The 129,155-nt window shown below is 41.7% G+C and overlaps 4 protein-coding genes across 5 annotated transcripts; 2 read left to right on the forward strand and 2 right to left on the reverse strand.

Moving 5' to 3' along the window:
• Positions 1 to 9,333: 9,333 nt before the first annotated feature.
• Positions 9,334 to 10,902, reverse strand: fabp4a (fatty acid binding protein 4a). The gene is made up of 4 exons (XM_034095167.2): positions 10,763 to 10,902; positions 10,409 to 10,584; positions 10,226 to 10,327; positions 9,334 to 9,610 (listed from the first exon to the last, which is right to left on the reverse strand). The coding sequence occupies exons 1-4, from the start codon at positions 10,833 to 10,835 to the stop codon at positions 9,557 to 9,559; spliced, it is 405 nt and encodes a 134-aa protein (XP_033951058.1). The 5' UTR covers positions 10,836 to 10,902; the 3' UTR covers positions 9,334 to 9,556.
• A 1,322-nt stretch (positions 10,903 to 12,224) lies between these two features.
• Positions 12,225 to 16,916, reverse strand: mrpl53 (mitochondrial ribosomal protein L53). Its single transcript, XM_034094007.2, has 3 exons — positions 16,784 to 16,916; positions 13,617 to 13,729; positions 12,225 to 12,424 (listed from the first exon to the last, which is right to left on the reverse strand). The coding sequence occupies exons 1-3, from the start codon at positions 16,876 to 16,878 to the stop codon at positions 12,303 to 12,305; spliced, it is 330 nt and encodes a 109-aa protein (XP_033949898.1). The 5' UTR covers positions 16,879 to 16,916; the 3' UTR covers positions 12,225 to 12,302.
• A 4,222-nt stretch (positions 16,917 to 21,138) lies between these two features.
• On the forward strand, positions 21,139 to 72,123 carry pag1 (phosphoprotein membrane anchor with glycosphingolipid microdomains 1). The gene is made up of 9 exons (XM_034094006.2): positions 21,139 to 21,397; positions 54,787 to 54,822; positions 56,199 to 56,430; positions 57,383 to 57,440; positions 60,782 to 60,878; positions 61,200 to 61,369; positions 62,003 to 62,434; positions 69,570 to 69,629; positions 69,920 to 72,123. Exons 3-9 carry the CDS (start codon positions 56,243 to 56,245, stop codon positions 70,268 to 70,270), a joined length of 1,356 nt encoding a protein of 451 aa, XP_033949897.1. The 5' UTR covers positions 21,139 to 21,397; positions 54,787 to 54,822; positions 56,199 to 56,242; the 3' UTR covers positions 70,271 to 72,123.
• Positions 72,124 to 74,191: 2,068 nt separating this feature from the next.
• On the forward strand, positions 74,192 to 119,354 carry znf704 (zinc finger protein 704). 2 transcript variants are annotated; one of them, XM_034095159.2, is made up of 9 exons: positions 74,192 to 74,921; positions 81,013 to 81,200; positions 107,165 to 107,265; positions 108,627 to 108,901; positions 112,122 to 112,222; positions 113,063 to 113,357; positions 114,670 to 114,804; positions 114,890 to 114,981; positions 115,637 to 119,354. In XM_034095159.2, exons 1-9 carry the CDS (start codon positions 74,661 to 74,663, stop codon positions 115,749 to 115,751), a joined length of 1,563 nt encoding a protein of 520 aa, XP_033951050.1. In that variant the 5' UTR covers positions 74,192 to 74,660; the 3' UTR covers positions 115,752 to 119,354. The 2 variants fall into 2 exon arrangements, with proteins under 2 accessions (XP_033951050.1, XP_033951049.1); XM_034095158.1 differs by having other exon boundaries at positions 74,193 to 74,921; positions 108,624 to 108,901.
• Positions 119,355 to 129,155: the final 9,801 nt, after the last annotated feature.

Genomic DNA, 129,155 nt, shown 5'->3' on the forward strand with positions numbered 1-129,155 from the left:
TTTATCTTTACATTACTCAGACTGTTTAGGTCAGTGTTTTTCAAAGTGGGGGCCCCGAACCCCCGGGGGGCCGCCAGGGGGGTCACACAAAGTTTGAGGGAAAGGGGAATCTTTTTTTTTTTAAAGTTACATTTTTTTTAAATTTTTTATTAATAACTGCATATCTATCAATCTATGTGTCCTTTGATGCCAATCTTTAAATATTTTTTATTTATTAATATTTTTTTTTTTAAACCACACGACCGCCCTTCACGCCAATCAGAATCGAGCTGCCGCTACTGAGAGTGAAACTGAGCTCAGCTTTTGGAGCAAGTGAGAGCTAGTGAATATTTCGCTCTGCAGCTGGATGAGAGCATGGATGTAGCAAATATTGATGTTTATATATATATGAATATAAATATGTTTATTGTTAATATTACTGTTAAATATTATATATAATATTATTAAGGCATAAGTAGCTTTCAAAAATGCAAAAAATATATGTTAATTTTTCATATTACTGTTCAAAATTATATAATATTATAAAGACAGAAATCACTTTAAAAATATGTTTACTGTTGATATTACTGTTTAATATTGTGCTAAGAATGTTTATAACAGAAGACACAATGAATGTAATGAATGACAAACAAAAGATAAATACATCAAATGTTTAGAAGAATAACTGATTATTAATTATTAATACAAATATATATTGAGAAAATGTATTAAGCTGTATGATTAATTTGTCATATTTTCCATCATAATGTACTCATCATTTAAAAAAAAAAAATTGCAACAGGGGGGCCCCCGCCAGAGGATAATGCTATATGGGGGTCCTTGGCATGGCAAAGTTTGGGAACCCCTGGTTTAGGTAATGATGTAGGACACGCTTTAATGAGAGCAACATGCCATAGTCAAGAATTTGTCATTTATAATCGCATGCTTCAAGTAGTTTTACAGTCTCAAATAGGATTCATCACATTAAGTCATTGATTTCATGGAGGGATCAACGAGTCTATAATGTTCACACAGTTGTCGCTTTACTACAATTTAAGCTTGTACTTGAAAAGTATGTCTGTATGTGAGAGGAACAAAGTACTGAGAGGAAAAACGACTTCATTTGCTGAGACAGCAGAGGGAAGTCCATGCTACCTTTGGCCCAGAGAGGAGAATCATTTCTCTGAGATTTTGTAACTTTGTCTCATATGAGTAACATTGAGAACTAATTAAGTGAATTATGTCTGCTTCCCTGGAGCCCTGACAGGAACACCCAAGGGGAGACTGGGAGTACAACGGCTCTCCCACCAGCTCCTGCTTCCAGCAAATTCCCCTCATCCCCCTCCTCGTCTCCTTATCCTTCACCTAATTCTCTTTATTTCCTGCCGCTTCAACGTCTAAGCACATGTTCAACTTTCCCCTGCTGGCACACTGTGGTGAGAGGTGAGAGGTGAGAGGGTTGTTCATGAAACAGTACCAACCCTGCTCTTTCTTAGAAATCTGTGCTTCTTTCCCTCCACCTTAATGATATATATTTATAAAATGTTTGGCGCCTCAATTCTTTAGCCATTCCACTGAGAATAATCTATTCACTCTGCAGTTACACTCAGCTGTACAGTGCGTTTTAGAGTCTTTCAGCTCATTGTTTTGGTTTTATGACCCCAGTATTTAATATTTCCTTTCATGGCTAAATAGCCAGATACAATCCCCAATAGACAGTGAGACAAAAACACTGCTGAGAGGACAGGACTTATAATTGTTAAAAGGATACAAACACTACTTCAAATCGATGCTAATGTTGCTCCATGTCTGCTCACATAGGGACACATATCAACTTCATAAGATGACCAAATATTGTGTTCGTTTAAGCCACAAAAACACAAGCGCTTACATTTTTCGACTTCCTGCTTATATTTTGCCAATGTATCTTCTATTACATCTTTGGTTAAGATATTGATTGATATTTCCCTTTTACCACAGTGCTATTTATAATACTAATGCAAGATATGTGAGGATGATATTGAACGTTGATTTGTGTTGTATATTGGCAGAGTAAGTGTAGTTTAAGAGTTTCTTTAATGACATTTTCTTTTTGCTGAATTTGGAGCAAGAAAAGCTGTTTTGAAAACCTTTTCCGGCTGACCAAAAAATTAGTTATGTCTAAAGCCAGTGCAATCCATCTCCCCAGCACCATCTCTTATTTCACTACACACTGGTGTCAGGATCTTGTCTTTTAATAGTCACATGCTCCACTTTCCCTTCTGCTTTTTCTCAATCAAAAATGCCTGACAAGACAAAGAGCTAATAAAGGAGTGGATCCACAGAGGGTACATGTTTGTGTAACGTGCAGCTGTGCATCACAGGGAAGGCAGCTGAGTTCTTACTCTGCGAGTTTCACACGGACGACGTCCACTCAAACAGCTGTAAACCCATAGACCTCAGATTTATGGTTATACAGTTTAACCAAGAAAATCTCTCCTGTCCCATAAATACTTATAGCCTTGGCTGCTTCAAAGTTTTTATTGGAGTGCTGTATACACTGGGAAACACATGACAATCCATATGCTCGTTGGCATTAGATAGTTTACATTTGAATAAATCTCACAGGCTCAGAGAAGTTTGCTGTTGGGTTTATTCTTCTAAAGGCCTGTTGACAAGCCACTTGTAAAAAGGTCGGCCTGTGACTAATGGCTTCCGTTTTGCTTGGCCCTATCTGAGGCTTGGTTTATCTCCCCGGTGCATTGTGGGGAAGTGCCTGTTGCCTACAGCATGTCTCAAAGCGTCCATCAGGCCAACTTTCCTGATGGCCTATTGTCTTTTTCAGTAAAAGTTTCCATCGCCAAGTCCTGTCTGCACATATTGGATGACAAGATTCAATTTGTAAACAAGCAGCAGTGACATGCTTTATTACAGTTTTAACGTATACCATTCCCTTAACGCTCTGTGGCTAAAGCAAGATATGACATTTGGATTTAAAATAGAGGCTTTTGACAGTCCAACTTTGCCTGCAGGTTGGACCCTATCAAACAAGGCGTATATGTAACTGGAATACATCCTCAAAAGAACCGACAAATATACACAAAATAATACGCTGGATTGTTTACATGTTATTATTATAATATTACGTGACATAAACATTTCATTATCACAGTTATCACCAATACCAGTGTATCGCGACACCCCCAGTTCAGAGGTATAATTTCTCATGTGTCTAAACCTTCTCTGCCTCTGTTTGCAGTTAAGTTGCTTGATAAACCATTGAACCCAGGGCAGACAAACAACTTAGTCTGACCTTTAAAATACCAACTCCATTTAGCCTTACCACTTACAACAGAAGGTCAGTGTGTCTGCGTGTGTGTGCATGTGTGTAGATATGTATGGTATATAAACCATAACAAAGCCTTACTTTTTCTCTAGTCTATCCATTTCGATTCTTTGCTCTGTGTTTACTATCAGGCAGTCTGCTGTATTGTTGGCCGGGGTGAATGGTTCATCACGTGGGATTACAATCTTCAGACAATAATGACTGAAACCACGTCTTTAGTTGGTCATGGAAAATCAGTAAGTACGTTTTTAACATCAACGTTTTTGAAACACCCCAAGACGATTTTCAATTGTAAGGTTAATCTCATTTGCGTTTCATGTTTTGATTATAATGATAAAATGTATAATTCCTGTAAATCAACATATCAAGAAATCGCATTAATGCACAGCCAAATTACTTTTCTAATCTGCAACTTCATTTGGGCCGAACGTGCATCCACCTCTCACAGTTACACGGATTTGACTCTTTAGTGTCTTTAGAGTTTGTTTCGCTCACAGAAGTTCCGTTCACGCTCTTCATGCTGTGTCCATAAAATAAACCGCTCTACATGGAACTGAGTCGCAGAGTTCTTCCTGAGGGTTGAACACAAAGAATGCTTGAGGTGAAAAAACACTCAATCTACAATATGTTACTACCCATCTGGTTTCATACAGACACACATTCAAGCTTGAGAATGCACACACACTGATTTCACCCCATTCCTCACTCAGCCAATCACCATAAACCCGTGCAGATTAAAGATCACATGTCCTGTCACACTGTGGTCATTCGAAACAGTGGATAAGCCCAACACTTGTGGCCTTTCAGAACAGAAAACGTACTTACTGACTTTGTATTGTCTGAGATATTTATCTGCTGTTGAACAGAAATGCACATGGACTGAAAGCAGACAGGTAAACATGCTTTAACATGATTAGTGCAGAGTTGTAGTTGCAGTGCTCTCTTGGGAAAAGCCATTGTTTTGGCTCTGGTTTGTATAGCCTCACTTTAAAGATTTCCACCATCCTTCCTCTGAGCTATACAATCACTTGCAAGGTCTAAGCTTAGCTTTGACAGGAACTCCTGCCGCGAAGGCTTGATAAACACTGATTATTTATGCTGTCCTCAAAGGCAATGCTCTATGTCCTCATCCACACACCCCTTCTACTAGCCAATAGTTTGCGAGCTTTACTAGGAATAACATTTCAGGAATATTCATCCTCAATCTTGAGATCCATTGAGTTGAGGTAAAGGTTTTAAGCAAAGCAATCCCAAAAATCTTTATCTCAGCCTGTGACCTCTGACCTCTCTGTGCGGGGGCCAAAGAGAAAAGAGAAGTGAACATTTGTCCTTGTCTGTTACACTCTGCTCTGATACAAATGCAATAGAAAAATACTAATTGTGTCCATCAGATGCAGAACCAGGCACAAATGACTGCTAGTGTGTGAAAGAAGTGTACAAAAACAAGTAATTGCTAATTCGAAAAAAGTGTTGATCTGATCAAAGGTCTACACTGCTTTCTTGGATCCAAAACAGAGACCCTCTTCTGGAATCCCAGATATGTCTCTCGTTGTGTTTTGGGGAGATAGAACAGAATGCGTCTGTGCGACCAGAGAGCACACATCTTTCAAAACATCCACAGACGTGTTGATGAAATCAGAGTTAGCTCTTAAGTAAAACTGGATTGCGAGGTAAAGGGGAAAGAAAGCGTGTTGCTTGGCAACCGGGCTCCCCGACAGTTCTTTGGGGCCTCAACTGACATAGTTCTACCCAGCTGTTTGGTTGCCCTTGGAGACTGATCTCAGGTCAGCATCGGTCCTGTGGAGAGGATTGAGGTGAACCTGATGTATGCTCAATGTTTAAGTGAATGGGGACGTATGTACTTCACAGATATCCCTCCCACAGTCTGTGAGATGTTTCTAGGTGGGGGTTGATCCCAAGGTCTTCTCCACCCTCTAAGTGGAAAAACACATGGGAGTTGGATTTTCGGCCGTGTTGTTTTGAAATTTCCCTGACAGTTTTTCAGACTCAACATTAAGATCCCATGAGAAAGCTGTCAAGTTGTTGCAAGTTAAAGTCCAAACCTTTTTTTGTGTGTCATCACTGTTTGCAGACATACAAAAGAAAAAGAAAACAAAGACATCTCTCTCAATCATAATTTATGACCCACTGTCTGTATCTGCATAGGAATCATAGCGGCCAACTTCTTGAGTTGGCTTTCACCGACTGCCGAGCTCCACAACCCTAGTTGAACCAGGGAGGAGGGGCCAACTTTTAATACTATGATTATAAACCACAATGCAAATCCAACTTACTGTGTTTTTATAGTAGAGTTTTTGGGTGTTTGTTTTTGGCTTTGGCTGTTAAGTAAAATGGTTGAGAAAAAGCACAACAGCTGTTCAGATCGTTAATGTTTTAAGGTCGAAAGAAATATTGGAATTTTGACTTTTTCCCGATGTATTGAAAAACTCCCTATCTTGCTAACTGCATCATTGAATAACCTATGTGTCTCATCATGTAAGGAAATTATCTCTCACATTTTAAAACTCTGTCTTAATCCCCTAATTTCCTGAGATAGAAACAGGTCCCTGACTCCTGTTTTTTCTTTAAATGATGTTTGTTAAACAATCCCACATTTGGTTCAGTCCTTTATAGAAATTATTGTGACTGAAAATACTGTACATACCGCCCGAGACACAGTAGTCTACACATAAGTTCCTACTCATCGTGCCGCAACCCTTCATCCCTGATTTAAATAAAGAGCGAAAGAGATTGAACGCATCAAACAATGGAAGCAGTTATTCCTGAAGCCATGCCAAATAAAATAAATAAACAAAGTAAATCAAGATCTTGACTGAAATAACAAATACATTTTCCTTAGATTGTATCACTAGAATGCATTTCTAAAGGAAAGTTATATTAAGTTGTGGTGTTGACAAAATGCTCATACATTATGTGTTGTCATCCCTGTTGATCCACTTATACATGAAAGGTGTTGACCTTAACCCTAACCCTTTGACAGAGTTTAAGTTAAGGACAAGCAGAAGACAAGCAGAGGAAGGGTGTCAACGCTGCAGCTCAAGTGGAGCTTTCCAGATGTTTTGCAAAGGATGTGAGTTAATTCTTCTATAGTCTGAGACAATCTTTCCTGACACAAAACAACCCCAGTGTCAACAAGATACCTTTGTCTATCAGGCATGAGAACACACAGACACACATACTCAAACGTATGCAGACAAAAAGTACTTTCTTGGGGGAATGCAGTAGTACATTGTATGAGAAGTGTGAGTTACTTTCAGCCTGAACATATACACAAATGTATTCATATACCTGTTTTGTTGTATATAACTTTACAATAAATGTTTGGGAAGTTTATATTGGCTTTCAGCTGTCTTTCTCTTCCAGCTAACTCTCAGCAGGCTTCTCACTATCACGCTCCTTCCTGAACTGTTTCCTTGCTCCCGCCAACTAAGGACAGCGGAGGAAGATCGAGACCTTTCCTCTCCAGAGGAATACCTCGCCTTCTATCCTGTTTGGCCTTAAGCTAGGCGAGTATTATTTCACATGTTTGGAGCAAACCTCTGACTGTAAATGTCTATAGGTCGATGCTTTTTATACTGACCCCTATTTATTGAAATATTGAAGATGCATCTTGTGGAAAAACTATACTTCAGAATGTTATATTTGGATCTGAAATCTGATATTTCCACCAGTTGTCTAGAAGTTTAAAGCTCCATCAATTAAGAAACAACATGGAGCATCAAATCAAGATGGAGGAGATAAAACAAGGAGGAGGAGATCTGTCGGATTCCCCGCAGTTATCTAAACAAAGTGACGGAGATGCCTGCGGATCACAAGCACTGCACCTGTAAGTCAATCCGTAGCAGATGTGATCTTTTCCCTTTTGCTGTGGGAACATGATCAGGTTTTCAGAGTCGTTTATAAAGCACAATACAAGAAGAAGCTCTTCAAATGAATTTAAACATCATTAAATCATGGATTTCAGAGTGTTCACAGTATGTATGGAAGCAAGTCAACAAGTATCAGGGCTAACTATCAATGTTTTTTTCAAATAATTGTGTATGTATCAAATGCTAGTTGACACAAAATCGAAAACATATAGAAAATATAATGGGACCAGATGGCACAATGCTTGTGGTACTCAAAGCGCAACCAAAATACATTTGCAAAACTCAACGTCACTGAGTTCTCTGGAATCCTGACCCCGGTTCCTAAAGATAATCGACATGCCATGTTGTAAATGGTTACATGAGAGAAACATTTTTTTTTTATACCGAACTAAACCCCCAACCGTTTCACCCGGCAGAAGGAAACGTGCATCTACTCTTAGAGTCTCATTCAAGGCTCTGCAAGATGATTCATGGTCCAGCAAACACACAAGCATTGTCTTATATTTCCTTTTAATGACCTTCACCATGGTTCCATATCCTCATGTCGCACTAAGACAAAAATGATTCCCATTTTACGATGTTTTGAGAGTTTGTGGCATGTTCATGTATTTCCCAAGTTATGTGCACACACTGCATTACATGGTAGATGGCAGCCTCATCATGTTTGAAAGATCTACAAACCAACCAAAACTCCTTTACTAGAACGGTACCTGAGCCCAGATGTTCTGTATGTAAGTAGTTATTTTACAAAACAATATCTTGTATAGGGATATACGCACAATATCTTATTAACGGATTCTGTCATATTTCCTCTACATGAAACTGCTGCAAGGGATAAGATATTGTACTTGTTGTGCTACAAAGTTCCCAAATTAAATAGAGATTAAATTACATAAAAGCCAATGAACACAGTGAACCTGGGGCTTTTGGACCACTAGGGAACTGAGTTAAGCGTTAAAGGAAATTGCACTTGAACATTATATTCCCATATAGTAGCCGATTAACACTTCAACAAATCAACTGTAAAACGTTAAATAAATAAATAACATTTTAAAAAACGGGTGAAAAATACGAGGACGCACATGATTTATGAGGTGCTTTACAGTCTATTGCATACATTAATATAAGGCATTTTTACTACCAGATTACCAAGTTTAATGTTCAAGAAAAGGTTACAAAAAAACATTGAACCTGGGGATTTTGGGGCCACTAGGGAGCAGCGTTAAGTGTTAAAGGAAATTGCACTAGAGGCTAAAAGGTTGAGAAACAAGTTAACAACTGGCACTTAAGATGTTGAAGTGTAATGTCTTTGAGACAGTAAAACATGGCCAATGACACACAAATACAACTTTGCTCTGTTGACCTCTGGTAGTTGTCCCCATGGCGGGGTATGTTCATTGACTTGGAACCGCTCCAAAAGTTCAAACACTGTGCGTCCCCTACTCCCATTGTCCACGTTGAAGGGAACAAGAGCGTTGGCTCACAATAGCACCTGTTTCAGCTGTTTTTGCCATTAGATCCAATCAGGGCTATCATCAGGGCAGTGTCCATCGGTTCTGGAACAATCCCCCCCCCTGTAAAACACAGAGACTTGAGCCGTGGCCAAAGGGTGGAGACGTCTAGGGACGACCCATAATGTGTTTTAGTTTCTCCATGTGCGCACAGCTGCCAGCATATGAGCAATGGGAAATGTTCGACCTCCTAAAAAGGAAGAGGGGATACATTTCCTCACTGACCTCTCTATGGAGAGCATGATGCTCTCGATACTTCTAAAAAAGGGTTCACATTCCTCAAGGAGCCCCGACCTTTAAATATGAGATGTTTTGGATCTTTTTGAAACTGACCAAAAAAAGGAAGCATGAAAGGATTGTACAAGCCAAAGTGGGAAAAGTGATGTGGAATAATCACAGTAATATTCACCGGGCATGGGAATAAACCATTAAAGTCAGGAAATCAGCTTGTCAGATTAGGCTCCCATTGGAGCACTTTTTTATGAAACATTCCTCAGCATGCCCTGATGATTGGAATGCTTTCAAGAATCTCATAATTGAATTTGGACGATAGGCTGTTCTATAAACAGCAGAGAACCTGACTTATACACAACCATCAGAAATTAACAATGAACTCACTGAGACGCAATTTTGAGAAATGTTCATTGATTTTTATTCAAATCACCACAACAATTCCAAATGAAACCAAATGTGTCATGTTGGAGAACAGAGGCACGGGTATTTATTTTGGCAAAAACAGTGAAGATAAAGAGTAAGAGCAAAACACGCCTTTACTTTAGTTTGGTATAACGCTCATTGAACTGAGCCTGTCATCCAGCAATGCATCCAACGAGTGGGCTGAAGGGAGCCAATCATGCCTCCATCACGTATGTCCTCACTGCGATCACATCACCCATAATGCATTTCTGTGGGAGAAAAAAGGGAGATCAGGTGTGGTCCGATGATCACAAAGAGGAGCAGTTGTGAAGAGGAATATGTTTTGAGTTAGAAGAAAAATATATGCTGCAGCTATCCAACTCTATACCATGTGTCTGTACACAGTTAAACAGTATATTCCCAAAGTGTGTCTGTGGTTATTTAAATGAATCTTTATCCTTTATAATATTGTCTTATTCCCCTGTAATAAAGCCTAACTGCACTCTTTCTATATAAATATAATATACACTTTATAGTATTCAATTGAATTGCCCCCCCTCTCTGTCACAGGATTTCCTGTAGTACAATAACATTGTAATTACTCTCAAATACATGTTTTCTCTTATTCTCAAGTGGATATGAACAATATATTCGTATATAGCACCACATTAACACTTTATAAACAAAATCAAAACATACAATCTTGATTAAATAAATACATAACATTATAACAACTATTAAATACTTGTGATCATGATTGATGAGGTACATTTACAGACTATTGCACGGATTTATAACGGAATTTTGTTGTGTAGATTTCTACCAGATTACCAAGTTTGATTTTCCATATGAAGTAGGCTAATGAGAAAAAAAATAACCCTTACCGCTACCAATTTCCCATCTTCGATCTCCCTCTCGATATTTGTCTCTTTGCCATCCCAGCTCTGTTTCTGCACAAGTTTGCCGTTCTCCAGAGTCACCACGGTCTGCAGGACACAAACAGAGACAAGCCGTTACCTCCAGCACAGACTCGGGCTGTGATTATTTTTCAAACCACATTAACTAACCTTGGTCTTCCTATCGTCTGCGGTCGTCTCTTCGAATGGCTCGTTTAGCTTGAACTTGATCTCAGTGGTTTTGAAAGTGCTCTGAGACTTCAAGCAAACAAACCCTTGATCGTCCACGCTCACTACCAAGTTGGGTTTGGTGCGATTCCCCACCTGCCGGGTCGCAAATCCCACACCTGCACAGCGGGAGGGCAAGATCAGAAACATGCATTAAAGATAACACACTGCAGGCTTAAAAAAAATACAACTATATAAAATATATCTGACATGTTTTGCATAAGTTACAGTTTATAGTTTAACAGCTGACACCCTGAAAGTGGTTTTCCATCATTTATCTTAAATATATTCTCCTACCGATTGCTTTCATGTAGTCATCAAAGTTATCGCTGGAAATCATCTTCCACGTCCCAACAAATTTCTCAACCATGTTTGCAGCTTCTGATATCCTCGACAATAACCAGTGAAGTGACTCTGGGTTCAACTCTCTTCCAGTGTGGGAATCGACTCCTTTTTAAAGGGCCAGACCGACATCAAATGACACAGAATGAGCCAATCACATCCTGCTACGTCACTTAATAGAGCGTTTCCAGCCCTTCTTGGTATAGCATGTGAAACCTCATGGGCTTTCTCATAAAAGGGTGTACAAAATTAAAAAGCTGAAACGTATTCATTTTTTTTAGTTACTTTAAATTCTGAGCTAAATGGGCACCTGTCACCACAAAAATCGAAATATATTGTCATTTCAATGAAGGATGCAAGAACATGTCCCCTCAGCCTTAATAATTTACACATTTTTATAATTGAAATGTAAGTTATTAAACTTGAAATTAATTTCCATGAGTTTGCTAAATGCGAGCTGCTGACAATCTACACCAACATCTATACATTAAAACGGATTATTACTTTCAGCTACAGACTTGGTTAAAACCATTCATTCCATAATAAATTAAAATAAATATTGTGGATTTAATTGCTTTACCCCATTAGCGTTTATTGATGGATTATTTGCATTTAAATGTAGCAAGTGGGATTCATTCATAACCTCGTAACCCATGACTGATCTGTAATGCATTAATACATTATTTACTATTGAAGTTACAACTACAGTAGTTACAACTTATAAAACATTTTATGGAGGACAACTAATTAGTGGGCACACACATTTTAGATGGCAGTGTCATAGAACCATCAGGACCATGTTTTTAGCTCTCAGAGGAACTGATAAAAAATACTTGTTACGTGAAAACTGTGAATGTCATAATTCATCCACAAAGAATAGCTAGTATGTTACATATGCTAATGGTACAGAGGGTGACAAGCAGAGGGGGCAGGTTTTCAGTTATCTGTGCCTGGGTTTTTTTTCTTTTCACTGGGGCTGCATTTAAATCTGTGCCAAATTACATTTAAGCCTGCTGTGTCAAAGGTTGGAGCTTGCATAATGTACTCTCAAACGCTGGAATGATCTCTTTTATCAGGAAAATGGCACATACGCAATGATACACCATGACTCTGCACTGATCACAGCACATTTTTTAGCAGGTAAAGCATTTCAATCGATGTCTTTAATATCAAAAATAAGCATAGCTGATGGGGATAATGTCAAATATGTTCTCTTGAGAAGAAGGTGCAGTACTTTTTTTAAATTTCATAGCAGTGAATTTGATTATGTCCGCATAGAGGATCAAGAATTTGATGCTTAGATGGTGGAGGAACTTGGAATCATAAGAGGAAGAGGAGTGACTCAGTATCATGCCTGTCCATCACATTACATCAGTGTAGTGTCAGTAAATCAAAGGTCAAACCACAACAGAACAAACACATTTATATGAAATACTTTAATATTTAACATCCAGGAATATACAAAGATCACAGTTAAATTCAACACATATCATTATTATTTCTTTGCTGCTGCGAGTTTTGCCTGTAGTTCCTTGGCTGCGCACATCGACTGAAATGCACTCAGCATCTCGCTGCAGTTCAGCTTCGCTCCCTTCAACATCAGCTTATCTCCGTCCACTGTAGTAGAGAGAGACAAAGACACATTTAAATGACCCATAATGACACATTTACAAATCTCTCTGTATAAGGAGTAAAAAAGGTGAAAATGTAACTGAGCAGAAGTCGAGTAACACACAATGGGCAACATCCGCACACAGTCCTGCTGACCTATGGCAGACATTTTGACTTTTGACAAGTACTTGACTCATTGTGTGTGAGTAATATCATGTAGTAACAACATCAGCAGGAAATTCCAAGACTAAAACACACACTTAGCTGTAGGCGCTGTGCTGTATGTGCTGAGCTGTAGTTACAATGACGATACACCCTGACTTTTAAAAAACATCCACCAGGAGACCACAACAAATATGTCTCTTTAAATGTTCAGATTTACTTTGAAAAAGAGATTGTTAATATCAATGGGACTCTCCTAACTTTATAAAAGTTAAATACATTTTAAAAACCTCAGTGTTTTTTTACTGGGTAAAGTTCATTTATTTAAAGATCACCTCTCCACAATAACCTAGTTCAAATATTTTCTAAGAGCCCACCCACCCACTATAACTTCAAATCAAGTAACATTTTTGTCTTCAAGCACTACCTCAAGTCAACTTCTTATGTAGAGTAATCCTACAGTTTCTGTAGTGTCTTCTAACTACTTGAAGTAGTAAAGTACATTAAGTATTTAACCGTGCAACACGTATATGACATTACTATATTACACTGTACATTTTGAGTAATTAACTATTTGTATGCCTTAATTATTGTTGTAAATATTATGAAACTACAGTAAATAATTTAATAAGAAACATGTTTATTGTTGTTGTAGTTATATGAGCATGTTTTAATTCTTCTTGTTATTCTTTATATATTTAATTGTATTCTAAAATACAGCAACTGTTAGTAAATCTAATTTCCCCATGGGGATAAATACAGTGTTTCTGATTCAGAGAAAATGCAATTCAAAAGAACGCTAATTTTTTCCAATAATAAATCTAATTCAAACAAATGTCATTTAATTTTTCTCCATCATTTCCATAATGCAAGTAAAACAATGAGCCTATATGTCTCTACACATCTTTCGTGAATTAAACAATGCCTGGAATATGTACGGCAAATGCAAAACTCAACAGCCAAAACAACACTGCTTCATAGAACCACACCATTACATATATTGTCCCACACATGAAGGCAGGCAGGTAATACTCACAGTAAGTGATTTCCACTCCAGGTTCAGACCTGTCATGCTTCACTGTGGAGATCACCTCACAGTTCAAGTTGGTAGCTCGGACCTTATGTGAGCTCATCACGGACAGAAACATCCTGCAGGACAGACCAGCATATCTCAGATTAATTATCCAATAATACAGTAGTGATAGAAAGTACTTAATACATTTATAATGTACAATTTGAAGTTCTTGTATCCAACTTTCCATTTTGTTCTACTTTGCACTTCAACACAAAGTGCCTTTTTCTACAATGTAATATTGCCACATACTTACATTTCTGAATGTTTTGTCCTCTACCACATTACAGATTATAGACACACTTGTTAATTACATGTGGCTTACATGTATGAGTAAAACACCATTCACCAATACCAACATTGCTGAATAATGGCCTTACACACACCCCAACCGTCACAGACGATGTTACTTATTTAGCTTGAATAGGCCCCATCGCATGACCCCGTTGGAGCAGGGTGAAACATATTTGTTCCTTGCACCAGCCACATTGCTAGTGAATGTTTCAAATGTAATGAGCCACTCAGTAGATTTTTCAACCAACATTTCCCATATACATTTGACCACCACCACCACCATTTGGCTGGTGTTGATTTGTTCCTGTGTGGGAGTGTGCAGACTGACATCAAGGGAGGGGTGCACATTTATTATTTGTATTGGTTGGTGAAGTTTGGTCATCTCCTAAAATTCAAACATTGCTTAGCTAAAGGTTATCATGGGAAGTCTGATCAGTCAGAATAAGTTGAAAAAACATCGCCTCTAAACACATGCAAAGGTGTTTTCAGTTATTCTGGATTAATACACCTCTGCTCAGAGTTAAGGTAAACCCAAGCATTGATGGGTCACAGCTCTATTTCTACCAATACAAATGCAAAAGGTGTAATTAGTCCCGCCTTCAAATGGGAAACAAATGCAATAGGAAACTCAGGAAGATGCCAATCAATTAATTTATACCAGGGGTGCCCAACCAGTCGATCGCGAGATGCGTCTAAAAATAGAACAACAATATTCATTTTTATCGTTAATGTCCTATAACATAATCTTCCTGTACCAGAATAATGCACTTGAACGCATCAAAGCTTTGTGATTGGCCGGCGTGACCCCATGTGTCGGGGCGTGGCTGGTGGGCACTATTTCGCTGACGTTGTCCGTGTCAACAGGAGTGACAGCCCAAAATATATAATTTTCACTCCGAGTGGGAGGATGATTATTTGTGTATCTATTCCAATTCAAAGTCCATCTGTCTCATCTGCAATGCGAGCGTGGCTTTATAGAATAAGGGTAATTTAGGAGCGGCATTTCAAAACAGTGCACAAACGCTACGAGACGGAATTCCCTCCTAATTCTGCCCTACGCTCCCAAAAGGTGAGGGACCTGAAAGGACAGCTCACAGCAGTCCATTTTCACCAGGCCCAACAACAAGAGCAAGGCTGCTACCATAGCATCTTATCGTGTCAGTCACGTTCTTGCGAAACACATGACGTCTTTCTAAAGGCCCTGACACACCAACCCGATTTTGGGAGTCAGAGGCCGTCAGAGGCTGTCGGGCATTCGCGGCGCCGTAGTCAGGTTGGTGTGTCCCGCACCGTCGACCGTGACACGCCTTATTTGGACTGCCAGACCAAATAATCACTCTGATTGGCTGTTCAGCTAGCAAATCAGTGCATGAGAAGCGAAGCGGAAGTGAGGGACGTAAACAAACGATTTAAGAAGGCACACACAGACTGCTATTCATTTTCATCTCATCATGGCGATCTGGAATGATGCAAACGAAGACCTGCTCATCACCTTGATCCAGGAGAGGCCAGCTCTGTATGATATTACGGAGAAAAGATACTCTTCTTCTTCTCTGTCTTCCGGTTGTTGCCTCTTTTGAATGACGAATACACACTACCGCCGCCTGCTGGTAAGGAGAGTTATTGCCACTCATGCACTGAAGTCGGTGCGGTGTGTTCCCGTGCGACACATGGCCAAAACGCAGGAGAACACGGCCAGGCAACAGCCGACTTCAGCGTCGGCTAGTCCTCTGGTGACTGCTTGGTGTGTCAGGGCCTTAAGACGGCGAAGTTGTGAAAGAAGCATTCCTGGAGGCTGCCGACGCGCTTTTGGGGGACAGTAAAAATAACAGTAGCATTTCAACAGGTTTTTGATATAATAAAAACTCAAGTTAGATACCGTTATTAATCAGCTGTAAGTTTTAGTTTGTTTGAACTTATTCATTATAATTATTGTACAAAATGGTATAAGAATGCAAACATTAAGATCTGTTCTGTTTAAATTGATTATAGTCTATTATTAATTCAGGTTAAGAAACTAGTGTTGCTTGCATCCTATTTTAAAAAAGGCATTTCTTTTTATATTCTACTAAAATGCAAAAAAAAGGGTTTGATTCTATTAATATTGCACTTTGGCAGCAGATTCCGGTGTAGCTTCAGATCTGATTTGTCTTATTAGTAAGCCTAATTTATACTTTTGTAGCAACACTATTTTTATATAATGGCACAAAATATGACTCATTGTGTGTGAGTAATATTAATCGTACAAAGGTCAGTTTTATTCAAGTAGAAGTGTGTATTTACCTGGTAGTAGGCTGTCAGTAATGGCTACGCCTCTCTATTTGGACTGGTAGATCTCGGCAGACTGGCAACTTTAAAAGTAGCTCTCGGTTCAAAAAAGGTTGGGCACCCCTGATCTATACACGCACACAGTCCTAAAAACATGTCTAGTCAACCAGATTAACTGAAAAATTAAAGGCATTTAGACTAACTCATACTATGTAATTTAGTTTTGACGGATAAGTATAAAACAGTTTTAGCTGAACTATAATAAAAGTAAATAATTGAAATTGTAGCTAGGGTAACGTGCAGTGGGAAAACTAGGAAATCCTTATGTCGTTCGTATTTAACTTTGTACCCACACGCCACACAATCTCATTCAAGCATTCTTGTTTGACAAGAACACGTTTTAAACTAAATAAAATGTGTCCTAAAGACTAAACTATAATCATATCTTCTGGTGGTGACTGCTGTCTGAACAGACAGTCGCCTCATTGTCAAATTACGGCTTTAAACCACAGTGCAGTCACACAAAAAGACCCTACGACACAACGAGACATTTAACAAACAACTCTTACCGTGTTGACCCGACATTTGATTCAAATGGACAAAACTGGACTGTTATGTTCTTCACAGCTTTCAACACCACGGTCAATTTACTGGAAGCCGCCATGTTTTCTGTTGTGTGACCTCTGACCTCAGCAGAGGTTGGTGCTGCTGACCTCTGTCGCTAGAGGGCGCAAGAGGATAAATAACTCACCAGTGTGACATAGTTTACTGAGAATTCATACAAAAAGGGTACACAAATGACACACATAGACATAAATAAGCTATACAGGCCAAATAAATGTAGGAATATGTGATCATATTGATGATTTTGGGTTTAAAATGAATGCCTGTTCATCAGTTGAATTGTCAGTTTTTTTATGAATTTGAATCTCAATCTCATATTAAATGTTTTGCTTTCATACAATCCTTCAAAGATATTTGGCCACATTTGATATGCATCTTGTACTTGCTCTTTGAAAGTCGGTGTATAATATACACCATTATGTGAAGGGAGGTGGGAAATGTATGGATTGTAATTCTGCACCCCTAAAGTGTAAATGCATTTCCAACACGGGGTCTAGACAAGGTGTTGTTACAGTCAATTCAGAACCAAATATTTAACTTCACAACATTTATCTGATAACTTAAGTCAAATTCCTGTTTTAGATAAGTGGTACAACATATTATCAAAAAATCAATTATAATATATCATTAAGACTTTATTGATTCTCAGGGATAGTTAAAGTGATGAACACATTAATGTTTCAATAGTTATAATCCAATAATATAATATTGTTATATTAAAGCAGGACATTGTGCAGAATAAGTACTTTATCTTTGATACTATTGTAATTATTTTGGTACTTTTACTGAAGTAAAAGTTAGAAAAAAGTACTTTTATTGAAACACAGTTCATATACAGTACCTCGTTTACTTAGAAAATCTGATTAGCCTGTTTATTTCCCCGCCAGAGCACTTAAGCACTTAATAATAGTTTAATAACACACGTGTAGATTAAAAGCCTTTGTGTGCTGACAGTATGTAAACAGCTCCATCTCGTTCGCAACCACATGACAAAGCTCATTATCAAACTCACAGGGAAACTGACTTTGGCACCTTCCTGCAAACATCTGACAAACGATGTCACAAAGAAGAATTATGTTAAAAGAAAACAAGTGGGGGTCTGTCACTGCACTAAGTCAATTAAGGAGGTGCTGCTCTCCAAATAGACAATCAAACAGACACTTTTCATAATCAAATAGACAGGCAAGACGGAAATGCTCGGCCACTAATGCTGCTTCCTGCACTCTGCAGATGAAAAGAGGTCAAAAGCCTGACAGGGTATAAAAAACATGTCGGAAATGTTAATGCTTTAAATTCTGAATGTGTTGGCACTTAAGTCAAATGTAATCATGGCATGAATTGTTTCTAAAAAATAAATGAGCGTGTGTGTAATGTGGGAGTTTGCTGCATGACATCAAAACAACAATTTGTCATTTTCTCAAGGGAAGGTTGTCACATCAGACGTTTCACAGTGAAGACTATAATGTGTGTATTTCATGTCAGCATGAATAAATACATACATGAAGTAAGTTCAGTATATTTTCTGAATAAACCAATTAAGTTTGGTCAGAAGTGGTCAAGTTTAAAGTTGAAATACACTTCACACTCTCCCCTAATCTGCCCATTTGGTAAAAAAACACATTTTTACGCTAGATTTACACTTCCTTCCTCTCTCTTCAGTATAGCTGGGTATTTATAGCCACTCTGTTTTCAGGGCGTGTGCAGAACAAATGTGTTATTCTCAGATCAGCCCACCCCAGTTAGTTCGATTTATCCTAACTTCAACACGCCTCCAGTCTCTTTCCTGAGCGGCCGACAGTCCGACGCAGCGTCTGACAGTTGGACAGTGGCGGCACGGGCCTCTAAATTTAGACATAAAGCTTCTGAGTGGCAAAAGCATTTCCTATACACTCCCCACACCCAACACACAGATACACAGTCACACTTATGATGTAGTTGTGCTGTAAGTACAGCAGTCAGAAAGTAGGGGAAAGAGCGCTCAGGAACAATGAATGCTCAAGGGGATGTTTGACCGCAAAGAAAATAGAGGTATTGTCTTGGTGCAGCATTTCATTTATCAAGTTCTCTGCCTGAGTACAAAAATAACTCAAAAAATGTCCTTTTCATTTTAATGATCCTACAAGGAGGCACTAGTGTTTTTTTTTTAAAACTGTGCTGTTTAATGCTGCTGGACTCTGTCATTGTTACTTCTACTAAATGGTGTATGTCATTATTAAGTGTCATATAACATGATGATGTTATGTCTCACAAAGAGGTCATATACCCTCTGCTTTTCACACTTTGGGTAACATCCAGTTAAGATGTGATTATAGTAGCTATTATTGTCAATCATGGAGCTGCTCCTGGAAGAGAATTCATTCAACAATGTGTGAACACTCAGGGGGTTTCTTGGGAAATAGCAGTCTATTTACTGTTGGAGAAAAGGTATTTCCCCCTCAAGACAAACAGTGATAGGCTTGGTATTTCTTTATTCATTACACCAGTCTCAATACAAGTTATGTCTCCCTCGGGGACTCCCAGAAGTCCTTAGGGTGTCCTGAGGAATTTGAATATATCAATGACTTAGACTAATAGACACACGTAACGTCTGCTGTTTTACTTTAATCTCCCTTTGAGATGTTTTGAAACATGGAATCATGGAATCATTGTAACAGTGGAACTAAAAGATCGTCCTGTTGTTAAACCTTTGAAAATCCCCATGCTTTGTAAACAATAAGCATCAACAATGTTTTTTCATTTAATTTTGAGAACGTTTTTTAAAATATTTTGGTGATAAGTATACAGCACATGAACAACAAAGGCTTGAAATAACTGGTTAATGGTTAAATCAGTTTTTATTAAAAACCTGTAAACTAAATATAGCTTCGAGGCTTGACAATATGGACTGCAAAACATAAACCTTTAGACTCAGTGTGTATAGCTACTATAGTTAAAATGATGCTTTGATGATTACATTATTTTTCTATTCTTGCTTTATTTCCTCTTATTATTGACAATTTTACTACAATTTTACTTTATCTTATATCCTATTAGTTTATTATTATTGGCTCATAAGGTGAACTGAGTGGCGTAACTACTATCGACTATCGACTACTATCAACATTTTTTTATTTTTTTTTGTGTGAGGAGCGAACGGTTTAATCAACCTGTACTGTACTGTAGCTAGCAGCAGCAAGTTCGGCAGCATTATAAAAAATGTAATAGCTTGCATTTATAATGTACAGCAAACCAAAGCACAAGAGCGGTGCTCAAAAGAGAAAGGACAAGAGAGAACAAGGAGATATAACATCTAAACTGACGAAATTAGACAGTTGTTTTTGTCATACATCGTCCTCGAAATCGAGCGCTAACGTTAGCAATGTTGACGTGCAGCGGCAGCCGGAGGCCCGTCCACACGGCGCCGTGCGTTGAAGCTTCAACGCTTCTGCCCATTCACTTTGAATGGGGTGACGTCACGCTTCGCCGAACTGCATTGTGGGAGCGTCGCTACGCGTTGGTCGCGTTGCTACGCGTTGGTCGCGTTGCTACGCGTTGGTCACGTTGCTCGCTTCAAAAGTCGAGCAATATTCAACTTTTGAAGCTTCGACGGAAGAGTCAGCCAATCAAATCATATGCCAGTACAAGCTCTAGCCAATCAAACCGCGTGCCCTTGTGTCCGGGGCGGGAGATTCATGTGATTGGTTGTTGGTCGAGTTTCAGACACGCCCACCTGCACGCTTCAACGCACGCCGACGTGTGGACGCTGAGCTCACCTGCCTCACCACCATGCACCATCATTGCCATCTAGCTCCACAAGTGAAGCTGTATCCGTGGCCGTGGCTGTGCAACCTTCTTCTCCAGCCAGCCAGGAGGAGAGGCTGGATTTCAACAGTTCCCCCAAGGGCCCCAACCGATAGGGGACTCTATGGCGCTATTGAGACCCCCGACGCCAAGATCAGAAGCTATATTATAGCAACCGGTCCATCTAGGCCTACCGGCCCATTCCCCAGAGACAAACATGAAGTAATCTTACAAGCATGTGCCTGTTTAATGGTTCATATTGTTTCCCCTGCCCACACAATATTTTCTTTAATATATATTTTAATCTCCTAATGTGTTGAATATATTCATGCATCTTACGTTCAGCTTTGTTACATTTTGTATATTGTTATTCATATTAGTGTGCGTAAAGGTAATTTCCTATTAAAATTGGCTTTGCAGTAAATATTCCAAGTGCAAGTTAAGCTTTAGTAGTCGTGAACTACATTACCCATGAAGCTTCGCGCCGCGGCGGCTCTCGACACTCCTCCTCCCAGCAGCAGCGTCCTGCTGCCTGGCGGGGCTCAGAGCGGAGCAGACTGAAATGAACAGCTCCGAGTCTCTCACGTCCAGAAATGTGCGCAGGCTGAGCAACGAGTCACACCGCTGCGTCCTGTGTGAACCTCTCCAGAAAACAGCTCTCATGTCTTTAATGTAGCACCGGAAGCTGCAGACGAAGGATACACACGCACCAAACAAACCCAACCACTTTCTGCCAACCAGCCACTGAATGCAGATTTTGGGATAGCCCTGTTTCTCTGGTAAGCGCTCGTTTCATATCTTTACACCTCTGTGTTAAAGTTCAGTTCTTTTCTTTTTGTTGTTTATTTTTCATATCACTGCTGCAGCTGTTCTGGTATTATGTGTGTGAGTGTGGAGGGAAACTTGAGTGACAGAGAGAGTAGTGTAGTTGTGACTGCGACAGCCTCTCTTCTCGCAGTGAAACCTAATGTGAGTAGCGGTGACAGAAAAGCTGGAACAGGGACTTGTTGCCTTCAATCAAAACATGAGTGTGTCCTGTTCATAATAAACAGTGCTGTAGATGCTGCTCACATTTCCATTTTTTTCTTCTTCAAAATGTTGACATTTGGTTTTGGTTAAAATTGTTGAAGTGTTTACCCTCCGCCTTTTCCTAACCCTCCTAAGCCTGGTCTTCATTAGAACATAATGAATTGTTTTTTATATTTATCTATAACCTTGGTGCTACCTTCACACTTCTATAACACAAGCCTTGATTCATGATATGAGTTGATTTATATCAGACGTGGTGCGAGTTAAAATGTCTATTATCTCCTTATTATTTACCTCCTTTCCTACAGTATGTTTTTTTTTTCATCCATAAAGGAAGTCAGCTATGGTTGGCATTCTTCAAAAAAAATGTAAGCCTCACCAGAACATATGTGGGAAACTATTCGATCTTCATGTGTGTGAGATACGACTGTACTTGTTTTGGAGATGCAAATGAAAATGAACTTCCCCCCGATGACAGATTGACCACACACACACACACACACACACACACACACACACACACACACACACACACACACACACACACACACACACACACACACACACACACACACACACACACACACACACACACACACACACACACACACACACACACACACACACACACACACACACACACACACACACACACACACATATCATATACTGTATGTGCAGTCATGTGTGTGCTAAGCCCCCTGGATAACCTCAGACATACATTGTCCTCATTGACACTGACAAGTATGGCCTCTGTAGCGTGGAGCTGGCATGCAGTACACACACACACACACACACACACACACACACACACACACACACACACACACACACACACACACACACACACACACACACACACACACACACACACACACACACACACACACACACACTAGGGCTGCTCGATTATGGCAAAAATCATAATCTCGATTATTTGGGTCAATAATTGATATCACAATTATTAAAAACGATTATCCATTTACTTTGAAAACATCAATTTATTGGAGAAAAAAATGTTGAACAGTATGTTTTGAACAGTTGATTACCCTGAACTTTAACTATAATTCAACTGAAAAACCAATCAAAAAAGAAAAGAAAAGTAGCCTAATAATAAAAAAATAATCGTTTTATTTCAATTATGTTGTTTTCGTAATCGTTGCAAGTCGTAATTGCGATTAAAATACGATTAATTAAGCAGCCCTAATACATACTGTGATGCGTGGTGAAGCGGAGGCACACACACTATTCTGCAACCATTTCTCTCTCTGTAATTATACATCAGAATATCCTCTCTGCTCACCTCAGAATAAATAAACACCCTTCTTCACACACTGTCAGTTCTCCTCTGGTTTTTCAGTTTTACCCCCAACCCTCACACATAAAGCCCCCCCCCCCTCTCAGTCTGTGTTGGTGTCTGTTGTTGAATAGATGCAGTTGGCAGGCCATCTACCCTGCAGCAGACTGTCTTTCACAGAAGTTGACATTTGCCTCAGCAAACAAATGTGCACTTTGTTTTAGCTTCCCTTTGCTTTCGCTGCACTTCCGTGTGATCTACGCTAAACATTAGTGAAATCGTTTTTTCCCCTGACATCTTTTAACGGAACCATGGTTAATAAATATCCACCGGTCTGCCAACACTAGCAGAAGGTGTTTCATGAATCCTAAATGTATTAACCAGGTCTAAAATTAGAGTTCTTGAAATAGCCCCTGGTGTTTAGGTCCAACACGGAAACAAAGTGATCCTAAAATGCTATCATTTTTGTTTTCTTACTGCTCCTGAAAGAAGCTGGCCGGCTTTTGCAGCCTCCAACACACATGTCAAAGAGACAGAGCTGCGCGTCTCTATGACTAAATCTCTGTCACTCCATAAGAGATTGACTGTCTGGTGGCAAATGCTTTGTGACAGTTTGAACTTCGGAGTATTCCTAGCCTGCTGCTAATGCTGGTATTTGGATGCAGACAGGGATGGGTATGTGCAGCTGTTGCATGTAAAGGATGGAGATGAGTGAGGAGCAAAAGGGGCCACGAGCATTCTCTGATGAGTTTACCATACTGCACCAGTTCAGGTCCAAGAGTGAGAGCTTGTTTTGGGAGCCTTTTGTTCACACAATTGAAAGGATCATCTCACTCGAGCTGTCCAAACACTTTCCCATCCAGCTTGGATAGCAGGGTTTAGCCTCAGAGATCCACACTGAGCCAGCTGGATCTGAACACGCTGCTTATGTGCTTGTATGGTGTTGTGTTCAACAATGTTACCTGCTGAAAGGTAAGCCAGGTGTCTGCCTCATGTCCATTATCAAGGTTTCTATGCAGGCACAACATTTTGGGGTAATGCTTACTCTTTCTATGAAGCTACCCATTCATCTTCTCATTTATATAAACTTCAAATCTTCTCACTTGCATAGGGGACATGTAATCCCATTAAACAGACTGTATATTTCTGTTCAATGGGATGCTGCAACCAGAAGAGATATATATATATATATATATATATATATTATTTTTTCACCTTTAGGTTATAAAGCAACCATTTGGAGACTCCAGGAAGTCACAGAGTCCAGTCCAGCACATAACCTTTTGATAAAACCACAACTCAGAAGAGAAATAAAGTAATAATTAGCAAGTTTTAGAGGCACTGGTTGGCATATTTTGTACCATTTCAAAGTCAACTTTATTGTCAATCTTTCAGTTTGTGTGTGCAGACATTCTTATTATACATCCATGGTGCAGACAGGCTGTATATATAAAGGTACAGACAGAGAATTAGAAATACCGTTTCCCACAATCCCGAGGAATAAAAAATACAAATATAGATACAAATATGTATATACATAACATATATATACACAATCAACAGACACATTTATACATATGCACACAATAAAGACATAAATAAAAGCATAACAGTCAATATATACATCTAACCGAGTACCAGTCTCTTTGCTTATAACCCCTCCTTTTCTGAAATAAGGGTATTTCCCAAATCACAAGTATTTTAGAGCTTCTCTCATCTCAGCAGGTGTGTTCAACTCTTGATCATTTGTGTCACGGCTCCTTGTGGTCGAATGACTTAGTAGAAAGTCATTTGCATGAGCAGAACTGTTCCCTATTCAGAGGGAGCTAAACATCTGCGTGTAAGTCTGCGCTCATTCAAACTGTCATAATGTGTGTGGACTGATAGAGAACACAGAGATGCTGCTATGCTGCTGCCTGAAGGTCCTGCCGCTGAAAGGATGAAGTATAATCGCACTCTGTCTGGCTGCTGTGAGTCGTAGAGTTTCATCATAGGCTGTCAAGATGTCGTTAGGCAGACTACACACATTTCACACTCACTTAGGCTTCACTAAGCAAACCACCCCATCCCCGTCATTGGTAGGCAAACAGTGAAGCGTTTAGCGCTGCACCCCAGGTTTTGCAATTACCCCGCACGCCCTGTTTGACACCCCTGTCCATCTGAGAGACACGCCTCGGGGAGTTAGGTGGAGGATTGAGTCTGCGTGTAGCTTTGAGTACCAAAGAGTGTTTGTCAAATCTCAAGCTTGCTCCAGATTGAGCCGGATTCAATAAAAATACTGTTATCTGCTGTTTTAGAAAGAACAATTTCTCTTCAATTGATCTGTGAACGAGAAAAATAGAGGGGCCGAGTGAAATTATTTTTCCTTTCAGATGGAGTTCCTGCTGTGCCGGGCAGGATGGGATTTTGAGAGAATTGAATTTCTATGTTTTAAGGTAACCTCTGTGGTCCTGAAACACCCTTGAAGTGCTCTGAATATTACATATTCATTTGTAAACTCTTTCAGGGACAAGTTGGCCTCTACTTAAACCATAGACTGTGACTTAAACCCAACTCACACAAAAAGAAATGATAGCACTTAAAGGGTTTAGCCCATTTGAATACCGATTTTTCCTGATCCGATCTTCATGCAATGCATTAAGAGAAAAAAAAGGTAACAGATAACGGCTGGTCATCCAACGCGATGAATTCAGCTATCTTGGCTGTTATTTTTTTGGTCTTTTCACTGTTCTGGGGCAGTTTCTCTTTCCTTTTAGAAGCCTCTGAAAGTGTTGGTTGCTTCAGTGCCGTTACCGGAGTGGCCGCTGTGTACTCGTCGTGTTGTTGTTGGTGTTTGTTTCTCAGGTGGCGTATTAGATTGGTCGTGTTGAACGTAGCTCTGTTCTTTCCACCACGCGGAACCTCCGCCTTGCAAACATTGCATCTGGCTGTTACACTGCCTTCGCTTTCAATTTTATAATACTTCCAAACTCCTGACATTTTCTCTGTCCCGACTCCCGAGTCACCAGCTGAACGTAGCCTCTCGTTAGCTTACTGCTACTATTAGACACTGCGCCCACTCTGTTGCCAGATTTGAGAGAAATAAGCAACCAGGTCTGAAAACAAGCCCAAAGAAAGCAACACATACATGATGTTGTGTAATTGTAAACCAAAACTAAGGCCTCAGGATGACTTTAAGACGTGAACATGGTCATTTTTGTTTTGAAACATTAAATAAAATAATAAAAAATATTTTATAAAAAAAAATCCCGATCCCCGATTTTTTCCCTCCCGATTCCGATCTTTTGAAAATCACGTGATCGGCTCCGATCCCCGATCACGTGATCGGATCGGGACATCTCTAATTCACACCAATTATACTGTATACATTCAAAGTGCTTCAGTGTAGCTTTAACTTTTAGAAATACAGTATATTCAGTTGTTGTGATGAATACACTGTATTTCCTATCATTTATCATCACTTAAGGAGTTTTCATCTTTCCTATCCAGCACTGTCATTTAGTACGACCACATGCAATGTTGCTCATTTATCCACTATCATTGATCTGCAATTTTTCTATGAGGTCTTTAATTTCATAATGCCGGATAACTAACTACTGGTGGCGACATGTCATTAACTTTGAGCTTATTCTCTCCAGCCACATTAGGAGTGGTTGTGAAGAATGTCTTGTCTCATCTGCTTGTGAAGATTAGAGGGCTCAGTCAGCGTGTGAAGTATGGAGAAAAGCTATTAGCTGAAATGTTGACAGATGAAAAGAATAACACATGAGACAGCAGTTCTAATAACAAAAAGGGGGTTATTGATCAGTCAGTCAGTGCATCAGTCGGATTTTCACTGCTGCTCCTCTCGGCCTCCTCGAACCTCAGAGAATTGATTTTGTATTTGTTCTGTACAGCGTAAAGGGCACTTGTTACGCGTTTTGAAATCCCATTTGTAGTAGTTATTTCAGCATCGGAGTGTCTGTAAGGAGGGACACAAGTGCACTATCTTCAAAGGGTGCACTTGACACTGCTTATGGACCTTCAACATGTTTAGAGCTGCATTTGGCTCCGAAATGCAAATTCCCACAGTACAACCATTACATGCTGAGAGAGTGATAACAAATAATTGTCACACCTCAGTATCAGGAAATGCTTATTTGAAGAAAGGGGAACTACCCAATGTTCCGATGAGCTAAACTGTTAAACATTACACTGGTTAATAAATGATTGATCAAAACTTGAAACCATGATGCATCTCTTGTTTGGCGAACGAAAGAAAGTGATATGGCCTTTTTGTAACCTTGTATGTGTGTTTATATACACATGTGTCACTTTCACTTTGAGAGGCAACACCTTTGAGACAAGAAACAGCTGACTCCATTAGGTAAGCCAAAAGCTCAGGAATGCAACAAACTTGTGTCTGTCTGGGCGCAACACGTCACACATTGTTAAAGGCAGACTTGTTTGTCTTGACGTACAGTTTCTGAAATCCTGCCTGATCCTGCCCAGAAACACACACACACACACACACACACACACACACACACACACACACACACACACACACACACACACACACACACACACACACACACACACACACACACACACACACACACACACACACACACACACACACACACACACACACACACACACACTCTGTCATCACTTCAAAGCGGCCCTAAGCAATGTTCTCAAGGATGACAGGGTGTTCTTAGTTGTTATGTATTCACCCCCCGATGGTAAAATCTATCATGAGACAAGTCGAGTGCATTGTGATGTAGTCGACAAAGATGACATCTCTACCCTTGAGTTTGTTCAGTTATCAAGAAGAATGATATTAACCCTTAAAGACCGAGCGAGCCGCCCGCGGCTTCAAAGGGGTAGCGTTCTAAAATGCTTAATAACTTTTTAACCGCTAATCCTATCCATCTGATTTAAAAAGTGAGGTAAAGCGGCGATTCTAGGCTTTTCGCTGGTATCACTCATGGGTATCACTATGTCCTTCCGGGATTCAGAGGCTCCGACGTGATCTGGGCAACGTCATCACATTGTAGAGCCTTGATTCGTCAGGGAGACCCACGCGGCCCCTCCGTCTGAGCCAAACAGCAAAGGTTTTAGACTAAGTCCCCTCCCCTACCATCCTCTCGACCAATCAACATAGGTTGCTGTGTATGTTTTTGGTGGCGGGAGATAAACAAACAGAGACGAGAGAGTAATACAAAAGAAGAGTAATTTTGCCAGCGTAAGAGAAATAAATACAGTGAAAAACGCCTAGGATAATATGGAATAAATAGCAGTAACTTACTCAGGGAACATAATATGCAGATTACATTTCATTTGAAAGCCTAAAACATCTAAATGCAGCTTTGTAAATAATAAAAAAGAAAATTCCTATGTTCCTGTCGGAGTAAACAGTAAAAAAAAAACACAACATTTGTACTGGCGTTTTTGAAAAACTGGTAAATTCAGCCATTATCACACAAAGTTAAGGTAACATTTGGACTTTAAATTAACCAGACTTGAACTAGAGGTTCTCCTGAATCAAATGAGGTAAGGCACTTGATGCTGACTGCTAGAAAAGGTTAGAACAGGTTAGGAGAAACAAATAAATACAGGAGAGTCAGGCAGGCGAAAATTCCGTCTAGGTCTTTAAGGGTTAAAGGCAGTGAGAGAGTCAAGATTGTCTTAGATGAGCAACACCTACCATCATGTCTAAAGAAGGCTATAAGAGCTAGGCGAGTATCCAATCTACAGTATATTTGCTAAGCTAGGCTATCCAGCTTCGGGCTTTAGCTTCGTATTTGCCACGCAGTGTGGTATTGATTATTATTCTCTGTCAAGCTGAAAGTGTTGAACTGCGTCCTCACTGCTATCATCGAAGGCTAGCTGCTGTTATTGTTGCCCGTTTCTCTTCAAGTCAAATGGAGTCATGCCAAGGACTGGGAGGGGAGAAGTAGCAACATCCTCTCTAACAGTAGCTGTTTGGGAGGTGGGTTTATTTAAATTTTATAAAGGCCTTAAATGCAAACTGTAAAACCTTAAAGTGCCAGAAATGTGTCGTGCATTTGTCCTTTAGAAACAAACAGCCAAATGATCAGCAGCATGCTGGGTGTGCAGGGTGAGGCGAGGTGACGGACAGAACACACGGGTGAGGGAACAGAGTGTGTATACACCGTTCCTTCTCCTTGGTGTAAAGTGCTGATGCAGTAGACACACACACACACACACACACACACACACACACACACACACACACACACACACACACACACACACACACACACACACACACACACACACACACACACACACACACTGCAGGGGTGGTATGCTATAATGTCACCCAAGGGGAGGATCCTCATCTCACACTCTGCTGGCTAAAGTACTGCAAGGAGGTTACACACACACACACACACACACACACACACACACACACACACACACACACACACACACACACACACACACACACACACACACACACACACACACACACACACACACACACAAATACAGGACACACCATTTTCTGCACACACAGTGAGCCTTATTTGTATTCTGTGCAGCCTTTTGTGTTTTTTCTTTTTGAAAATAATATCTGTTTCTTTGTGTAAGATCTGTTTTTCTTCTTCTGTCTACATTTGGTTGGACTGTGTGGCCTGATGCTGATACAAGCATGTGTCCCTGTCTGAACCTCTATCTGTGTTTTCCTCTACAAAAGCAATTTTGTGAAAAAGAGGAGGAAGGAATAATTTATTTTTGCACATTTTTCTTGTTATGTGTTCAAACAGTGAGTCAGTGTTCTGTCAATGTTAATAGGGTCGTCATGTGTTTATGGGGTCAGGTGTTTGACATCATGTGTTTGGAGAGAGAAAAAGAATATCTGTTCATGGAGTTTATCACTGGAGCTGAATGAGGGTCATTGGGGGCGCGATCAAAAGACAATGACACAATTGTTGGTTGGTTTTCTGCATGCGTGTGTCTGTGTTGAGCATTTGTTAAACATGCTTGCACTGAAGTGTGTGTGTGTACCATGATCACGTGCTACTGTCATTCCATATACATTGGATATAGCGGGCAGGGACATTCTCATATCAGGTGATAGTGTGTGGAGGTTTTATGTTCCACAGGGCGGTTGTTTGCCATTTCTCTGTGCAGATGATTGATGGTACGGCCATGGATTGGCTTCCATCCATCACCAAGGACCCCAGGCTGGCTGACATCATCTTCTCTCAAGCTATCGGTGTCATTTCCCCTTTTTTTGCCCACTTTCTTTGTCTCTTTGGCCTTATTTCTTGGTTTATTCCATGTTATTTTTCTTCACCCTCCTTCCACCGCCTTTTCTTATTCCTCTACTTGTCACTCCTCTTCATCTTGCCTAACATTCAAATCCCCCTCCTCTCTAACTGTCACCATGTCTCGCTTATTCACAGTTCCCCTCTTATTTGTCTCCTCTCCATTCCTCTTTCTATATTTATCACCTATCTCTCCTGCACACTTTCCTGCCAGCTTCTCGATTTCTTTCTTTCTCCTGTATCCTTACCAGTGGCATTGATCTTGAGCAGAGGCACACGGACACACACACACACATTCACGCAGAGACAGTCTGTCCTGCTTACAAATAAAGCGTACCTCCCTCTTCCCTTTTCCCAAGCAGGCTCATAAAAGGAAATGCCCGTGTTATCTTTACAGGCACCGGCGTATTAATATAAGCTGACAAACAAGGTGTGGGTACATGCTCTGCTATGTGTCCACTCTGATGAAATGCAAAAGTATAAGCCTGAAAGTACACAGTCAGGGTGTTGTACTCATCAGTGTAGTAACGGTGGCAAAAGAAAGTTGAAGAATAGACAGTTTACTAAATATATGTTGGGTATTGTAAGTGTATTCTAGAACCCTGAGAGCAGGACATACTGAAAAGAGTCAAGGGAAGCTTATAAAAGTGAACAGCATTTAATTACACAAAAGATGCAGTGGTGTACAAAATGTGCGAGTGGCGGCTCTTCCCCCTTGTGTCCGGTCAGCCCAGGTCAGGAGAAGAAGAGATCAATTCTTGGCTTGCCCTTCCTGTTGTCATCTGAGGTCTTCTCCTATTGGCCGGCGTCGTCGGGGGGCGGGTCCAATGCAATTCCTGCCTTTTTCTGTTGCTAAATTACATCATTCTGGTGTCTGTGGTTATTTAAACATTTCATTTCAAACCTTTATTTACCCAGGTGTATCCCATTGAGATCATTGATCTCTTTTTCAAGGGAGACCTGCTCAACATTCCCTAATAAACGTTATTCAGCGTCAATAAATGAGTGCTAATCCCAGTGTGTTCAGTGTACAACATCACATTCACCTTCGATTCACGGTTTGAAAACGTAGCATTTCGCCACATGCTAATGCTAACCGGAAGTGAATAATTTTCAGAATAAAAGTATTAAGGTAATAGTTAGTGTGAACTTCCGGTTTTTCAGAATAAAATTGATTTAAATTAAATAGTGTATTTAATTCAAATTACGCCATATCAACATTGATTTTAATGTCTAACAGTATGGAGTGAAATGTAGAGCTCGTAGGATCAAATATTGGATTTTAGGTTAGTTTTGGTCTGTTTTTGGATGAGTTGAGTCAGAAAAGTGTGTATGGAGTGAAACACACAGTGCACAGTAAAAGCCAAAGGGCCAGAATCATACTCACATGTTACATTGTTGTCTAGAGGCTAAGGCTGCAGCCACACGAGGACGATAACGGTCTTATCTGCTACAGTTCTCTATCAGATAGAGAGTTCGGCCACACAAGAACGAGAACGATAACGGGTCCCAAGGTGGGTAGATCTGCGGACGAAACGCTCTGGGGGGGTAAACAGCTCTGTGTTTACGCCTATACGATCATTTCCTGATAACGATGACGCAAAAGCCCCAGTGTTTCGAGCCAGGTCCCGGTATCTCGCAGGACAGTGCACCCAGCAGGAGCTTCCAGCTAGATTTGATCGATATGGACATATTACTGGATCAGCCAGCTGCATGAGACCACGGATACTGACGGGCTGTCAGGACAGGGGGAGGAAAAGAGAGGCTCCGTCCTCCGTGTATTATTCTTATATTATTATATAGAGTTGTTATTCATTTGTTTTAAAGCTCAATAAATAACAAAGAAGACCTTTGACCGGCACTTTTCTAATTTTGTCCGGAAGATTTAAACTTTAACGGACATGTTGACAGGCGAAACCCCACCTCTGCTGCTAAATCCAGCGCGGAGAATAAACAGAAGGGCAACCATGGCAACCATGCATGCGTGAGAAGTCTTCTTCGCTGCTTTTGGTGTATTTTGTGGCAGAAGTACAGCGCCACTTACAGGCCCGGCATATGTACTACAGCGTCTCCAGCGGTTCGAGCTGTCTCGTGTGGATGGACACGTTTCTGGTGCCTATTGCGTGTGGACGGAAGACTTTTTTGATAACGATTTCGGTGCATTTCCGTTATCGTCCTCGTGTGGCTGCAGCCTATGGTAAACATCTTCAAACACCTTTTTTATTCCTGAACAATATGCCAAAACTCAAATATATTCGATTAAGAAATGACATAGCAAAGAAAAAAATAGCATTACTTAATTTAGGCTGGAGCCACACGAGGACGATAACGCAAACGGACCAAAATCGATATCAAAAAAGTCTTCCGTCCACACGCAATAGGCACCAGAAACGTGTCCGTTCACCGGAGACACTGTAGTACATATACCGGGCCTGTATGTGGCGCTGTACTCTTGCCACAAAAGCAGCGAAGAAGACTTCCCGTTGCCCTTCTGTTTATTTTCCACTGTGGAAGCTCTGGCTCTTTTTCTCCCTCCCTGAGGCAAGCGTTTGCTCCTGTTGTAATTCTCTCCGGTAGTCCACCAGCAGATGAAAAACACCCGCCTCTTCCAAGGGACGAGGGGACCGTGCGGCAGAGTTTCAGTTAGATTTTTTTCCGCCGGTCAACATGTCCGTTAAAGTTTAAATCTTCCGGACAAAATTAGAAAAGTGCCAGTCAGAGGTCTTTTTTGTTATTTATTGAGGTTTAAAACAAATTGATAATGACTCTATATAATAATATAAGAATAAAAAACGGAGCCTCTCTTTTCCTCCCCCTCTTCTGACAGCCCAGCAGCTGATCTCTGAGCAGGAGAGGTGGGAACTACCGAACTATCTATATGATAGAGAACTGTAGCGGATATGACCGTTATCGTCCTCGTGTGACTGGGGTCTTAGAATGCTTGAAACAACAAATATATGTGTCCCTTTTGTTTGATATATAGCTTAAATGGGTATACTATACTAAAATAATTCCAGATCATCTTTCTTATTAATCTGTTAATTGACTAATTGGTTGAGTATAAGAGGCATGGTCAAAACAATAGGTGGGGAACAGCAAATTATGTTGTTCTTAAGGCTCGAAATAGGAACTACATGCAGGGTTAGAAAAGTGAATTGTTTTTGAAAAAACTTAAAATTGTCACCACAATAACTTGATTGATTTCAATATGTGTGTTGTTTCAGTACATCTAACTCCGAAGACCTCCTAGGTGGGTATTTAGGCCATCACTGAAGGTGCCTTTTATAAAATATGTTGTCTTTGTGGGTTGATAACGGAGAACACTTCCTCATATATGAAAAACATCAGGTAAGGGATTTTCTGAAGCTACCCAATGCTTTGTCATTTTGTTGTACCTCTTTCAACAAGGAACAAGCTAGTCTGCCAACGACTTTCAAACAATGAAAGATCATTTAACTTCCCTATTGATTGTTTGTTTGTTCTCAGTGACCTCTTTGCCCACACTTTAACATGAAGGAAGTGATCAGGTTTCTATCTCTGTGTGATTGTTTTTGAAGCTCTTATCTGGCTGCTGCACAGGAAATGAGCATCCACTTTTATCCATTTTTCTCCAGAGAGCAGCCTTTAGCCTAATTGCAAATGACTGTTTACAGAAGGGACAGTATTTGGTAATGGACTATAGGGCATTGGTCACCGGAGAGCGTGGTGTGTGTGAGCGTGGTGTGTGTGTGTGTATGTGTGTGATCAAGACAGACAGTGTGTGTGTTTGCGCGAGTCCTAATGCACCATTTGCAACATGAGAATTCTTGGAAAGCTGGAGAAGGATCCAATTATAGCCATTAGGGTTGTTTACAAATGTTGTGTTTTCTCTGAAATGACTGGATTGCTTACTAATATCCCCACGTCATCTAGGGACTCTCCTTCTCCTTGTGTTTCCCTCCATCCTCCTCCTCTGTCGCTGCTGAGCTCTTTGAATAGGCTGCTTGTTTGCCTCGTCTGGCTGCTGGTAAATATGGTTCAGTATCAAGGAGCAGACAATGGCAAAACCTAAAAGAAAGAAAGGAAGGAATTAAAGGGAGAGATACGAAGAGAGAGGGACAGACAGAGAATTAGTCAGACAGAGTTTTGAATGAGTGAGTAACTAGAATTGGGGAAAAGATGTTGGAGCCAAGTGGAAGAACAAAGAGTCGATTGTCGAGGCGAGTTAGAGGCCTTTCAGTTCCTGGACAGTTAGATTCCCTCATGAAACGTTAAGGGATTGGGCACGTTCCCTAAAGTAAACAGTGTCCCTCTATGCTGCACATCGACAAAATGGTGCTATATTCCGTTTGATTTATTGGAGGACCCATTAAAAGGATCATTTTTACTTTAATGCAACCATTTTATTCAGGTCGCAACAAGTTATCATTGGTTAGTAGAGGGATGTTAGTGAAGGCATAGAATGAATACCTATTTTCAAAGAATACAAGAGAATGGTTCTATAGGGGAAGTAAGTGCTGGTGAAAAGACAGCATTTGACATTTGAGAACACTGACATCGTTTTAAAGAATAAAGGGAAGCAGTTATAAAGGGAAGCATGTAACCTATATTCCTCAATTAAGAATGCAAATGTGTTTTGTTATCGGAACTGAAGTTAATGTATGATCACTAGTGCAGCAAATGCTCACCCAATAACCAGCCTTAAATACAGCAGAGTTAAACCCCTCAGTCAATCATTTTGATCATCATGTAAGTCATATTTTAAATAAATCACAAATTAAATATCATTAGAGGTCGTGTTGTGCTGATAAACCACGACCGCAGCATCCACACTGAGCTTTGTCGAATGTTTATCTTATGCTTGTAGAATCTTTTTTATGACACAGCTCAGTGAGGTTGTGAAGAGTACACACTTGGCTCGGGGATTAGTATGTTTGAAAAATGCCTACAAAGCTTAAATTGAGTTGCGGAAGCAGCACCTTTGCTTTAGAAGGAAGGAGTGGGAGTTTTGACACAAGAAAGAAAAAGAGGGAGGGAGGGAAAGATGAAAGTGGTTCACCTTCCAGCTTCTGCTAAAGGAAGTGAGGTCAGGGCCAGAGAGAGGGGGATAGTTTTAAAAGAGAGAGTTGTGAGCTTGAAAAACGAAGCGACCCACCACAGCAGGGTGCCGCGGCGAACAGCGACATAAAAAGGTTTTGAACTGGAGCCAGGCCCCTGAGCTTTCTACGAAAAACTGAGGAGAGGAAATGATGGGAGGCGCAAAAAGGTTAAAGAAAATAGAAGAATAAAAGGCAGGGGAGAAGATGAAAAGAGGAGCGAGAAAGCACCAAGAGGCGAGGGAAATGGAAAATAGGAGAGTAAAAGACAAGCGAGATGAGAAGAAGTGGAACCCTGTGTAGTGGAGTGAAGAAAAGTGCTTTCCAGTCAGTGTCTTCTCTCACGTTGACAGTTTAGCGTGAAGCAAGGAGAGATGACTAATCTTGGAGTCAGGGCTCTCCGGGACATTTCCTTTCATAATCCGCTGTCTCAACAATCAACTATTCCTCCTTGTACTCAGGACAGACGTGAAGCAGGAATTCAAACATGAAGTAATCCTCCGAGAATGTGAGGGGATAACAGTTGAACTTTATTAAAAGCGCTACTCTAGGTGCAGGTTTACACATAAATGAATCCAGAGGAATGAAGGAATGTGAGGATGGAGAGGAGGATAGGAGGATAGGAGGATAGGAAACGGGAGGAGGAGGAATTTGGGAAAATTAGCCAATAGCAAATGTATCTCAGACAGACTAGGAAGTGACAGCAGGAAATCCAAGTTGTAATCAGACCTGCTCAATGCTGGTTCACTAGACATAACAGACAAAACATTCTTAGCACTCAAATCCAATATTTTCCAATGTTATGTCCTCGTAAAATGATTTTATAAATGATATCACCATTCATGTTCCCCTGAGGCTGAACTGTAAATAGTCTGGTCATTCCATGGATTTTCCAAATGTACTTAATCATGTCAACTTATACATTTCTCCAAAGCTTTCGTTTATCACTAAATACCTCTAAACTAATTCCCATTATCTGTGCCTTGTTTTTCATCTATTTAGAAAATGTTATCATGCCAAATTACCAAACTTAGATGGTAAACATGAAATTACAGCTGCTAAACATGTAAGCAGTTTTTCTTGTGGGCACTTAGCAGCATTTAGCAAGAAGCATTGCTATGTTAACGCAGCGTCCACACGGCGGCGTGCGTTGAAGCTTGCCGGTGGGCGTGTCTGAAACTCGACCAACAACCAATCGCATGAATCTCCCGCCCCGGACACACAAGCACGCGGTTTGATCGGCTAGAGCTTGTACTGGCATATGATTTGATTGGCTGACGCTTCCGTCGAAGCTTCAAAAGTTGAACATTGCTCAACTTTTGAAACGAGCAACGCGAGCAAAGCGAAGCGACGCTCCCACAATGCAGTTTGGCAAAGCTTGAAGCTTCAACGCACGCCGCCGTGTGGACGGGCCGTCACTGTTCAAATGCTAATGCTGCAACCATGTTATTATGTTCATGATAGATTAATTTGCAGGTCATTTCTTGATAACATGTCGAAAATCCAGATATATTTAATATCAAATCTCACATTTGAGAAGCAGAAATCCAAACCAAAGTAGTTTCTCATCTTCTGTCAGTCAATCTATTGATTAATGAACCCTTTCAAATATATGACTTGCACTTAAATGTATACTGAAGATTATCATAGTTCATTTGGACCAAAAAGGATTTAAACACAACCTGAATCCATGCCTACAAGTGTTGCTGTTTGTACGAGTTTGAATTTCTTTTCGACTCTGCTTTGTTGCTGCATTGATGCTCTGTTTCGAATAAATGTTCAGTGAGTTGCTTTCTCTCAAGTTGTCAGGAGCAATAAAAGACGGTCTGATGAAGCCTGCTTTTATCTCTAAAAACAACCCTATTCATTCCTCTTGTGTCAGTTTCATAGGAAAGAAAAAATCAGTGCGCAGTGTTTGCTGCAGTGCTGACTGAGGCAGGGCGACGCAGGCTGGGGGAATTCCACAGCAGCACCTCACTGTATTCATCACTTTCCTCTTCTCCCATCCCTTACAAGCGCTTTCCCCTCTCCTTGTTATGATGCACACACCCTGACTCGTGGCAATAAACACACGCGGTCGTAAAGCATTAAATTAAAAGCGTGACTCAGAGTATCAAATGAGGCTGGGGGGATTAGCTTCTTTTCAACCATGTTACGAAGGTTATTTTTAGGCTCCTCTCAGCCACACAATGCCTCGTGAAAATAATAAAAACAAAGCTTGTAGGGTTTGGCTTTCGAATACAGGGGTTTAGTTTTCAGCTCTCCTTTCAGTAAATGTAGCTTTTTAGCAGTTTAACATGATGTAAAAGGGGGATTCTCATGATGTATACACAGCATCAAAACAGATTATTTAAACTTAATCTGTTTTTGTGTGTCAGTCTCAGTTTTACACACACATAGACCATCCCCTTTTCCCTCCAAATGTAAAAGAAACCCTGCTTTTGTGCACGTACACACAGGAATCGGTGTTGGCCCTCAGCCTTTGCAGTAACTAATCACTCGGACAGCGTGTCCGTGCCCTCTCATTAAGCATGCTGTACGCTGAAAGAAACTCCCCTAATGACTCTGCATTGCCTGTTCCACACACAATAGTCTCAGAATTAACGCTATAATCGCTAGTTTAAGCAACATACACGGACGATGACACCCCTGCATGGCAGATTTGCAGAGATGTGGTGGGAAACCTCGGGAGACTTCCAACACAAAGCAGTGGGTTAATGTGTGTGATTCTGTATTGAATCAGTAAACAGAAGCTATGCAGAGATTGCAACCTCATGCCCCCTGTGGTGTTTTTCCAGCAATATCATCACTGTTCCAGAAACTTCACATCCCGTTTGATCTGATGTCTGCATCGCCGGTTCACTCTGAGGTTTTTTACCACTTTTTTTTCCTGCCTGTCATCTTGCATCCATTGATGGCTGTAAGTTAGCATATAGCGCGCTCATCTCTTCCAGCAGAGTTATCCCGCTTGTGCTTCACCAACTTGACATTTTCAGCCGAGCATGCACAGATTCAGTCAACAAGAATTTGCAGGAAGGCACATCACAGTTCTGTTGAATCCAAGTCAGTTTTTGTACACACTCCTTCTGTGGAGTTCCCCATGAATATTGGGGTGCGGTTGAATTGATTCATACACCTCAACACGTCCACAGAAGTGTGCTACTACTTTGTTGCTCTTCATGCTCTGTCTTTTGGCTTGTATTTGTCGAATGGCTCTCAACATCTTTCTGAATTGTTAGCTGGTGATGAATTGCATGGATAGTGTAACCGCATCGATTTCCTTTTTCTCAATGCGAGGTAGCATATTGGCTTTCCAGTAACTCAATCACTTAGATAATAGCATAGAGGAAAAGAGTTTGTCTTCGTATGAATACAAGTGTTTACAGGGTTGTACTGACGTTGCCCTCATTCTTACATGTATTATTTTGTGTGCGAGGACTGCACGAAATGTGCAAAGCATCACATTGCAAGATTTCTGTTTAATGGGATAAACTGTATATTGCAATGTCAAAAATGCAGGGATTCTTAGTATCGAGTAGCAAAAAAGTTGTTGCATGACATGTTAGAGTTGATATTTTCCCCACTTGAATTTGCACCTCCTGCATTGTCACTTGCATATGCGAACATGGCGTTTTCAAAGCTAAAAAAATAGATCATGAGGCAATAGTGAAGGTATGATAGCCTTATTGTACCTCATAAATATATGTATTTGTCCATGCATGTCTGTTTGTGTGCACATAACTAAGAGCTCTGCATTATCAGCCTCCTGGGAACAAGCAAATGGAGAACCACTGAGTTCTGTTCTGTCTGTGCATCGTCACGGCCCTGTCGCCCTGGGTTACAGGGTTGCTAGAGGAAGGACGGGCCGACAGGCATCACCAAAGTGCTCAGTATGTGGGCGCTCTGTATCCTGATTCCCTCAGCATCCCCCCTTTCATGTTGTGCCTGGAGAAGCCTGGTGTACTTTTATGAATATATAGGCAGAGACTTCTTTCAGGAGATGTATAGAAACAAGTCTAATGCCCCATGATTTGGGAATAAGGAAGCAAAGTTTGTGTGCTCTGCGAAATGTGTCCGTTATTTGTCTGTTAATAAAACTGCTGCATAAGCAGGGTGTGTTCTGTCCTCGCAAACAGGAAGCAAGCACCCTTTTACATCTTCTTTCTCACACAGTGATTTTTATTCTTTCACAATTAGTAGATAGTACGTTATGAATGGCCTTGTTTGTTTTCAATTATCGAGTCGTCATGGTGATGAATGCATGTTTGTGCTCTAAAGTCGATTAAATCCTTTTAATAGAATTTCATTTATTATGACTATTGCATAAATAATCAGTGTGTGTGTGTGTGTGTGTGTGTGTGTGTGTGTGTGTGTGTGTGTGTGTGTGTGTGTGTGTGTGTGTGTGTGTGTGTGTGTGTGTGTGTGTGTGTGTGTGTGTGTGTGTGTGTGTGTGTGTGTGTGTGTGTGTGTGTGTGTGTGTGTGTGTGTGTGTGTGTGTGTGTGTGTGTGTGTGTGTGTGTGTGTGTGTGTGTGTGTGTGTGTGTGTGTGTGTGTGTGTGTGTGTGTGTGTGTGTGTGTCAGAGAGAGAGGAAAGGAGTGGAGGCGCCAACAAAGAGGATGTGTCTGGCAGCTGTGTCATTTTGCAGAGTAAAGGATTATGGGAGAATTACAACAAATGCGCGGGAGGACCCGACACACACACACACACACACACACACACACACACACACACACACACACACACACACACAGCTCTCCCTTTACATAGTGTTTGTGTGTTAAAGAGTGAGTGAGACTCTGTGTACTATATGGAAATCGCTCAGTTCCTGCCAGTGACTCGCTTCTGTTGCATTCCCAGCAGCCGGTACTGCTTTAGTCACAGTCTACCTGCCACTTCCTGCAAACGCACACACTGACAGGAAGTTATATCACACCAAATGTATGCAGACAAACTTTTTTTTTGAGTAAACTCCAAATCATTTGATTTGTCCTCTATGAAAAGGATAGGAGCCACTTCTCAGCTGAGCTCTGCAAAGTAGGGTGTCAACAGGAATTCATAAATAATTTACTTTGCATGAACCAACTAATATTGTTATCTAAAACCGTTAGTGACAAGTTTATAAAGGGTTAATATGGGGTTCAAGCCTATAATGACTTTGTGTGAATGTGTCAACTCGTATGCGGCCTTACGACACACTTCAAGGTTGTTTAAAATCCAGCGAGGCGTCCCTGAGTGGTTCTGAGGGCACCGTTATGCTTTGGCATCTTTACAGCCTATTATTAGGACACGCTGCTTTAGTGCGACACGGCCCTCCGAGTGATAACAAGACCTGGGGAGGGTGTCCGAGCCCTGAACATCAGGAGGGAGGGATGTTAACAAGCACTTCTTTATCATCGGGTGTCGGTCATACAACACACACTCAGGCACCGTTTACACTCTCTCACACAGTTGCATGAATCTGTTGTGGAGGGACAAAACGATCAATGTTTGTAGGGCGACAACGAAATTAATAAATTATTAATTTACTCCTCGGATTAATAATTTAGTTCATGGACATCTCTAACATAATAACAGATGTTCACCATGAGTCATCAAAGCCATAAGTGATGCTTTAAAATCACATTTTGTCTGATAGCTAAATGGTTGTCAATAAATAATGATACTAAGACAGCAAATCGTCACATTTGAAGAGCTGTTTTTAACAAATGGTGGTATATGTGGAGTAGTTTGTAGTGTTTAGCCTGTCCTGCGGGTCATTACAAGACCAATGGCCATTATAAAATACAGTTATCAGTCAGAACATGTGGCACTTTTAAGCCCAGACAATAATTCGATATACGTATATTGTACACAAACAAATTAAGAGCATGTAAACGGGTAATTGGCCTACATGTCCAAATCGATCTCTGTGTTTTAGTACCTTGAAGAATACTGTACGACTGAATCCTGGCAGCCCTGTCAGCAGTTCCTCTTTATGGGTCAGTTCACTAATGAACACCATGTGGGTAGCGGGTGTGAGTCCTGGTTGTAACATATGTCCCATATCACACCTTTTACACACTTCCTGTCCTTGCTTGTGCACCTCATTTAAAAGAAAATCTATGTAATTCTCCACTCAACAAATCCCATAATCAGGCTATGGAGATCATTATTGAATTATCATGGCTCATCAGCTCGAGACGTTGATAAAGTGCAGTCACTGAGTTGGATAATAAGCACCTCTTTGTTCAGTTTGAACTGTGTACTGAATTATTTAAGGTCAATAATGTTCTATTACAGTTTATAACGTTTTTATTTGTCCCCCAAAGGTGCATATATTTCCTCAGGGGTCTTAATTGAGTCTCCCAGCAGCTTGTTGTGCTTCAGCAGTCAATTCATGTCTTCTTCTACTTCACTTCCACTCTATCTCCCTCATTTCCTCAAGCAAACTTAGAGGGTAAGGTGGGGGCCTTTTGGACTCACTCCCAACATCCGGTACAACTTTCTTCACCCTAACGTGTCTTCACATGAAAGGGAAAGGCCTCTCAGCTCGGCTCTTTTACTGTTGCAGTCTGGCAGATGTATTGGACCCTCATAACCATACAGGGAAACATAAAGCCATTACTACAGCCTTAAGATGAATTATATTATCACATCAACTGTCCTCTCCTTTTAATTAAGGAAGATAGAGGATCGATGGGGAAGGTGCTTTTGAAGCCAAGTTGTATTTTATAGACAGGAAAGGTAGTTAGAAAAGATCAAATGAACCTCCGCTTCAGTTCTGATATATCTTCTTTCCATTATACTCCTATTTTAGATTCCTGAGGAAGCCACTTGTATTTCCACCTTAAATCCACAATAATATGTTAAAATTACTTTCACTATAGCTATCAAGAAATAGTGTGATCTTGTGTGGCTTTTATATTCTATTAGACGTGCTTTTCCCTTCACCCTTGAGGTTTTTGAAAACAAATCAGTGTCTTCATGGTCAATCTTTGCAAAGAAAACACCCTGTTAAGCGTGGACTTGAAAGGCAAAATGCATTTTTCACTCCCTTCTAAAAAAAGAACTTCAAACAATAAGAATCCTTTCAAAGGCAGACGACTTCAAACTCCTCTGGGGCTTTATTTGTGGAAGTTGTTTCGCCACAGGAACATCGGGTGCAACCAGCTGTTTATTAGTGGCCTGTCAGCAGAACAATAGCTTGCTTGCTAGCCACACGCAGGAGGAAGGCTAACTCTACGGCGCTAAGCAGCAAGACTAACCACAAGACAAGACCAGGAGAAGCCAAAACACAGGAAATTAGCTGCTTCTGTTTACTTTCACTCGTCTAGACTTGCTCTTACTAATGAAGTGAAAAGAGCCCGTTGTGGATTTCAGATTCCAAGGAAAGAGCCTTCAAGGTTACCACTGGGTGTTTTGCTGCTTCTCAAATGAGGCAGAGTTTGACCCATTTGTGGCCCCCAGGACTGAACACTGCAGTGTTAGCCATACAGTAATCCCCCAGCGACCCAGAAAGTCATTTCCAGAGCAGCTGGTTATGTGGGCCAGAGGCCTAATGACAAAACAATGGCGTCCTATGGCTGAGAAAGTGGTAAAGACAGCAGGGGTTTGGCAACTTAATGTGCATTATTAAAACCCCCATGTAAAATTAATACCACTGACCACCCTACCCCAAAGCTTAGCTCTGCTACAAGTGATTTAAGTTGTTTAAAAGCAGCTGCAATGCATCATGGGTACGTGACATACACATATTGAAGATTGTAGAAATTAGGGTGTGTGTGACCCAGAGGGTTTTAATAAATGGAGAAGGACTAATGTCATTTATCTGAGCCATACATAGGATTAGGATAGTATTGTGTTTGGACGTGTATGCGTGTGCTCACAGGGATAATAAGAATAATACTGTCTGACTTTTTCATTAAATCTTACTACCCCTGATTTATCTTGAGGCGCTTAAGTCACCAGTACGGTTGAGTGCAGCTGCATTAGTTTACTCAGAATTACATTACATTTCGGGACGTTTCGTACAAAACAAAAGGCTGAAAGTTGACAGATTTCCCAGCATGCGGCAGCATTACTGTAGCCTCTCATTTGGGCTTTTTTTTTAGGACAGTCTGAGGACAGAGAGGGTCAACCAAGAGGACATTCCCAACAAACTGTGCTGTTCTCTGGGGCAACTTTTTCCAGATGAGGTTGTCATCTCACGGCCGTGTGTGTGTGTGTGTGTGTGTGTGTGTGTGTGTGTGTGTGTGTGTGTGTGTGTGTGTGTGTGTGTGTGTGTGTGTGTGTGTGTGTGTGTGTGTGTGTGTGTGTGTGTGTGTGTGTGTGTGTGTGTGTGTGTGTGTGTGTGTGTGTGTGTGTGTGTGTGTGTGTGTGTGTGTGTGTGTGTGGTGTGTGTGTGTGTGTGTGTGTGTGTGTGTGTGTGTGTGTGTGTGTGTGTGTGTGTGTGTGTGTGTGTGTGTGTGGCCTGTTTATATTCCACTGATTCCTCAAGGGAATCCCGCTCTCTATCCTCTGTTCCCTAGCTTATAAGCCTCAGAAATGAGTGTGTGTGTTTGGGATATTTTTAGACTTCTCACTGGAGTACAATTGGCAACTGTCCTCACACCAGAGCTTACCCCCAGAAGAACTTCACTCCCTTACAAACAAACACATCCTGGTGGACTCTCTAACCTTGACTGTGCTCCTGTTGGAATTGAAAGTGGGAGTGGAATGCTCCTGTGTACGGTATGCCCCTGAATGCATCATCCTGTGGCCCCCTAGCACTGCATTCTGAGTACCTAAACAGTACATAAGTGTCCACTGTGTGCATTTTCATAACTAAGCCCTCCAATGGAGATTTCTAGGAAACATTTTGGTTGGAGGGAATGAGGGGATTGCACATGTCATTTGTGTGCCCAAGCAGCTTAGTGACAAAGTCAGCAATCTTTTCTCTGGCTCTGTTCACACTGTTAATTCCTCCTCAAGAGATGATGTCCTGCTTCTTGCTGTGTCCGATGGTGGTAAACTGGTTGCTAATCTGCAGAAGCAACAATCACACAAAGTTGAGCTGGGGTTTGTGCTCTTTTAAAAAGATTATCCTCATTATAGTTTTGTTGGATAGTTAACAGCAGAGAAAATCCAGCAGGAGAGCTGATAGAGATGGTGACATTGTACAAAATCAGGAGGTTGTTTTGTTCACTCAGCATCTATTTAAAGACACCATGTCCGTTTCCCTTGGAGAAATATTTGCCGATACTCTGTGCAGCATCCTGTCTGCTCCGATAATTGATATTGCTCTGATAGACCTTCAGGAAGTTCTTAAGTAGCAGAGCCATAAAGACGAGTCATTATCACTATAACATGATGTCATATGTTGCATTAAACATCTCACCCTTGGTGGTCTGAACAGGGAAAATCCCCATCAGCTGCACCAGAGAGGTCAGAGCGTGTTGGAGTGTGTGTGGTGTGCAGTTTGTGTTAAGTCTCCAGGGCTTTGCTAATGGCCTGATATGAGTTTGCAGTCAGGCACATTGAGAGGTAATTTACCAATGTTGGAACATAACGGCTCTTGATTCTCGATGGGCACTGTGGAAGAGTGTGTTAGGTTAGAGATCAGATGTGTGTGTCCCTGAATGATGGTGTCTCTACAAGCGGGTAAAGGAAAACAAATTAAAGGCAAGTATATGGCTAAAGCTATGTCCCTCAAAACAGCAAATTGACTTTTAGATCACCGTCCCCCCAAAACCGATTACACCGTACACCAAACATTAATACTTGTTCCACGTTCCGTTCTATGTTAACATTGTTGCTTTTACATTGTCTATTGTTTTTACTTGTGTTATGGTGTGTGAGCTGTGCTGTGTGATTTTTTTGTATGTTTTTGTTATTTGACTGTACAGCACTTTGGTCTGGAGGTTTTAAAGTGCTTTATAAATAAAGCTGTATTGTATCCTTTATTATGGCCTTTGCAAGAAAAGTTGTGAATAATCAACCAACAAAATAAAACATTGAGTTAAACATTATGAAAGTTTGCTGTTGAAAATGTTTTTCAGTGACCCGACCTATCCAGGCTGTGATTGCTTGTTGACATAGTGATATTGATCACGATGGACTTTATGAAAAGTTGCACATGTGCGGAATGGGAGGTTATGATGCAGACTGCCACAAAGTCAAGTGGACCAACACAACTCTACCTCTCTATTGTTTTAGAGCAGCTACATCGGCCCACAGAGCAACCGGTGCCCCTGTTAACGGTTTTATTAAGTAACAAAAACAACATGATTTCAAGTCATATATTGATGAAGGCCTCTGACTTGTGTTGCCATGGCCACAATAATATCACTTGTTGAAGGTTAGAGGACGTTCCTCCTGGTCATCAGCGGCGCTCTCCTGTGTCAAAGAGTAATGTTTAACCGACCCATCCTCCTCTCTTTGTGTCTGTACTCCCTTTACCTTTTCCTCCTCTGTTTCTCTCTGTGAATGATATCAGTGTCACCCCACACATCTCGCCACATTACCCACTCTCTGTGTCAACATGGATTTGCCTCTGGCCACATGAGCTTCCTTAAAGAGTGTGAAGGTGTCTCCGTTGCATTTTCCTCTCTGCTGCCGCCTTCACACAGAGTGCTTTAATGCCTTCTTTCCCTCGGCTCCCTCCCTCCTTCTTTCTCCCTCCATCTCTCTCTCATGCTGATTGTCTGATGCCTGCTAATTGGTTCATTTCTATTCGGATGAGTCTGTGCGTGTGCATGTCCGTTTCTCGCCGCATTTGTGTGCCTAAACTCCCGAGTGTGCGTGTGTAAATAGTATCGTACGTGTGTGTGTGACTGACAGCAGATTTTCCGCCACCAGCAGGCGTTCTGTTTGCTGCTCTGTTGCACATTCAGTTGGTTTTCAGCACTCCCGTGGGACACACTGAGCCGCCCCCATTAACTGATTTAAGAAGGGCTGTGGCAGCCACCGCGCTTTGTAAATAAATATTCTACAGTGTTATATATCTATTATACATGATTTGGCCCTCGAGTTCACGTCACTGTTGAATATAGCAAGCTGTTTTTAGAAAGGGGAAATATTATGCAGTTTGTGTCTCTAGTAGTGATTTAACGAGACATCTGCAGTGCGTGTTTGTTGCATGGCTAATGACAACAGGTGATAGGTGTGGTTGATAGTGGAGCATGCCTTCTTTGAGTGTGAGCTGGAATTTTCAATGACTCACATGCTTGCATTCTTGCTGAGAGTTACATGGGAAGATTAATACCGTTTTGTGTCTATGCACTAAATATGAATCTACTACCAGCTGCCGGTTAGCTAAGCGTAAAGATTAAAACAATAGGACAGCTAGCCTGTAATGTGTCTAAAAGTAGCAAAGTCAAACTACCAGCAACTCTAAAGCTCACTAGTTAACGCATGATATCATTATTATAAAGGGTAAATGTCACATGTTGTGTTTTTATAGGTGTCTGTGCTTGCCTTGTCCTGGCATGTCGTAGTGACTTTGTAAAGTCTTAACCTGGCAACCTGATAGTGCTGACAATAGTCCAGGAAGTCACTGTGCCCGGCCATGAATAATCCAAGAAACACAATTTAGATATAATGTGTTGATTAATGAGCTGCAAGTGCTATTATGCCTTATTAAATCCCAATACGTTGAACTATTCCTTTAAAACGGTAACAAAATCAACAACTTGTGCACATTGTCTCCAAATACAGTGCTGTTTTTATTCCTCCACTCTGACCCTGGAGTGCCTCTTCTCCGCTGAACGCCCTTTCTACTTACTGCCATAGAATAAGATCCGGCTTGTGAAATGAGAAATCAAATTGAATTGCGAGAAAGGTGGAGGCAGAGCCGTATCTACCTCTTGCAATCTACTGGAGTTGCTCAGGCGTGCGCTAGACGGATTAAACCAGAAATCTGAAGATTGCTGTCTGAAGGTTGCCATGTCTTGCAACAACCTCCCCCCTCTTTCTTGCTCTAAGTCATATAAGAGAGGTTGCCATGTAAGTTTGGCTGCAAACCCCCACGACCACGCCAAACGTCCACCCCACCCCCAAGCTACTGGACGGGGTGGACGTTTGAGTCCTTGCAGGCTTCCATATTTTACCATATCTTTATGAGGTGGCAGGCAGACATGTTGAATATGTTACGGTGTGGAGAGGGACAAGACTCTGAAAGGACTGAGAGCAGGTTTTAGGGCATGGGGGATGGAGAGAGAGGAAGAGAGGGAACATAGTGACAGATTAGATGAAGAGAAAGAGGACAAGAACAGAGATACAATTTAAGGAAAAAGACTAAATAGATGACAACTAGGAAACTGGGAGTAACATGTGAGGGGAAGAAGTACATCAACCATGTAACAGTGAGGAAGATGCTCAGTATGTGTGTGTCTTGTGGTGTGATATTAAACCATCCCAGCCAGTAGGAGTATTTGTCTGAAAAATGGCTCTCGCTGAAAGGTCAGAAGCCTCATCAGCACGCCTCAGCCTCCATCCACTCCTTCACTTTTTCATCTATCCTCTCTCCTTAACCCCTCCGCTATCCTGGCTCCAAAATGGTGGAATGAGCTCCCCATTGACATCAGGACAGCAGAAAGCGTACACACCTTCCGGCGCAGACTGAAAACTCATCTCTTTCGACTCCACCTCGAGCGATAGAATTACTAACAAAGAACTGCTAACAGAGCTCTTATATACTAATAAAGGACTGGCTTATCTACAGCCAGTTGAGTAGCACTTGAAATGCTTGGCTCTATGAAACCTGATGTACTATATGATTCTGTTTTCTTCAAGGCTGTGTCTTCCTGGTCGAATGTACTTATTATAAGTCAGCTAAATGCAATGTAATGTAATGTCAGAATAACACACAGAAACACACACAAGAGCAAAACCTGACTTGTGTTCCCTCTCAAGCACGGCCATGGTGTGATATAGTGCGACTTTAAAGAGGGTACAAAGGGATTCGGACCCCACGCCACTCGCCCCGCCTGGGTCGTATAATAAAGCCACCCCTGCTGTGGTTCGAGCCTTGTAAAGACGGATCACATTTCCATTTGAGTTGCTCATCTGCTCTCACACACACACACACACACACACACACACACACACACACACACACACACACACACACACACACACACACACACACACACACACACACCTCTATCAATTCCACCTGTGCCTTGTGGCTGGTGTCACAGGAAGAGATAAATGAAGTGCTGCGCAGCAATCTCCAAAGCAGCTGTGATGGTGTGCAGCCTCCACAGCTCAGGGGTGTGTCTTCTTCTCTAAATGATTATATTGGTGTGTGTGAATGCATCTTTAATAAGGAAAGCGTGTGTATGTTTATTGGTGCATGTTTGCAAGAACAAGATCAAGCGTCTCCAGACATCTGTTGCATTACATTAGCAGCTTTTAGTATGAATTACCTCGCGCGCGCACACACGCACGCACGCACGCACACACGCGCACACACGCGCACACACGCGCACACACGCGCACACACACACACACACACACACACACACACACACACACACCACACACACACACACACACACACACACACACACACACACACACACACACACACACACACACACAAAAACAAAACATCCTTCATCCTATTCCATCCACCCTGATAAGCCCTTTATCTTGGCGGATATTCAACACAGAAAGGCCAAAGCCACTGAATAATGATGTGGTCATATCTACTCCTCTTTCACTCTAATGCTAATCTTCATCTCAAGGTGACGATGAAAGAGAAATGGTGTGTGTGTGTGTGTGTGTGTGTGTGTGTGTGTGTGTGTGTGTGTGTGTGTGTGTGTGTGTGTGTGTGTGTGTGTGTGTGTGTGTGTGTGTGTGTGTGTGTGTGTGTGTGTGTGTGTGTGTGTGTGTGTGTGCACAATCTGACACACACACACACCTTTGTTAGCCCGCTCACTTTGCAGCCTTGTCCATGCTCTTCATCCTCAAATTCCCAGAGTTCAACAGTTCAAACTCCCCTCCAAACTGTTTGCAGAGAAGGTCACTTACAATGTGACAAACCCTGAAGTCAGTACCACAATCCATCTCTTTTTTTCACGCCCCGCGCTTCTATTTACATATTCGGATGGCATGGCTAGCTGGTTTGTTTAATCACAGAAAATTGCCCTAGCGAACAATTACTGAGGTCTGCTTTGTTTCAGCCTTTTATTATTAGCCGAGCAGCAACCGCCGTCATAAAGCTAATCAATTTGAGTTTGCCGTAGTGAGGGGAGTAAAAGTGCTATGTCAGGATGTGGTGAATAACTAAATGTCTTGTGTGTGATGATTTGAGTTTGTTACATTCCAATTTTGCAGATGTTTGCTTGCCAAGCAACAGTTTTTGCTTGTCGAGTCAAGAGGGCAGTCGTGGTTTTGGGAGTTGCAGACACTCGTGTTCTTACTGATGGGTGAAGCTCTTAACACCCAGAGTACTTCCTGTGCTTGAGGAGGGTCTGTGAAATAGAGTTGAAATTGAAAGATTTGTCATGTGTAAGGAAGACGCCACTAAGCTAGCATGAGAAAGCCATTTTTCACGAAAGAGAGAAAGAAGAGGGAAGGAGGAACTGAAATTGAAAGGCTTTAAGTGTTTGTGGCTGAGAGAGTGAGTATTCTCTCTGGAGTGTGTGTCAGCGCCTCACACAGTCACACACTGTTGAGCTTAGTTGATCAAACGCTCACAGAATCAGGTCCAAATGATTTAAATGCAGAGCAACAACCTTGGGGATGGACAAAACAGACGATAATACGGTAGATAAAGCTGGAAAAATAGGGAGGAAATGGCAATTTATACCACACATATATAAAAAATGTAAACAGAGTTACCATCCTTTATTTATCACGAAACATCCTGATATTCAAAGCGTCGTATTTTACAAACTGTTGTTGGAGAAGCAATTGCTGGAGGCGGTAGAACAGCTGAGTTGAAGCCTTGTGTGCATCCAATTTGAATACAGTAGTTTCTGGTTCAGTAGCGTTTCTGTGCCGAAAAACATCTGCAGGCAACCCAAGACTTCACGGTCATCAGTGTCCTCAAAATCAGGGAACGGAAGAGAGGACATGTTTCTTTCCCATGGGGCCGTGTGACATTAACTCGATGCATATTTCACACACACACACTTGTTTAGACAAACCCACAGACCCTCAGTGGACTGTAATTGGTCTGCGAGGTCAGGACAGGACTGAGAAATGTTTAAGGAGAAGAGAGCTTAAATGTTAAGGACACATGTTGCTGTTTCTGAGGCTTTGCAGCTGGGAAAGGATTCTGGAAAAGAGAAGGTTGAATTCTTCGGTGAACCACGAGACCACCATGCCGTCCTTTGAAATTTCTGAATGACTTATCACAGCGGCTGGACTGGAGGATAGAGTTCACCAACCGAATGTTTTGATATGCGTGCAAGAAAAGGAAAACACAACCACATGTTAAAGAATGAAGCTTCACAGCTGTTGGATCTCTCTGAATGTCTTTCAATTATGAAGAACTTAAAAAAAGGGAATCTTCTCGGCGGGAAAATGCTTCATATTTCTTTATAAGAGGTCCCCAGAAGGAGATCAATATAAACGCTTGCAGCTGCAAACAAATATAGCTCCTCTCTGTTGCAATAGAGAGGAGCCGTCCTGCAACTGGATGAAGATAAAACACACATCTCTGTGACACAAGAGGGAGGGAGGGAACTAAGCGGCTTGCTGAATTATGCAGTTTCAATTTCCCCATTTAGGGAGGATGGATCCATTTCTCACGCTAAACACATTTAACCCTTAGGATGGGCAGCGTTGCCGTGGCAACACAAATGATGTCCCTTGATCAGAGGCACCTGTTTTCCTGCTCGCAACAACTCCAACAACACGAGTACAGACACACAGACACATACAGTGATTAGTCAATTAGACACACAATGCTTGGCCTCGGGCTTCACACACACACACACACACACACACACACACACACACACACACACACACACACACACACACACACACAGATTTATGAACTGAAACTTGTGGGTTTCTTTATTTGTAACGAGGCACTCAGATGAGCAGGTATGGCCGTGCCTCTGGATGTTTTTGTGTGCACGGATGTGTGTGTGATTGTATTGTCTCAGTTAGGGCAGGGTCCCTCTTGCACTGCAGCCTGTGGGAAGCTATATTTCATCAACCCTCCCTGGGGGGGGTGTGTGTGTCACTATGACTATATGGGCCTTTGCGAGCGTTCTCTCTTGCCGCTTCTTCCTTTCTTTAGTTAACCTCTTTTTTTCAAATGTGTCCTCTCACTTCTTCATTCTTTTCTGTTTTTATTTGGTTGCTTTATTTTCTGAACATCTTCATGACCCCCCCCCCCCCCCTCCCTCTTTATCTCCCGTTCCCTCCTCTCTCTTGGCAACAGTCCCCCTATCCTTCTTCTCCCCTCCCCCATTCCTCCAACCCCCATCATCCAAATGGCCCTCCGGTCTAGGACACAAGATGGTCAGTGGTGTGTCTATTATGTGATGCATCCATGTAGATTGTTTTTATAATGACCAACGCAAAACCCCCACAAGCTATTTTTCAAGGACTGTTTGTGCATTGAATTTGATTCGTCTTTATTCATAGGGATTTGTTATACGAAGAAGTTGTGTTTCTGCTTTAATGGGTTGGAAAGACCTTGCAGGGTTCTGTGTTGTTGTTTGTGTTCACAAGGTCTTTTGGGTTGTGCTTTGCCAATGCAGAGCTAGATATTGTAGATAAGTGGTTTCATTTTAATATGCATTGTGTGCATGCATTGTTGCCCTGAGAGATCACATAACCTCAGCCAAAGAAGCGTTTTATTTGCATACAATGCTTTTGTAACAATAAATCCTGCTTACACAACAGCTCTGTGCAAGTAAATGTGCTTATGGAATGAACTGTAGTCATCTTTCCCCCTTACTCATTAATAATAGTCTCAGAAATGTTACTCAGATCTTCCTGCTGCTCCATACGGGCAAGGCTGCTTAAAGAAAGTTTTTCCCAGAAAAACTGGATTATTTATTATTGTGGAAATGCCTCTGGCTCTCCTCTGAGAAGCTTCCTGGGGCTCATTTCTCCGCAGCCATCCAGCTGTAAACCTTCCCTGTCTGTGTGCACCCAGAGGACCCTGCAGAGGGAGGTGTCACGCATCCACAGAAAGTAGAGCTCTGTTCTTCCCTTTGGATGTTCAGACTCTCTTTCTTCCTTTCACTGTTGTCCTACACATACGAGCGGCTCTTTCTGAGTGCTTCGCTTCACTGCTTCTCAGGTAGGGTTCTGCCTGTCGAGCTGCAGGGATCACTTTGGATTCCTTGACTCCTCCTTGGCTCTACTTTCTTGCATGGGAGGTTATGGTGGTTAGTCCTTAGTCTGTGTGTTTGTGTGTGTACAGCTAGATGAGGGTAGAATTTGGATTTCTGCCTCTTTTTTTCCCAAAACACATTCCTTCTCAAATGGCTTTTCCTGGCGGTTATTTTCTATGGCATGAAACACAAGACAGCCACACAGATTGTCTCTCTTCCAGAGCTCCTGGTTTCTTTAGTCAGAGGCTGAAAGCGCCGGGAGAAAGAGCATGACGGCATAAGAGAGAGCAGTTGTAGTCCTTGGCTGGGTATCTCGTATCACATGCTCTGTGAGGAGTTTTCCACAGTGAAAAGGACACTCGGAACTGTTTTTAAGTGGTGTTTATCAAGTTGTTTTTAGGAATGGAGTGTGTCCTGCGAGGAGAGTATTTGTAGTTCACGCCACACATATTTTCTACTGGGAAATATGTGTGCAATGTTATCCAGAGCTGGATCTGGGTTTCTACTTAACAGGTTCTTCATACCACTGAAGTAGAGATGGTGGAGTTGTTTTAATGTGGCAGAGTTGACTTTTCATATTAAATGGGATATCATCACTACTTCACGTATGCAAAGAGAGCCCCCTTTTCTTTTCTTTCATGTCATTATAAATGTAACAACGCTTTTTGCAGTGTTATGAAATAATAAATACTAAACTCAACTCAACTGTTGTAACATAGAAGGTTCTGACAAAATCAAAGTTTCACCACAAGGTCAGACTTTTTGTTTCCAAAGCTGTTTCTGACACTAGTGAGCAAACTAGAGTGCTTTTCATCATGCCAACGTGTCTCATCACTTCCCTTCCTCGTGTCCTTGTGTCTTCTCTAGGACAGAGGACCCAGAGCTGCTAAATGATCAACACTTGGTTTCATAATGTCAGTCTTAAGTGACATTCATTACTTATAACGTTCTGTGTTGATGTTAAGCTTGATCAAAGACCTCCAGCCTTCCTTAGATACACTGGTTTCTCCTCTGTTTTATAAGCCCCCCTTTCTCTTCATTTGGGTGTCAAGGTGTGTTTTAGAGATTCTGAGAACATCCTTGAATGCTGAGGGGAACGCTTTCAGGGTCATAGAGGGATGTGAGGAAGCATAAGTTAGCATAATGGCAAGCGGTTAAGATATCCCACCTTTACCACCACCTGTTATCACATTAATGAATAACCATACTTTGCTCACATGATAACAACTAGACTATCACCATGACAACTGAATGACTACATAGCAACATGTTGGACCCTGAGTTGAGATAATGTTCTTGAAATTATTGAAGTTTAGCCACTTGTACTCCATCATCTTCTAAAAACAAGTGTACCCTCAAACCAAGACCACACCACCTCAGTATGAGTTGCATTCACAACATCTCTGTGGATTTAGATTTTCTCTCGACCACCATAAATAGCGCTGATGGGTAGAAGGAATGTTGCCATGGAGACACAGTGCTGTGGCAGCCGGTAATTATTCTGGTTTAAGTGCCAGCAGAGACGCACACAAGCTGGCACAAAGTGGCAGATAGTGACACCTGGACACGAGCCCCACAGACGAGAAAAATAAACGATCACATGGTAGTCGTGATAAAGCTGGAATACCTGATGACATCAAATTGTGAGATGAAGGTCATGAAGGTTTTAGAAAGTATCTGAATGTACAAAAAGTGAAGATCCAGAGGTTTAACTGTGTGTGTGTGTGTGTGTGTGTGTGTGTGTGTGTGTGTGTGTGTGTGTGTGTGTGTGTGTGTGTGTGTGTGTGTGTGTGTGTGTGTGTGTGTGTGTGTGTGTGTGTGTGTGTGTGTGTGTGTGTGTGTGTGTGTGTGTGTGTGTGTGTGTGTGTGTGTGTGTGTGTGTGTGTGTGTGTGTGTGTGTGTGTGTGTGTGTGTGTGTGTGTGTGTGTGTGTGTGTGTGTGTGTGTGTGTGTGTGTGTGTGTGTGTGTGTGTGTGTGTGTGTGAGATTCTGAAAGCTTGCAGGCAGCCTGTTGTCCAATATGTATTTGATATGGGTATTAAAAAAACACAAACATACTGACGAGTCCCTGGCTGCTCTCCCACACACTTGCCCAGTGTACTTTCATGCATGTGCACACACACAACAGCCCCCCCCCCTCTCTCCTTCCAAGGATAATATTCAGCTCCCACCAAACATTAATCCACCCCTTCTCATTTTTTATCTCCTCTCTTCCAGGCAAGGCCGAACTGACTAATCATCCCAGGTGTCAAGGTAAGGTTGCGTTCTCCACTGCAACATGAGCCGCGGTGTATATTCATTCTGGACAAAAACAAATCAGTATTTCAAAAGAAACAGGAATTCCTCTGTGTCCCTCTGACAAAGTTAAAATTGGCTTTTTTCTGCAGCTCTGTCTGATTAGCTGCAAAACTTCCTCACTGCTAGAATCCGCAGAGAGCAAAAAGCCCCACTCTCCCCGGTCGCATTAGCATGAGCAGAGACACAATGGAGTTTTTCACCACGGGCACTAAATACACTGCTATCACACACACACGTTTGCCTCATACACACGGCAGAAAAACATGAGATGAGGGAGCCCATTGGTAGCTGAGTCAAAACTGTTCATGACATTTTCCCACAAAGGTTTCTTGCATGTCAAACCCCTCCCATCTCTATTCCTTATTTCTAAACGGCTAATTAAAGGTAAAAAAATGCCACAAGGAAACAATAGATTGACACATTTTTGTCACTGTCATCTTTTCTCTTTAATCATTCTTTTACTCTTGCTCCTCAATGTCTGCCCCCTATCACATGCACACACTGAACCACTGAGTTTTTATACGACTAAGAGTAGCAAAAAAGCTCATCCCTGCTGCCACTGCCTCCCCTCAACGTGTGCCACCGCAACACCACACAGCCCCACAAATCAGCCGTGATAACATCAGCTCACCGAGACCCAACTTAGGTTGTCAGACAGAGACGTGATGAGGTTGCTTATGCAGTGCACAGAGACCAGACACAAGTGGTGGAGGCTCGGGTGTGAGGGCCACTGCAGCAGACTGAGCAGATCCCAGCCTGCACTGCAGTCTGATCTGTGATGCCCCCTGCTGGCCAAGGCTGCACATAACAGAAGATATGGCATTATTATTAAACATAGAAGATAGAATCGGAGGATGAAACCCTCTTTATTGGTCACACATACATGCACACAACACACACAACACACACAGTGAAATTGTACCTCTGCTTTTAACCCATCCTAGTACTAGGAGCAGTGGGCATCTATTGTGCTTAGATCTGTATCAGTTAATGTTAAAGAGTCATCTGATCCAAATAGCAGGGACAGGACTGGCTGTAGATGCAAATTGAAGTTGCATGCAATAAAGCAGCTGCACCAAAATACATTTTTCACAATTGGACGGATTCGAATCACAAAGTCATTTAGGATGTGTTGACGCAGTTAAAACACACGGATTGTTTTGCTGCCTTTTTAATGTGGGGTTTAGACGAGATCCATCTGCTCAAAGCTGTTACTGTTTATCTCAAAATAAATGTTCTGGTGAGCTGGTAAAAAGTTTAGTTTTGTGGGTGTTCAAAGAAATAAAATTACACATTTTAACATGTCTGTCATATGTTTTCTGTCTCCCCAGCCGGTACCTGTTCGATGTCCTCTCCTCCCACAGTGTGATGCGTCATGGCTCCGGTGCTGAGTGGAGTGTGGTGGGGGCCGGAGGCGGGGGTCGTGGGGTCAGGGGCCGCAGCTGCTACCGGGGTGGCGTCGTGGCTGGGCAGCGGGCAGCTGGTCCTGGTTGTCACCCTGAGCACCCTCGCCACCCTGCTGCTGGTCTCTGTGATGCTGCTGCTGTGTGCTAGCTGCCAGGGGTGAGCACACACACACACACACACACACACACACACACACACACACACACACACACACACACACACACACGCATATATACATGAACATCATTTACCAATATAATGGTTGTAGTGGTATTGTTAGAAACCATTAGGAATGGCCGACTGGTTTCACATGCAGTCAACTATTTAGGCAGAATCCACTCTTGGTGGAAAATGGCAGCTGTGCATTGTCGTGTTGAAAATAGCACAAATACCCTAGAGGGTGTTCTTAGCTACAGTCATTATAGGTGCTGCAGCAACCATTAGGAGCACTTCTGCTGAGTTACATTACTGAAAGTCCTCAGAGGCGGTATGGCTTTAATGCAACAATAATGAGTCAGTGAGTGCTCAAACTTAGAATCAGAATCTGGTTTATTGCCAAGGAGGTTATCAAATTCAAGGTATTAACCTTGTTATGTTGGTGCATAACATAAGTTAAATAAAAAATCAAATCTAGAATATACTTTAAAAATATGTATATTATTTTTGAATTAAAATAAGTGCTGTGATGTTTAAAAGTGCCATGGTTAATATTATGAGATGTGAAAAAGAGACAAAGTCCCATATATGTTTGTTAATATATAAACAAGGATGTGAAGACGATAATGTCACGTGTGGTGCCTATGGAAGGAGATAAGAGTGTTTCATTGAGGGTCCAGGGAAAGAAAATAAGAAATGTTTCCAAGGACAATTTACATTTTGTTCAAAAAGTCAAGCCTTGAGTCAGAACAGTGAATAACACCCAGACCTGAAACTGACCAGAGGAAATGAACAGCTTCATTTAAATGTTCCTTTAGATTCATGCAAACTATGAGTCTAACATTACAAATATCACTTTCAGGGCTGCCTGGTGTCCTCTGTGTTCTGCCATTACTCGACATCTATCCCTCATTAAAAAAATTCTCATCTTTTCATTCTTTTCTCTTTCTAGGCAGAAGAAGGCGGTCAGTGGACATTCAGCAGGAGACCACCAGAACCTCATGAATGGAGTGAGTTGAACTTCAGGTTAAGGCTTGCAATAGTAGTGCATGCATGAACAGTAGATGTTAAAGTAATACGTGTTGGCCTTTTAATGGATTCACCTATTTGCTTTCTTGACAAACTACATTAAAAGCTACATCAAAAAGACGCTAATCAGCTAGCCCTGCTCGGTAAAGTAGCACCCGTTTAGTCCCAGGAAACCACCAAAGACTAGGAAATATCCCAAAATGTCAAACTACTCCTTTAACGAAAATTAAAGGCAGATTTTAAAGGCAAGGTTGAAGCATCATAGAGGGCAGATTTGACAAATAACACACATTTTTCATGAAGTTTAGTTTTTTCTGTTTTTGATGCATTGTTTCTGTGTGGGTGTTTATATGTGTCGTGAGAAGCAGAGGGGAACAGCTGTGTGTTTTGAGTCTGACTGCTGCAGTGTGTCAGGCAGATGAATAATTACATGTGTGTGAACATTAACACGCATATTCACACACGTACACCTTCACACATTCTCTCACATATGCATAACAATCATCATTATTAGTAACCATTAATGTTTTTGAAGCTATCTTTCTAGAATATTTTAGTTATATTATTGAAGTGTGGACGTATTTTTCTTTAGTCAATTCAATAACAACTATTTAGAAAACTGAATATTCATTATTTGTACAGTTGGACTTTGCCCTTTCTATGTTTGCACTACTCATAATGGGACTATGTCTTTTGAAGTGACATCCACTTACTCTCTTATCCTGTCACTTCCTGTGTGTGTGTGTGTGTGTGTGTGTGTGTGTGTGTGTGTGTGTGTGTGTGTGTGTGTGTGTGTGTGTGTGTGTGTGTGTGTGTGTGTGTGTGTGTGTGTGTGTGTGTGTGTGTGTGTGTGTGTGTGTGTGTGTGTGTGTGTGTGTGTGTGTGTGTGTGTGTGTGTGTGGTGTGTGTGTGGTGTGTGTGTGTGTGTGTGTGTGTGTGTGTGTGTGTGTGTGTGTGTGTGTGTGTGTCCGACCCTACATGATCCTCAGAGCCTTTTTTGCGTTTGTTTGTTTGTTTGTTTATTGCTTTTAAAGGACAGTGCACATGAATCCACATTGCTGTGAATGAGCCAGTATTAGCCAGCAGGCTAATTTTCAACTGTTGTCCTTGGCAAGATGTTAAATGACCACAACAAGACTAGAGAAATAAAAACATAATTAAATAGAGTACAGCAGACAACAGCAGTACAACAATAAATAAATAGGAACAGCAGTACAACAATAGATAGGAACAAACAAACATGCAAACAGATGAAATATCATCATACCTTGATAAAGTTAAAAGTGTTCAAATTTTTGATTGCTTAAAAGCCAGTTCTTATGATTGCAGTTAAATGTATGATAGGAGGTGTTATTCCTTATCTGTATTGGTATTGTGTTCCAAAGTGTAGATGCCCTCACAGAGAAACAGTGTTTACCAAAGGAACTGGACCTAAGAGGGACTACACAGTCCCCTCTTAGGGCAGACCTTGTGGTTCTGCTCTTTGCATTTTTCTGCTGTGTAAAAGTGCAGAGTGGTGGGGGTGCCTTGCCGTTTAGAATTTTAAAAATGAGACATGCGTCAGTGTGTTTTAAAATATTTTCCCAGCTGAGCAGGTTATGTTTGTCCAGGATTTTGCAATGGTGGTATAGCTTAGGTTTTCTGTCCAAAACTTTGAGAGCTTGTTTGTGAAGTGACAGGATGGGCCTTAATGTTGTGCTATTTGCCTGGGTCCAGCTAGTCATACAGTACAGTGGGGAAGGATCATGGCAGTCATATAGAGTTTTGCTACAGGTGTTGTCAAACAGTTCCTTATATATCTAAAGTTTGCTAGATTGTATTTAGTTATTTGCATTACCTTTCTCACTTGTTTTTTGAAGGATAAAGTAGTGTGAAGGATAATGCCTAGATATTTAAAATGTGTAACTGTTTGAAAGACCTCCCCAGACACATAGACCTTGGGTTCACAGTGTGATACAATGTTGGTCTTGCTAAAAAAACATACATGGATTTTTGATGGATATCTTCTCTCTAACCCACAATTGCTGGGTGGTCAGATTGTTTCAGGAGGGACCCATTTAAATGACGGACCTTGTCACAGCCTGATAGCCTAAATGGGGTCTTTGCGAATGAGTAGAAGGGCTTTTTTCTTGCACACAGACACTCAGTCTGGCTGTCCCAGCGAATGCATCTGAGCACGGTGAGGGAGCCCTATTCTCCCCATCTCAATTTAATTACAGAAAGATCCCATACATACAAAAGATTAGAGAAAAAAAACAAAAAACACAAAAAAAACAAACAAAAAACATAGAGACATTGGGGTCATAAAATAGTTAAAAGATTACATCATGCACCCCAGTAGTTATGAGAGCAATCGACCACTGGGTGGTGTTATAGAGCTTCTAATTCACAGCATACTGCTCTCACACAGGAGGAAAACAACAACCTTAACAAAGAGAATCGTGACTTGCTGCGATAATACAATTTCACAGTTTTTCCCTCAGCTCTAACTATTGAGTGATGAAGCGATACCTTTAGTGTAGTTTATTTGCAGCTCACTTTGCTGATTCTGCCTTGTGATCCAACACATAGAGAAACAGCCTTCAACTGGAAGACATGGTTTAAAAGCTCAATGTAAAAAAAATGACTCTGCTGAAGTGTCCTTGAGCAAAACAGAATCCCTGCCAACTGCAGGGTTGTTGTTCTGCAGCTTTGACTTTCCTGCAAAAGGGAGGGAAGAGAATAGACAAACCAAAAAGGAAGATTTTGAGGAAATTGAGCGATTTGATTCTGTCTTTTTTACACATGCAACACTGCTAATGCCTGTCAGTTTACCCTCCTCCATCATTCTGACTATGTTTCAGTGTCTCTTATTAATGAACAAAAGTGACAGTAAAAACATAAAGCGAGATGTGTATATAGAAGGTTTATAAACTGTTGTTTTTCATAAGCCCAATTACAATTATCAATTGAGATAGAAAACATAATCAGTTTTATTTGTTACAAAATGGTTAGTGTTCTCTAAATGTCCTTTGTACTGTAGGTGGGTAAAAATACTCCACATTGAATAAAGCATGTGTACTATACTGATAATGTGCTTAAAGTAACAAGGCATGTGAGAGGACGCTATAAAAAGCAGACATTATTAAAAAGGGAAGCCAGACAAAAATTGTAATCAGAGCTACACAGCTGACAGTTACCCAACAAAATACCTTCTATGACTGACTTCTACTCAGCACACTTTCATTTGGTGTGATGTGAAACCAAAATAAACTTGACATTTTTTCACTTTGGTCCGCTCATTCTGCCCTGCAATGACAATCATCTTCTCCATTTTGTGCAGGTGTCAGAGAAAGACACGATCAGCCAATCAGCAGATAGTCCTATGACGGACTTGGCCGTCAGTAGCTCTCACAATGGTCCTTTAACCAGCGGTACAAGTAAGTCAAGACAGTTAGCTTTAGCGTGGCATATAATTTCTCCGTTGTTCATGACGTTTTTTAACTCTATGATATTGTCACTGCTATCCTTAATCATAATATTTTTAATTTAGCTCCCTAACATTAACATTTGCTTAGCAGCTGGTGTTATGCAACGTCTTTGTTGACTCTCAGCTTTGGTTCATTTTTAACCTCAGCTGTTGTTTTATATGGTTATTTCTGTGGAATTTTTCTCCTGTATGTTAACTAAATATCAGTAACACATTTAGTCACCAAACGAGAAGCTTTTATTCACTCATTCATTTTTCTCTGTCCCACCAGTCCTCTCAGACACACAGGACAACAGTCCCCAGCCATCAGAGGAGATGCTCTCCAGCCAATCAGAGCTCAGGTCCTCTAAGTGTCCTCAGGACCGTGAGCTTCCCAGCATTCCTCCCAACAATGGCCTTATTGGGGAGGGACCCCCGGCCTCAGGGGACAGCACCTATGAGGTCAATGTTTAAAGTCACCTCACTACAGCAGAATCATGCTGTTACTTGCACTCGGCTTGAATGTGGCTGTTTCAGAAGATTAAAGCGCTGATCGTTTGATTGATTGAGCTCAGGGTCAAAACACAGAGAGAATTAGATTGAATTTTTCTCACAAGGTAGATTCATTTATTTGGATCGAACTCAATTCATAAATCCAGGGCTGAAACAAAATAATTATCGATCGAACTGCCAATTATTCTCTAGATTAATCGATTAATTATTAGGTGTTTCAAACGTTGGAAAATAATGGAGAATTCCACAACTTCTCAAAGTGCAAAGGTCTTTTTTGTCAGTCCAAAACCAGAATATATTTAGTTTAATTTCGATATTATTCCCAGAAAAGCAAGGAATCTCCATATTTGAGAGACTGACTACAGCATTTTCTGTCATTTTGGATGAAAAACTACGCAAACGATTAAAAAACAAACAAATGAAATGGCAATTATTTCTAGACTAATCGACCAAACGATCAGGCGACTAATACATATTAATAAGTTATTAATTGATGAAGAATTTTAAAGAATTTCCTGAACTGTGATCTATAAAATATATCTTATCTTAACAGTTGTTGCTCTATTTGTTTCTGACCTCCAGGTGGTGAAGGAGATGGCGGTGTCGTCACGTGACGTCAGCGTGGAAGACTCCCTGTACGAGACGGTGAAGGAACTCAAAGAGCCCCCCCCACAGCTGGGCCTCCCCAACGGTACCATCCAGCTGAGCTCAGACAAACCTACCACTCACCCCCCCGCAATTCTCAACGGCCACCTGAGCCCCTGCACTCCTGAGCGGGGGCCCCTATGCGCTGGGGTGGAGTACGCCTCCGTGGACCTGAATAAGAAGAGCCGCCACAGCGCAGACCTGGAGGCCAAACGGCGCTCTGATAACGCCAGCCTGCCTCCCCGCAGGCCTGTCGAGGAACCAGAGGAGGACTTACCCCCCCCGGTACCAGAGAAGGTTCTGGATGAAAATGACAACCAGCCAGTGGTGATGAATGGGATGACCGGCGCTGGGCTGCACAATGGAGAGGTGAGGAGATGTGCAGCTTAAAGGACACCTATTATGCAAAATCCACTTGTTCATGTATATATACATAAACATGTGTCCCCTATGTGTAAAGAGATTCTGAAAGTTTCAGGAAAAAATATGATCTCACTTTTTGTCCTGATCCATTTATATAAAAACCTGTGAGCTGATCAGATGTTGGCCACTTTGTGATGTCATAACGATTTTTTGACTTTGTAACCATTAGCCAATAACCAACCAAAATAACACCCCCCACCTTATCACCTGAATCTCCTCCTAGAGCACCATTAGGCGCTTTCACACCGGAGTACTTCCTGGGATTTTGCGTTCATACCAAAAAGAGAACTTAGTTCATGAGAACTTTTACCCCCTTTTTAGTGCCTGCTAGAGAGGTGCTACTTTCATGGGAGAAAAAAGTTCCAATTTCTGATTGGCTGGGCGAATTGCAAACCACGTCCCGTAAAACTCGGAAAAGTTTTTTGAAGCCGCCATTGTAATTGCTGGCATTAGCATTAGCATTAGCCCTGCGCACCAACGGAGAGAGAATAACGTATGGCAACACAAAAAAAAACATTGGAGCGGTGGAGTAATGAAGAGGTGTCGGCGTTCTGGCGATTTACTCGGAAGGCTTCAGTAGAAGCTGCTGGGACTCTTCCCAGCAGCTTCTACTGAAGCCAGTCCCAAACTCCGGGGACTTCGGGTGGCAGTATACGCCGTGAAGTTGTTTGCAGCCTGCCAGTAAACCCAAAGCAGAAGAAGAAGAAGTGACGTCAGCGGCTTCATTTGCGTAATCTTCCCTCAGGGAACTTATTCCGGTGTGAACGCGATCGGCTCTTAGTTCCATGGGGGAACTAAGTGCTGGGAACGAAGTGCTTGGAACTATGTACGGCAAAATACTTTGTGTGAAAGCGGCTATTGTGTTCTTTTTAACCAAATATCTCTCAGTGGGGAGGGGCTCCTTATTTTCATCTAAAGTAACAGACAGAGAATCAGCTCTTTTAAAACAGGGCTGAAACAGAGGGGTTTATGGGATGCTGCAATGCATGATCTGTTTGGTATTTCGAGCCAAACACTTCAGAGACATGTTTTGTACATATCTGAGACCTATAATAAAGTAATGAAAAACATTATAATAGGGGACTTTTAAATGCTAATTTAATGGAACAAAGAAAACCTCATTTAAAAGACAATAATTTAACATGCAACGGGAAATAGATTTTTTAAATGACCAAAACATTTAGAATTGAATTACTCCTTATAGGCATATGATGAGGTTTTATCTGCGAAATAATTAATGTTTTGAATTTAAACACTGTACATCACTCAGTGTCTGAGCTCTGAATGTACCTAGGTTTCCTTTCTCTCATTATCGGACATCACAAGTTATCCCCACCCTAATAACACAAGGAATCCCCGTATAAACCCGAGGTGTGTTGAACCCCTGTGTAAAAGATCAAAGTAATTGGCTTGAATGAGAGAGCATGAGCAATAAAGAAAATTATGAGATGTATCACGAGAGCAATTATCATCTGCTAAACTGCCTTCTCAGTGCTGCTTCAGGCGGGTGACAGACTGAGGCTAGAAAATGTGAGAGATAAAAAGGAAATGGTGTAGCAGTGATGGGAGAAGAGAAGAATGGGAAATGGAAACTGGAGTGGAAAATGCAGGAGAGAGAAATAGAGATAGTGACATAGAGATGGGAGATCAGACTCAGAAAGGGCTGAGAGGTCCTGGAGGCATAAAGGGTGAGAGAGAAAGAGAGTCAAGATTGAGAGGCAGTGAGAAATAAAAAAGATTCCCACCGCGGCATAGAAATCTGTAGTAGAAAGGAGGGAAGAGATATACAATGAAGAAGTAACAGTATGTGAGGGAGGAAAGGGGGTGAGAGTGGAGATGTAAAGGAAGAAGAGAGAGAAGAATAGGAGAAATGGGATATGGGAGGTGAAAGAAGAGAGGAGAAATGGTTCAGAGTCATGCTCCACACAGAGCAGAGCTGCTGCTGCTCTCAGCATGCTGCCTTCCACATGTGGAGATCATACTTGCCAACCCTCCCGATTTTCGCGGGAGACTCCCGATTTCACTGCCCTCTCCCGGTTTCCTCCCGGGGTCATATTTCTCCCGATTTCTGACAAAATCAGATTTACTCAGGACTGTTTCCACTCGGACTTTAATACAGCTACACCATTGTTTGGTTTCCATGGTAGCGCGTCTCTTCAGTAGCGCGCGCAACTGAAAGTCTGAGAGGGTGAGGAAGATAGTCACATAAAACAGAACAAGAATCGACAACTCGACCCTCTGCTCACTCCTTTCCTGTAAAATACAGGTCCAGCCCACACATATGCTCCATCAAGGATGGTGCTACAGGCCGCAAGACAGTGCACTTACCACTACAATAAGCATGTTAATGTTAATCTAATACAGCTCCGGCGATCCAAAAACCATTACCTCAGTTTTATCTTTGTTTAATTGGAGAAAGTTCTGACACATCCAGTCATTGATTTGTTCAATGCACTTACTCAGTGTTTGAATTGGAGCATAGTCTCCTGGTGAAATTGTTACGTAAATGTGTCTGTCATCTGCATAGCTATGGTAACTTATTTTGTTGTTCTTCATTATCTGAGCCAGTGGTAGCATGTAGATGTTAAAGAGAAGAGGCCCCAAGATGGAGCCTTGAGGAACCCCACATGTCATATTTGTCAACTCAGATGTGTATTTACCTATAGAAACAAAGTTGTTTCTATCCTTTAAGTAGGATTCAAACCAATTTAGAACTGTTTCCGAAAGTCCCACCCAGTTTTCCAGTCGGTCTAGTAATATGCTGTGGTCAACAGTGTCAAACGCAGCACTGAGATCTAATAATACTAACACTGAAGTTCTGCCACTGTCTGTGTTTAAGTGGATGTCATTAAAGACCTTTACAAGAGCAGTCTCAGTGCTGTGGTTTGGACGAAAGCCTGACTGGAACACATCGAAACAGTTATTTAAATGCGGGAAATTACTCAACTGTTGAAAAACAACTTTTTCAATGATTTTACCTAGAAATGGGAGGTTTGATATGGGCCTGTAATTGTTCATTACTGAAGCATCTAGATTATTCTTTTTTAAGAGCGGTTTAATGACTGCAGTTTTCAGGGCCTGTGGAAAAATACCTGAGTGAAGAGATTTGTTTACTATATGAAGTAGTTCTGAGGCCATGCAAGGAAAAACATCTTTGAAAGATCCTGTTGGAATAATATCAAGGCAGTAAGTAAGTCAATCTGCCAGACCCTCTTCCTCTTTAAGGTCTGTTTCCTGCTCCCTCTGCTTTACTTTAACTTCTACTGCTAGTTTAAAGGATAATCATGGTGTATGCTGGAAGGGCATTGTCTGTTTTTGATGGATTTGTTTGGTACCGATATCTACAGTGCCCAGTAGACAAATCCTAATCACTTGATTTCATGACTTTTCCCGTAGCACTACCATGACATTGAAACTGTATTAGTGGAATGTCTCAACAACTATTGGGTGGATTGCCATGCATTTTAAGTACACACTCATCAATGTCACACTCAGGAAAAACTGTAATGGTTTTTAAAATGCTATCAACATTTTCAAAGTGTCCTGCAAACCATTTGATCTCCCCATCAGCCTCAGCAAGTTTGTTATGTTTGGTGCCAATAAGGGAATAGTGGCACTCTAACAAGCTAAACTAAAATGGCTTACATAGGCATGTTGCCACTGTCATTGTAGGCCTGTTAGCATTCTGTAGTTAGCATTTAGTGCAGCCTCATAGAACACCAAGCATCCCAGTAAACAGACTGGCTACCTGGTTCATCTTTGACCAATTGTGCTTGCCGCAAAAAGGTATTTTAACCAGCAAAACAGGTATCACTCTCACTTTGTTTTACCTTCAAATAAAGAGGTTTTGATCAGGGGGTCTAAAAATTATTCAGCCAAAGACCCTTTACAATGTAGAAAATATACCTGGGAGTCGTGGCCCCCCACGTGTATGTCCCTTGGAATATTTTAACAAAACCTAATTATTTTATTATTGTATAGTCTTCTTCTATAGAATTAACTATGAAGGATTTAAAAAAACGTAATATTATTTGTTGAAATATTCGCGTTGGGTCAAAGTAAACCCCAATAGTTTAAATAACAAAACCTCATTTAAGAGCCCCCCTGGCAGAGGGTCCCGGACCACACCGTAATAATACTACTTTAGAGACCTGATTGATGACTTGTTTAACGGGAACTATTCTTAAGGTTTTTTTTTTTTAATCCTTTCTCTCCTCCCCTCCACTTTATTTCTCTTCTAATTTTTTTTAAATTCAGTATCTCTGTTCTCTCTCCTTTGTCTCTGCTGTTGCCAGTTTTTTAATCATTTCTTCTTAATTGGACAGCAGACGAGACCCTCCTCTTCTGACCCCCAAATCTATCATGAAAGTGAGATCTACTTAGCTACGATACATCTCCAAACCAAAGCCACACACACACACACGTCAAAAATGTACTCATTTAAAGATGCACCCATATGTACCTTGTCTAGTCAGCATTAATTCTGTTACGTCTCTCCTTCCCCCCATATTACACACACACACAACCACGACATGTGTGTTTTTACATAATTCTGCTACACATGGACTCCCTGGGGCTGATTTAAGGTTAACCCTAAATGTTCCCGGCTCCCCGTGGTTTATGCTCATGTATGACCAGCAGCCATCGGTGATTTGTCTTGTCGTGTGTGTGTGTGTGTGTGTGTGTGTGTGTGTGTGTGTGTGTGTGTGTGTGTGTGTGTGTGTGTGTGTGTGTGTGTGTGTGTGTGTGTGTGTGTGTGTGTGTGTGTGTGTGTGTGTGTGTGTGTGTGTGTGTGTGTGTGGTGTGTGTGTGTGTGTGTGTGTGTGTGTGTGTGTGTGTGTGTGTGTGTGTGTGTGTGTGTGTGTGTGTGTGTGTGTGTGTGTGTGTGTGTGTGTGTGTGTGTGTGTGTGTGTGTGTGTGTGTGTGTGTGCGTGTGTGTGCGTGCATGCGTAAACGTGTGTAAACATGTGTGTGTTTGGGTCTGAGGCTAGTGGGTGCCAGCTGGACACTATCACTATAACAGTTAGTCTCGCTACATGATGGATGATATGGGCTAAAGAAACTCTCTGTCATACACAAACACACACACACACTTGACAAGACAAATCACCGATGGCTGCTGGTCATACATGAGCATAAACCAGGTATAAATGCTTGGGTGCCTGCATGTAAATGTCTGAGTGGAATGCCCTCAGGTAGCAGCTTTGTAAATGCAGATAAACACAGAGCAGGCTTCCTCATATACACACATTCCATTCCATACATACACCTGGTTTCTACTTAAACAAAAACACACACGCCCTCTTAGAATGTGACCTTTCATTCACAGCCTCTCTGACCCTGTGCAGTTGTACAGATATTGAACAGCAGTAACACTTGTTTGCACTCATTTTCCTGTGTGTCGCCGGTGGGCTTTTCTCATGTGTGGTGCAGGAAATGAATTTGACCCAGCCAGTGGGCTGCTGGGATGTACGCTGGGGACACGGCCCAGGTAAACTGCGATAGTCAGCACTGTCAGGCTGCTGATCGCTAAAGGGAATCACTATTGTTTGAGAGAGGAGTATGTCATATATGTGTGTGATGGATAAAGATCATATGAGGTATTGTGGTTTAGATGTTATATCTCCAGTTTGTTTGGACTTGTTACGGAACCTGAATGAACAAGACATGGAGTTGATTTATTCGTATGGATTTGTATGTAAGTATGTCAGCGTGATATACACATTGACACCTGAGTCGTCCGTCTTCCCAGGCCGCTGTAATTGGCTTACTGTCATACTTGGATGTCATTATGACGCACACATAAACACATTGTCATAATCCTGTCTCACACACACAATCCAATGGTGTACCATATGCAATGTCTCAATGTAACACACAACCATACACTTGTATACAATTAGTTTAATATGTTTGAAATACAGTTTTTAACACTGCATAAAACCTAAACTAAATACTCTGCTAACTGTGACCAACTAAATGCACATTTCTCTTAAATTTGCACTGATAGTTGAAAGCCAGCGGGCTGTAAATTAGATGAACAAATACTGTTAGATGCAATCAGAGCCGCAGCGGTCGGGTCACCTGCGTCTATGTTTCATACACACACTCCTTCAGGAAACTTTGTCTAATTGGTCGGCTAATTAAAAATATGAAAAAGGCGCCTGCCGGCGTTTGTTTAATCTATAAAAGTAATCATGTGTCCAATCATGCATTATCCGTAAAGTAATCTTATTGATTTAAGTTTGAAAAGAAAGTCATGCAGAAACATGTATATGATATTACTGCTAAGCTTTGATGGATGATCTCTGTGCTCTGTTTTTCATTTAGTACTCAAGCAATGATTGGCTGGTGATGTGCCCTTAACAAGCATTGCATTGCCTCAACAAGTGAACAGCTTTACCTTTTTATAAATGAATTAGTATTAACCTTGATACATACAGCAAAGGACTTTATAATTCAGAGTTTATAGTCAGAAGAAGAGCACCAAGATCAATGTTTTCCACTCTGAGAAGTGTGGAATATTCACGTTTCATGAGCTGTTTAATCAGCACTAGCAGCGATATTGAGGTTCTCGTTAGACTCTGCGGTGTTTGCTGCTGTTGTCAGATGTGCTTTGTTGATTAATGGCTCCCTCATCGATCCTAAGGCAGAGCGGATGAAAGCAGTGCACAAAAGCATCACACTCTCAGTCACTGAACATTGACTTGTACTCAATCATTTTCTTAATGAATGGGTGTTTATATACAACATTAGCTTCATATGAGTCAAAGAAGAAACAGCAAATACAAAGCTTGTGCTTTGAGATTTTTTTTTTTTTTTTTTTTAAACTAGTTTGCCAGCATGTTTTAGTAATGCAGATCTATAAGAAGTGCAACCACATATCAATTTCCTTTTAAGTAAAATCTAGATAACTTTAAAACCCAACATTTGACAACATGAAGATGCCCCCAAGCTCCTAACACATATGTGGGACAACCCCTCAAATGTCCAACAGCAACCTTTAGGAGAAGGAAGCACAGACTTTTTCATACACTTTGATATGTATCTAAATCTATCTTTTTGTTCTTTTCTGCTCCAGTTACCCTCCCCTCTCTCTCCTGAGCCCGGGTTCAGCAACCACAACCTGTCAGACAATGAGGTAAGTGTGTGTTTAACTCCCTTATTCCCAAAACTGCCATCTCCTCTTCCGAGACAGCTGTGAATGCTCCAAGCGCCAAAAAGATGAAAGAAAAACAAGAAGTTTAAACTGGTTGAAGAGTCATGCAACATCAGACAATACGCTATGAGGGGAAAACCTAGCGGGGATGTTTTTGGTACAAAAGCATCAGTTTCTTTTATGTTCACATTCCTGTTATCTCAATAAATTAGGTATGGCAATTTTTTTACAAAGTAGGGGCAACTCACAGGTATCTATTCTTTGTCTTTCAGTCAGCGGTGTACTCCACAGTCGACAAAACGAACTGTGACGAAAGTGTGAGCGAGGAAGACAAAGAGCACGACTACAGCAGCATCGCAGAGCTCAAAGGTCTCGTCCCCGCCTCTTCCTCCAGTGACCTCTACGCCACTGTCCGAGATATCTACGCCCAGCCCGATGAGCCCGAGCAGGATGAAGAGCCCGGCATGGACGGCACAGACCCTGGCTACGAAACCATCCACATCCCAAAGACTAGTAGCTCGGATGATGACCGCAGGGCGGAGGGTTCAGACGCTGCACAGCCAGAGCCTGACTATGAGAGTGTCGGAGAGATGGGGTTAAGCCGGGAAACGTCCCGCCTCTGAGTTTTCCCCCTCTTCATCGTGGGAGAAACTTCCTCACAGACGTCACTGCAGTGCTTTGAACCTGCTACGAAGCATGCTACTGGTGCATGCTCTGGATCCATCAACAATACATCAGCGTCCTCTTTACAGCTCGGGTACGGTTTATCACAGGTGAACTTTTAATTGTTCAGCCACGGTGAATGTCATTGGTACTGGTAGGCCTCATAGGAAATGAACAGTAGTGCCTCAGTCATCGGTTGTTAATCATGTGGATGAGTGCATCATTTAATTCATCTTTTGTCTTGTTGACAGTGCATATCGTGGGCACCTTAAACCCCATTTGTGGGAAAAGATCAAATGAATATCAAATCACAAAACACACACACGTTTTTTTTAAGGATAGGAAGAGGACACTATCAGTGCCTGTGATATAACAAAAATAAATCCAATAATTCAGTGCCATATAATCATGAAAAGTCATGCACTTACTGTACATATGAAGGCATCATGGTTTCTCCTCTGCAGCTGCTAGCGGCTTTCTTCTAGGTGACTCAGTGTCATGTTATATTGAGGTGTCAGACGTGTTTCTATTCTTTGTCAGGTTCAGCAGCTCCTCCACTTTGCATTCTCTGCTTGAAATTCATGTTTTAGGCATTCAAAGCAAAAGCCAGAAGTATCTGTGACCACATGGTTAGTTAAAACAAGTCCATAGATTACGGCACTCAATAGAAATGAAGACTTTTTGATGAGGAAAGGAAAGTGATCTCAAATGAGCTTGAGGTGTCCCAATACATTTTGAAAGCATTTTAGACGTATCACAGCCAATGGCAACCTTTTTTTTGTGAATTTCATATTTATTTGAAGATGCGTATTGTTGTGTGATTGTGAAATGTTACAGAGTCTGTGAGCGCAAAGTAAAAAAGGGTTTTCTGGAAGTTTCTAGAATTTTGAATGATATTAGATGAAAGGAGGTTGTAAAGTCACAACAGTTGTAAAGGTACATTTGACTCTGACTTCTTTGTTTTAAAACAATACGTATGATGAGAAGATATTTCATTTTTTGTCATTTTGCACAAGGCTCAAAACTAATTCAAAAGAGTTTTTAAAATGACACAAAAACGTGCATTATTGATGAAAATATATTGATCAACTGTACTGTTTGTGTCTATTGAGCCTGCTCTTGGTACAGTATACAGCCTTCAGTTGGCATCCCTGATGATTTTAAGCACAAGGTTTAATATCATGGTACTGCATTTATATATTCAAAAGCATCATCACAATCTTGCTACATTCTGCACAATTTGAATATTTAAAGCTTTTAACTAAGTAGCACTATGATAAAAAAAAAACATATCTTTCTGTTTGTAGCTTGTACTGATGACATGCCAACCAAGGCTTGTATATATTTAGAGCACTATTTTAACCAACTGTATTCGCTGGATGTTTTATGTGAGTTTTTACCTATTTGTACAATGTCCAGAGTGTTATTATTTTTGAAATAAGTCTGTTAAGAGCACTGATCGATGTCTGCCTTGTTTAAAGGAAAACAAAGGCACTTTTTATCTTATAGTAACTCAATTTGCCAAATAGCTTCTGAGTGTTGAGAAGTAGTAACCAATCGAATATGAGAAATATGGTACAATGTTTTGGTACATGCATTTTGAGAAACAGTGAGTGTGGTACTTTATTTTAAAAAATGAATTAATGTGTCATTACTGTTTGGTGTTTGTTTTCAAATTTAACAGGGCCAATTTTTTCTTTGCTGTAAATATCTATTTTACTGCTACAGTATCTTCCGTCTTTGCAGAAAATAATTGGTGTCGTCTGTTGCACCCGAATGAAAATATTAAAACATTAAAGCATCTCCAGCTTTAGTTCATGTTTTATTATACATGTGAGAGCTTGTTTGTGGTTTAGACAGACAGCTAGCCCACCCAGACTGATATTGGATTCATAAGTTATATCTGAAATTGGAATTGCTTTAACATCCCCTAGCAATGCTTCAGTTAAAGATGATTTAAAATGCAATCCACATGAAAGTGAGTGAATAAAGCCCGTAAAAAAAAATGATAATTATCATGCCATTAACACTATGATCTTCATACCAAGTGATTTTGCTATGTTTGAGGGTGAGATATAATGAAATTCAAAAAATGCTATGAATGACCTTAAAGGAAATTATCTGTCAAAGGGGGGTTTTAGAGCCAACTCATACCAGGGCAACACACACACATACGCACTCAGGCTTAATAGACGATTAACTAAAATCACTAATTTTCTCTTGCTGTCTATCTTGGTCCTACAAACACAGACACTCCCTTCAGAGAATTGGGGAGTGGTGGAGGTTCAGAGATGCCGCCCTGCTGCCTCTCCCTCCTCTCGTAATGAGATCATTTTCCCCCCTGCAACCATCAGACGACTGTATAGTTACACCTGCCTTTGATCACAGGGCGCAGTCTGTTTTGAAAAATGATGTTCATACCTGTCACTCCCCTCTGTCCATTTTCTGCATGTAAATATTTTATGACATGAATTATTCTATTAAAATATATATATATATATATATATATAATAAAAAGTGTCATTGTGTCCTTTATTCAATGGGGGCGCTGTCATGTAGAAAGATTGTAAGCTGCATATGATTTTCTTAAAAGATTACAGTTATTTTTTATTAATGAGGCCATTTGCATGGGTTTGTCTATTCTCTCTGCCACAATGAAATGATCAGGATGAAATAATTAGTCTCCTGCTACATTAGATTCATCACTTACTGAACACTGAACTTTCTAATGAGAAGAAACATTTCCATAACATATACATGTCTGTCTCAGAGAGCAAAAAACAATACACATTGTGAGATCACACTATTTCTTAATGTGTCCAGGGTGTAGCTTACATTAGTGTGAGCTGCCTGTGAGTGTTGTGATGAGATGCAAAGCTCAGTTAAAAGAGCAATATTACTGATGGCTTATATTTAGCATTACCCAATGGCATTAAATACCTGTATTACAGTTTACACGTAATGGTATACATTAATGAGAACATACAAACAAGGTAGGTAGCCAACAACAGGTCTACGTATTATAATTAGTCTTCAGAGTGCCTGTTCAAAAAAAGATTAAAATAAGAACTAAACAGTACTTCTGGAAAGACTGACCTCCACATTATTTGCATTTGATACATTTTTGCTTCAAGCACTTTAAAGCAATTGTTTGTCTAAATTATCTGATGAGGTTGGCAAAGATTTGGTTGGCTCTTGCCAAATGTGCAGAGCGGTGGATTTTGGCACATGTTTACCCCAGAACCTCGAGTAGAATAAAACTCACTTGTTAGGTAATGACGACCTCATGAGAAATAAAGAAACCTGTTGTTTTAAACTCCCTTCAAAAATCCCACTGCAGGCCATTACTTATATCTCAAAACCAGATCATAGTAATTTAGAGATCCCATGGGACTTGAAAAGTAGGCTACATGCGTTTCACAACTAGGTTACTGCATAAAGCCTGTCTGTCTGGACAAAGTTTTCCTTTCCGAAAGCCTAAATTCCCCTTTTTTCCCTTTCTTTCCTTCTGCCTTACCGCCTCCCCTCTCGTTTCCTCTCCATCCTTGCGTCATTGTTTTGAATTGAGCATCCTCCCGCCGGCTTGCATTACCGTCTGTTGGCGGATCGGGGGGAGCGGTGGGGGGCCTGTGGAGGCGTGTGCTGTACCGACCAATAGCAGCCCGCCTTGGCCGCCGGACCGCACATGTTTACAGGCAGCATTCCGCCGGTAAAGGCTCTGCTCGGTCGGAGCAAAGCCCGGACTGGAGCTAGCAGTAGCCGGATCCGGAGTCACGTAACCGCCGTGTTTTCGACCGTTAACAGCATCTACGTAGGAAAGTCAGTGGATAAGGCTACAGATAAGTGATTTTATTCGATGTGTTTGCTTATGTTATTCAGTGTCCATGTCGTAAACTCATGAATAAACCACATATTTGTTAGATCGTGTACAAACGTAACGCCGTGTCCTGCGTGGAGTTCTGAGTCCGTGTTTTTCCGCCACACCACGAGCTCTCAGGGAGCAGTGGCGAAAACAAACAGGTCGAAGAGACAGGAAGGTTGGTAGCCGGTTGGCTGTGGAGGTTGTTTAACGGCGTATGAATCGTGTTGTGTTGTCGGCTTTTGTCGGGTGCTAATTCTAAGTTCTCTTCCAGTTTTCGGTGCTTTTGAGTAAGGTGCATTTAAGACGCTGTTGGGAGTCTTCGCCCTCTGAGTATGTGGCAGCTTTCTAACATTTTACCAGGGCTATTGGATAGTATACCCGTTGCGGTTTTGTGTTTTTCTAGACGTTGTTTACCGGTTATAATTCGACGTCTAATGCTTTAAATTCACCGGTTCACCGGCTCCGAATTCAGTGGGACACTTTTAAACATGCATACGAGGCGTTTGGTGAAGCGGTCGATCCTCGGCAGCCGCGTTCATGCGCCGAGTCTGACGGGGGACGGTGCCCCGGTGACAGGAGTGGTCCAGGCTGTCAAGCAGGAAAACAGAGACGTGTCGACCGCAGGATCCCGGTGCAGCGTCTACACCGTGCTCCTGCAGGACGGGAGCCTCAAGGAGTTCTCCGAGGAAGAGATAGCCGCGGGCTTCAACAACACTGCAGCCAAAGGACCGCTCAAGTCCAGCTTGAAGGTGTGTGAGTAGCGCCCCGGCTGGCAAAAAAGCGCCTTCACTGTTTTTGTTGTGCGTTTTTTTTTGTGCAGCATTAACCGCTTCCTGCACGGAGCGGTGTCACTGGCGCTGCTGCTGTTTTCACTGATGTCAAATATAACCAGTTTGGACAAAAACAGCATGATTCAGATTATAAATTATGCAAATTCAGTTGCATATTGCATCAAATAACGGACTGTCATGACATTTGGCGACACCAGAGATATGGGACAAAGGCCTTGATAGGGCCTGCGCAATGTTTATGTGGGCTAGTGGGTGGGTAAGCCGAGGCAAACAAACACGCTCTGACTGCAGCGTTTTGGACTGATGTCCGGGGCTTTTGCACAGAGGCTTATGATTGATATCTAACATTTAATACAGACAATTTGAGAAATCATGCATTTAATTGCACATTTGCATTAAATTATTTATGATATTTTTGACATTTTCATTCAAATATTATATATATATATATATATATGGCTTTGTGCACACCAGAGTTATTGTTGTTTAACAACTGTTAAAAATAGATAGTTGGCTTTGAAATTAGAGACAGAATTTGAAGTTTTGATGATGTCTACATTTCTTTCCTGATATGGGTTCCTAATTAGTCCAATGACCTAATTGCCTTCATTTCCAACTTGTCTGCTTTGGTGTCACATACTCTCTCAGAAAAACATTGTGTGAGGCAATCCAGGAATAAAAACACTGTTTCTGGCATGTGTGTAGTATTTGTGTAAGTGTGTGTGCGTGTGTTTTGTTTTTTACAGTGAGGCAGTTACTGAGGAATGCATGTGACCAAATCATGGCTTGTTTACGGATGCATTTTGGTTTATTTAGTTTTGGTGTGGTGTTGTGCCTCCTTGCATTCATGTGTGTTATTGATGAATTTACAGGCTGCTCTTTGTGACCACACATGCTGTACTGCTCATATTTCCTTTATGTGAGCTATAGGGAGGGTGTGCTGCCATCTACAGATACAGCAGCAACTCTGACATAAATCCTAAATGAAATAGTAGTTCATCTTTAAAGTGTTCATGGTAAAACAAAGACAAATGCAACAGCTCTGTCCATATGGACACATGTCATAGCTTTGAGTGATGGGATATGCAGTCTAAACTTGTTTTGTCATTTGCACATTTTTGTGTATTCTGTGCTGCACTCACAAAAGCTGTTGCACAATACCGTCAATAAAGTCCCTGGTGCAGGCAGGAGGAGTGCAGCTGATGCGGAGAGTGAAGCCAGCACAATGGTCAAGTCTCTTTCAGCACTTAATTCCCACCGAGGTCAAAAACAAGCCATAAAATGAGGAGGAGGGGCGGGTGTGTATTCACATGTGCATCTGTGTGGCTTTTAATGTGCATTGATGTGCTTCCCCCCTATGTATTTGAATGTTTAATCAGGTAGAGCTGACTACTTTAGATGTTGGAGTGGGGGTTGTTTTTGTGGGCATGCCACCCTGTTTGAGGACAATAAAGCAGGCACCCCCAGGTTGGCAACGGGTGGCATGCTCCAAAGAATCTGGATGCTTGGCACATTGCCCGGTATGGCAAACGAATGCCCCCCCCCCCCCCCCCCCCCCCCCCCCCCCCTCTAAGAGGGACAGGATGCCACTTGTTGACTTGTTGGTTTGTGCAAGTGTCTGAGAAATGTTACACAGATGCCTCACTGATAACAAAGAGGCGAAACTTGTTTTTGTTTTGCTGGACGCTTTTGTTGTCCTTGCTGTTGTTTACGTTAATCGTACGGCAACGTGGGAGTCAATGAAGAAGGCTTGTTGACAGGAGCTGAGTGACTCTTTGTTCTAGAGCGGTGATCCGAGACGGGCAAGCCGGCGTCGGCTGAGCTTATTGGTTGGCTGAACAGCATCAGCATGAAGCGCAGCGGCCACAGGGTCAAGTCTGCAGGTCTCCTGTGCTGCTGTATGAGTAATATAAGGGTAGAGGAGGTGTTTGTGTTTATGTATGTGTGAGAGTGCTATGAACACACATCTTTATTCCCGCTTTCTCAATGCCTTTTTTATTTTCATCAACAATGAATCCTTAGTAATCTTTTAATGAAGAAAATGCAGTTGTCACTATACCATCTTTCATGGTATCCTCTGTTTTACACAGTATTAAACTGAATTGGTTTTGTATTCCGGACTGACAAAACAAACATCTAAAAACTTCATGTTAAACAATAGGAAACAGATTTTTCCCAATTTCTTTACATTTCATACGCCAAATAATACATTGATAACATCTTGAAATAACAGGCATATTAATCAATAATACAAAATGGTGTCAGCCCTAAAGATAATATAAGTAGAATACTTATATGGCTTCATAAAATGACGACATCATTCTATGGTACTTTTCTTTGGGGAACTCATGAAATCAATGTTCATTAGCATATTAGCTACAGCTGAGCTGAGTACATTTGGCACCAAAAGTTGTTTTGTAAGTTTAAATAATTATTGCAACTCTTCAACTCGCAATTCCGATATATAAACAACAAATCTGAACTAGACTAAGTCATGTGTAATGTTTGAACATATAATCGTCATTAATGTCTTTAAGACTTTATTGATTAATCATTCCTAATCCTGGTATTGGCAAGAGAATAGCGGATACAAATTCTTCGTACCAACAAAGAACCATATGAGCTCAAAGACAATGTCGCCACATGGGATTCAATTTATGATCTGTGTCAGCCTGCTTCATTATGACCTTTGACCCATAAAGGGTGGCCGCTTTAAACTGTCCAAAACGGCTTAAAGCAAGTGTGTGTTTTGGTGTGATTTGAAGAAAGAAAATGAATTGGAGATAAAGAGGGCAGATATGAAGGACACTGGGTATTTTTCGGTGCGTGCACACACACATGCACATTTACACCAGCAGCCTGACACATGCGCCTCACTTTTCACAACCGATTTGGCATGCCTCACAATTTCCTGGCTCTGTGAAATGCTATCATTCATAAGCCTGGTGAAAGGAAGGAATTGCTGTTGGTTCTATCCGAGAAGTACACTCGGCATACACACAACGCCTAATCTTCCCGAGCTGCTGTAATCCATCTTGTTGTTTTACTCAAGTCTGTGTTTTCAGGGAGCGTATTGGTGTGACCGGTCTCTATGAGTGATACTCCATCCCCTGCTTTTTTACGCCATTAATCTAAGTAAATATTTCTCCTGTGCATATGTGTGCGAGTGATGCACTATGGTGCCGCTGCCTTTTCCACCGTCAACCCTAATCGTGTTACAGTGCTACGAGATAATGATCTTCATCCACACACACACACACACACACACACACACACACACACACACACACACACTGGTCAGCATGTCTTACTCCTCAACGCTCTAGTGGCATGGGCAGCCGTGTGTGTCACTGGCTGTTTTCTCAGTGTGTTTCTAAGAGCCTGATGGCTTTAGTTACCTACAGTAATGTGTGTGTTGGTGTGTGCGTAGGTGCATGCAGGTATTCATGTGCCAAAGCATGCCATTTGCTGCTGTTGTGTAAGAAGAAGAGATGATTTTGGGCTGTTTTTTTACATTGCTACAGGTGGGCGTTTTCAGATGGGAGAAATGATTGTGTGTGTGTGTGTGTGTGTGTGTGTGTGTGTGTGTGTGTGTGTGTGTGTGTGTGTGTGTGTGTGTGTGTGTGTGTGTGTGTGTGTGTGTGTGTGTGTGTGTGTGTGTGTGTGTGTGTGTGTGTGTGTGTGTGTGTGTGTGTGTGTGTGTGACCGACCGATACTTGAAAGGTACCGCGATACCCTGCCGTTAAAAACGGTACGATTCCTCCGTTTCATTAGTATCGGTACTTTAAGAATGACGGGAAAAAGTACTCCCGTGAAAAAACGCCGTTTAATAAGAGCCGTGTGTGTTCAGCGCTCTGCTTCCACTCCTTGCACTGCAGCCGTGCCTGCAGTCCCGCTCCTCTCAAGCACGTTCTAAGTCCCTCCCCTCTCTCTTGCACGCGGCCACCCGCTAGCTGCCAGAGCATGTGAGAAAACGAGAAGCATGGCTGCAAGTGGGAGTGCAACTGCCGCTGCGCCTCGGCTTGTTGACAAAAAAGACGCCAGAAGTCTGTGAACGGGCCGTTCAGGTGTTCAGAGCAGAGCTTCCTGTCGGAGCAGCAGAGCGTGATGTGCACTGAAAAGTTTTTCTGTCGCAATATTATCGTTGAGCAAACGTAACTAGCAAACTAGCATCACTATCTGCTAACGTTAGCTTTAGCCTTCGTTTTCTATTAGTTTTTTTCATAGGCTATAAACGGAGGTGGTATAAGTATATATCTTGTACTTGAGTAAAAGTAGAAGTACCCAGGTCTTGTACTTGAGTTAAAGTAGAAGTACCAGAATGTAGGAACAATCCTGCAATCAAATAAAAGAACAAAAGTATTATCATCAAAATATAGTTAAAGTAGCGACAGTAAAAGTAGAAGTACTCAGGTCTTGTACTAGAAGCACCAGAGTGTAGGAATACTCTGTTACAGTAAAAGTACTGCATTCAAAATGTTCCTCAAGTAAAAGTATTAAAGTAGCGACAGTAAAAGTAGTCATTGTGCAGATTGGTCCATTTCAGAATAATATATAGGATATGTTTTATAATGATTGATCATGAAAGTGTTCTCAAAGCTGGTAAATGTGCAGCTAGTTTGAATTACTTTGTAGACTGCAGGGTAGCTGGTGGATTTACTCCAGGTGGAACTAAAGTCTGATTTAACACTTGATTATATTTCACATCATTCATCCAGATCTGTGAAGTAACTAAAGGTATTAAATACATGTAGTGGAGGAAAAGTACACCATTATTTCTGAACTGTAGTGGAGTAGAAGTACAAAGTAGCAAAAGAAATACTTAAATAAAGTACAAGTATCTCAAAATTGTACCCAAGTAGTACTTGAGTTTATGAATTTAGTTACTTTACACCAGTGGCTATAAAGATAGAAAGACTAAGCCTTGCACAGAGGCATGAAAATACATTTTCAAAATGCTCAACAGTGCTGCCAAAATGTTAAACTCACTGCTACACAATTAAAATAAATGTTTTTATATATATTTATATTAGTTGTGACTCTTTGGCGTTTCTGTTATTATTGACACTGCTGCTTTAGTTGTTCTGACTGCTAAAATCATCTGTTATTCCTAATTTTAAAGCCGATATTCCGTGTTTCCCTTTTTTTAAGAAAAGTATCGAAAAAGAATCGGAATCGCAATTCTTGACTTGGTATCGGTATCGAAACCAAAATAAATGTTGGTATCGTGACAATACTAGTGTGTGTGTGTGTGTGTGTGTGTGTGTGTGTGTGTGTGTGTGTGTGTGTGTGTGTGTGTGTGTGTGTGTGTGTGTGATGGAGTCGTTTATATTGCTCAGTGTGTGTGTCGTGGAAATATTTAGTTTTGTGTATAAGTATGTTTGTGTATAAGTTAAAAGTTCTTGCTCCCCCCCCTTTTAACTTCATTACATTTTATTTATAATTTACAAACCAGGTTGGCTGTATGTCCTGTAGCTTATATTGAGCTAAAGTTAAGGATGCCATTTCATTTTATTTATTTTTCATGAGAAGGGAGTTTTATGAGAAGGGAGTTTTATGAGAATTGTCAACAGTATTGATTCTTGCCATGTCCAAGATGTCTAGGAATTAAGAAAATAACCTTGTTTTAGCTGACATCTGCATTCTCGAGTGAATCCAATCTGTTTTGGAAAAGCTTTTTTAGGCCCAAGATGCTAGAAAATGAGGTTTAAACCATGTTGGACAGTGTACTCCTTCGTTTGAAATGTAAAGAATAAAATCTTAAAATGTGGCTCATACGCTTAGAACACAAACCCCAAACGGCTACTGTGTTGAAAATGATACATCTATTGTTTTCATGCAGTTTAGTAATATTTGGGCAGTATTTCTCAGTCTCTCTTAACTGCAGCAGAAATGCACGGCATGGTTATCACGTCGGGCGTTACAAAATAAGGCATTTTTCAATTCATAAATATGTTTCTCATGGTGGAGTCCTAGATCAGCTTCATCATAAGAACTGAAGACCGGTCTCTGCCCAAGTACTGACTCTACTCTTTGCATCCCTCTCCAGCACTGCTTCAGTAACGGAGCTCCAGAGAGTGACCGGGGTGAGGGCGGCTCCCTCAGCCCCGAGGCAGTGGACGAGCAGCGGATGGCGGACGGAAAGCGCGTTGGCCGGGACCCCGACACCCGATCAGTGTCCCTGCTGGAGCAGAAACGCAAAGTGGTGTCCTCCAGCATCGATGTCCCTCATGCCAGGTAGGCCAGTGTGCCTGTGTGTGCGCGCGTGCATGTTAACAAGCATGCCAGTTCTCTGACACTGAGAGTCTGATTCCTGACTTTGAGGGAGTTTGGCTTGGGATCACACATGCAAAGTTCACTGAAGGTTTACGACATAGATATGTCATCTCGTAAATAGAACAGAGTTTATATGGTCTGACATCCCATCTTTTTGTGTCATCCTTGAAGCCATTTTTATCAGAGAATGCAATGTAATTTGACAGGAAGCCACTTTTATTCCATTCCATATATATTTAATCATATGCCACTGTACATTTGACTCTGCACATTAGTGAGTGATGTTGGAATGGATATATTGTTATTCCGAAATGTAGTAGGTCTAAAATCGTGTCCCTGTCCTAAATATTGAGGGGTTTTCTGCAGAATGTAAATGTTCAGAGGAATCATATGCTGTTTCCTTTGCTGGCTGAGGCTATTATGGTTATGGTTATTTAAATGGCATGCCTCTGGTGGTTTCCTAAATTGTAAACTCAAGGCCATGAGATTCAACCAATATAGTAACTTGCCTCACGAGCCTCTAGCATGTCTTTTCTGCTCTGTAACAAAAACAGTGAGACAAACTGTAGCCCTAGCCAAAACAGACACACTAAGAATTATAATGGATATGTGTGTGGGAGAACAGCTATCGCTTCATGTAAACCAAACCCAATACAAACAGTTATTATGTTATAATGCAAGAGCTATATTCTCACGCGTTAAGCGAGTCTCTTCAGGCCATACCCACACACTCACACAGACACACACACATGTTATTGTAAACTGGTCAGCATATTCCACACTGACGCTCGTCCACATGGGGCAATTAAACATTAATAGGAAGCAGTCCAAGGCAGCAAAGAGCCATATAATAAAGAAACTACACTCTTTCACTATTAAATGAGAAACACTGATACCTTGTAAAGCTCCGTGCTGGTATCGAACATCACTCCCTATTACTTATCCTGATGCTGCTGGAGGAGTGTAATCGATGTCTACTTGCTGTAAAGTACAGTAACATTCCCCCATTTGAGCAGCTTTATCACCACATCCTGAGCCCTGCTTCACATTTAATAGTTATTTGCTTATGAATCATTGATTTGGCCCTCTCTTGGTTCCCATTAAGAGTAAAGAATCTCTTTTTAAATTGAATCCATCAGATGGATTAGACAGAAGTTTTACACCAGTCCCACTCTAATTAGATCCTTGCATGGGGATCGCCATAATATTGATATTTATATGGTTATTGTGGAATGGCTTATTGATCATCTCACTGCCCTTGCACAAGTTCAACTTGTTGCCTCGGCTCAGGGACGATCACTTTATAAAGCAAGTTCCAATTTATCCTCCTAATGAGACCACCTGACACCAAGAAAGCCTTATAGATCAGGTCAGATGAAGAAACGTGCCTTACGACATGTTACTATGGTGATGAAATATATGTTTTAAAGAATGGAATAAAATCTATTCAATAAAATAAGTTCATGTTTAGTGCATGATTTCAAGCGCTGGTCATATCATTTGGATGTTGCTGCTCCAAAGTTAAACATGTTTATTTTGGAACAACAATACATTTACCGTTAATGGTGGCGGTATTCTCTGCCGGACTTATATTCCCTCTCACTAGCACATTGTCCGGTGTCTACCGTCTGCCCAAATCCAATTAAATGCAGCATAGGACAAACAACCTTTAAAACGCTTTACATATTCCCACTTATTAACAGGCACACACACAATATTTCAGAAACACCTAAGTGGTCTCTCTCGACAAAATCCCAACAGCAAAGTGCCAGGTTCTTTTTTGTTTTCATTTTTCTATTAAATGTCATTAGTGTGAGAGTTGCCAGCCAAAACCCCCGACACAGATACAAACAACCAGGGAAAAATGCATTTCCTTTTAGATTGTTATCCTGTACCTAAACTAACAGCATTATAAGAAAACAGCCAAAGCTTGTGGTGTGGAATTCCAGCTGAGAAGCTGTCAGTGTTTTATTGTTGTTTCAATGTTGCGCTCTGCCTACACACGCTTTTCTCCTTTGTTGGTCAACCTGAGGCTTTAGCCGCGTTCACACTGCGGTACTTTTCCCACAAAGGTTCATGCGAACTTAGTTCATGCGAACTCTTTAGTTCGCATGAACTAAGTACAGATCGCGTCCACACCAGAAAAAGTCCCTGGGGGTGGATTAGGCAAATGAAGCCGCTGACGTCACTTCTTCTTCTTCTTCTTCTGCTTTGGGTTTACTGGCAGGCCGCAAACCACTTCACGGCGTATACTGCCGCCCAAAGTCCCCGGCCGGAAGTCCCCGGAGTTGGGGACTGGCTTCAGTAGAAGCTGCTGGGAGTCCCAGCAGCTTCTACTGAAGCCTTCCGAGTAAATCGCCAGAACGCCGACACCTCCTCATCTCCACCGCTCCCATGTTTTATTTTGTGTTGCCATAAGTTAGTCTCTCTGCGTTTCTGCGCTGGGCTAATGCTAATAATGCTAATGCGAGGATAATAAAATGGCGGCTTCACAAAACTTTTTGGGAGCGTGGTTTGCAATTCGCCCAGCCAATCAGGAATATAGCTCTTTTCTCAAAAAAGAGCCGCTCGAAAGTCCCCGCTCTCTAGCAGGGACTTTCGAGGGGGTAAAAAGGTTCGCATGAACTACTTTTAGTCCCAGCTCTTTTTGGTGTGAACGCGATCATGAACTAAGTTCGCATGAACCTTTGTGGGAAAAGTACCGCAGTGTGAACGCGGCTATTGATTCATCTCTTGCCAGGTAAGAAAGAAAAGGTATGTTGAGGTTATGTGTAACATAAATGCTCTTGCAAAAATTAAAAACATCTTGGATGGCACTTATCTGTTTTAATCACGTTCAAAGTATAGAGTTTGTAAGTGTGCCCCCTTTAGTTTCAGTAATAAAAAATGTCTTCAGGTTTCTGTAGACATTAAGAGCTCAACATAACTCTATTACATTTGACATTCTTTCAAATATATTCATAGTTAAAGTTCAGCCACTTCATCTCTTCTTAAAGTCAAAGCCTTTTTTATGTGTTAATAAGGAGTCCTATTTCTGGCCAACATCTCATTATTTTGTGTAGCACTTCAAAGCCTGGTGCTCAAACTCCAATGATCTATTGTGCTTTGTCAAGTACTAAATCAAACCCCTTGTAAAACAAGACTTGGAAAAAAAAAAACGTTTTGCCCAAGTGTGCTCACATAATCAGGAACATGGAAAAGTTAATTCTCGCCATGTTTTAAGAGCAAGTAAACCCAGAGCTCCTTTCTCAAATATCCCTATAGTGACCTTCTCAGTGCACAGCGGCAGTATTGCCTTCAGATTAAGATCCATAGCTCTCATCCTGTACACCTGCGACCGATTTTCATCCCATCTCTGGCACAGGGGGAGAAATGGTGTCGCGCCCGACCACAGAGTAACGTGTATCCGTAATGGAGACAAGGGGGGTGAACAGGAGAGGGAGGAGGCTTGGAGCACTGGTGGAGGGAGTAACACGGGTGAAGGAAACGTATGTGTGTGGAGACGAGGTCAAGAGGGTAAAGATGGAGCGAGAATGTGTATGAGTCTATAACTCAGAGTATAACAGCAAGGGAGAAGAAAGAGAGAGAAAGCCTGAGGATTTTTTTTCGAACTCTCATGAGGAGTCTGACCTTGAGGTTGTTAATTGCACTCTCAGAAGTTCCCTCTCTGCTGGTGATTTACCATGAAAACGTCTGGCTGTTTGATGGCTCTCCAGGTCCCTTACAACCCAGATACAATAGGTCCCTACCTCACTGGGAGTCACTGAAGTACCCGCTGTCTCGTCTGCAATCATTGGGAAAATAGAGGGAAAATGACAATGTTCCATATAGATGTTACACCTCGGGGGTTTTGTGGAACTACATTTTACGGCTCCGACAGCCAGTCCAGCTCTCATTAGTTTATCGAGTAACCTCCTTCATCGTATTTGTTTACAGCACTTTTACTTCACCCGCATTTCGTCAGATCTTGCTCGGAAAATCAATAGTCGTCGTTCCATGATTGACCGATTTTCTGCATTGCCCCAATTCCCAATCGTCCAAAGTAAATGGTTTCCTTTGTGAAATGTTTCAAAATGTGCTGTGTCGTGAAATAATGAGGCAGGAATTGATCCCTGTGACAGATGTATGATTTGTTTACACCATTGTTCATTGTGTTATTCTCTCTATTCAGACTTCTATACTTATTTTCTGGTTTAGCCAGCTGCTCCTTCCTCTTAAGAGTTTTCTCTATACAGGAAACAGTCAATTGTAACTAGAGCTGGAGGGGGCAGACCAGTGGAAACGAATGGCTTGGCTTTTGACAAATAGCGTTCTGGAGACTAATTGCTAGCAGGGGAAGTGAAGTACAACCGAAGGGGAAATCAAGAGAGTGCTCTGCTTATTATCACAAAACCTCAAAACTACAGATCTTCGAACCGCCAGCCATCCGTTTTTAGCATGAAACCACATTCATCCAGATGTATGGAAGTGGATGCCATTTTGAAAAAGGGAATATTAAAGCTTGTGTGATGGACTTCATAATCTAATTTGATGCTAAAACATAACTGGTTGTTATTGTTGTTCAATGTATTGTTTATCAGTGAGTTTTAGAGCATGCAGTTCACAGTACTGAGCCAACCATGTGCTCCACACTCAGAGCCGCGTGCTTCAGCCAACTCGGACATGGAACAGACCCAAAGACTTCCCATCCTGAGCAAAAAGAGCCCCGAAGCGAAGCTCAAATGATTGTTTTTCTTGAGGTAAAGCAACATGGCTTCAGAATCTTTTGGGTTCTCTTCTACTCATTGTTTTGCTGTGGTCATTTCTTACATTAAGGGAACACTTTAACTGATATTACTGCTTTTTCAAAGTGTGTTTGTGGTTAAAGGAGGTAGTTTGAGTTTCGAAATTAGAGTAGGGAGGAGAGGATGGGCGTGTGCATGAGAGGAGTGTGGGTTCTGCAGATAGTGAGGGAAAGAGAGAAAGAGGGAGGGAAAGAGTGAGAGAGATGCTGAGCGTTTGCCAAAGAAAACAGTTTTACTTGTCTGGATGCCAGGGGAGTTCAGAAACCATGCGATTTCCATCTGAAAAGACGGCTCTCGTGATCTCTCTTTCTCCCTCTCATTCACTGTCTCGCTCTCCCAGACTCTGTGTACGATTATCTGATAGAACATTGAGGTTTTCCTGCTACAATTTACGCGACCAAACCAAATGTGTTCTGTCCAATATTCAGTTCAGATTGGCCTAACTCCACACAGCTAAAAATATCAACCAGAAATGTGCTTGTATTTATATACAGAGGATATTGCTCAACACGTGTAAAGGCCCTGACACACCTACCCGGTTTTGGGAGTCAGAGGCCCTACTCAGGTTGGTGTGTCCCGCACCGTCGTTGCTTTACGGCACATTTTCACACCTGGCCGCGGCCGATTCAACATGTTGAATTGGCCAAAGAAATCACTCTGATTGGCTGTTGCCCCTTTTGAATGACGAATACACACTACTGCTGCCTGCTGGTAAGGACAGTTATTGCCACTCGTCGACTGAAGTATTTGCGGTGTGTTCGTAGGCGGGCGGCGTAGCCGATGCAGGCGACGTAGCGGACGTAAAAGTTGGGACGCCTTCGGTACGCGTTCTTTGGTCTCAGGTTGGTGTGTAGCGGCCTTAATAGAGGGTTCTTGCTTTTGTAACCACTACGGGTTCCCAAAAAATCTAAACTTAGTGGGATTTGTCTCAATCAAAACTCTAGCAGGCAATTTTGTTAAGGAAATTGATTATAATGTATTCTATCGGGAAAAATACCAAACAAATGGTATTGAGACAAATGTAAACTGTGTGTGTGTGTGTGTGTGTGTGTGTGTGTGTGTGTGTGTGTGTGTGTGTGTGTGTGTGTGTGTGTGTGTGTGTGTGTGTGTGTGTGTGTGTGTGTGTGTGTGTGTGTGTGTGTGTGTGTGTGTGTGTGTGTGTGTGTGTGTGTGTGTGTGTGTGTGTGTGTGTGTGTGTGTGTGTGTGTGTGTGTGTGTGTGTGTGTGTGTGTGAAAAAAAAAAATCTCGAAAACAATCTCTTCAAAGCACTTTGCAAAGTGATCGATAAGGTCAATAGAGAAACCTTCAACCTGGATCAGGATGAAATTGGAGGGGATTTAAAGTAATGTACAGATTTAGCCTGCACACGCTCATCACAACAGGTTGTCTCATTGTCTGCGAGGCCTGATGGGAAAAGCCTGATGTTGTTTTTAATCTCGGCTTAAGCACAGCCAGTAGGCATCGTGAGCCAGGCTCATCTGAGCTTTAGGTGTCTGTGATCCTATCTTAGCACCAGGTGCATTCATGTGTTAAAAGGCATCAGCTAAATCTTAAAATCAATTCTGAGAGTATCCGGTAACTTGTGCAAACATGCAAAAATTAGAGTAATATTATCTCATTTCCGTCAGGGTTATCATGCGCTCCATTGTAATATCAGATCCAGTCTCTAACCTCCCATTTCCCATCTTTAGTGTCCCAGTATAATGCGACAAAATGAGATCTTGAGATGCACAGGAGAAAAGCAAATGAGATAAAAGCACCTTGTTCGCCGCCATTGCAACTCCTAGCATCTTATTACCCAGAAACCTGAGTGAATTACTTAAATATCTGTTTTTATTGGCTCTCTCGATCTCTTCTTGCTCTGTAGTTACAGAATTCACTGGTGTTTGCTTTGTTCAAGGCTTGAAAACCACCTCAGTTGATTGTACTGAACTTCTAATCTCTGTAACTGTGTTAATTATTCATGGCCCAACCCACCCTGCTGCTAGCTCAGCTTTAGATGTATTGCACATACACTAATCAAAGGCTTCTCTTTTGTCAATACAGCCACATCGAGTTCTGCCCCTGTTAATCAGACGCGTTCTGGCTCCTGAGAAAGCGACCACCTGTGATGCTGCAGGAATGGAATTGTGTGTTTACATTTATATGCAAATTGGTTGTTTAAAGGAATGGTCCACTCATTAGATAATTAATCAAAACTTCAGTATTTAGTGAAACATTATGTTTAAACCATACCCTGAAGAAATCAGCGATATTCCCCGGTAAATAATGATTTTATAGCTCTTTTTTATCAAAACCTTTATATTCCGTCTGGCCGCCGCCATTTTTGCCATTTTCAGTAGTCACGTGATGGTCGTGACGTCATCCATGCGTTCACTTTGTCAACACACGGAAACATGGCTGAATATTTGAGTTCGGACTCGTCAGCAGAGGAAGAAGTTTTGATGTTTTATCAGTATGACAATACGACACCCTCTGTCCGTAGACCCTCACATCGTACAAGGAAAAACTTCCGAAGAAAACCCCCAGTTTAAAGGGAACATGGGAGAAACCTCAGGGAGAGCAACAGAGGAGGGATCCCTCTCCCAGGACGGACAAACGTGCAATAGATGCCGTGTGTAAATTGAAGAGATAATACATTTGCAACATAGGTAGTCCAAATGTTTGAAAATGCATGTGTGTATAATGGGAAGATGATATAAGATACTATATGTATGCATGTAGTACCACCCTTGCTAGCGATTCCCTCTCTAGTTTAGCATACTCAGCTTCGTTGTCCCTGGCCATAGAATCACGATTTTATGGGGCCGGAAAAAACTGGGGGGAAATACACACTAGTCGGTACTACGCTATATGGAAAGGCCACCAAAAACTGTCCTGGCCTGGACGCTAAAGGACGTTAAAACGGGGCTAGCCGCTGCAATGGAAATGCGCTATAACATACCTTATTCTTACTCCGAGCACTACTTCTGCTCCTCCGTCGCTTCACACTTGCAGAGGGCGATTTCTCAACTGGCCGAACTGGTGTCCTGGTCGGTGATGACACCAGAAAGACCGATGGTACTGCATCTCCATTAAGTAATGGTTGTTCCATAAATCCCATGTTATGTTTTATCATACTCTCAGAGTAGTCGTCCGGAAATTTGAAATGTTCGCTGCATACATGAGCCTGTAAATCTCTCGGTTCGGGCCGGCCACATTTCGCTAGCCACTGCCTCTGAATGTACTTCTTACGCTTACCTTTTGGCAACAGATGGAACTAAGCATTCCGTGGATTGTTCCTATCAGAATTGTGGCAATATTTCGCGATACAGTGAGGCATATTTGAAGAGAGAAACTACAGTAAATAACATGGAGATCAACGTGTCCTCGAAAACCAAACGCATGGTTTACGTCACGTCCGGAAAATGGCGGCGCCCACAGTGTTGATGTTATTTCGGTATATAATCAGTTTAAAATCACTGATAATGTCATCGGATTAAAAAAAAAAAAAGAAAGACTGGCAGAGACTGGTCTGTTTTATCGGATGATAATTATTTAAAAATGAGTGTCATGAGCATACCATTCCTTTAATTAAGCGTGTTGAATATCAGTGAGTGTGTGCGGGGGAATACTTAACTATGGATTAGTAGACGGTCAGCCTCAATGCACTGCGATCTTTTGCCAAATCACTGGACCGGGACAAAGTTGTGTATTTGCACATTGCTGTGATCTCAATCCAGGATTTACATTACATTTAACAGCAAAATACTTCAGAGCTACTAACGTTCATTGTGGCATGCTAATTACAACATCAAGAAGGGAAAGATAAAAAGCTTTCAGTTTTAAAGTTTATCCAAATAACGTATTTGACACCCTAGAAGTTGTATGCTGATATTTTTTACACTATGAAATTGACTCGTCAGCATCATGTGTAACACTAATTTGAATCCATCAGCCACAATCTATTTGCAGTTATTGCTGTTGTAAATAAACATAACGCTGCTTCTCAGGAGTTTGAACACTCTTTATTGCCGTCGAGGGAGTGTGACAAAATGTGTCTGCCTGACAGCAGCGATGGCAAACATTAACTGAAGAATCAATCTAAAGCTTCACAGGAAATGTCACCATTATGCTAATTTGCCCTACATCAATGTTGTACTATCTGTAGAGTTGATGTTTTTTCACTCATTGCCTGCCTGCTAGCTTTAATGCTTCTCACAAGGCCTCAAAGTCAATGTTTATGTGGTAGTGGGCTCTGTGGCCCTCAGCTGCTGCGGACTAATCCATAGTCCCCGGCTTTAATGGACTAATGGCTCAGAGTGCTGCAGGAAAACAAAAAAGCTCTAATTGATTCTATCGACCAACGTGCATTATGATCATCCACAATATATACCAGGTGGTACTAATTAACGGCAGAGTCAAGTGTCACACATTGTGTCTGAACAGAAGCACGAATGAGGAGTGGAATTAGTGAAGCGGATATCCATTCTCCTCCGTGAGAGTTCAACCTGAACCGGGCAGTTTAATCATCAGCAGATACTGGGTTGAATTCAGCTCTTGAAATGATTAGGATAATGTGAGTTAAATGTAAGTTTTCACCAGTAGTCACACAGTTGGTGCGCTTTTCTAAGCAATACAGTGACTGAAAAACACCTACACTCCTGTAACTGTGTTTACAGAACGTTATATAGATTAGTGACTGTGGTTTTTGTCTATAAAAAGAAAGTCAATTCACTTGTTTCTCCATTAAGCAGCTGCTAATCGGCCATTTGTGTTCAGGCTATTTTGTAAGGTTGTTTACCTGTAACCAAAGAAAAACAACTTTTACCATTTGTGCTTGTTCTAACAGCAAAGTAGAAAATCACAAAAATACAGAATGTACAGCATGATAGCAAGTTGATTAATAGTGTACCTCCTCCTGCCATCATTTAGTGTTAATTCTACCTTGAACTCCATAGCAAAGTTTTGGTTTGGGGCAAAGACGTTGACACAATGGGAGGGGGGGGAGACATGCTTCTCAAGTGTAACCTACCTAGCCCTGCAGAACTACCTCCTCCCCACATTATTTCTAACTTAGGCCATCAATTTTAAAGCTCCATTGACCTGCCTGTTTTGAATTATTGATATCTGTCAGACTGACGGGCTTTATTAATTAAAATGGAGATGTACTAATTAAGAGCACGGCATGAGGGTGTCATAATTGTAGCCCCGTTTTAATTTGAGTGTCGCTCATCAATTTAATCGTGGTTTAGCAGAGTGGGCTCCATGTCACTGGGGGGACGGAGAGGTGCCCTCATGTGACATGCGTGCACATGTGTGTGTATGTGTGTTTGATTATATATGCACCAGCCATCATTTTAAACCACTCCAACTTGCCATTTTAAGATTGTCAGTACCGCCTGCTTTAAAGACCAGATGTTTTAATGACTTTCTTTCTTTGTTCATGATCATTTGCATGAGAACATTCATTATTCTTTGTCATAATCCTAGAAGATAAATGGGAAATTAAATTCAAAGACAGGCCATTCAACCACAGAACATATCAGTTCCTGCCTTAAGCTGCACACCACATATATGCGATGTGGGGCCACTTAAATGTACGTGTAATCAAAGCGCTGGACCGATTTCCAAGGAGGTGCACTATAAAAAGCAAGTTTTGTGTGCTTCAGTAACTTGTCTGATACAGAGAAACACATTTCCAAAGGAAACGATGTGATTCCTCCCAAAGGATGCTCCAGATGTGAGTGAAAGACATGGAACAAAACAAGGAAATAAGCTATAAAGCTCTGTGACTGTCAAATAGTTTAGCGTTGCTTGTTCAGTGGACCTTGTATGCATATTTTCCCCTATATGTATTTGCAGTGACAGTCACGTGTTATGGATGTTGTGATTTCATACTATCAGCTCTGCCAGTGTGGCATTTTATCCATCTCACATGCTGAGAGCTTGCCTGAGTCCTATCAGGTTAGATCCCAGGTGTCTCAGAAAAATCATACATCTTCCCTCAGGCAATGTTTTGACCGCCTTGGATCCTGTCAATAGTGTCTGCTGCACTAGTGTAATGACAGTTGAGTCATTGATACTTAAAGGACACCAATTACCTGCCAATTACCAGTGTGGAAGGACAAGAGAAAATGTCACCCAGCTTGAAAATGTACCTTGGATCCTGAAACCGCCCTTCAACGTTTTCAAAGAACACCTTGAAAGAAATTGCCATCTGGACCTTTATTACGGGTATTCTATAAAAGCATATCGATGTACATTAAACAGTCATAACCCCAGAAATGCTAGTGTTAAAATTGGAAGTCTAAACTGGTTCTTCATATGATTTTAACTTGTGTATAAATCAAAGGCATGCCCCACACTTCTGTTAATTCCCAGATGTGGAATACATCCACCTTCTGGACTAACAGATGTATAAAAGAGATTTACGCCGCGGGAGAGGCTATATAATGTATTTACCGCAGAGGCATGCAATTTCACCTCCAAGAGAGAAGATCATTTTTCCCTCTCGCGGCACTCATACGAACTTAAAGTGATGATAGTGCCCCATCAAAGGACCTCTCGGCACAGATCTGCTTACTTCACTGTTCATTTGTTCCAGAAACACGTTTTAATGACATGAATAACATCTAGCTTACAAGAAAGGTATTTGATCCGCGCTATTTCAACAGTTGGCATCCTCTGAATTCTGCCACACACTGTTGAGTCCAATGCACAAGCCTGACAATTAGTGAAAACTATCACACAGATGTCTTCCCCAACAAAAAGGCCTTATGTTGTAAGGAGGGAGCGATAAAGGTCATTGAAAGTTAGCCATTTGTGAGTCTGACAGTAAGAGCCATCTGCTGGCACCGATCTGCATACATTCTTACTGAACAGGACAGTAAAGTATCCTTTTACTTAATGATCCAATAAGGGGCTCTGGGGTCTTTGGTGTCTCACATCAGATCTAAAGCTGAGACCAGACAAAAGACCAGAAATGTAAATAAGAAGGACAGGCACAAAAAAAAGTGTATCCGTCATTTGTTGAGTTTCTTGATCACACACTTGGTTAATACAGTTAAAAAAAACAGAGATAGCCTTTCCCATCTTCATTTCTTCTTTAAAGTGTGCTGCAAATGAGTTGGCTTTAGCTGTATTGAAGGCTTTATATTTTAAAAAGTGAACCACATACTCACTCTCATTCTTAGCCAATCATGTGATCCCTGATGTTGCCTGTTGGCTGTTCTCAACTCTGCCTTTCTGTTTATCATTATTGTTCCTTTGGCTCTTGTGACTTCCCTTCATCATCATTATGACATTTAAAAGCTGCATAAACCTCCCTTTGTTCTGCTAAAATTGCCGAACTTAAAATGGTCGACCCGAGCTGTTTCATAAACGTACCAAATCATAACTGTCTCTCTTGCCACACACTGCCCGACCTTTTATATGAGATAAAGCTTCGATTGTTGCATCTCTACTCAGTAGGGGTTTTGTGTTATACTCTTTTTCACTTTTTCTGTGTCTCTCTCGCTGTTGTCCTTTGTTCTTCAAAGACATTTGTCATCAGCTAGCTTCACCTGCAAACTGGCTAGCAGTGGCACGGTCACTACACACACACACACGCACGCACGCACGCACACACACACACACACGCGGCTGGTACAGTTGGCCCCCCTCAACCCCCATTTTGAAAAGGTTGTTCAGACCATCTCCTGTTTTTCCTCAACACACACAAACACGCACACAACCCCCACCATCATAGAGCCCTTAATATCAACAAGGCAGCAGTTTGCCTGAACTACAGATTTGTCACCCCCCCCCCCTTCTCTCCCGTCCCTTCCTGTAAACAATGGGAGCCGGTGGCTTCGGTCATGTGAGCCCACAGCATCTGCAGACGTTGAGGGTTGTTATTGTTTTTGAATTTGGTTCCACACACTGAAATTGACTCCCATGTGAGCGGGGGTGTGTGGGTGTGGGTGTGTCAGGTTTGGGTCGGCTGGGATGTTCTGCCAAACGCAAGGCCTGCAGAACTTTGTGTGTATTTTATTTTACATGTGTGTTTATTGTGGTAGCATTGGCAGCATAACCTCACTATTAACAGCAAATGGATGTTTTTACCAGGGGCTTCTCTCTCTCTCTCTCTCTCTCTCTCTCTCTCTCCCTTATTTTCTCTCTTGCAGTTTCACAGCTTTGATGGAGGGTAAACGTAACACCCCCATTACACACACACACAAAATAATGTTCTGAAGTTTAGATCTGCAAACATTAAATGCCCAGACACTCACATACACACTAACCACGTTACACAGCGATACCACTCCATATAGCATGCATAATTCATGACCTCCCACTGATGTAAACATGGGTGCTTCCCTCAGCTTCTCTGTAGTAGGTCTTTGTCAGAAGGGCTGGTGGAGTAAAATAAAATACTTCTTTTACTCAACACTTTCATTCAGTAATGGCCTATTCAAGGGAGTCATTGTTTTTAAATCCTCTGCTGACTTATGGCATGTTGGTTCTCTTTGGTAGGAGATCATGTCTCACTGATCTTCACTATAGTCTTAACAAACCTAAAATCCTCCTCCTTTTTCTCCTTCTCTCCATTTTTTCCTCCACCTTTTGTCTTTGTCTCCCTAACATACAGTACATTATTCTCTCTCACTGTCCACCTTCTTCCCTTTCTCTTTTATTCTTTCCATCGCCCCATTTCCCCAGATGTCAGATTGAGCTTGTCCAATGTTGCTTTCCGATTTTCATTTTCCATTCCTCACCTTTTTTCTCTCTTTCTGTCCCTCTTTCTTTCACCTCCCCTGGCTGGCTGTATTGTCTCTTGCTCTCTCCATCTCTGCTTTCCCGCTCATTTCCCCCTTCGTTCCCCCATGATCTGTCTCTTCCACCCTCCCACACTCGAGCCCTCCCTCTCTTCCTTTGTCTCCTCTCTCTGCTGCCTGCTTTGTGTGTGTGTGTGTGTGTGTGTGTGTGTGTGTGTGTGTGTGTGTGTGTGTGTGTGTGTGTGTGTGTGTGTGTGTGTGTGTGTGTGTGTGTGTGTGTGTGTGTGTGTGTGTGTGTGTGTGTGTGTGTGTGTGTGTGTGTGTGTGTGTGTGTGTGTGTGTGTGTGTGTGTGTGTGTGTGTGTGTGTGTGTGTGTGTGTGTGTGTGTGTGTGTGTGTGTGTGTGTGTGTGTGTGTGTGTGTGTGTGTGTGTGTGTGTGTGTGTGTGTGTGTGTGTGTGTGGCTGTGTTTTTCCTCTGACTGACAAGAGAGAGATGTTTGCCTGCTGCTGGCACTGTAGAATAGGCTAGTGTGGCTAACTCACATAGCCTATGAAATCAGTAGCTGCAACCACAGTGAGGCGAGTACAAGTTGTTTATCTGCACTTTCTCTGACAAACAACTGTGTCCAATGTGTCCACACTCCACAGATTTCACTACTGTCTAATTGCTTAGTTGGCTGTTTTCACATGGGAAATCCAGCTGTGTAGAAAATAGCTGTAATTAATAATATAAACTTAAATGAACATGCAGTTTACTGAACATGCATACACAATCTATACCCACTAAAGACACCAACACATCGGCATTTCCAATTATGTATGCAAATATGCCAATCATTTGCAGTTAACCCCACAGGAAGGGTTAATGATGGGTGCGCAATCACACATTTACAAATGATTATGATATGATACCTCACACAGATAGACAGCAAGCAAGGGCGCATCCTCGACTCACTTGTTTTTCACATTTATGACAGTCCCAGTTTGTTTTGTTTTTCAATGCAGCATTGCCCAAATCACAAGCTGGCAGAAACTGGACATCAATCCGTTGTCTCACCTGTGTTAGCGCGCAGCAGAGGACACATACACAGCTTTTGGTTTGCACATGTTTATGTGTGGTTATTTCTGTTCTGCTTTTAATTTGAGACACAAATACTTTTGTTAGTTGAATTTGGCTGATGGGCGATATTACACAAAGCCCTGCAGACTCATATTTCAGATAATTTATAAGAATGAAACTAACACAAAGTAGCCTCTGGAGGTCTAAATAGGTCCTTGTTGACCGATGCACATTTGTAAATCCTACCTTTTGTATACACACACTCATACTCACACACACCTATCTCTAATAAAGTTAAAATTAGCAAGCCACGCTTACAAAAGAAGCTCAGACTGAGGGCTGGAAAGGTCTGGTTTCTAACCTTATAAGCAGGTTACTATAGTGCAAGTTAACACGGTCTCCGATTACCAGCGTAACCTTGTTTCTCTGAGTAACCTGGCTCCCTAAGTGCATGGTAACGCACTGTAGGTTACCTTTGGCTGTTAGCTATAGCACTCACAGCAGCTAAAGCATTGTTCCTTTCCACATTACATGTAGTACCTATTGTCAGGCTGCAGCCTCAACTATCCATTTCCTACAGCTCGCTTCTTCGGAGGCAATATGTTGTAAGAGTCCTAAAAATGATTCCAGATTTGCATAAACAAAAGCTTAGACGGTTGAAGACAGTGCTCTTTATACAAGAAAGTGTTCTCAAAAACTATTGCTAAAAGCATTTGTCTTATATGGATGCCTCAGTATGGGTTCTTAATGTGGGATAATGGAGCGGAGGACTCTTTGTGTGACTTGTTGACATGGTTGAGGGGGAGGAAGGATGGGGTGAGCTCTCTCCTCTCTTGGTGTTTTCATTTTTTTTATCATGGTTGTGTCTTCATGCTTGGAGTCACATCCTCATAGCACACAGCAGTACATTAATCAGAGATTAAACCCGCCTGATGGAGACCTTCCCCCAAACACCCTTTTTCTCCCTTCCTCCCTCTCTCTTTGTCACTCTTCCTTTTGTCCCTCTGTTATTTATTTTTCTCCAAAACAATTTCCATCACCGAATAAAACCTCAACATAAAGGTCAACCAAAACACGTGTGGCTTGTATTGATTTTCTGACCACTAATGAGTAATTTTCTGTCCTTTAGCAACAACTATTAAGGTCCCAGTGGGTTTAAAGGGTGCATCTGCAGTGTGGCTGCAACCTTTGATGACTGCAGATGTACAGTAGGAGTGAATATTCCTAACTCTCACCTGTGAAGAAGGGCATCGCTGTCATACGACATCTCAGTTAACTTTTCCTGGTAAAGTCGAGGTTAACAAGCGCACAAATGGGAGGAAGAGGAGAAGGAGGTAAGAGTGAAGGGGGAGGGGTGTGTGAGTTAAAGGCCTTTAGGTACATGTTGAAGTGGCGAGCAGATCCTTTGTCCTGCCTGAGGCTGTGTGGGGCGATTGGACCGGCTGATAGGCCTTTTATAATGCCCTCCATCAGCTCAATCTCCGGGGCTTTTATGAGCACCTTCAGCAAACACACACACACACACACACACACACACACACACACACACACCCACACACTGACCCACATTTACCCCAACCCCCCCACCCCCTACAAGGTGTAATTGGGAAAGAGGGCCCTTCCTCCACTGTGTATCGCTCTCTTGGGAGCTGAGAGGCTTGAGGTATGTAAGGAAGTGTGGGTGTGTGTCCGTCTGTGGTTACAGCCAAGGTGTTTATAATCAAGCTCTGCAGTGATAAGTGTGTGTGTGTGTGTGTGTGTGTGTGTGTGTGTGTGTGTGTGTGTGTGTGTGTGTGTGTGTGTGTGTGTGTGTGTGTGTGTGTGTGTGTGTGTGTGTGTGTGTGTGTGTGTGTGTGTGTGTGTGTGTGTGTGTGTGTGTGTGTGTGTGTGTGTGTGTGTGTGTGTGTGTGTGTGTGTGTGTGTGTGTGTGTGTGTGTGTGTGTGTGTGTGTGTGTGTGTGTGTGTGTGTGTGTGTGTGTGTGTGTGTGTGTGGAGCACTCGGGCTAACTCGTGCTGCTCTTACGACCCCCATCATCACCACTGCACTTGATACTAAACACTAATGAACACACAAACACACACACGCTGATGGGGTGAAAGGTAGCTGGAGGAGGAGGAGCTTCCCCCAATCCTTAAAGGGTGGCGGGGAAAGTGGAGAGGATTTTCATGAACCTGCACTTCCTTTTGTTTTCTTCTGCACTATATCATAGTGATGAACATTGTCGATGGAAAGAGAAATGGAGGTAGGGGTGGATAACAAACAGGTCGAACAGAGAAGGGGGGAGAGGGACATTGGAGCAAAAGAAACGGGATGCAAAGGGGATCGGGGGTGGGAGGCTTTAACAGTCAGACGCTCTAAAGGTCGGCATGACTCTCATAGTTGGCGCCTTTGCACGCATCATAGGGCGACCCCCTGACACGTACACGCAGGTACCTGCATGCAGAAACATCTCACAGAAAGTGACTCATTTACCCCAACACACACACACACACACACACACACACACACACACACACCAGACACACACACACACACACACACACACACACCAGACACACACACACACCAAGTAAAATGCACACACATGAGCTCTATTTGGACTACCTATGTTACAAATGTATTATCTTTTCAATTTACACACGGCATCTATTGCACGTCTGTCCGTCCTGGGAGAGGGATCCCTCCTCTGTTGCTCTCCCTGAGGTTTCTCCCATGTTCCCTTTAAACTGGGTTTTCTTCGGAAGTCTTTCCTTGTACGATGTGAGGGTCTAAGGACAGAGGGTGTCGTATTGTCATACTGATATTCTGTACACACTGTGAAGACCACTGAGACAAATGTAACATTTGTGATATTGGGCTATATAAATAAACATTGATTGATTGATGAGGCCAAATGAGTAGCTTGGAGCAGTGAGCTCCTGTATATTCCCTCTGCTCATTACAGCAACATCGTGTGTGTGTGTGTGTGTGTGTGTGTGTGTGTGTGTGTGTGTGTGTGTGTGTGTGTGTGTGTGTGTGTGTGTGTGTGTGTGTGTGTGTGTGTGTGTGTGTGTGTGTGTGTGTGTGTGTGTGTGTGTGTGTGTGTGTGTGTGTGTGTGTGTGTGTGTGTGTGTGTGTGTGTGTGTGTGTGTGTGTGTGTGTGTGTGTGTGTGTGTGTGTGTGTGTGTGTGTGTGTGTGTGTGTGTGTGTGTGTGTGTGTGTGTGTGTGTGTGTGTGTGTGTGTGTGATCGATCTACGTTACTGTAAGAAAGAAAGACAGAGAGAGAGTCTGAAAAACACACATGGTAGATGAATGAGAGCTGAGCAAATGGTAAGTGAGAGAGTGTGTCAGAAGGTGTGTCAACTTATTCATCCATTTACAGCGTATCTCCTCCACTCATTAGATTCAGGACAAAGGCTGGGTGCAACGTGGGTATATGTGCAGATACTACCACGCTGTTGATCTGCAAACTATTCAGTGTGTCGACTCTACAGCTGTGTCTGTCTGTCTGCAGACACATGAAGAAGTAAAACACACATGCGCCACACATAGGGTCTCTGGCTCCATGCCCGGCAAATGTACGCCACGCCCTGTTTTTCTCTTACCAGAGGGCGTTCACTAAGAATGGTGTGCCTGTCTGAGAGTCTGTTTGTCGCCCTAAAAAAGGGAACTAGACGACACCGAGTATCTGTTTTCATCGACACGTACTGTCAATGACTCAAGCTTAAATATGTATCTGTAAATAGCTGTGTTTGTGACTGTGTGTGTGTTTGTAGACAGACAGCTAAACATGCTAATGCGTAATCGGCTAATTAGCTTGGAGCAAATGCCGATGATGATTAGACACAGTTGTGCGCTCAGAAATTATTGTTGTCTTCATCATCTCCTCTATTCTATACTATATGACCTACCTTATACATGACCTCTGTGCTGCTGACAAAAGTGGATCATTCACAGGATGTTCTTGGCTTTTAAAATTGGAGGGTGGGTGGTTGACATGTTGACTTGTTTTTTACAGAACAGTAACAAGATGGGAAATAATTGTAACTATTGGATATTCGTTGGAGGCTAAAATGAAAACAAAAAACCTTGGCCTCTTGTTAGTTCAATAAGAACATTTGACCAATGCCTTGTTTCTTATAATGTCGGCACAATAGTCTCTGTTCTCTAGGTTTGATTCATATTAATTGTAGAAAGCAATTTCTTGAACGCAGTCCTGTTTAGGCCTTTGATTTTGTAGCTTTAAGATTTAGCAACCACTAATGATGATGTCTTCATTGCCCTCACTTCACTAAAGACAATTGCAATGACATGTAAAATGTCATCAGTTAGATTTTCCAAATTGTTCAGCCCTATTCAAAGTGGTGCTTTGACCCTCATGCTAGCTCCTGTTTGGCAGGTATAAGGTTTACCATGTTCACCATCTTAGTTAAGCTTATAGCATCCTCTTGGTGTCGCTAGAAGAAAAGTACATGTATATGTAAAACACTTTTTAGCATTTTATAAACAGTTGAGATACTCATTGTGGATAAAGGTCGGATAAAGGCACTGCAATTCCCAGCAGTGTATCATGCTACTGTATACAGTGTCAGTTTATGCTAACAGCAGCCATATTCTTAGTTTGAAAATAAGGATTTGACTATTGGCACCAGCGCACAAAAGCAAGATTATTTATTTGAAATGTATATATTAATAATCTCCTAATGTTACCATAAAAGGTATCTTTCTTATAACCCATGTGCCTGACTTTACAATGATTCAAACACAATGCCTGAGGCTGTCATCAGCACCTGTGCAAACCTCACATACACTCTCAATCGGTCATAGGTGTAGGCCTCGACTTCACACATTCACAATCCACAGGAAATTAAAAAGACAACACTATAATATGCCTTTTGTGCATTTCTCCAGGGCTGTTATCTGTAACATCTCTCGAGCCCGAGTGATGCACACAAGCATGTCAAAGAATATTCCTGTGTGTCCCCTCTCACACATCTGCCAATCAAAAGCTGTGCCCATCATGCATGTTTGCCGCGTGTCATATGCAGATGCCTTGTGTGTGTGTGTGTGTGTGTGTGTGTGTGTGTGTGTGTGTGTGTGTGTGTGTGTGTGTGTGTGTGTGTGTGTGTGTGTGTGTGTGTGTGTGTGTGTGTGTGTGTGTGTGTGTGTGTGTGTGTGTGTGTGTGTGTGTGTGTGTGTGTGTGTGTGTGTGTGTGTGTGTGTGTGTGTGTGTGTGTGTGTGTGTGTGTGTGTGTGTGTGTGTGTGTGTGTGTGGCTTTTCCTGCATCTGTTCATGACCATTTGTTTGTTTATAAGGGGTGTGTGTGTGTGTGTGTGTGTGTGAGAGAATGTATACACATACTGCATCATCTCAGCGTGTGTCCCAGCGTGTCTATGGTGTCAAGAAGTGTGTGTGTGTGTGTGTGTGTGTGTGTGTGTGTGTGTGTGTGTGTGTGTGTGTGTGTGTGTGTGTGTGTGTGTGTGTGTGTGTGTGTGTGTGTGTGTGTGTGTGTGTGTGTGTGTGTGTGTGTGTGTGTGTGTGTGTGTGTGTGTGTGTGTGTGTAAGAGATCAGATAAGCACATGATACAGGAGGAGATTTCTGATTTATAGCTTATTGAGGAGGAAATAGGCGGCATAGTCCAGTGGCTGTAATAAACGAGTAGACCTCCCTGCTCCACTCAGCATCAAAGAGACAGGCCAACACACACACACACACACACACACACACACACACACACACACACACACACAGACAGACACAACACTCCCTTTTTCTGTCTTTCATGCTCACTTTGCTCAGTGTGATTCTGCAGCAACACAAGTGGAAGAAGCTCAAAGTTTGGGAGGAAAAGTGAGCAAGGGGGAGAGAGGCAGAGAGTGTTTAAAGTCAGTCCAGCAGGCCTGAAGGGAGGAAGAGGAGCGCGAGGACGGAGTACAGATAGAGGAGTGTGGGAGAGAGGGGGGTGCAGCGCTGGACTCTGTCTCAGGGAAGTTCTTGCACCACACCTTTCTGCTGCCGTGTGTGTGTGTGTGTGTGTGTGTGTGTGTGTGTGTGTGTGTGTGTGTGTGTGTGTGTGTGTGTGTGTGTGTGTGTGTGTGTGTGTGTGTGTGTGTGTGTGTGTGTGTGTGTGTGTGTGTGTGTGTGTGTGTGTGTGTGTGTGTGTGTGTGTGTGTGTGTGTGTGTGTGTGTGTGTGTGTGTGTGTGTGTGTGTGTGTGTGTGTGTGTGTGTGTGTGTGTGTGTGTGTGTGTGTGTGTGTGTGTGTGTGTGTGTGTGTGTGTGTGTGTGTGTGTGTGTGTGCGCATGTAACCGTGGCCCATTAAGTTTGGAGCAGGAGTTTGTTAGAAAGAGTACACAATGAAAAGAGTGTATTGTATTGTGTCTGGCTCCATGTGAATCATCAACTGTGTTGTATCTAATCTTGTCAAGAATGTAACAGGAGTCTTCCCTCATTTGCTTTAAGTGGAGGAATGAGGAACGGTGTCTTCAGCCAAATGTTTTTCCAGGAAAGTAGTTTGAAGTTATTGTACTGGTAAGATATGTGCTGTGGTTTCACTTCACTGTAGTCTAGGGAATCTTTAAATTCTTTTTTAAAGCATTTATATTTGGAAACAGTCAATGTGGGACTTGTGGGTGTTGTATTCCTGGGTAAGGATATGAGTTGGCGCCTCTCATGTCTTAGAAACAGAGACAGAAGTTATGTATGTATTTAGCATCCAGAAAAGCCATTTGTAAAGAAAGAGGTTTCCATTTTCTTTCTTTAAAGAAGTTATCATTTCACCTTGTTTCATTTTTTTAAACTGAAGTTAAAATGTGATGAAAAATAAAGAAACAGTCCAACATTTCATTGGCTCACATCTACCTGTCAAACCAACATGGCCACAGTAACTTGAACCCTGTTATTGTCTCACTGCCTGCCCAGTGTTTAGTTTGAAACTGGAACCTGCTTGCCCCCTATAATGGTGGTGAAGACTTTACCTACCACACACACACACACACACACACACACACACACACACAGAGAGAGACAATCACACACACACCCTGCCGTCTTTCTCGATCCCATGCTGGCTCTTTTTTTTGCTAAATTCACTTGTGGTACCCCCCTCAACACACACACACACACACCTTCGTTGGCAGGTTGGCAAACATCCATATCTCCCACTAAGCTCATCAAAACCCCTGAAGAGGGAGCTGTTGTTTTACTTGTATCTTCATATTCCCCCACATGAATGAATCCCTACTCATCTACCTAATCTTAACTCCTGTAGTTTTTGTATTTTGCTGTGTTCAAAATGTATTCATGATTGTATCACTAAAGGTACTAAGTTGTAGCTCAGTCCCATTGTTGATGCTTGAACAAAATATATGATCAATAAAGAAGAAAAGTCATTGGCCTTTTTAGGTTTCAATTTTAAAATGAGAATATTCCACAGCACAACCATTAACAGCATCTACAATAATATTTAGTTTGGCCTTTGAAGATGAACTAATTATCCATTTATGAATAGCCAGCAGCAAGATAAAACGTTATGGACTGACGGCTTCAGGTCGGGTAATAGGGCACTTTATTAGCGTGATTGCACAGTATATGTTGTCTGTGGCTGATGACGGTGTGCACCTGGTGTCCTGTGTTGTCACCTGTGTCTTGTTGTGCTGATTAGAGTGGGTGTATTTAGGCTCGGTTTCTCTGTCTGTTGGAGGGCTGGGTGTGTGTGTGAGATCCTTGTGGCTGCAGGATGTGTGAAAGGAGAACCGCAGGATTGAGGCGGTGAACTTTGTGCCGATGTTTTTAATAAATGCCCACGTCGGGTTATATTTTTGGACGTTCTGCCTCTGCCTCCTTGCTTGGTCTGGGCCGCTCAACGGTCAGCTTCACAGATCTGTTTCATGTAATGTGTATTAGCAAACAAGCTCTTCGCTTGCTCTCTGGCTTTCTTCTGATGGAGCTAAACAAACACGGTCATGTTGCATTTACAAAGCCTCCGGGGGCCGATATTGGAAGATGTTTCATTGCTAGTTAGTGAAGTAAGAATATCAAAACACACACACGCGGTGTCACATACAGCGACACACAAACAAGCTAACATATGAAACTCATTTATCAGAATTCACTTACCCATCCATTAGCTGTCCCTACGTCCCCTGTGTCGCGGGTATCATGCCTCTTATCATGCGTCTCCCTAACACACACGCACACTCTTGGCGTGTGGTAATTAGCTCTAATAAGCACTTGGCCCAAACTAACTTTGATAAGAAGACCACTAATGTGAAATGTGATTTGGGGGAATACCCCTTCCCACTCTATCTTCCTCTCCCTCTCATACATCACATCTTAATTTCTATTCCTTCTAATGTGTTTTTCTAAGATTTAATATTTAATATTTCCAGACAGACAAAGCACCCAGTAATTATTGTCAGTCATTATTGCCATGGAGATAATATCTAAAGTCACATGACGGCCTCTCAAGGTGACCAGGAAGTGTTTTTTACGGCGACGTTGGGTGGGGGGTTATGTGTAAAAGTGGCAGTTTTGTGTGCAGCTTCGTTTCATGATTTATGTAGTGGCTGTAATCATATTCAACAGTGGGAAGGGTCATAAATTACACATCAGCTAATGGAGGCGGGGGCTCTTTCTTTGTTAGCTGTAACACTCTCAAAACCATTTGGAAAACACTCCTCTCCCTCCTAAGTTAATACATTTTGAATAGCTCTCACATTAGTGTTAAAATGTAAAATGTATTCACAAGGAAATTATTGATTAATGCTAACTTTGAGTCTGTCATTAACTTTAACTGCAGAGTTACAGTGCTCCTCTGAGGCAACACAACTAACTGCTCCATTGAGCTGCACAGTAACTGGGTTATTTCAAATGTCAAGACCACAGATAAACCCATTTGTAATAAATATTGTCTCCTCTCACAAACAGTCTCTATTTAATTAAAGGCGACTGGCTGTTTGGCCGAGCTTTGAACATGTCAGCTCTGCAAGCTACTCATTAAAAAACAAACAATGAACATTTTTCACAATAAGAACAAATCATATGTGGTGAAAACAAGTACTGTAAGTATGTATCAACATCTAAAAGGGGTGTCAACTTGTGCCAAGGAGTAGTTGGAGAGAAAAAAAAACATATGTTCAAAAATTGTTCTTAATACCGACAAAATCCGTCCTTTTGCTTTATTCTGCAGAGACTTTGTTAAAAGGGAGGTTTCTCATAGGAGCATGGCTAAATTCAGTTTGTTTTAGACAAAACCTGTTTCATAAAAAATACTGCAATACATTTAGTTTTATCTTCATCTCCACAGAAAACCTAATCATGTGTCCTCTAGAGTCAGAAATGCCTCATTAGTCAGTGGTTTGTGTAATAACGACTGTCAGCTTTGAGTCCTCCAAGCCATCTTAAACACATCTGTGTTATTTTAGTGTCACATGTGGATTTGGGGATTTTCTTTCTCTCCCCTCAGATTTGCTTAACCCCGGTCATCTTGGACGGGGAGCATCTGTGCCTTAAAGCCGTTCTAAAAATAAACATGGGGAGTCACTTCCGGGCCTCTCACCACGTTTAACACGGTTGTTGTTGTAAAGCCTCTCCGTAGCCTTTGGTCGTACTGTATGCTTTGGTCACATCCTGTAAGGGTGCGAATTGTTGACCAGGTGAAAGTCATTACATGTCTTTCATGCTTTACAGTGGGATGGTTTACCAGAAAGTCAACTGAACATGACTCTGAGGCTTTTGCATGTTTTAGCATGCACTTGTTTTTACTGCATTACAGTACTGATGCAGTGACTGTAGTGATCACAACTGAAGCCCTATTGTGACAAACCCTGTGGTCCTCATCACTGTGGTTACTTTTCTGGCCACTTTCCTAGTTTTTATATAATTGTATTACTTTTAATTGAGTTACATTGAAAGGGACAATTAACTTCAAAAAGAAAATCCAGATGTTTCCTCTTACCTATAGTGATATGTATCCATCAAGATTGTTTAAATGTGAGTTGCACCACAAGCCAATATTCATGTACAATTATATAGAGACAAGCTAGACGACCACAGTTGGCAACTAACACCAAAACAATCTACACTGATAAATAGCCCACATGGAAGAGGAACATTATCTAATGTAGATTTTGTACTGAACTCAAGGATTGAATTATCATTTGGGCTGGATTTCTTTTTGCTCGCCTGTGCATGAAACTGAGATCAGATAGCAGAGCATGCATATGAACAGTGTGTTCTGAACTGGACAGACACAAGTGCTGATGGGAGAGAGTAGCTGTTGCATCATCTCACAGAGTTCACATAACTTGTACAATCCTTTATTCAATTCACTTCTAAAAGTTATTTTATTTTGGTTTGGCAGGTATTATGAAAGTCAAAAATAGGTTGTTTATTTCAATATATTTGTTGCCTGTACTGGATTTATACCAATTAAGATGCAGAATAAGTCTGAAAACCTAAATGATGGCTGATGTCATGTTTTTCCAAGGCAGCAGGAGATGTCATCATTGTAACATACTGACTTTGATCATTTGGCTTTACACACTATCAAAGTCTTACTTACTCAGGACACACACACACACACACACACACACACACACACACACACACACACACACACACACACACACACACACACACACACACACACACACACACAGTGCTTGTTATGTTAATAGGGAACATGTACCATAGGTATGCTGTCTGTAATAAAGCTATTGACTTCTCTTTGATCACAGGGATTGCCTCTCTCTGAGGAATACATGCGGGAGGATTAAGATACCTGCTTCTAGTGCACGTTTGCCTCTTGCCAATTACAAGAGACAAATATGTGTGCAGTGTGTGTTTAGCCTGTTGTATGGATTGGCTGCTGTGTGTACTGTACAGCCACTGAGCTTGTGTTAATTGCACAGGCTTTAGGGTTTGAAAGTAAGACCCACATCAGTCTAGATGAGTTTAAACATGTTATTTTTATACAGCAGCATTTCAGGTGTTGGCTGTTGATTTTACCAATAGTGTCTGGCCAATTGCGTCAGTCTCCCTCAAAGAAAATCAAATAAGAAAGAAAACTTAAATACAATTAGCAGCATAGACAGTCATCGCACCAACATGCAAAGCAGAGTGGCCTGGTTTTGTCTGAAAACATCTGGAGGGAAAAGAAGACGCACACTGTGTTCTTTAGCTACATAATTTATATTGGGCATGCACAATAAAATAGGTTATGGTTATTATGTATTAGTGCGATGAGGAAAAATAGCTGCTATTTATCCGCCAGTAGTACAAAGTTGCTTCAATTGACTCTGAGGTTGGTGGCAGAAGATGCTCAGTAATATCTAACTCCTTTCCCCCTGTGTTCACAGACGGTCAGAGGAGGTGGACATGGACAAGGTGACGGCTGCCATGGTGTTGACGAGTCTCTCCACCAGCCCGCTGGTCAGGAGTCCGCCTTTCAAAGTCAACGGTGAGTTTCTCAGCTGTTAACTCGCCCAATAAGTGGGAGACATCTTTTTGAGTTTTGACGAATACAATATGTTTTAAACTTCACAGCTTGAAATACATCTTTGGCTTTGATGTGTAATTTCTTTCGTACCAGACCTTTATGACCCCATGAAAAAAGTTGTGCAGCCAAAGTCTTTTTATTAGCATGTTTTGCCGTACGCTGACTTCTCATTCCCCCACAGCTGTTATCATGTGAATGCATGTAGAGTAGACGCTTAGATGGATAAATGACTGCCACCTGCTGTGCCTTAGGATTCTCTCATCAATGAGTTGTGGAAATGTAAAAAAAAAAAAAAAAGGACAAAGAATCTGGATCTCTGCCACCCTACATGGTGGCGGGAATCCAAAGTGCCCCTTAACTGCAATCACATGCAACCGCTCGGTTAGTCTGTGTAACCACTGAACATTCAACCGTGCAGCCAACCCTCCAACCACCATGCACATGTCATCACACACACACACACACACACACACACACACACACACACACACACACACACACACACACACACACACACACACACACACACACACACACACAGGCAGTCAGATGTTAAACGTACATCACATCACATACATCATGCATACATGCACAAAGTGGATTTTAAATACCAACTGTACACTTGTATCTTAATGTAGTCATACACATGTCACACCAATGTATACAAGCTAGTTATCATACAATGTGCATTTACATCGGTACACACAGTTAGTTCTCATGTATGGTGCAACATGCCTAGCATCATGGTTCACCCATAATCCAACATACAGTATGATTGTTCAGTTGCCTTCTAACTCTCATTGAAAGATGTTTTCTAATATAAAAATAACAAAAGAAAAAAGAGCAGATCAGAGAAGCATTCTTATCTTCACCAAGCCTATCAAACTATATACTCTTATTCTCTTCGACTAACATCCATCTAAACAAACACCTAACTTTCTCACACACACTAAAGTACACACTTTAAAGTTTCCCCCAGCCTCAACCTTTACAAAGTGAAATGTATTTTGTTGCTGATATTCAAAAGAAAAATGTCTTTGATCTGGAAAATCAAGACCTTGGAAGTGTCTCGGCGGAACCAAGTAACTTTTCTTTTTTCCTAGTGTCGCACACAGCAGGAGTTCTGGTAGGCTCTTTGTGTGAAGTGCAAATAAAGCTGTCTGAACTTAATTGAATGTCTTGATCTCCCATCACTGACAGTCTATCTCCCACAGGTTCTGTGAATGTATCATCTACAAATATGAATAAAGCAGTTAGATTTGCTGTTTGATTTCCTCTCAGGATTTACCTTCCTTCCTGTCACCCCCCCCTCTGTTTAGAAGGTCTGAGTGGTTCGTGGAAAGACAACGGCTCCGCTGGCCCCTTCACCCCCTCCAGTAACAGCTCCTCTGGGGGCTACTGGAGCTGGTCTGCCCCCAGTGACCAGTCCAACCCCTCCACACCCTCACCCCCGCTCTCCGCAGACAGCTTCAAGCCTTTCCGCGTGCCCAGCCTGGGGGGTGTGGGGAACGGCCCCGCGGGGCCTGAAGACCCCAGCTTGGACGATCAGGACGGCAGCAGCCTGCTCTTCGATGAGCCCATCCCTCGCAAGCGCAAGGTGAATACTGCAGACAACGTCTAATTCAAAAGGCTGGGAAGAAAAGGCCAGTTCTCTAAAAACTAATCTCAATCGACAAATAGTTAAAGGCATTTTTACTATTAAAAAACAAATAGGCAAACACAAGAAGAAATGTGTTTATTGCTCATATTTAAGAACATTCGAAACATCAGACAGTTAGAAAACAGTTTCTTCTTTTGTTTGACAAACATTAAATTGTTCATGATGGCCATCGTCTGGTATAAAGCGGAACAGCTTTCTCCACCAAAACTCAGCTGGTTAAAACTTTGTTTTGTCGCCTCGTCACAGCCGAAATCTGGATTTAGTTCTGCTTATTTACATGTTTTTTTGTTTCGGTTACAAAATAAGGATTTAATCAGTTTGAATCAGTGAGACGTCAAACAAATCACTGTGATAAGCTTAGTTTAGTCTTTTTATCTTTTCTAAAACACTCCACACGAAACATAGTTGTACAATTAGTCACCAAACAAACAAATAGACACAGATTGATCAACTATGTTTACGTATCAAATGATCAGTGAGTTAAATCCAACCGAAAGTTCTTCATAACTTCATAACAGCCCCATCATATGTCTGTACACACCAAAACCAGTGTTTCTTTATGATTTAGTCTGGGGTTTGAAAAAAATGCAGTGTGAGTAATAGTTTATTGTGGAAGAAAGGCCAAAGCAGAGAGACAGATGCATTTTAAGATAAAGCCATCTTGTTATGGACAAGGTCTAAGCAGCTTTTCAAAGAGTTATTTTGAAAAGCCATTTTCTCTCAGGCCGAAAGCTCCAATTAAATTGCCCAGTAAATTCCTGAGCCCTCATAGTTTCTAGGAAATAAGAGATTGCTCTGTGATCGTGACCTTATGCGGCGCCCTAGAAGGATTATAAAAAGTCGCAAGAGTACTGGAAGAATTTCCTTTTCTTTCAGAGCGGAGTCACATATTAAGGGGTTTAGAAGAGAAAGGCAGCAGCTCTCCTGATAGCAGGCAGATCTCTAAATAAGAAGATGTCAGATGTACACTAGCTGCTAGATTCCCTCCTTCCACACACTGATACTAACCTCTGAGGTTAGACTCTCTGACTGATTGGCAGAGATGAAAATGGGACAGGAAAGGACGCGCAGCCTTTCTGCTCCAGCGGTGGTTTTGTCATTGTTGCCCTGATGTTATAAACACAACACACACACGTTGTTTTTTTTCTCACTCATCATTTTGCCTCGTCTCATTTCTACACACACCACTGACAGCTCAGTGTCACTCGTTATTTGTTGTGGTGTATATTGCTTTGCTCTCCCTCTTTATCTCTCTCTCTGCTTATCAGCACTCCTACTTGCCGGTTGGTCGTTTTCTGTCAGTATCATCCATCTATCCCTCCTTTCCTCCTACTCACTCATCCTTCCTTCCCCCACTTCCTCTCCCATGTTTCGACCTCCCTCTCCCCTCGTACTGTCAGTGTGTGTGTGAGTGTGTGTCCTCTGGACATTTGCCCTTCATAATTACTTCTTAGCCTTCACGTGCAGCCGCTCCATAACGGCAGTAATGATTTTAATACCCGCTACAGCAAACATAAAGATCCTGCTGTCCTCACGTCTTGACTAAAAATCGATATAGACCCGGGGGTGAGCTCAACATCATACTATAGTAATTGGGGACTTATCACAAAGACGACCAACAAGAGAGAGAGAGAAAGAGAGAGACATTTAAAAGTGTAAAGGAGAGAAAATCAGAGCCAAAGAAAGGTTATGGATAAAGAATTAAAGGGGACTAATAGGAATAACTGAACTGAGAATGAGACAAAAAAAGATTTCTTAATAATTGGATAACGATGTCGGTGACTTACATAAACACAGATAAACATGTATAAACACATGCTCTTTGTGCAATGCCAAGGTTTCACATTAAATGATCAACACACTCCTCTGGTGCTCTCTCTTCTCTCTTGGCAAGGCAACACATTTGGATGTCACTATTTAATTAACTGTGAAATGCTTATTTTAAAGGGAATAACTCACACTCACCACCACACAATAACAGACTTTGTTACCCGGAGACAAAACAATGCACACGGGGGAGACAGAGACAGAGGATTGTTGATATGCGTGTGTTTCTGAAAAGAGGAGGAAGATTTAAGAAAGAAAAAAAACATATTGTCCAAATGAAATCAGCCTCCTTAACAATAGTTTGATGGACAGGCCTATGAGACCATTTATAATGGCTTGGAGCGGGGAGGCACATGGGGCTTATCACTCCACTCAGAACAATATACAGTATCTCTTAGGACGCCTGCGCTGTAATTACAGTACACAGAGAAAATGATACGGTAGCCCGCCAGCTCACAACCAGAGAGAAATCTACAGTTTTTCTTCCTTACTCAGCTCCTAGAAAAATGTGTTTTCAGATTAGCTCCACACAAAGAAAAAATACATCTATAACCAAGGTGAAGGAGAACATTGTATGAAGTTTTATTTGTATTTATTTGTGTAAGTATCAAGTCAAAATGTACTGTTTTTACTAAAGTGAAGTTTGACAGCATAACAAAAGAAGAATCCACTTTTTTTAATAATAGAACAATCAGTTTAAGCTTGGATAAAATGCAATTGAGCTGATATGTGTCACTTAAAGCTTTTTGATGGAGCTACAGTCATACATTTCATTAACTGTACATTAGCGTATGACAGGATAACACCGACCATAGTTTTCATCATATTTTTTCATTTCTGTCCGTCCTTGCACTAGTGTCACAGATGCTGCCACTTTAAAGATCTTATATAATAATTAACTGACTGCTTATAACCTCCAGTAGGTGAGCAATGCTGCTGTTATACAGTTATTTGAGAAGCTTTTTTCCTATATGCCTGATAATGAGGAGGAAATATAATTATAATGATGTACTTTAGGGTGGTTGACCAACCCTGGAGGGAAATACCACCTCTATCACACCTCCTGTAGTGTATACATAGATTTAATTAAATGATTGAGTGAGTTTTATGCATATATCAGGAGAAAATATCCTCAAGTCAATCTGCACATGTTTGACTCCTTGACATGATAGGAATTTTGTTATAAAGTCAATAGTATAGCGACATACAAACCCAGATGTTATACTGTGTAAATTAGCAACTGTTGCTCTACACACCACATCTTTTTGTCAACACGTACCCCTTTATGAGCTGCTGTGTTTTCCACTGTAACTACTGTTTCCTGTTTCAGAACTCAATGAAGGTGATGTTCAAGTGCCTGTGGAAGAACTGTGGCAAAGTGCTGAGTACCGCCGCGGGCATCCAGAGACACATCCGCACCATCCACCTGGGGTAAGACACACACACACACACACACACACACACACACACACACACACACACACACACACACACACACACACACACACACACACACACACACACATTGCCTCCCTAAACTACACTACCCAAGCCAGCTTCATTTTCAAAACAGCAGATTAATGGTTGATGGATTATCACCACGGTAACACTTTGAGCTCTGGGAGTGAGGGGGGAGGCGGAGAACAATGATATCGGAGGAATCGCACATTTACACTGACGTTCAATTAAACTGAGGATCTACACTCATTGACTGTAAATGATTGTGTTTCTGGAAAACTGACATTAATGTTGAAGACGGTTGTGTGATGCTTTGACAAGTTGGACATGAGCAGTTATTAGCATTCAAAGGATATTCTGCTTTAATTTAACTTTGGAAAGCTGCAACCATTGCCAATTTTCAGAGTGAAACGTCGTTGTTTTCAAAAGCTTCTAATTCATCTTATTTAGTATTTTCTTATATATAGATCTATCTGTTTTATTTACTTTGTTTTAGTTTTTGTATTTTATTCGATTTTCTTTGTCTCTCTCTGTATAGCATCTTGAGTCTGCCTCTTTGCATTAAACGTCCTTTACAAATGTTCAAACCTTTATTTAACGAGATTGGTCCCATTGAGATCATAGATCTCTTTTTCAAGGGAGACCTGCAGCATATAGGTTCCACATAAAACAATAAAGGACATTATACATTATATTTACAGGATACATTTACATAGTTATAGAACATACAAATAATAATACAAATAAAACTGTCTTATTTTATCAATATGTGTCATTTCCCCTCTCCACCCCCCTCCCTCTCTCTGTCTGCAGGCGTAACTGTGACTCGGACTGCAGTGACGGAGAGGAGGACTTCTACTACTCGGAGATCAAGCTCAACACGGACTCGGTGGCGGACGGGCTGAGCAGCCTGTCCCCCGTGTCCCCGTCCATCCTCTCCCCTGTTCCTCCTCCCCCCTCTCCTCTCCCATCATTCAACCAGCTGTCGGACTCCCACAGACCTCCGCAGTCCTCTGACACCAAGGAGCCTCACCCCGGAGGAACCACCCCCCTCAGCCGCTCTGCGCCCAGCGCTCTCTACCTCATCCACACGGACCACGCCTACCAGGTGAGTGGAGAGCAGAGGGAGTATCACACCAAGGGAGGTGACAATGACAATATAGGATTTTAATGGATCTTGGTTAAAACGCTCACTAGTTGATCGTGAAAGGGCACAACAAGATTTAGAATCAGGGTTGAGAGCAGAGCAGGTAGGACCCAAGTGCATGACACAAAGTATCTTGGCAAAAGTAAATGTAATTACGTATTTGTTATATAAATCAATCCTGCAGAAGAGTGCAGGGTAAGGGAAGCCAAACGTAACTAATCTCTTCAATAGACAAAAACAGAACAAAACTCTCCAAAAATGATATACAACAAACAAGGATCCGACAAACACTGACAGAAAAACAGAACTTAAAGGGGACCTATCATGCAGAATGCACTTTGTGATGTCTTTTATACATAAATATGTGTCCCGGTGCGTCAGGGAACTCACGCAGCGTCAGAAAATAAAACCCTCTCTCTCTTCCTCCGTACCCACATTTTTTTTTTAAATGGGGGTACAACGAGCGGATACAGATTTACCGGCGGACCCACAGAAATTTGCTATCAGAAACAATGCCTGACGTGTTTTGGACGTAATCTCGTCTTTGTTTACGTTAGCAAGCCTCGCTAACACTCAGAGCTAACCTTTACTGTAGAGCACATGTGTTTAAAAATCAGGAAATAAAAAAAGAACTCACCTTGTGATATACCTGCAAGAGAAAAGGCATTTGAGCTCCATACTTTTTCAGAAATAATCCTTGACATGGTTTAAACAGGATGGCGTTTTATCACAACCGAATGTAACTTTATCTCCGGTAGAATTCTGATCAGGCATTAGCTCCGCCTCCTCCTCCTCCTCTTTTTATTTATTTTTTCAAGCTAAGGACCCAAAATCTGAGTTTCTCTAACAGGGCTTCAAAAGAGGGGTTTGAGCAATATGAGGCATGGCTACAATGGGTGATCTGTTTGGGATTTTGAAAAAAAAACTTCACAGACATGTTTTATATAGGTATGGCCCTACAATATATATTTCAAATATAGCATGATAGGTCCACTTTAAATACATGTAGAAATAATCACAAGGACACAGCTGGGCAGGAGCATCACCAGGGGAACAGAATCAGGTAATCAAACAGGGGAAGGGAGAACACAGAGACAGGAAGTAGAAACAGACCTAACACAGGGGGGAAGACTTTTCCAAATAAAACAGACAGATCATGACATTGAGAATGAGGAAGGCTTCTGATAGGCCATATAAAATGCTGCTGATAAGTGTAAATAGATCCTTTTAGGTAGAAAATCTCACCATTACCTCCTTTGTCCTCCCCCCTCAGGCCACAGCTCCAGTGTCCATCCCGTCCAGCAACAGTAACTCCAGCGGGTCGGCCTGCACCAGCTTCACCCCCACCAACAGCTCCAACTTCAGCATCTCCTGGCAGTCACCGCCCGTCACTTTCACCGGCTCCACGGTGAGTAACTTAAACATTTATTTTCAGCCACATGCACAGTTACATTTGGACTCTTATAATACATCATTTTTTCTGCCCCCTCCAGGTGTCCCCCAGTAAGAGCCAGGGCTTCGGTGAACAGCGCTCCCAAACCATCGCCGTCCTCTCGTCCCCGCCCAGAGCCACCACCGCCCTCAGGTACCCGATCCTCTTACCTGACATTTCCTTTTTTAGCTTTAATTAAAGCCAAACAATCCGAAAGCTCATAATAAATATTACCATAGACAACGCATACCTAAGCTAATTCTCTATTTAATTCAACCTTACTGAGTGAAAATAACATAACATATTTACTCTAAAATCAGCTCAATGACTCTTAATTAAAGAGAAGTCTTGATAAATCAGCCTCTGATCTACCAAATCCACTCTAGATTGTATGATTTATGTGTTGTTTCCTTTTTAACACATCACAACCTTGTAGTTTGTTGATGGGCGTTTAGCTGCAATTAGAAAAGGCAAAACACAGGAGAATAGTTTGACATTTTGAGAAATGCAACTATTATATGCTTTCTTAAGTCACATAAGAAGTGTGATTACAACTCTCATACAGCAAGCAACTGGTTAGCTTAGCTTAGCTTAGCATAAAGACTTGAAACAGATGGAAACAGGTAGCCTGGCTCTGTACAAAGGGAATGATCATCTCATGTTGCTCTTAACGAAAATGCACCAAAGAGTGTATTTTAGTAGTCTAACAATTTGATTTCAATGTTTTCACCACTGGTTTTTTGAATGATAGTGCACTTGATCATTTAAACGGATGATGATTTATAATGTATCCACTTCTCCCTCTCAGTCGGAAGGTGCGCGGTGAGGGGAAGAAGTGCCGTAAGGTGTACGGGATGGAGAACCGCGACATGTGGTGCACCGCCTGCCGCTGGAAGAAAGCCTGCCAGAGATTCACCGACTGAACGTTCCTCACCAACTTCAAAGCGCCACCCCAACGTGCACGGCTGCCTTTGGCCAGAGAAAAGGGGGAGGGGCATAGTTTTGCATGCATTTTGTTTTCTTCAGCTCAAAATCGCCCCCCCCCCCCCCCCCTCAACTGAACTCCAGCTGGGGAAGGGACCAAAACAGAGTCACCTTTCACATTGCCGTCCTCGCCATTCCCACCATTCCCAGTTTTGGGAAACCCCAATGCAGCTAAACAGTGTAAAGAAAATATAGATCTAAAGATGTTTCCTGTTTTTTATGTTGGGTTCAGTGTTGCATCTTTATATGTTTTGTAAAGCTCTGGTTTTTAAATGGAAAGTCTAGTCAAAGAAGGAGTGTGTTTCAGTAAATGAAAAGAATCTTCACTTTTTTATCCAAAAGAAGATTGAGCCTCTTTGCTGCCATTTTTGAAGAACGTGAAAGCACAGCGTTAAAGCTCGCAGTTTTTGTTCTCCCTTAGACTTGTTCGTGTCTTGTTTTGAGGTGATCTTTTATCACCGACATGCCAGCGACATGCCAGCCTCTCTACCGGCTCCTCACCTGCTCTTCGCTCCTGACAGCCGCTGGGAATGTACGACCGAGCCGAGAGGGCCGGCTGACATGTGGAGAGGAAGAGAGGAAGAGAGAGACACATGGTGAATGAGCAATGCAAAAAAAGATACGATTTACAGTCAGGGAAAGCAGATGGACCATGCGTTCACACACAAACAAACACAGGTATTCACACTCAATCAGTTTTCTATGTCACTTTTTATCCAGTTGATTCATTTCCTTTGCTTTATCAGGGATGTGATTCTAAAGAAAGCAACAACCAGCAGCTGACACATGGAGTTATACAGAACAGCACAGTCTCAATAGCTTCTCTCTTTCACTTTGCAACCAAAAACTCCTGTATCTTATTCTCTTTCTTTGTTTTTGTTGAGGTGTTCACCATGTTTATTGTTGTTGATGTATTTGTTTTGACAAAACCAACACTGTTTACCTACCACCTGCAGAAAGTGTGTTAAAAAAAGCTTCCTGACAGCACTGGAAGCATGGAGTCAGCGTGCGAGGCCACGAACAGATAAACACCTTTGACCACACACAGAGAGACAGACTGCCCTCCTCCTCAGCCAACCTTTACACCTTCCTAAAGGAAACACAATATCTTTGTGTTTACGGACGCCGCAGAGGCGCATCTTGATCATCTGTTAACCAAAGGGGGAGGGCTGAAAACCAAAAGTAAGATACTTGCACTGTATGTGTGACAACGGGGCACTTGGTGCTATTGAGAATTGAAAATGTTGCTATCTTCCACGAGCCCTTTTCATTTACAACTTCTAAAAGAAAATAAGAGCAACTAAAAGCAAACATTTGATCACACAGAATATGGTTACCCCCATTTTGAACCATTATTTGCTCTAAGAGTTTTGGAGAAATTATTTATAGGCACTTGATCAGGTCACTCCTTGTTGTTCAATGTGCACTGCACACTTTCTTCACTTGGCAACATGCAAGCAAAGCTTTGACTCCAGCTGTTCGGAGAGTCCGCCACGTAATATTGTTACTGAGAAGTCGAGAGGGGGAAAGGTACAAATGTCTGATTTGTCTTTTGAATGTGTTCATTTGAGTTTCCGCCTCCTTGTTGGCTCAGGCAGGAAATAAATTGTCAAAGCCCAAAAAGTTTACAGATATTCACTCTGTAGTGATAATGGACCAACTCTTTTTCACCTGGGGCCACGCTCTACTTTATTACAGTGTACTGAAATAGATTGAAATGTTGTTTCTACAAACAGACACATATACTATATATGTGATACTGATTCTGCATTTACTCTCTTCATTATTGAATATTTTCTCAAATGCATGCGAAAATCTTTATTGGCAGTTCACAGATTATTTTTCCCCCCAGAATTATTGGAAACCAACACCAGCTATAAACTCGCTCGCTCGCCCATTTCACAGTGCAGCCTTTTCCCACCTGATGGTAAAATGGTAGCTCTGTTAGGTTTGCTCAGCTGTTTCTATTTCGTCTCTATTTGTTTTTGTGTGTTCATGTGTATATATGTCATTCTTGTATTTTCTCTAAGCTCCATGTTTATGACCCGTTACCTCGGTCATTACATTTGCCACCTTATGAACAAGACAGGTTCAAGTATGACATTGTGAGGAAATGTGCCGTTCAACCTGTCTGGCTACTGTTGTTTTGAATTTAGGGATAGCCTTAAGTCACTCTTGAAAAAAATCATTGTGCTTCTTCCATGTTATTACATTTGATGTTTCAGTAAGACATATTTAGATTATCTCCAAACTGGTTTGCCATTGTATTTTGTGAACGTATTATTGTTTAAGAAAAGACAAATCTATATATATGTAAAGAAAAAACATGTTGACATTTTCAAAAGCAAAAAAAGACATTGATTTGGCTGTTTGTTTTATATTTTTTCCATATATATATATAAATGATGACATATACTGTTTATACATTTTGTTTTCATGTTCTGCTAAAAGTTTTTTGTATTGTTAGGGGGAAGCCCAGGCAAGGTGACCCGCCTGCAGCGCCTTCACGTAGGCCCCTCCCCCCTGCTGCCGCTGCTGCTAAGCGGTCGAAATCCACAGTTGATTAAAACCTTTATCTTATTTCCAATTCACCTCTCTGGGTGCCATTCAGGCCCACTTGCAATTAGTTTGATTGACATCTCGGGTGTGTTTGCACTCATGTGTGCAGTGACACACTTCAGTGTATGGATGTGAAGGAGCCCCAGGCAAAGTAGCTACGCTGGAGCACTGTGCTCTGCCACCCCCCCTCCCCCCTCCAGCGTTACTCTCGCTCCTCCCAAGGAGCTCCACACCTTTGTCAAATGGCCCGTGGCGCGTCTGTCAGCTGACAAACCAACGCTTTTGAGTTGAAAGATGTTTTTTGTTGGTGCGGCCGCCATTGGCTGGATGTGGCAGATGTCGTTTTTTTGTTTTAACTCCATGCACTTCCCACTGCTCTTTCTCCATCATGGTGGTGCTTCATGGTGGCAGGACCGTCTCCTCCATTGAACTGTGGAAAAATCTGGCTGCCAATCAGATTCTGTCCAGGAACAAGTCCCTACAGAAGTTATCCAGAGGTTCAGGCTGGATATGTTTAATGGCAGCATCTCTAGGCAGCTCACTTTAAAATATGCTCTGAGCCACTGTCACCATCTCATGGCTTGTAGTAAGAGTCGGACAAAATAAACTAATCTCACACCCTTGTTTGGGGTAAATCCAAACCCTCCAAAAGAGAGTTACTGCCATATTTCTCAAACCTTACCATCTCTGTTGAAACTCTGGGATTTGTTTTTGGACTGTGCATTGTTGTACTGAGAACATCTTTGGGTCCATTCATCACCAATGGCTCAAAGATGGCCGCCGCATTGAGGGTTCATTCACAGATTCTCAGCCCAGGTCTGTCTTTGCATACCTTTTTGCATTTTGGTGCTGTGGACACGGACGTGGAGAAATGGAGGTGCTATATCCCATTCTGTTTCTCCCATGTTGTCCCCTGGTCATACTAACTCCATTTTTTGTACACAATGTTATGCTGTAGAACATGAAAATAAAAACACCATGCCTCAAGCCTACAAAGTGTCCAGACACCAGTTAGTGGGGTGGTCGCCCCCAACCCTCTGTTTTTTCTCACCTGCGTCATCAGTGTTCATGCTTTTATTTTGGTGACCAGTGCTCATTGCTCCGTGCCTATTTGTTGACCTCAGTCATGTAGGTAAATGCAAAGAACATGGTCATTTATTTTAATTTATTGCTTCAAAAAATCTTATTTTAGAGAACAACAAATATGTTGCTATTCCCCAAACATCAGCCTAAGGTTCATTTAGCTTTCACCCATATCACAGTCTTCATTCATGGCATCATTTGTCAAGGAATTGTTAAAATTGTACATGTTTCTTTGATTTGATAAGAACTAAGCATACGCTCTAGTGATGAAAAGCATCTGACACTGTCGAAAGCTTCAGAAGGAGTGAGTTAATAGGCCCAAAGTTGAGATGGTTTCATCAGCTAATATACAAACTGAACTTCCCACAAACATTAAACATGGCAATATAGCTTTTAAGAGCAACACAAACTCACCTGTGGTTGCTCGTAAAAGCAGGAAATGGTCATTTGAACTGACATCACAGTCCATTTGCACCCGACAGATGAACATGTGAAATGTTTCGGTTATTGGATAATTGACTTCCTTTTGGGCAAAACGAAGAAGGATAATGACTCTTATATTTACCCTGATGCCAAAGAACGAGATCGCGGATACAAGCGGCCGAGATGGGTTTCCTCCGCCGGGTGGCTGGTGTCTCCCTTAGAGATAAGGTGAGAAGTTCGGTCATCAGGGAGGGACTCGGAGTTGAGCCGCTCCTCCTTCGCGTCGAAAGAAGCCAGTTGAGGTGGTTCGGGCACCTAGTTAGGATGCCACCTGGGCGCCTCCCTAGGGAGGTGTTCCAGGCACGTCCAGCTGGGAAGAGACCAAGGGGTAGACCTAGGACCAGGTGGAGGGATTATATCTCTTCGCTGGCCTGGGAGCGCCTTGGGATCCCCCAGTCAGAGCTGGTTGATGTCGCCAGGGAAAAGAAAGTTTGGGGCTCTCTGCTGGAACTGCTACCCCCGCGACCCGACCACGGATAAGCGGGAGAAGATGGATGGATGGATGGATGCCAAACAGGCCATATGGCGTCGTGCTTCTGATCTGATCATCTAACTTATTCACATTAGAGTAGAAGTGAGCTGGCAGCCCTGCGACCTGGGGGAGAGAGCATCTAAACACAGCATTACATAAACATGTGTTCGCACAGCAGAATGAAAACTGGCATCAAAGAGCCACAATAGGCGGTCTTGTTGCTCTAGTCTAGTGCGAGTGATATGAATACTTATGAGCACTTCTTTTGTGTCTCCCTTCATATTGAGCCGCTGCTCTGGCTTTTGTTCTCTGCTGTGTTTACCCCCTCCTCTGCCGCCTAATAAAGGGCTGAGCGTTCTGCCATGATTTATAGACTGAATAAAACAAGATAGCATTATTCTGCTTACGGACGACATAAAAATCAACTCTTGTGAGTTTTGAGGGACCCTCAATGTAAATGTCCAGAAACACACACACACACACACACACGATATGTCCATGCATGTTGTCCAGCGTAGCTTCTGAGCAGTGATGGCTTTAACTGCAGTTCATATGTTGACAGTTTTATAAGCATTCATGATGTATGCAGCTGATCCTTACTGAGATCAATATTTCATACATGACAAGACTGGTTTGTGACAGGAGGCTGACACTTATTGCACCTTATATCATCCAAGTATAGCTCAATATAATCTACAATATATAGGCTACAGATTAAGCTGCAGCACAGTATATCCAAGCTATGGTATCAGTATGTATCAGTATATTGATGTGACATCTCTGAATTGAATTCTAAAAAATCTTCTCATTTCCATTTGTATTTGCTCTGGAAATTGAAATTAGAGTGTCAGGTTTCCCTTCAGTCAGGTGTCCCCATCAGCTCTGCGGTTGCAGATTAGCCATGCACTTGTAGCGGCCGATAAAACATGTCAGCACATGCCCACAGAGTTGTTTTCTGTTGCCCTGCAGCGCCTGCACACATACCCTCTTGTGTTCTGCAGAAAAAAAACCACCACACAGTATCTGCAGCAGGTGGCAGTCAGACACGATGTGAGAATGACTGGATTAGTATTCAATTGTGCTTTGTTATGAAAGACATGCGCAGAGTGGAGTTCACCTGTGCAGTCAAAGCGTTGCCTTGCATGACCCTGAGTATGGATTTAGTAGCAGTGTGAAGTCAAACATCCCAGTAACTGTTAGTTTCTATGGCAACCATGCGGGTAGGGCGGTGGTGCTGTCAATAAAAAGAGGAGGGACCCTCCATCTTTCATTCAGGATTGTGACACACACACACAGTTTTTGGGGCCTTCCCCTCAAATATGAATAAAAAGTCCTTGGGTTGTGTTTCCAGGAGCTGCTTTGACCCCATTAGGGTCATCTGGAGGAATATAGGAGTCCTGAATCTGCCTTGATGAGCGTAGAGTTTCTAGAGTGGACCTCTTCAGGTGTTTAGAAACTGTGTGGAGGTGTGATTTTAAAGTGTCTAGGGCCACAGCGACGATGATGGATGTTTCTGGTGCTGGCTGGTCTGCTTTCTATACCTATAATTCAAAGATTTGTGATACAAAGAAATGTCCTGTGAGTTGCGTTCAGGGGCCCCTTTGGTCTCGGATCTAGAAAGTTGTTGCAAATACGACTTTTCTACTATTTGCTGTTACTTTTTTTTTGGATCCAAATGTATGATGTTTTTTTTCACTTGTTACTACTTCTCTTTGTTTTCCCAAACAACACTTCCCCTCTCCCTTACTTACAAGGGCTTGTAGGTTAGTGTATGTTGATGTGAACAATTGCTGTTGTAGTAGAAATGTTTAGGAAATCAAGGACGCCTCACTTAGCAAACAGCCTGTGAAACAGTCAGTGAGACGATCCGTTTTTAAGGATTTCCAAAGTAACCTGCTTTCTCAGCCTGAATTTATTCAGAATATCAACATTTAAGAATATTTTACAGCTCTTTCAGTTTGAACAGAATACTCTTTAAACTGCATCATCTCATTGGCTGTTTTGTACTTATTACAATCATGTACCAGGATACTACATACTCTGGTCTAACTGTATTTGTAATACTGCATGTGCATGCAAATACATGTCTTTATATAAATGGGCTCTATTTGTGCTTCGTCGTACATGATGGGTTGGGAGCAGCCGGGCTTGCCTCAATGTTCTTTAATTTAATTTCATCAGCAAACTAGATTTTGCTTTTACAAACTTACGATACAGAGAGAAACATCTCATGTTTTCTCATTTGTTCAAAAGAGCCAGAAGTACCTGTGATTCCCTCCTGGCACGGGCCAATTTGTTAGTCACAGTGAAGCTCTCTCCATCCTCGTGTGTGTGTATTAACAGTTAGCCGGTCCCAGGAGAGTAGAGGCGGATGCTTCTGGAAGACGGATCACTAGAGGAGGCTGTGCACTAAAGCCTCGCTTTGAGAGAGGGGAACAGATCCAGCTGGAGTTATGAAGAGGTGTGAAGTCTCAGTTGTTCTTCCTCCAGCTGCATCCCAAACCCTCTGCTGAAAACACACCGGGAGCTTTAACAAGATGATATTTTCCATCTGTGTCTAATCGGATGAGGCCAAAACCATGTGGTACTTATACAATAAGAAGTGAATTTCTTATACCACATGTATAATATGTTAACCTTGTTGTGGCCTATCCACGCTTGTTCAAGACTTGAGGCTGCTCTCCACCCTGATGTGGCCGGCACAGTATGTTGCGTTTTATATCCTCTTGAAGCCTCTAAATGTAAATGTTTTATAAGTGTTTCCAGACTGTACACTTAAATTGTAGATTCTCCAGATTTGTTCATGGACCGCACATTTGGTGACACAGTTGGTTGTAAAATGTTGACACTACATTATCAGACATTAACAGGAGAGATGTTGTTTTCTTGAAGGGGTAGCCCACTATTTCTTTCCTGAGGTGAAGCTCAGGATGTCCTTTCATAGGCAGTGTCAGCTTTTGGTGCATCAAAAGTATTGTAGAAATGTCAAAGGAATATTTCACCATCGAGATATATAAGCACATTTTTAGCATGCAACTTGCTGAGCGATAAATAAGAAGATTGATACCACTTTGCCAAATAGAAAACCACAGCCACCAGCTGTTTAGCTTAGCATAAAGACTAGGGAAAATAGGGGAACTCCCCATACAAAACCTTAAATGTATGTTATTCACACAAAATATCTTGTTTGGGTAATCAGTGCAAAAAAAACAAGTGTAAAAACTACAATTTGCTTTTATGTGCAGGTTTTTTTGCGGAACAATTTCTTAGCTCGGGGATGTTGGCGGCGCCTCAATCAAGTTAATGTTCTGAGCCAAACAATAGTCAAACCTATCATTGTGTTAAACTCTCAGCAAGATAACAAATAAGCATGTTTCCCAAAATGTCAATTATTCCTATAAAAGTTAGCCTTTTTATGTGGGGTCCGGGTCAGTGCAAGACAAGAAGAGAAAGTATTAAAAAACTGTTGGCAGATGTGCAGGCTGACTCTTTCATACAAAACAAAAGCAATATATTCTGGTCTGATTTCACTGAATGTGTCTCCTCCAATTAGTATCAATTACCTCAAACATCTCGTCCTAAAAAACAAGTTAGGAGAAAATTGCGTTTTGCTGAAGGCTGCACAATTATTAATGAGACAAGAGTGCTCTGATACTTCAAACACTGTCGACTCTGATATGAATTACTTGTCTCCCAAAGCCTCTCCTAACCACTCTGCTTGTTTTATATTTGTGTGGAGAAAAGGACTACGGGATGAGCTAGAAGAGTGTATTTCCTCTGGGTCATCAGGAGTAACAGTATCATGGCTGCAGGATGAATGAGACAACATTTATCATTCAGCGCTAAAAAGGCTTGAAGATGCCGGATGTTTTTCTAAATTGGCACGGCTCTTTCCTTTTCTAATCCACCTTTCAACTGCAACATTAATATCACCCTGCATCATTTATCAAGTGGAATTTATAAAGCAAGCATTTCAATATGCAACTAAATATCTCAGCTGCAAACATTGCATTGCTATGTTTTATTTTTCATAAATACCTTTTGGGCAGAACTTCTGTTACTGCACTCATGCATAAATCACACAACCAAGGCGCACGCACACACACACACACACACACACACACACACACAAACGGACACACACACAAACGGACACACACAGATACACAATATGAGTGAAAGAGGTGTGAAAGCCAACTATGTTAGATCATGTCATTCGGGCAATATGTGCTCCTGTTGCTCAACATATGTCCCCGTAGCTTTAGGTCTAATCCTGTGATGATGTGAAGAACTCACTGGTGAGAGGCTGCTGGGTCAAACTCATGGCATCGTGTGTGTGTGTGTGTGTGTGTGTGTGTGTGTGTGTGTGTGTGTGTGTGTGTGTGTGTGTGTGTGTGTGTGTGTGTGTGTGTGTGTGTGTGTGTGTGTGTGTGTGTGTGTGTGTGTGTGTGTGTGTGTGTGTGTGTGTGTGTGTGTGTGTGTGTGTGTGTGTGTGTGTGTGTGTGTGTGTGTGTGTGTGTGTGTGGCAAGAGATGATGAAGTGTGTGTTTCACATGACCGCCCAAGGAATATCCCATCTGCTCCATGTAGCACTAACACCTCCACTGTTTGTCTGTTTGTTTGTGTGTGTGTAAGAATAGAAGATTACTGAGCATGTGTGTGTTCACCCCTACTCTGAGATCAAGCCATTCCTGCGGCCATAAATTCACGTTTCAATGTGCAAGCTGTCATACCTCATGCATTATCAACTAGTACATTGACATAATAAAACCTCCCCATGCTGCTTTTTTCAGACCTGTCAAAGTGTGTGTGCTTCATTATCATAAACGCTTGCGTCTGCAGAGCGTTGCCCTCCATCAGATGACCAAAATGAAATGTGAGGAGTTTATGATGCGAAACATGGATTCACATTGCATCTGGTTGAAGTTCACTGACATTTCACATGATGCAATGATTGTAGAGATGTGTATCCAGGCATTAATGACTTTGTCTGTCTGCTCTGCTGAGGCGTTCGAGCAGCAGGTTGAGGTGCAGAGGAGCCAGAGTGTCCGTCTGTGTCCAAGACATTGAATAATTGATGAGGACGATGAAAAACAGCAAATGTACGAAGGCTCCATCTGTGACCTCAGTTGATAAGAATCGTTGCTGTCCATGAAATTAATAGCTTCCCTTTGCTTTGAGGGCGCAGGAGGTTCAAAGAAATGTGGCGGGCACGGAGAAAGAAAGAGGCCCATATGGACCAGATTTAATCAAGTGTTTTTGATCTGGAAACACAAGATAAAGAGAGAGTTATGTAGTGATATACAGGAAGCGCTTGAACTTCAAATTAATAGCGTTTCATTTTGGAAATATGGCATTCTTGCCGAGAGTTCCATCAAAAAGATTGATTCCGCTCTCATGTATGCTATAGTTATATGAGCTAAGCCTAGCATGGAGAATGGAAACCGGGGAAAACAGCTAGCCTGGCTCTGTCAGAAGGTAACAAAAAATGGCTTGCCAGCACTTCTAAAACTTTGTTTTAAGTCTATTTGTATTGATGTGTTAGTTGAGATTGATTCTACTCTCATGTTTAAATCTTAAAATATGACGCTACATTCTGGTTAGCATAAAGATTTAAAATGGTGTCAGCTAGTCTGGCTCTGTCTGTAGGCCTACAACTGGCCTGTAACCAAATCTACTTTTTTTGAACTGTGTTTCTTGTCTATTTTCTGAATATGACCGTGATGCTATCACTAGTAGCATGATTAGCTTAACCAAGCACAAACCAACCTGATCTCACCAGAATGCGTGACTCCACCACGACTCCTTAACACCACAATGCGTGGTGGAGTCACGAACTTTGTTACATTTGCGTGTCGGCACCACGCAAACAACCCCAATGTAAAGTGAATGAGGTTCCTTTGTCGTGGTGCACACACGCATTTCTACAACGTCCCGCAGTGAGCTTTTATTCTATACAACGTTTTTAAAATCTACTATATAGCTTAGTAACTCACGGGAGGCTTCTTTTATTTTATTTGTATTCATAATAATTTTTATTTTTCGTCAGAATGTAAAATTACATTAGTTACGAATTTGTGTTCTCAAAAAACAGTGCATTGTGTGTAATGCAACTGTGATTTTTATTAAATTAGTTAGTTTTTAAGGAAGGCCAGAGCTTCAGCTGTGTCAAATAGATTGTTCCCTTCAGTTAACGTTATTTAAAAGATAATGATCATGTCCTCTGTATTGTATTACGAGTAGGGTTGGGTATCGTTTGAATTTCCACGATTCCGATTCCGATTCCGATTCTACTTTTCGATAACGGTTCTCGATTCCGATTCTTTGAGGGGCAGGGTAAAAAAATGATACATGCTTCTTCCACCAAAAAAATTACATTTATTCGAGAAACTTTTACACAGGTTAGTTTAAAGTAATATTCACATTAATCAGTCTGTTTATATTCACTGCTATGTAACTTTAACCTGAGAACCCCTGAAGCTACAACAGTTCAACTTTTAAAAACAGTTCTTGTTGAGAAAAACAAGCATATCTGCCTTCTCAGGCATACCGGGAAGAAATGTTTGAACATTTTGAAGTAAAATGCTTCAATCTGGTGCACACGCAGAATTACTAGAGACTAGATCTAGGGGGTACACCTCCAAACACCCATATGAAAAAGATCGGTTTACATTTGAATAATTAAATAACAAATAGCCTACATGTAATGCATTTTATTTTTGTTGTTCATTCATATCTTATTTTACTATTTTATTTATGCATATTTTTTTATCTCTCCAGTTTTAAACGATATGTCTGGTTTACTGTCCTATAGTATACATTGGAATGATTTCAAACATGTTTTATCCCAATAATTATAAAAGAGTGCCTTGGAAATATGTGTTTACATAAATTGTGATCAAAACGTTTGAGACCCACTGAGATAACTTAGACTAAAGTGAACTATCTAAACACTGCGAGTCCTTTACCTCACTGAGCTGAAGTTATCAGCCTCTCAGTCTGACTGGAGAGGACTCTCCCTCCACATCATTGTAGAAACATCTTCTTCTTCTTCCGTAAGAGCAGCTAGCACCAGATGCTAATAACAACAGCGCCGGTTCCAGTGCACCCTCGTGACCTGCGGTTGCCAGATAAGCCAACATCCCCCATTTTCATCACTTGCAGCGCCCATCGTACAGGGCAAATGAAAAGTGTAACCGGGATGAAAAGGGTGTTACATTTACTTAATTATGAATGTTGTTACATCAAGGCCGAAAATTAGGATGAGCACCAACGGTCAAAACATTTATTTTTTCTCCCAGAGCTGTCAGCGCAGCGCCTCCACAGATCTGGCGCCCTAGGCGAACATTTATAATGCCAGTGCGACAGGCCGGCCCTGGTCTCAGGTTACACTGTAGGAAATGTAGATACAACGCTACATTTCCCGCCCCGCTGCAGTCATGCAGTAGGCTACGGAGAGCGGCGAGAAACATTTCCTCAGGAATCGAAAAGCGGAACCGAAATTCACATTTCTAAATGATACCGTTGGAATCGAAATGTTGGAACCGGTTCCGAACCGGAACCGGTTCTCGGTACCCAACCCTAATTACGAGCGTCCATTCCCATTGAATAACGGAGAATTCTACACCCGGAAGTAAGTAGCCTATTCTCCTTACTGTCGATTGATTTTACAGTGATATCTGCATTACTCATCGACTAAAAAACACCAAATTGTCCTTGTTAATTACACAACATTGATTGGTTTGAATTGTGTGCAATGCTTTTGTATTTTCCCCCTTCGATTCGGAGAAACAAATATTTTTTCGCCGTTTTAGGATAGCCGAAGACACTACACTACCCAGAATCCTCAGCTATCGTTTGGAACTACACCATGTGCTTAGCTTGACAAACCCCGTGATCAGTCCTCAACCTCTGTGATTGGATGCGCGACGTTTACACACAGCGTCCAAAAGGACTTTGAAATGGAATGAAACCCATCGACGGCACACTATTCAAAACAGGAATCGAACGTGTCCTACCCCCCTCCCCCCCTTAGGTCACAGGCTCCTCCAACAGTGCTACGCAATAAAACAGATACACAGAAAAAATAGTGAAATAGTGCAATAAGAGTCTATATACAAGTAATTGGAATATGATATATTAGATAAATAATTTCTAAGTAGCAGCCAGATTAATGTTATTTCTAAGTTCAGGTGTTTAATAGTCTTCTGGCCTGTGGGATGAAGCTGTCTCTGTGTCTGGTGGTTTTAGTCCGGATGCTGCGGTACCGCCTGCCAGACTGCAGCAGACAGAACCGTTTGTGGCTGGGGTGATGGTGGTCTTTTATAATCCTGAGGGCTTTCTTTAAGGTTAACCTGGTATTTTTACTCCACTACATTTATTTTAGTTACTTTACAGATTTGGATTAATGATGTGAAATATAAACAAGCCTTAAATCAGACTTTAGTTACACCTGAATGAAATTCAGTGAAGGTGATTGTCAAGTGCCAACAATCAGGCGAGATATTTGATAGTTGGTGCTTGAGAAGACTAAATATTTATCTGCAGATCCGTTTAAAGCATATTCATTACTCGTTATTCTCTAATAGTTCATTAAAGACTGTATATAATTGCTATTTTGCACATCCCTTTCAAGATTTCAAGATTTTCTAAGGTTTATTGACATATCATATACACAATAGCGTAGTTATGCAATGAATGACAAACTTGGGTCACAGGTTCCTCAACAGTGCATTACAAGACATCT

This window comes from Pseudochaenichthys georgianus, chromosome 11, assembly GCF_902827115.2.
Source record: "Pseudochaenichthys georgianus chromosome 11, fPseGeo1.2, whole genome shotgun sequence".
Taxonomy (NCBI): domain Eukaryota; kingdom Metazoa; phylum Chordata; class Actinopteri; order Perciformes; family Channichthyidae; genus Pseudochaenichthys; species Pseudochaenichthys georgianus.

What these genes read in the sequence shown, in the direction of transcription:
- pag1 (XM_034094006.2), top strand. Translation starts at nt 56,243, where the DNA reads ATGGCTCCGGTGCTGAGTGGAGTGTGGTGGGGGCCGGAGGCGGGGGTC. An exon ending in TCCTTTAACCAGCGGTACAA is followed by an intron (nt 60,879 to 61,199) that starts GTAAGTCAAGAC and finishes CTGTCCCACCAG; the next exon opens with TCCTCTCAGACACACAGGAC. An exon ending in ACAACCTGTCAGACAATGAG is followed by an intron (nt 69,630 to 69,919) that starts GTAAGTGTGTGT and finishes TTTGTCTTTCAG; the next exon opens with TCAGCGGTGTACTCCACAGT.
- mrpl53 (XM_034094007.2), bottom strand. Translation starts at nt 16,878, where the DNA reads ATGGCGGCTTCCAGTAAATTGACCGTGGTGTTGAAAGCTGTGAAGAAC. An exon ending in TCAAATGTCGGGTCAACACG is followed by an intron (nt 13,730 to 16,783) that starts GTAAGAGTTGTT and finishes TCTGTCCTGCAG; the next exon opens with GATGTTTCTGTCCGTGATGA. An exon ending in TGGAGTGGAAATCACTTACT is followed by an intron (nt 12,425 to 13,616) that starts GTGAGTATTACC and finishes TCTCTACTACAG; the next exon opens with TGGACGGAGATAAGCTGATG.
- fabp4a (XM_034095167.2), bottom strand. Translation starts at nt 10,835, where the DNA reads ATGGTTGAGAAATTTGTTGGGACGTGGAAGATGATTTCCAGCGATAAC. An exon ending in TGACTACATGAAAGCAATCG is followed by an intron (nt 10,585 to 10,762) that starts GTAGGAGAATAT and finishes CCCGCTGTGCAG; the next exon opens with GTGTGGGATTTGCGACCCGG. An exon ending in AAGATGGGAAATTGGTAGCG is followed by an intron (nt 9,611 to 10,225) that starts GTAAGGGTTATT and finishes TTTCTCCCACAG; the next exon opens with AAATGCATTATGGGTGATGT.
- znf704 (XM_034095158.1), top strand. Translation starts at nt 74,661, where the DNA reads ATGCATACGAGGCGTTTGGTGAAGCGGTCGATCCTCGGCAGCCGCGTT. An exon ending in TCACTTTCACCGGCTCCACG is followed by an intron (nt 114,805 to 114,889) that starts GTGAGTAACTTA and finishes TGCCCCCTCCAG; the next exon opens with GTGTCCCCCAGTAAGAGCCA. An exon ending in AGAGCCACCACCGCCCTCAG is followed by an intron (nt 114,982 to 115,636) that starts GTACCCGATCCT and finishes TCTCCCTCTCAG; the next exon opens with TCGGAAGGTGCGCGGTGAGG.